Source organism: Alosa pseudoharengus, unplaced genomic scaffold, assembly GCF_046254945.1.
Source record: "Alosa pseudoharengus isolate Yale_2024_CS ecotype anadromous, Long Island Sound unplaced genomic scaffold, YU_APseudo_1.1 YU_APseudo_1.1_scf_18, whole genome shotgun sequence".
NCBI classification, from domain to species: domain Eukaryota; kingdom Metazoa; phylum Chordata; class Actinopteri; order Clupeiformes; family Clupeidae; genus Alosa; species Alosa pseudoharengus.
This window is the reverse complement of record NW_027468650.1, coordinates 20194278-20312600: the sequence shown is the minus strand read 5'-3', so window position 1 is coordinate 20312600 and position 118323 is coordinate 20194278. Positions and strand designations below refer to the sequence as shown.

At 41.9% G+C, this 118323-nt stretch overlaps 11 protein-coding genes, 2 non-coding genes and 1 pseudogene across 14 annotated transcripts in view; 8 read left to right on the top strand and 6 right to left on the bottom strand.

The window, feature by feature from the left end:
• Nucleotides 1-3364: 3364 nt before the first annotated feature.
• On the bottom strand, nucleotides 3365-6827 carry sdcbp (syndecan binding protein (syntenin)). Its single transcript, XM_076291291.1, has 9 exons — nucleotides 6680-6827; nucleotides 6034-6137; nucleotides 5796-5913; nucleotides 5594-5703; nucleotides 5293-5454; nucleotides 4865-5040; nucleotides 4538-4709; nucleotides 4320-4411; nucleotides 3365-4216 (listed from the first exon to the last, which is right to left on the bottom strand). The coding sequence occupies exons 2-9, from the start codon at nucleotides 6082-6084 to the stop codon at nucleotides 4162-4164; spliced, it is 936 nt and encodes a 311-aa protein (XP_076147406.1). The 5' UTR covers nucleotides 6085-6137; nucleotides 6680-6827; the 3' UTR covers nucleotides 3365-4161.
• Nucleotides 6828-7310: 483 nt separating this feature from the next.
• Nucleotides 7311-23187, bottom strand: cyp7a1b (cytochrome P450, family 7, subfamily A, polypeptide 1b). Its single transcript, XM_076290469.1, has 6 exons — nucleotides 23032-23187; nucleotides 22416-22656; nucleotides 21462-22060; nucleotides 21030-21148; nucleotides 15439-15617; nucleotides 7311-8316 (listed from the first exon to the last, which is right to left on the bottom strand). The coding sequence occupies exons 1-6, from the start codon at nucleotides 23109-23111 to the stop codon at nucleotides 7945-7947; spliced, it is 1590 nt and encodes a 529-aa protein (XP_076146584.1). The 5' UTR covers nucleotides 23112-23187; the 3' UTR covers nucleotides 7311-7944.
• A 20281-nt stretch (nucleotides 23188-43468) lies between these two features.
• penkb (proenkephalin b) lies at nucleotides 43469-46542 on the top strand. The gene is made up of 5 exons (XM_076291290.1): nucleotides 43469-43533; nucleotides 43768-43909; nucleotides 45305-45558; nucleotides 45646-45892; nucleotides 45935-46542. Exons 1-5 carry the CDS (start codon nucleotides 43529-43531, stop codon nucleotides 46004-46006), a joined length of 720 nt encoding a protein of 239 aa, XP_076147405.1. The 5' UTR covers nucleotides 43469-43528; the 3' UTR covers nucleotides 46007-46542.
• A 4004-nt stretch (nucleotides 46543-50546) lies between these two features.
• On the top strand, nucleotides 50547-57301 carry sdr16c5b (short chain dehydrogenase/reductase family 16C, member 5b). Of its 2 annotated transcripts, none has more exons than XM_076290467.1 (7): nucleotides 50547-50714; nucleotides 52096-52436; nucleotides 53358-53489; nucleotides 53732-53831; nucleotides 53931-54075; nucleotides 56528-56653; nucleotides 56801-57301. In XM_076290467.1, the coding sequence occupies exons 2-7, from the start codon at nucleotides 52116-52118 to the stop codon at nucleotides 56895-56897; spliced, it is 921 nt and encodes a 306-aa protein (XP_076146582.1). In that variant the 5' UTR covers nucleotides 50547-50714; nucleotides 52096-52115; the 3' UTR covers nucleotides 56898-57301. The 2 variants fall into 2 exon arrangements, with proteins under 2 accessions (XP_076146582.1, XP_076146581.1); XM_076290466.1 differs by having other exon boundaries at nucleotides 50547-50725.
• Nucleotides 57302-58520: 1219 nt separating this feature from the next.
• On the bottom strand, nucleotides 58521-64925 carry chchd7 (coiled-coil-helix-coiled-coil-helix domain containing 7). The gene is made up of 4 exons (XM_076290468.1): nucleotides 64815-64925; nucleotides 63861-63996; nucleotides 63038-63136; nucleotides 58521-59251 (listed from the first exon to the last, which is right to left on the bottom strand). The coding sequence occupies exons 2-4, from the start codon at nucleotides 63912-63914 to the stop codon at nucleotides 59147-59149; spliced, it is 258 nt and encodes an 85-aa protein (XP_076146583.1). The 5' UTR covers nucleotides 63915-63996; nucleotides 64815-64925; the 3' UTR covers nucleotides 58521-59146.
• A 375-nt stretch (nucleotides 64926-65300) lies between these two features.
• plag1 (pleiomorphic adenoma gene 1) lies at nucleotides 65301-72069 on the top strand. The gene is made up of 3 exons (XM_076290465.1): nucleotides 65301-65430; nucleotides 70356-70688; nucleotides 71004-72069. The coding sequence occupies exons 2-3, from the start codon at nucleotides 70456-70458 to the stop codon at nucleotides 72061-72063; spliced, it is 1293 nt and encodes a 430-aa protein (XP_076146580.1). The 5' UTR covers nucleotides 65301-65430; nucleotides 70356-70455; the 3' UTR covers nucleotides 72064-72069.
• Nucleotides 72070-74450: 2381 nt separating this feature from the next.
• Nucleotides 74451-76178, top strand: LOC143131485 (serine/threonine-protein kinase mos-like; annotated as a pseudogene).
• A 946-nt stretch (nucleotides 76179-77124) lies between these two features.
• Nucleotides 77125-78585, top strand: rps20 (ribosomal protein S20). The gene is made up of 4 exons (XM_076290464.1): nucleotides 77125-77247; nucleotides 77692-77791; nucleotides 77969-78042; nucleotides 78356-78585. The coding sequence occupies exons 1-4, from the start codon at nucleotides 77245-77247 to the stop codon at nucleotides 78536-78538; spliced, it is 360 nt and encodes a 119-aa protein (XP_076146579.1). The 5' UTR covers nucleotides 77125-77244; the 3' UTR covers nucleotides 78539-78585.
• Nucleotides 77834-77904, top strand: LOC143131868 (small nucleolar RNA U54). Its single transcript, XR_012988229.1, has one exon. It is a non-coding gene; the product is annotated as a small nucleolar RNA U54 (small nucleolar RNA).
• On the top strand, nucleotides 78188-78258 carry LOC143131867 (small nucleolar RNA U54). The gene has a single exon (XR_012988228.1). It is a non-coding gene; the product is annotated as a small nucleolar RNA U54 (small nucleolar RNA).
• A 3428-nt stretch (nucleotides 78586-82013) lies between the features above and the next one.
• On the top strand, nucleotides 82014-86852 carry LOC143131484 (kinesin-like protein KIF20A). The gene is made up of 18 exons (XM_076291137.1): nucleotides 82014-82019; nucleotides 82458-82553; nucleotides 82649-82768; nucleotides 82847-82985; nucleotides 83126-83310; nucleotides 83509-83605; nucleotides 83715-83882; nucleotides 83994-84105; nucleotides 84242-84304; nucleotides 84410-84547; nucleotides 84779-84947; nucleotides 85044-85223; nucleotides 85435-85574; nucleotides 85723-85888; nucleotides 85980-86118; nucleotides 86225-86295; nucleotides 86429-86548; nucleotides 86619-86852. The coding sequence occupies exons 1-18, from the start codon at nucleotides 82014-82016 to the stop codon at nucleotides 86850-86852; spliced, it is 2343 nt and encodes a 780-aa protein (XP_076147252.1).
• Nucleotides 86853-86983: 131 nt separating this feature from the next.
• LOC143131075 (tyrosine-protein kinase Lyn-like) lies at nucleotides 86984-92983 on the bottom strand. The gene is made up of 13 exons (XM_076290463.1): nucleotides 92831-92983; nucleotides 92351-92447; nucleotides 91965-92007; nucleotides 91755-91857; nucleotides 91546-91644; nucleotides 91218-91321; nucleotides 90955-91104; nucleotides 90727-90879; nucleotides 89994-90176; nucleotides 89569-89645; nucleotides 89086-89239; nucleotides 88639-88770; nucleotides 86984-87584 (listed from the first exon to the last, which is right to left on the bottom strand). The coding sequence occupies exons 2-13, from the start codon at nucleotides 92444-92446 to the stop codon at nucleotides 87382-87384; spliced, it is 1497 nt and encodes a 498-aa protein (XP_076146578.1). The 5' UTR covers nucleotide 92447; nucleotides 92831-92983; the 3' UTR covers nucleotides 86984-87381.
• A 3103-nt stretch (nucleotides 92984-96086) lies between these two features.
• On the bottom strand, nucleotides 96087-107265 carry LOC143131483 (oxygen-regulated protein 1). Its single transcript, XM_076291136.1, has 6 exons — nucleotides 107256-107265; nucleotides 106440-107158; nucleotides 103472-103628; nucleotides 99888-101899; nucleotides 97938-99383; nucleotides 96087-97334 (listed from the first exon to the last, which is right to left on the bottom strand). The coding sequence occupies exons 1-6, from the start codon at nucleotides 107263-107265 to the stop codon at nucleotides 96087-96089; spliced, it is 5592 nt and encodes a 1863-aa protein (XP_076147251.1).
• Nucleotides 107266-115460: 8195 nt separating this feature from the next.
• Nucleotides 115461-118323, bottom strand: part of sox17 (SRY-box transcription factor 17) — a 3158-nt gene continuing 295 nt past the window's right edge. Inside the window, exons 1-2 of the mRNA XM_076290461.1 lie at nucleotides 118138-118323; nucleotides 115461-116904 (exon numbers count right to left, since the gene is read on the bottom strand). The exon at nucleotides 118138-118323 is cut by the window's right edge and continues 295 nt beyond it. Of these exons, the coding sequence (XP_076146576.1) occupies nucleotides 115781-116904; nucleotides 118138-118323 (1310 nt within the window). The 3' untranslated portion in view covers nucleotides 115461-115780. The remainder of the gene's footprint in view (nucleotides 116905-118137) is intronic.

Here is a 118323-nt window from a genome sequence, read left to right as displayed (position 1 = left end):
AAACACCTGGTTTTAGACCAGAGTAATTTATTAGTATACAGCATCAATTCGTCTTGGGAATGAGTGCACAGTGGCCGGAGCCATTCCTCTTGCAGAGTGGGTGGCGCTGGCAGGCCACTACATGATGCTGACAGAGGAAAACATTTCCTGACTATCTCCAACAAACCCCCCAAAGTAACTAAACAATATTAAAATCTGGTGACTGTGCAGGCCATGGGAGATGTTTAATTTCACTTTGATATTCAAACCACTCTGTTCATGTTCAAGCCACTCTGTCATGCTGTGTGTACTGGTGTATCATTGATCATCTTAACACAGCCCCGACTTGAGGGTAATGTTTGAACCATTGTATAAGTATATACTCTTTTGATCCCGTGAGGGAAATTTGGTCTCTGCATTTATCCCAATCCGTGAATTAGTGAAACACACTCAGCACACAGTGTACACATAGTGAGGTGAAGCACACACTAATCCTGGCGCAGTGAGCTGCCTGCTACAACAGAGGCGCTCGGGGAGCAGTGAGGGTAGGTGCCTTGCTCAAGGGCACTTCAGCTGCTCCTACTGGTCGGAGTTCGAACCGGCAACCCTCCGGTTACAAGTCCGAAGCACTAACCGGTAGGCCACGGCTGCCCCAAAATTGGGTGCACATGGTCCTCCAAAATGTTTTTTAAAAAGTCTCTTTTGGGTTTCTCCACACCATGAAGGTGACAGTGAAGGTGGACTCATTGACGAACAAAACATGTTGGACACTCTCCACAGCCCAATATTTGGCATGAGTGACCAATGGTTTGGCTATAGCAGCCGAACCATGAATATGGACCCTGTGGAGCTCCTGAGGAATAGTTTTGGTGGCAACAGGAGAGTAACGATGCACATTTAATTCTGCAATTAGTTGGGCAGCAGTGGTTTCATGTTTTTTTTTTATATACCGTAAAACTTCAAATAATCGCCGAGTCCCTAAGAGACGCCTGTCTCTTTTAAACGCCTGGCGTGGCTACAGGTTTGGGTTAAAGGCCGGTCTCCAGTAGAGGCCTGGTCTGTTTTTTAGTTTCGGGTTGTATTTAATCTTCTAAAACCCGTCAGATCGTCTGTTTAAAGATTCGCAATGACACGAAACCGTTACAGAAAGGAGGTTACAGCAGTGTGAATTAGATGTTGCACGTCGTTGCAAGCCGTCGCAAAGCATTCACCTTGTCTGGTCACAGTTGCAAGGTTTTAGAATGTTGCATCAAGTTGCTGCTCATCTCGTCGCGAATGTTGGGTGTGATTTGGGCTTAAGTATGGCGCAGACTGCGCACGTTATGATTATGCCATTAAAACACTGCGGTGAAAAGCTAGAGTTCCAAATTGTATAGCTTTTTTTTCAATATGAACTATGCCTATATGTCCGACTTTGTCATCGTTCAATTCATCCCTTGTGTTTAAAATTTGCGGATAGGCCGATGGTAAGCGTGTTTTCATGCTGGCAACAAAACCAGAACGGTTCGCGAACGTTATTCTTTCTATACTACAGAGAAAGAAGTCAGAAAGGAATTTACCTTAGACTATATCAGAGCCCGTCTACGGACATTCTCTGGCTATATACTGAAATAGGTTAATGATGTAAAGTCAAGTGCGCTTCTATGGGACATGGTGTGTGCACGCACAGTTTTTTTTAGTGCTGCGCATAGTTGCAGTGGAATGTGGCTGCCCAGGGCATTATAAAACTTCTCACTCTTAGACCTACTCATACACGGCGGTGAAATGGCGTATTTAGCTGTCTAAATTCGAATCATATGCTGGGGGAGAAATCGTCGGACATCCATGATTATTTTGTTATTCAGCACCCCTGGTCAAAAATATGTTCCCGCGCCTGGAAGTAGGCTATGATTTGAATGTAGACTGTTGTCAAATTTGGCAAATACAAAACGGGAGAAACAATATGGTTCATGCTCTCTCATGCTGTTTCATTCGTGCCGAAAAGGAGGGAGAATTAAACATTAAGCATGTTCCACTTTTGCATAAATAATTCCTGAACGGTTTTGGTCAGGGCTGATAATGCAACTGTATTTGACAAAGGACTGATATAGGCTATTTGCTAGTGACAAAATATGAGCTTCCAGTGTGATGCGATCTCTTTGTAAATTACATAATTAAAACGTGTTTCATCTGTTCTGGCTATCCCCGCTATTTGGATCTTACTGTATCTCACTCAATGAACAACATCTCAACACTAAATGAATGATGATCTGTAATTGTCATCAGATAGCCTAGTCATATAGGAAGACATTCAGTGTGTTTGAAATAATTAATTCGATAATATTTTCCATCTTTGCAGAGGAAAAGTTTTGTGTAAAGGGAATTAAAGGCCTGTCTCATATAGACGCCTGTCTCTAATACTAGCCGGTGCAGTTTGGCGATTTGGGAAAATAAAAGCCCGGGCTATTATTTGGAGTTTTACGGTAATCTGCGTTGGTACCCAGACATCTCATATGGACTGCTTCCTCTTGCATCCAGTTACTCCTGTTGAAGTTACTTTCGTTCAGCTCTTGATGGACCAAAGATGTACTGTCCTAGTAACAGATGTGCCAATGAGACACATACCGGCAATTTGTCCTCTTTTTTGATGTCTCCCATTATGTTGTGTGGATTGTAATATTTTATGTACAGTTGTGTTATTGCCTTCTCCTTATACAACCTTTACATTCTGTTCTTACTGATGAAATGTGCAAATATGTAGGCATTAAATCTCAAACACTACTGTGTGTTGGCCAGTGTTTCATTGTCCAATCCCTGTATCTGAATCAGTTGAACATGTGGTAAAAGGCACATAATGTAGTGGCACATATGCCAGGTTGATACTGCAGCTGAATTGAATTGTTTCATCATTACTCCAGTGCGCAGAAGATGCTGACCAAAACTAGTTGCTTGTAAATCACAAATCAGAAAACTGAAAAAAATGCTGCACTGTTTCTCTTTGCATCCCTTGTGTTTGACTAGGCCTATGAGCATTTCCTACATGAATTTGCAGTGTATGTAAGGTATCACAGTTGTACATACAGGTGTCTTAGTAGTATACATGAACACATGAATTCTCAGATATCATTGAGTGTGAATGTTTCACATTTGTAATTGAGCTAGAGTATGATATTTTCTGGTGGGCCCCCCTATGTACAGAATGTGTAGAATACCGACATGAAGGAGGGAAAGAGGTATGTAGGTAAGTACCATTATACTTCAGTCATATGTATTTAGTGATATGTACTTGACATGTAATCAAACTAAAGACCACACTGACAAAGATACAGTGATATAAATAGTGTCATATTTACAGACTACTAAAGACACACTACAGTGTTACACAGCACTGTTTACAGTTGAGGACATGTAAGATAACATTATTATTTATTTTAACTGCACTGAATTAATTTATAAAACAAACAAATTCTTGAAATATCTTTGGACACAATGTTTTATCTACTTCAGAATGTTTTAGGTGCACATTCTGGGGGACAGTTAACGTCAAGTGCTTCCCTTGAATCACCAAGAGAACAAAAGCTAAAACCTGTTTAACACATTCCCAACTACAAAATACTCACATATAACTTATGCAAAAAATCAATAATAAACAGAAAAATTCAAGTTCACACATAACTCGCACACATTATGGTTTTAAAAATAATGAACTGTAATATTCTGAGATTTGTCATTTCTCCCTGCATAGTTCTAAAATGGCTTCCAAAGTCAATGTATCTTTATTTTTATTTTTTATTTTCAGCTAACATTACTGAATGTATGGTACCTGGTTTCCATCAGGTTAACCTAACATTTTAAATATGGGCATGTAGTTAATATGAAGCCTGAGTAATATTGCCAACACCATATAAGAACATATGGAATAGATCAAGTACTAAATAAATGGACAAATAAATAAATAAATAAACTTAACAAATAAACCAAGTCTAAAGGAAGACGTTTCAGTAAATACTCTCTCTCTCTCTTTTTATCTTTATTATTCGTGCTCTCACTCTATCTTCCCTTTCTGTCTTGTTCACACGACTCTCACATACACTACTGGTGTCCCTTCACATCTTCTGAATCAAATGCGAGTGTGTGTGTGTGTGTGTGTGTGCCATCTGGTGGAATTTAAACAGCACTGGCTTCCATCAGCAACGAACACCATTAGACCTCTGGGATAGAGTGATCCATTAGGGACTTCACAATACTGGTGGACATCCTGAGTGAAAGAAAGGAAAGACCGAGAAAAAAAAGAATGAGGAAGGCCTTAACATGAGGAGCACTCTGATTGCTTAGCAAAATCCCACAAATGCTTAACGCACCTCTTCATCATGTGCTCATATATGACTAATGGCATCACAGTAACTGTGACAACGCTTCCTGATGAATTCAAGATATCAGAGACTTGAGAGTCCTAAAGGACAGAGATGGAGAAATGACATCCAGTGGACAACAGATATTCAGACACAGTGAGAGAGAGAATGAGAGAGAGAGAGAGAGAGAGAGAGAGAGAGAGAGAGAGAGAGAGACTGACACTGACCTTGAGGCCAATGACATTTTGTCCATTGATCTCACAAATTTGTTGGTCGGTAAGGAGACCATTTCTCGCAGCAGAGCTGTCCTTCACTATGGCAGTGATACGACCCTTTTTAAATAAAAACCCTAGTTGGCCATTCAGGTCCTTATGAAGGGTAACTGAGCGCTCCAGAGGCCTGTGCAAGGACACACACACACACACACACACACACACACACACACACACACACACACACATGTAAATATACCACTCTATGACAGAAAAGATGATTAATCTGTGTGTTGAGTATGCAAACACTTGCATGTTAGTGTTATCTTTCCAGGGCTCTACCTGTCTCGTACAGCAAGCGTGATCCTCTCTGCGTTAGCATTCTTTAGCGCTTTGTGAGCTTTGTCGCTATTCCACCCGGCGCAGGACTCTCCATTAATCTGCAGCAACTGATCTCCAAAACGCAAACCTGCCAGTGCTGCCGGCGTGTTGGCCTGCACAAGCTGTACAAAAACACCCTGAAATATGCAGACACACATTTACTGAGTAAAATACACTTAATCATATGCTGAAACACAGTAAATGTGCATTTGGATTTGTGTGCAGTATGTGTGTGTGTGTGTGTGTGTGTGTGTGTGTGTGTGTGTGTGTGTGTGTGTGTGTGTGTGCTTTTGCGTGTGCATGTGTGTGATTCAGTGAAGTAATATTAGAGGGATATCAGTGTGATGTGTGACAGTGTTCATGAGCAGTCTGTGCATGGCTAATCTTACATTATCTATAGCTTTCAAACGGAGGCCGATCTTGCCGTCATTGTCTTTGCACAGTACCACTTCTCTCACACCCTGCCGGATCTCTGCTCGACGGATGCCTACGTCACCCCCTGTTATAGGAGCACTCGCCCAGACTGGACCAGATGACATGACACTCACAACCTATGGAACAGAGCACATCCATACAGTTATGCAAACACAAATACACACTCTCTCTCTCTCTCTTTCTCTCTGAGGCACTCACACACATGCACACACAGAAATTCCACATGTGCATATGCTCCACACCTTGGACCCTTACCCCACTAGACTGGTCCGAGGAGGGGAGAGAGAGGACCTGCTGCAAAGCATCTTCACTCAAATTCAAGCCCATAAATTCACTCAACTCAGGATACAACCTTGGGTAAAGTCCTTTACAACACAGATAAATTAGTGCATAAGGGGGTGGGGAAAATATAATTAATTCAGCTAATAGTTAAGTGACATTTTATATAATCACACACCTTCAGGAACTGTGTCCCCAAACCCAATGGCCTTCTCCTCCTGGGCGGGGCCTGGCTCTGGTAAAGCTATTGCTCTGGAGGGGCTCGCGGAGAGCGCATTTTGCGCCTGCGCAATGTCCTGTAAAACCATCACAACAGTAAATAATATGAAAATGGTTTGCAATGAGCCCAAGATCTCTGGCGCAGAGGAAAAAAGCACAAACTAGTGCATTATTGATATCACAGTTAAGACACAGACCTGCATGAATTTATCCACCTTCATGTCCTCAAGTGACGGATACAATGACATCGTTTCGGGTTTCTGACTGAGCTCCGATTACCTGAAGGATACGAGCAACACTTCTGCACGGATAAGAGCAGGCATTACATTTGGACATAGACATAGTGATATATATCTATATACACTTCACGTAGCCTACTACACATGAAACCCTAGCCATATATTATTTTGTAAATGTATATGTAACAAATGTAGGCTATGTAACATGTGCTGGTAAGAGCCGCATATCTGACGTAAGCAAAGCCGTGTGCTCCATTGTATTGCTTTACATTGCAGATGTAACCTTAGAGCAAGGAGGGCAGAGCATCAGAGATGCAAAAGCAGAACTTTATAATAAATACATACGATGTGAATAATTGGGCGTCCATTGAATACCCGACGTGCTAGAACAACACAGAGCGCTTTAATGTGGGATAGTTTCAGTATGCCTACCATATTATCCTATATATTAGCCTATACCCATTAAGCCTCAACGACCACAGCTACTCTACAGCCTGAGAATAACCAACTAATCTAGAACATTATCTGAGATGCTCAGGCGTAACCTAATGTTAGGCTACCTGACAGACAAACTGGGCTCTTGGACCTCATCCAACCAACCTACCTTCTTGTCGCAAATTGCGGTTTTGGTAGGCTATGTCCTTCTGGGGGGGGTAAACGCAGACACCGCTGTATCTTGGATTTGGTGCAGTCGACTTGTCCGGTCCAATTGTTGCTGTGGTGACGGGCCGCGCACCTCAGCGACTTTGTTGTTAAAGCCCAAATGTAGAGCACGCGGTGTCAAATGCGGATGGCACCTACTTGCTACGGTGCGCGTGCGCCCAATATACGAACTGCCGGTGTGATGTCTGTTTTATGCATGTTAATTGTCAAATTATTAAATAAAATGAAATTTCATATAGAAAATATTATCAGGGCTAAGTTCAGGTAATCTTAGTATTTAACATGTAATAGCCCATCAGGGTCTCTCATGAATTCTCTTTCTCTTTTACGAGTTCCCTCATTAGGTCTTTCTAGGTCCATTCCACTGGGCTGTTATGAGCCCGCTGGGATTCGTCTGTGAATGGAAATAGATTCGCCCAGAGTTCTTCAGCAGAGTTGCCGTTGACAAGACGTTGTTAAAGCAATAAATAGCTAAATAAATGTGGGGAAAATAAATATAGTAGGTCTACATAGAGTACATAGTATAGTACTGGCACATTTTAAATTGTTTTCCAACAAAATATACAATAATTAAAAATAGCCTACATGCTTTTATTCTCTGCAGGCGGCAGGCCTACATGTTTTTTTCATAGTTGAACACACAATGCACACAAATAAAAGCTGAAGCGACACAACATTAGTCTCAAGCCAGTACTGACTTGTGCATTTCCTAGCATAAACTCACCCAGAAATATTTTAACCATCATTGTTTTTGATTATTTTAAAATATGAAATGCTAATGCTGATATTTGTCTCCTCCACCCTCATATTTTTCATGGTTGGTCCCTCGAACATTTAGGCTACACTTAAACTACATCTATCTTCTTGCACCACATGAACAAGAATTCAACACATACTGTATGGAGTAATTGCCACAATGTGCCACAACACAGTGTGTACAAAACAAGACAGAAATCCCAAAACAGGATCAATGACAGAAATATGACAAAAAAAGTATAACAATATCAGCTGCTGCATTAAGAAAGCATTGCCTAATTTTCTAATTTTAATTTCAATATTCTCCAACGCTTCCCACTTCTCTTACTGCACACTTTACATGATACTCTTCATTACACAAGTATCTCTCTTTCCTCTCTGCTGTCTTTCTCTCAGTATATTTCCCTCACGGGATCAAAAGAGTATATATACTTACTATACCTCTTAGTGCTACTCTGTCATTTCAACTGTCCCATTACTATCCCCTTCCCCTTGCTGCTCCTCTTTGCATGTGTCGGACGTGCTGGCCCTCGGCCTGACTCTGTAGCGGAGAAGGACGTCTTGTGTGGGTGGCAGGATGCCTAGTCCTGCGCGTGTACAGTCTGTGGTCAGTGGAGCATTTGAGTGTCCAAGCTCCAGATCGTAGTGCCACAGCACTAGCGCTAGGAATATTTTGATTTCACATACTGCAAAGAATCTCCCAGGACATTCGCTTGCCCCTGAGCCAAAGGGCACCAAGAAATTCTTTAGCCTGCGGCCATTCTTATAGAAAAGGCTCTTCCTCTGCCTTTCATTGTCCAGGAAGCGATCAAACTGGAACTCCTGCAGGAAAGAGATATACACTTGTGACTAAAGTTGCAATTAACCCTAATCATGACCTTTCCAGTAACAGACAAGGGGTCTTGGGTATGCAATGTAACCTGAGGCAGTATTTTTTCTCTGCTCTCTATGAAGAGAGAATGTTTGACATATATATATTTTATATAGTCCTAGTTTTGGGTCACCTGGGAATTTTGAAAAGTATGTCTTGTAGATTAAAAAAAAGAAGAAAAAACACAACACTGACAAAACCTTAATTATGTTTTACATTTTCCTGCAATCCGCAACTTTTGTGTTCCCTCACAATATTACTATAGGTCATTCCAACACCGAGTAACTACGACTGACTGTGATTTCTAAAAACAAAGCAAGTTTGTCTTGATAAGACATCTTATTCTTAAAATAAGAAAGGCTGCAATTAAATTCAGTCAAAATAATCTTACGAGAACGCGTTGGGTAACTCTAGTTTATACTAAATACAATACCAACTAGATTTTTATGATTAATAACACTTGATTGGATAGATTAGATAGATAGGATTTATTTGATACATTGGAAGACAACATACTCATGCACATTCTTACAAAGATATCAAGAATAACACAATAAAGCTTAAAAAGCGTATTTCCATTGTGGGCCTCAATGGGGTGGGGGTAAAGAATCAGTAAAAAGGAATGACTCATTCCCCATACAGGTTTGAAATAACCAGTACAAAGTTCCTAAGGTAGTTCACCATACACACTCCTATGCACCAGGCATAGTTTTATCTGCTTCACTCCGGTCATTCACCTTGAGCCACCCCAGATTTTCATAGTGTGAGGGCTCAAGGTGTGACCCAGTTGGGAGCCTTAACAAAAGCCTGACTAGCTTATTTTGTGATGTTTGCGGTTTGTTCATCAGATCTTTTCAGGCACTGCTAAACCAGGAACTACAAGCAAGAATAGATAAGATATATAGATAGGCCTAGTTGATATATATAGATGTTTTTTGAAGTGTAAAATGGAAATAGACAAGGCATGCATGTCTTATGCATGTCTCTTCATCAGATCTTTTGAATCACTGCTAAACCAGGAACTACAAGCAAGAATAGATAAGATATATAGATAGTAGATATATATACCGGTAGATGGTTTTTGCAGTGTAAAATGGAAATAGACAATGCATGCATGTCTCTGTCTGTTTCACAGGGTAAACTATGTGACATTAAAAGACTGCCACAGATGTGGGTCTGATAACATCAGCACTGGTCACGGTAACTGTAGAAAGGCAATTAAAGGGTTTTCAACGCTGGGAAACATCATGCATACCACCATATCTTTATATCAACAGAATGTGTGCTGACCAATATGTCAAAGGAGGTATCCACCCCTCCTGATGCAGGGTGTGCCACTCTGCACAATATGCACCAGAAAGTCGATCACCACAGAGGTGTCTATTGGAATGGGGTGCCAACCATAAAGTCCGATCAATGAACGGTCAATGAAATTCAAGCCTGTGCTCAGTTCAAATCAATGTTCTCAAGCTCACAAGGCCATAGCCAGGATTTTTCAAATACCGAGGTCAGGGGTGTTGCTAGAAATTTTGGGAACCCCAAAATGCTAAGGGTTTCTTCTTCCTCCTCTGCCTCAGGTGTCCAGGAGAGCTGATGAGGACATCCCTTCAGGACTATGGTTTAAGGAGCTGCAACAGAGCTGAAATTCCCTTTAAACCGGCGTAAAAAGTTGGAAAAGCCAATAAAATATTTGGAGCTCCTTGGTAGTCTTGGGCCTTGGCCAATTCAGAACCGCTCGCACCTTCTCCTCATCCATGTGGACTCCCTGTGAACTTAACACATAGCCTAAGAATGAAATTGGCTTGAAAGAGACATTTCTCAGCCTTGACAAAGAGAGTACTGCCCTCACGTGTTTTACATGATCCTGCAGATTATCAGAGTACACAAGAATGTCATCGGACAATAACAAACCTGTGAAACATGTCTCTGAGAATCTCATTTAGAAATGACTGGAATACTGATGGAGCTAGGGATATAACAGTGTGAAAATTTAACCTCACGGTTATAGTGACCAAAATTATCACGGTTTTCGGTATTATCACGGTATTTCTAAAAGTGTGTTCAATATGTTCAGAAACCACTGACAGGCCTACACAAGCTAAAATAGTTTCAAAAAGTATCCCGTTCACTTTTTTCTTCATGTTTAATTGGCTATGTGCTTATAGCTTAAAGGGGTGGTTCAGGATTTTGGACATAGGACCTCATTTCCAAGTAAGCAAGTGTGATATTTATCAGTGGAGACCGTTTTCAACACGTTTCATCCAGTCCTTCTAATTGCAGAGTTCGCAGGTGCTAGGCTAGCGCAAGTCAACGGTATGTGCTAGCCTGCCACTAAAAACAGTCTTACCCACTCCAAAGTACACTTTTTTTACATACAGTGCACATTTTGCGGTGAAAAAAGCCTTTTAAAATCAGGTGTAGCCTAATCCGAATGGTAGTTAAAACCATCAATTAGACAACAGAATCAGTAGGGTACCAGTTTTGTTCCATTGTACCAGGCCTACTGTATGTCAAAAGCAGGCTCGGATGAAGCTGGGAAGGATTAAACACACGGTTTCCACACCGCGGTAATCAACAGTGATAATCATGATATTTGAAATGAAAACGGTAATTATTATCGTCAACATTTTTATCGCGGTTTACCATTATACCGGTAATCGTTACATCCCTAGATGGAGCATTGGCTAACTGATGGTGATGGCACAGAGAGCTCTGTAATCTATACAAGGGCGTAATCCACCGTCCTGTGGGTGGTCGAATGAAACCTTGTCTCAGAGCTTCATCCACATAGTCCTGCATGGTAATTGTCTCCTTGGTGGACAGGGGATAAACTCTGGAACGTGGCAGTGGTGACCCTGGCAAAAGGTTAATAGCGCAATCTCATAGGCGATGAGGTGGTAGTTGTGTGGCACTCGCTGTACTGAAAGCTTCAGCTAGATATTGGTATTCAGATGGGATATTCATGTCTCCCGCCTCCGGACTCTCAACAGATGTGAACGAACATTGCACCTATAGACACTGGTCCTGACAGGCTGGAGACCAGGCAAGCACCCCGCTGCTAGACCAACCCTGCTGCTAGACTAACAGATATGATATGTTGACGGAGCCATGGCGATCCTAGGAAATGGGATGGATAGGTGAATTAATGTTTCTTTGTGATCATGGTCAATGGCGAGTTGTAGGACTGGTGTTCTCTCAGTGACCCGTCCTGAGCCCAGCGTTTGACCATCAATTGCATTCACCCACAAAGGAGGGACACATGGAGTACTTGGAATCTTCAAACTGTGCACTTACTGTTCTGCAATGAAATTGCCAGCAGCACCAGAATCGATCATGGCAGGGCCAGAATAGTGATTAGATCCCTATTTCAAAGTTACTGTGTTGCTGAATAGTTCACCACAGCTGAACGGTGAGGAGAAACTTCTCATTCCAACCACTTGGAATGGGTCCGAAAAGACAGAGAGTAGTCAGCTACAGAATAATCACTCTGGTATAGCTTCAGTAACAGCTCCCCGACCTCCAGTCCCTTCGCCGGATGTTCAAACACTGCTTTGAAGAGTGTCTCGAATCGGGGAAAGTCTTGAGTGTATTCTCACTGTTGATCAAGCATCTGACCTTGCTGGGTGATGGTTTCACAAACTCTTGTTGCCTTGGCTGCATACATGTTGGGGTGTGATATTCTGTCACACAAAGAAACCAGGAACACGAAGATTCCAAAATCAAAAGACCCCAATGGGCAAACAAGGTAAGGACACGGCGATGAAAAAAGGTTTGGCCCAACCGCACACAGCGTCTTCCTTAGAACAGAGAATATCACACAAAGACAACTGTCCAGGGTTTAAATACAAACATAATGAGCACGTTCGATACAGTTGAGTGCTGCACATGGTGGGAGAGGTTGAACAGACTAGTTCTGCATAGAGCTGAAGCAGGAACCTGCACTGGAGTAGATCCAGGGATTGGAGCCGGAACAGAGGAACGAGGTGCGACAGCTGTGACACTATTGGACAAAACAGGTACTGTGAAGGTTTCATTTTCATAGGGTCTACCCACATACTACCTCCACTGACTTTACCAAAACATAGGGAGACAATGCTTGTAAACCACAAGCTACACAGACCAAATATGACATTATAGAATATTATTATACGGCTCTTCACAATGCTAGTAGAACGCTCCATTGACTTGAATGGGATTTCCCAACGTTCTACGGTAAAATAAATTCATGTAATTACCGCTGCAAACATATAATTACCGCTGTCAATGGCAACGGGTTTTGTGCTTCTGATACGTCTTTCATATCACTACGCAAGGACTGGAACTTGATTCAAACGTGAAAGCAGACGGTTGATCAGTTGTGTTCTAAAGAATGTTTGATTCAAGTTCAGCAGCGTGTGTTGTTGCGAACTATTTGTTTCTCAGCAAATGCCACGATGAACGGTAACAAATAGGCTAGGTTATGTAGGCTAAAGTCATATCGTGGGGAGTTTATTATTTGATTAATATTAATTAATTATGATTAATCCTCGACAAAAAAACTGGACAAGGCTTTTGTCCAGAAAAACTCCATCAAATTGAGTGTTATCTTTGTTGCTGCGTTAATAGATTCACCTCATCTCTAATGTCCCTTTTGTGCTTTCCCACAACTGTATCACCATCTGTGCACTCAAATAGTATGATTGTTAAAAACTGCCTCAGGATCTGGACTCAATTTAAACAGCACTTTGCACAGCAGATTGTCTTGGCCCCTGCATTCCAAAGGTTAAACCTCTATTCACTCCCTTTGTGATTGACAAGGCTTCCTTAACCTGGAGAGACCAAGGGATTGTGTCCATCAACCAGCTCTACATTGATGGTACTTTCGCTTCATTTGGACAGTTAACTCAGGCATTCAAACTGTCGGCAACTCATTTCTTTAGATATTTGCAAATGAGAGATTTTGTTCGCAGTCACCTCCTTGGCTTCCCTGCCATCCCTCCCCCCACCCTTATAGACATTATCCTCAAAACCAAGCCTTACCTCAAAGGTATATTTAAACACTTTACAACACTCTTCTCACTCATCAGTCCTCATCATCTGATGCTCTATGCGGTGCATGGTTGGGAGATCTTAATATAGAGATATGGCCTGCGGTCTGGGATCATGCTCTGAAGTGGGTTCACTCATCTTCTATGCGAAATTGTTGTTCATAGAGTTCACTGGTCGAAAAGTAAGCTAACTGGTATATATCCAGTGATATATACCAGTATCCACAGCACTAATTCAAGCTGTGACAAATGCCACCTGGGACCTGCCAGTCTCGGTCACATGTTCTGGGCTTGTCCCGCCCTCGAGTCATTCTGAGATGGTGTTTTTAACACTCTCTCAGCCATTGCATCTGCCAACATCCGCCCCTCACCATCAGATGCCCTGTTTGGTGTCCTACCGATAGGTCACTCACTAACGTCTTTTGCGAGCTTGTGGCTTTTCTCACACTGTTAGCAAGACATATGATATTGTTACACTGGAAGACCCCCCGCGCTCTGTCTCACTCCCAGTGGATACAGTGGACAGGGGAAACAATCAAATACTCCCTCCATGGTTCCATTGCAAAATTCTCTAAAATCTGGGACCCCTTCCTAGATCACATCAGGTCTCTCCAACTAGATGGTGTACCTTTCGATTAAGCAGCCGCGCCAACGTCCTGCACCACCTTGCCCAAGTCTACTTTGTCCATATTAGCAGCATGCAGCACCGCAGCTCTGTTTGATTTGAATACTATCCACATGGTGTCACTCCAACCTCTGTCAATACTTACCCTTTTTTTGTTTTGTTTGCTTTATTTTGTTTTTCTTGTACATCCCTTAGTTTTTGTTGTCATTTTTATATTTATATTTATTTATTATATTATATTATATTATATTTATATTTTATATGCAAAATGAATACCTGTATTTCTTTCTCCCCATATTTCAGAGGACTTCTGTTCTCATGTTTGTATATTGAAAATGTCACAAATAAATCATATACAAATTGAGTGTTATCTTTGAGTTTAGTCAATAAAGATGTCCAGAATTCTGTGCACTCCTTGCGCAGACATCCCCACCAGAATTCAATCCTTTGGCTGGTGGTGCTTGCCCTCTCCAAATAACTGTCAGCATTTTAAGGTTGACTGGGTTGTTGAAAGTACTTAAAGTTCCACACAAGTCCATTTTTAGGCTCTATATATGGCTTTAATGTAATATTATCTTCGGATCACTTCTGGTGGATGTGGTGTTATGTCCACCTTGGAGGAGCCATCAATGCTGGTAACAAAGATGCCAAGGGCTTGAATTTGTCATTTAAAGTCATTATTATTTTTTATTAAATACAAATGTAATTTATTTCAAATACAAATCTATGAGGGGATCCATTATGTGGCATTGGTTCTTAAGAGTGACACATTTAGAGGGCTAGTGGGATCATAACAGAAAATGTATTGCATGGGAATGCAGGGAATGTGAAATTATTGCATGGGAATTGTAAAACATTGCAAGGGAACACAAGAGTATTGCGTGAAAATGCAATAAATAAAATAAAATCACCATGACCCTTCAGGGCCTTCGTAATACGACTGCATGCTTTAAGCAATAGCTCGACAACCGTTTCACCAAAAAAGTTAACTCACATAACTCAAGTTTATTATGACTTATTTATGGAGAGGCATCAGTGAATAACATCAATGTAAAAATTCACCGCTTCAGTCAAATTTAACATAATTTTACACACTGCATCATTAACATATTTGAACATGAATATTTGAATGCACCAAATTGGCTACATTTGCTCACATCTCCTAATCTCCACATCTTCCATTTGGCTCACTCAGCATTCTCTGAGACGACCAAACTGTACTGTACTATACTGTAGGCTTACACATCACTGTGCTGTATGTCTAGTTTTTGGCCTAGTCTCTAAATCGTGCATTCTGAATTATTAAAAAATAAATTAATGGCTATTTAGCATGTATTAAGAGTTTAAAATGTGAGTTAAAGTATAGTTAGTATTTTGTGCAAGCACTTCTGAAGGTCATATGAATACTGTATGCAGCCTACCGTAGGATTGGGATATATTTCTGGGTCCATATGTATAAGCTGAGGGTACAAGGCGATGTAATCTCCTTTTCGGATGGCAGCAGTTTGTCCCGAGTCCAGAGTGATGGTGGAATCCTCATTAGCAACACGAATCATTATGGAGGCACTGGATAATCTCAGAGCTTCCTCTATGATACTTCCTGTTTGAAAAAAAAAGTTAGATGTTTATAGCCCTGAAATGTTTTGATGTTATTGGGGGCAGCAACTTTCACTGTGGTTTAGCAAAATTCAATTGGATGCCATGGAGCATGACACTGCCCACTGATCCAATTTATGATTGAGAATGACTGAATCAAATCAGGGCTCATGTCACTAACACTAAGATCAGGGTGACATTACTAAATCAAATTTGTCCTGTAAGGACATAGCCTGGGAATACCCAGACAAATCTTTGGCAAATTTGGGATTTGCCCTGCAGGTCCGTCTGGCCAAGTGGCCATTGAAGCCCATTTCCAATGTCACTAAAACACGGGCACACAAATACAATCGCTAATCCAGGATGGACGTGTATTTCTTTGGAATTGAATAAACAACTGCATTTAAAAGTTCCTTCATTTAAACCTTTGTTTATGACAGAAAGGCAGGTCCTGGCCCACCTGAAGACCTTGCTAACCACCCTCACAGGGACCCTTCCAATTCGCCTACTGTCAGAACAGGAGCACGGAGGATGCCATCTCTATGGCACTTCACTCCGCCCTGTCCCACCTTGACAATAGCAACACCTATTTGAGAATGCTGTTCATTGACTTCAGCATTCAACACCATCATCCCCTCCAAACTGATCACCAAATTTAGTGAACTGGGCATCAATACCTCCTTCTATAACTGGATTCTAGACTTCCTAACCAACAGAACACAGTCTGTTAGGTTAGATAACCACACCTCCTCAATCCTCACCCTGAACATTGGTGTACAACAGGGCTGTGTGCTGAGTCCCTCTTCACCTACAACTGCACACCTGTACATGGCTCCAACACCAATGTCAAGTTTGCAGACGACACTACGGTGATTGGTCTTATCAGCAACAACGATGAGACAGCCTACAGGGAGGAGGTCCAGCACCTAACATCGTGGTGCACCGACAACAACCTGGCTCTCAACACGAAGAATACCAAAGAGCTCATTGTGAATTTCAGGAAGTCAAAAGCTAGCACACACCCCCATCCTCATCAACAGGACTGAGGTGGAGCGTATCACCAGCTTCAAGTTTCTGGGTGTCCACATCTCTGAGGTCCTCTCTTGGACCCTCAACCTAAGCTGATCAAGAAGGCTCACCAGCATCTCTTCTTCCTGAAGAGACTAAAGAAGGTCCACCTGTCTCCTCAGATCCTGGTGAACTTCTACCACTGCACCATTAAGAGCATCCTCACCAACTGTGTCACAGTATGGTATTGCAACTACTTTGTCTCTGACCAGAAAGTACTGCAGAGGGTGGAGAAAACTGCCCAACGCATCACCGGTTCCTTGTCCATCCAGGGCAGGTGCAGCAGCATCATCAAAGACTGTTCTTACCCCAACCACAGACTGTTCACCCCACTCCCCTCCGCAATACAGATCTCTCCGCACCCGAAGCTTCTTCCTTGCGGCTGTCACCATACTGAACTCTAACTCTGCACCCCGGTGACAACCAACCAACCAAGTCCCCCCGCGATGCCTCCTTGCCTGTGCCTGTTGTGTTCTGATGTGTACACGACCATGGCAATCTTGACAGGGACAACATGGAGGCGGACAATCAAGACTGCCCTTCAACAGCCCCCTCCCCTCGGACAATTGCACTACCCTATCCCATCCATAGTATTCTATTTATATTTATAAAATGTACTTTCTGTAGTTACACTTATACAAAGCCATATTAATGCTCTTTATACTGCTTATACTGGACATACACTCTTACAATTTTACTGTTAACACACAGCATATCTATATTATTTTTACTACCGGTAATCTTATAATATTACTGCTACTACACTGCACATAGCTGTACATGTTGGAACTATGGTTTTGGGAAACACTTGTGTACCTTAACAATGCATCGGACTATTGCACCACCATGGTTGAAACTATTGTTTTGGGAAACAGTTGTCTCGTACTTGCATAGTTCCAACCATGGAAGTTGCAAACTATGCTTTTGGGAGACCCACACTAGGCTAGCAAGGACACGGTTAGCCACAACCTGTTATTCCATACTGACACATACCAGTAACTGACACACCCAACCCAAGTGATGGTCAGACCAAAAATCTGATTCCATGAGTTCTTTCCAACTTTCCCTGAGGTTCCCTTAGGTTACAATCTGACCAGACCAGCACACCCATCCTCCCCGCTTCACAAATCTTGTGGCCTTTTGGAAATTTGGGAAATGCAACCTGCCTTAATAGGACAGTCCAAAATCTGCTGGCCTATGAGACAGATAGTATCCCACCTTATGGCTCTTTATCTTTTTTAACCCTACTGTTGTGTTACGGTCAAATCTAACCGATTTACTCATGATCATGAGGCTTCATGACTTTGTTAACACAGGGCATCTAAACACACAAAACAAATTTTGGGTGTTTTATTTAACTTTAGAACACAAAAATGACCAGCCATGAGTCCAGGCATATACCTATTGATCATATGGACTGTATGTGTGCTTCTGTACATTCACACAAACACACCCTTACTCAACCCCCCCCCCCCCCCCTTTGATCTTTCAGTCCCCACTGGAACCTTTCCTCAATAGTATCTTCCCCTTTCTGACAAGCTCAGGTCATGAGGCCTGCAGGCCATACATAGCAAATGGAAGTTCAAAACTGGTAATGTCCAATAGAACTTAGGTTGATACAAAGGTCTGTCACAACATTAGATGATAATATATCTGTTACTATGGGTTTATAACAAGTCATAATGCAGCAATCATATTTGACTGGGAACAGAACTAGTAAACATGTTCCCCTGCCCTATGTAGGTGTCATGAGGAATAGCATTTATCTATAAATTGCAGGAACGTCTGTTTGTCTCTTTATTGTTTATTGCTAAAAGGATCCCCATTAGCTGTCACCAAAATGGGACAAGCTAGTCTTTCTGGGGTCCACAACAAGAAAAGATCACCTACTGTAACACTGATAATTCAAAAGCAGTAAAACATTGTAGACATCATTATAAACGCCATCAAAAAATATTCAAAATAAATTACAGTATTCCATTCATAATTCCATTCATACAGTCAGGGATGGATTACTGCACGGGCCTACCGGGTCCAGGCCCAGGGGCCCAAGGGGTCAGGGGCCCCTGAAGCCCAAGCCTTTGCATGAAATCATTGCCTCAATATCAACAAATCAGGATGTAGGCTATGAATCTGATTGAATTTAGTATTGGCCATCCCCAAAATGCACCAGAATACAGGAAATCACATCAGAAAAATTGAAACTTTTCTGGGGGAGGACCCCCAAACCCCCCCTCCTACATATACGACAATAAGTGGGGGGGCCTTAATACATCTGGGCCCAGGGGCCCGAAAGTTCACAATCCGCCCATGCATACAGTAAATCCAATCAATGTCCAACCCCTACTCACAAATTTAGATAATGTATTCTCAGATGGTATTTAAAAGATACTTTGCGATTAATTTTACGTATATTCAGTGGACAATTATTCCAATGATTGATAGCACGATAAATAATTGTTTTCTTTAAAGCATTTCATTTTGGTCGTGGTAACATCAACTGGCCATCATCAGCTGACCTAGTCAAATGAGAATGAACCTGATCACACCTAACAATTTGGTATAAGAAAACAGATTGAGAAGAAAAGACAATGTTTCTGAAAAATTTAGTTGTGTTGAAATCCAGCCTATTCTCTACCATTAACCAAGAGAGTCGACGGTGCATACTAATTGTGTTTGTTCTTATGGGACAATGCAATACTAACCTGGCCGCTCTGTTCTGTGCAGTTTGTATTTTCTTTAGTTGACCTTTAGATGCAGATGACCATACAGGTGCACAATAATCCAGGTGATTTAAAATTAAAGATTTAGCCACCTGTCCCACGATGTGTGTAGGGACATAAGAAAGACATTTCCTCACCATGGAGATAACACAACCCATCTTCTTCACTATGGTATCGATGTGTTCTGCCCATGAGAGCTGGCTTTCTATTATTGTACCCAGTAATTTTACTTTATCTACCTGTTCTATAGGTTCCCCAGACAAGTTCATACTCATCTTTGGTGTGGTTGACAGTTTATGACTCGATCCCAAGATAACTGATTTGGTTTTTGAGATGTTCAGTACCAACTTATTTCGCTTTATCCAATCAAAAAACATATTTAACTTAGCTGATAAAACATTGTCCAATTCACTGATAGTTTCTGCAGCATAATACAATGTGGAATCATCAGCATACATTTGTACAGTTGCTTTACACAAAACTGATGATGAATCGTTTGTGAAGATGGCGTATAAGAGTGGTCCAAGGCAGCTCCCTTGTGGGACTCCACAGTCCAAGACCTTAGAGTAGCCTTACATCAAAGCCTTAGGCTTATGTCATTTCGATAAGCTACATACAACGACTGGCAGACAGAGGGTGATGTCACTTATAGGCCTACCAGAGATTGAGTCACATCGTTGCAAATTTTAAACGATGATGCATCATTCCACAAAATGGTTAGTCTTCAGTATCAGTAAGTTATTCAATAAGCTTAACAATAAACATATAGCCTTAACGCGATGGTTCAGAGTAATTTCACCCTAGGGTCCTTTGCACCATGACCCCGATTTGGGAAAAGCCTGTTAAAGTCCTTGCAGGAAGTGATTACATCAACGTTTTTTTGGTATATCCAGTTTTAAATATTTTTTTTCCGAAGTGTTTACAACTTAGTGTTAACTAATAATTGTTGCAAACTGGACTACGAACAAAATATTAGTGCATTCCTGGATCTACATCCTTATGCATGCTTCTTGCCAGGACTTTTAAGGGCTTTTCCCAAATCACGGAAGAAACGTCGACGCAGCGGTATAGTAGCAGATAATCAGGCAAGTCTTATTTAAATAAACTCCTGGTGCACTTACAAACTTTCTAATGCCTCGTTATTGGACTAAAGGTCATAGTTGTACTACTGCAGAAGTTTCGTACCATTCAGGGCATTATTAGTGGGGTAATTTACAAGATAAAAGTTGGTTCCATCACGACTGCAGAACGTCATTCGTTTCTGACAGCGCTACTCGACCAGGGTTCGACCAAGGGAAAAAAGGTTCTGGGAGGGTGTTTGGCTCGGGGTCATGGTGCAAAGGACCCTAGGGTGAAATTACTCCGAACCATCGCTTTAACTCAAAACAGCTGTAGGCTTATGTCATTCTGATCTGTAGAAATGTCACATGCAGCCATGCCTAAATTCTGCTTACTGCCCATAGGGTAATATATTATAATATTCAGTATTCATTATTGAATGCTTAGCTGGAAGGATGTTTTTCCCTATCATCCTATTTTTAAAGCAGACATACCTGTGGGCATGTAAGTCAGCTACGGGTTTTCTACAGGAATGGCATGTTTGAACGGGCACTGTACTAGTTTACCTAAAATCACCATTGAGTCCAGCTGTTCCTTTGAGATACTGATTGGTTGCTCTGGATCACCTGACTGCTCCAGCACAAGGTCCATCTCTGCACGAGCTTCTCTAAGAGCTTCTGGAGAACTGCAAGGTAAACACACCCAGTGAGATTAAGCAACTCTTTCAATGGAAGAAAAGAAGTTCACTTTCTCAGCAAAATGGTTTACATTACACTTGTTTTTACATGTTTTGTAATGAGAGGTTCTCATCAAGGTGTAATGTCATTTCCATGTTTCTCTAACCTGCCTGAACAAACATACTTTTTGATTGATAGGCTACTGTTCACCATCCACTTTTTGTTTTGTGGCATTGTCATTAACATCTGAAACATACTATTAGTCAAAGACAGTGTCACAAGTAAACAGGCTGTATTCCATGACCACAAACACCACAGTACCTGAGCATGTAGTAGAGACTCCAGAAGGCAGTGGGGAGAGTATTGGCCTGCGAAGCCCAGAGCATGCACACATGGGTGCGTGCCTTGCCACGCTCATCCAGCTGCATGCGATCAAAGGCATCCATCCTGCGCTTGATGAGGGCAGAAATGCTTTGGTGGCGTTGCAGCCGAACATGGTGGAATTTCTGAGCCAGGGCCTCGCGTGCCAGCCAAGCACGTACACACAGGTGGATGGGCAGCCCCGCTGCCAATTTGGGGAAGGCACGGTCAAAAACCAAGAAGTCATTGGCCACCTGGTGCATGCATAGATCAGCCTGGGCTGGTCTGTTATCTCCTTTCTCCAACATGCCCACCTCTTGCCCAAAGAGAGTTAGGAATCCTGCCTCAAACATGATACGATAAGAGAAATCCTGGAGCCCCTCCTCCTCCCAGTCTTCACCCTTGGGTAGGTTTTGTCTCAACACAGTCTGCAAGTTACCCAAAATGCTCTCAGTCAACTGTGTGAGTGATGGTCCCTGCAGTGTTTGACGAAATAAGGAGTGGACTTCTCTGTAACTGCTTGTATATGCAGGTGCTGTAAAGTCAGCATGACCAAAGACCTGAGTCATAATAAGAGAGAACAGAGAAAGGAAATAGTTAGGTAATCTTGTAAAATACTGACATATTGGCATACTGTACAGGACTGTGCAAGTCTATGTGTCTATTCTCTAGGCCTACTCAGTATGTTGAGCCAGTTTGCTATAGCCTACCTAATTGCTGAAATTGGCCACTGTCCCGTAGCCATTTAATTAGGTAAAAGTTGATGTGGAAAGAGAGGACGTTTTTCAAGGTGATAATTAACTCACAAAGAAATGCAGCAAAGAAGGCAGTGTGATGTTTATTGAGGTTTATTCACGGTCATTTCATTCAGGCTAAAATGCGGCTCTGTGTGACATTTTCAAAACGGCTACCTACCCGCTGGGAGAAGCCGATGGCAAACTTCATGAAATCCAAGTTTTTCCCTTGTCGAACAACGGCCGGGAAAGAAAACGGATCCGTAATAAATGTGAAATACTTCCCAGCGATTTTACATGTAAACACATCCCCACACTTCTTCTGGGTCTCCCGTAGAAAAGCCAATGGGTTTCTGCCGTAATCTAATGCGACCCCAAGAAACGGGATCCAGCCTGCTTCTAACGGAGGCTCACCGGGACGCCTGAAGAAATTAAAACAAAAACAATCTTCTGAATTGTAACATAATTGAATTGAACTCAAAATGGCAATTTTATTCAAAACTGATGCAATGGAGCGTAATTAATTAACACGTGAAGAAGAACGTGAAACAGTGCGTCCTCCTTTACTAGGCTACACTTTCAACCTTTCTTTATCATACACAATAGACTCGTAGGGAGTCTATAGAGCAGTCTTGTTAGTGACATTTAAAACTATGATAGCTAATCACGACTTCTAAAATCTACCTATGTCTTATCACAGCCGTAATGGTAGGCTGCAGTAGATCTACTTTGAAACTTGATGCGTCTTTAAACATTTAGCCAACCTAGCTTTTGTAAAACGGAACTGTTATTCTCACCTTTTCCTGGGCTCAAGAAACAAACAAAAGAGAAAGAGGGACAACAAAATGGTTAAAATCCCAATAAGAAAGGCAGACATGGCTGGGAAACGTCATGTAACATATATCATCTGGTCGCCTTCTTGTTTCGTCTCACCGTCCCCTTCACCCTGTGTGTTGTGTATGAGTTGGGATGCTCCTCCCTAACTGTAGACCGCAGGAGGTCTGTTCCTGTTTCGGGAAAGGGGACTGCAGTTGCCAAGTTCACAACCACATTCTCCAACTTTTTGTTCGTAGGAACTTGGTCTGTTGCAAACAACATCGGTCACTGTTGTCTATTCGATGAGGAGTGTTACTAAGGATTTTGAGTGCCAGTCAAACTGCAATGTTACTTTCTGTTTGGTTTATTTCACAAAACGGGGAATTTGTCTGGCTTTGGGACAGATCCTCCTGATGATGTAACCGATATTTGACAGACAGCAGGAGAGCATCAGCTCTGCTGCACTACTGGAATGTTGCCTTTTGTGGTCACCAGACTAGTCCAAGTTCATTTAGTCTCATGTTTTCAATAAATGGATGAGATTTTGTGATACCCACCCTGTCTGAGAGGGAAATGTATAAAATCCATTGAACTGTTCCTTGCAATAACCAATTATGTAGTGTGAGGGTGGACACTAGCCTATAATAGGGTTAGAGTGGACAAGACAATCTCATCTTTCATAGTTCCAATGTCCTAAACAACCACATTCCTGTTGTCAATCCTCTGAATATTAAAATTAGTATTGACTGAAAGTTTAATTCCCAGGCTTAAATGGAACCAACAGGATCTAATGCTGGGAAGACATTTACAAGTACAAACTCATTGTATGTAGGCCTACTTTTTGTCGAGGAGGCTGTAAAAGCTCGACTTTAGAATTGATCCAGGAAGCACAGTTGGTCTGACTGAGACATTGCTTCTTGTAGCCTAATTGTTTTATTTTTTTGTATTTTTTTTACATTTGTTTTGCCTGCATCCATTTTTGCACAGGTGTGTGTATTGTTGTATAATTTTAATTAACCGATGCACCAATTCAAGAGTTTAATGCACCAATTTAAGTACAACCCCAAATCAGAAAAAATTGGGACGTTGTGTAAAATGCAAATAAAAACAATGTGATATTATACAAGTCTCGTAAACATATATAGCAGAAAAAAGGACACAGACAACATATCAAATGTTGAAAATCAAAATGTTGACTATTTCATGGAAAATATGTTCAGTTCAATGTGATGCCAGCAACATGTTTCAAAAGTTGGGACAGGGTGTTTCACCTCTTCATTTTATTGCATTATCTACCTCCTCAGGGACTACAGGTGGAAACTAGCAATTTGCTACAACCTGGCACAAGACATCTATTAATGTTTTTTGTGCACTGTCCTTGTTCAAATAAATAAATGAATTACAATTAATTTAACAAAATTCTAAATGTTTAGAAACTGAGGTTGCTAGAGTTTTGCGAATAAAATGTTGTCCCATTTCTGCATGCCCAATAAAGGATTTCAGTTGCTCAACAGTAGGTATTCTTGTTTTTCATTCCATGATGCACCTAATTTGACAGGTCTGGACTGCAGACAGGCCGTTTAGCACCTGCACTGAAAAAATCTCTGGAATTACTTGATTTTATCATGTACATCGGTTGCACATAAGAAATGACTACAAAATGTATTAATTCTGTGATAACCCATTTTAATTAAGTAATTTCAGTGAAATTGATTAAGTTAATATGAAGTATTTATGTAATTTCAAAGTCACTGTGTTATACAGTGGCACGGAAAGTCGGCATTCAAATGTACTTAGTATTGCAACTTGAACGTTAACAGACATTAGCTTTGGATGTGTTAGGACACAGTATTAAGAAACATTCATTGAAGTTGGAAACACCTATGAGGAAGTGAGGAAACCACTGATAATTTGTGCATGCTCAATACCTAACGCATTCATGGTGGGAACAAAGCATGGTTCATCTGAAAGTATAACATAAGATAAAACTCGGCTCCAAATTCTACTGGTCTCTAAGCAAAACTCTCTTTAAGAATCTCATGTGAATACTTTTGGCAACACTGTTAGCTGCATGAATATATCTCAGTGTTCTTGCAAAGTCTCATGGGAACACAATGAAATGGTGACACCAAGGCATCCCATGTGTTCATTTGCCTTACTTGTTCAGTACTTAGGTGCTTCACATTGATCTGATATGATTCTGTTGGATGAATTCATTGCTGTGGCAAAATATGTCAGTTCAACGTTATAACATTGAGTTCGAAAGAAAAAACATGAGTTTGTTTAATGTAATGTTTTGTGGTTTAGTAAATGTGACAAACCCTCTTTTCCTTTTCCCCCCAGTACTGTATACGCTTACCTTACTTGATTCAATTAGAAAAGTGTATTACTCAATCGGAATGACTACTTGAACATAATAAGGATGTGTTTAATTCAAACTAGACTGTTTCATGTAATTGTAACGTAATGTGGTTCGATAAATTGGAAAACAAACTTTTCATTTTTACATGGGCTCTTCCTTTTTGGAGAAATACTTTTTAAATATGTGCAGGAATCATTTTGGAATCATTTTTCCTAAAATATTCAAGGTTTTCCCTGGAAAAGACATTGCCTGGATAGCAGTGTATGTTTCTCAAAACCTGTATACATAATTCAGAATTGATTGTGTCTATTGCCAGATGTGCAAGATGCCCATGCTGAAGGCACAATGCACCTCCTCACTGCCATAGATGTTGGGTTTTGAACTGAGCACTAAAACAAGTTGGATAGGTTGGATACTTGGATAGGCCCCCTTCTCTTTAGCCCAGATGAGTTCATGATTTCCAAAAAGAATTGCAAATTTTGATTGGTCTAACCACAGGACCTTTTTCCACGTTACCTCGGTCCATTTTAAACAAACTCAGGCCAAGATAAGACGGTGGTATTTCTGTATCATGGCTAAATAGAATATACAATACAAAGTTTACATAGCATTTCTGAACTGAGTATCAAACAGTGCTCATAGACAATGGTTATCAGAGGTTTTCCTGAGCCCATACAATGATTTACTTCACAGAAACAGGTCTGGTTTTAATGTAGTGCCATCTTAGGTCCAAAGACCACACCACCCAATATTGTTTTTTAGCTCTATCCCCTGTTTGCAAAGATCTATCTAGATTCTCTGAATATTTTAATGATAGTATGTACTACTGTATGTGAAAAACTCCCCAAATACTTCATAATTTATGTTAAGAAGCATTAAAATTACATTGTTTCATCATTTATCCACACAGGTTTACACAGAGTAATGAATACCCCTACATCTGCAAAGACTCTGCCTCTCTGGGATGCTCTTTTTCATACTCAATCATATTGCCAGTTACGCTAATAAGTTGTGAAACATTCCTCCTTTTGTTTTCTTTATCATTACACGACTTTTCCAGCATTTTGTTACCCTTGTCCCAGCTTTTTTGAAACATGTTGCTGGTATCAAACTCAAAATGAACATATGTTTTTCATGAAATAGTCAGATTCCTCATTTTCAACATTTGTTGTCTGTGTCCTTTTTGCAACTAAATATGAGTTTATGAGATTTGCAGATTATCACATTCTGTTTTTATTCACATTTTACACAACGTCCCAACTTTTTCAGATTTGGGGTTGTATAATTTTACTACTGGTTACACCCCTGGAAATCATAAGTCACTGAAGCTTTTCCAGACCCATTCACAATTTCAACTGTTAACCAGGCTAACAGATTTAACCGTGAAACCTCAAGAAAACAGAAGTGTTGTAAGAACCGCAGCACCAAGTCTTGCACCAATTCTCATTTAAGTAACAACAGACAAGTTGTTCAGTGTTTCAGCAACAAATGTTAAGAACTGAGTGACACTGCACTGATATTGTAATGGGAAATTGGTGTTAAAAGTGTTACTTCTGTTGTTTTTCAGGAATGCGCAGATCCCAATGACTCAAAGAAAACTAAAACCATGAATAGTTTCATTAATCATGTCTCTGAATTACAGAATGTCTTAATTCCCTTAAACAATGAGAAACCTACCATGTTATTGAACTACAGAAATACAATTGTCATAAATTGACCAAATATTGATTATGAATTACCAGCACATTTTTGGAGATGAATAAGAGGGGTTTTCAATACAATGCTATGCCAGTATGTTAATTATGAATGTGCACCAGCCCAAAATCTATTGTAGATGTGCAAATTTAATGGCCTTCCCTCCCACTAATTTGTACTACAACACATCCCCAGCAGGAAGTCCACACTTGAAGGGATTGAGGTCATTGCATAGCCTTTAACTACTCTGCCTGGTGTCTGCCATGAAGGAAACAAACTGAGAAGCATGGTCTATGAAATTAATCTTATCAGCTGCCCACTGAGAATTTAATGACGAGTGTCAACTAATTTACTTTTACATTTATGAAAGTTTGTTTAGGGCCTACATTTCAATATGCTTAATGATTGGTAAAAAAAACTATCGGGTAACTGTGCAGAACGGCAATGATAATCCATATTTCATGTTGTTTATGGGGGGTGGGGGGAGTATGACATGATCAATTAAACCTATAGCGTATGACAACACAACAGAAAGCATAATATGACAAAGCTATGCCTTTTTTGCTCATAGGTGAGTGTAATAAAGGTATATCAAACAACTAGCCTATCTGACACCCATGCATACACATTATAATGGCCATGAGAATGAGCATGATGATTCCAACAAATCCGACCCACTGCCTATATAAAAGTCTGACACCCCTGAATTACAGGCCTATAATCGTGAAATGCGTCCATGCTACTACCCCAATGTGCCACGAGATGGCGACTACATAGCGAGATGTAATTTCATCGAGGTGGGCACAAGAGTCCAGGACTGGCAAGAGTAACTTCGGAAAGCGTAAAGTGGTAAAAAGGAAGACGTATAAGATGGAGCACTTGTGTTCTCTGGGAATTTATTGTACAGAAAGACTGATTTAGTGTGCTTTAAATGTTTGCTAGGAGGACAGGGGGCGTGTGGTAGGCCTAGGCTACAGGCTGCTCTATCACGTAGGCTACTGTCATTACACTTGCGTTCCAATGTCGTTTAATAGGCTACAGGGTGGTGACCAAAGAATAGCCTCACCCTAGGATAAAATTGAAGTCTGGCTTTGAACGTCAATGAAAATATGATAAAATAATAATAATAATAATAATAATAATAATAATAACAATACAAACTTTCGCAGTAGGCCTAGGCCTACATTGAACCACGAAATGAGACCAACCACGCAATGCTGAGGGAATAGGTCAAAGGACATCAAGGCCTAGCATATAAAACGATAAACACGATTATCAATTAGCCTATAAACACTCAAGGCAGATATGCAGTCCATCCCTACAGTCAAAGGTCAGAGAAACTCCAAATTAAAATTTGGAATATCTTTTAAATTAATTTGCCACATGCAATCTGTTTTAGCCGATTTGCGTTAGTATCACCTGTTTACACACACACACACACACACACACTTTTACACACACACACACACACGCACACACACACGCACACACACACACACACACACGCACACACACACACACCGTTTCGCAAAAGAGATAAGCAGTGCATGTGCGTTCGGACAAACCTCCAGAGATTAATTAAACATGACGTTTTCTTGTAACAGTAGCCGCCAAGCTGCGGCAGGGATGCCTCCATGCGCCGCCTCCAGGCTCCACAGACACTACGCGCATACCGAAATCTGGAGTGGCTGTGTGTTGCTTGGCAACGAACTCATTTCTATGGGTTGTGTTTGGCAGTAGTGTTCGGGGTGATCTGCTCTGTCCTCCCTACTCCCCCGCTTCCTCCCGATTGAATGGACACAAACAACGCAAGCTTGACAGTCACCACACAGTGTGTTGGTGTCATAGTTTACTTAGTGACTGAATATTAAGAAAAAATATTAAAGGACTTGTCGCGGACTTACAGGAGGGAGTGTTAGGGGATGATTAGGGGAAGCTCATGTAAACACCATGCTGTCTGCTCGCGCTGAGACCACTGCCTGTATTAATAAGGCTGAGACCCCAATGTGCTCTGTTCTGCACATGGATAGAACGAACGTGTCATGTCTCAGCAGCTAATAACCCATGCGCATGCTGTAGATTATGCGTCCAATAGCATATCTGTAAAGGCAGGTGAATAGACGTAACATACTCCTATGCTTTATACTTTTAATGTTGACAATTGACGCTTTTCATTAGAGAACGAGAAAGGAGCTCTCCCTTAGCTCCAGTCCAGTGTTGCAAGACAAAATTGTCGGTGGCCATGGAGAGGTGGGGGTCTGATGGCATAATAGGCCTGCTTATATTCCCTAAATTCGTTGGGATGAAAAAGAAATTCGACCTAGAACATATTTCGTTCTCGGTGCCTTAAGACTAATAAGAACACAGCCTACATTTAATTAGACCTTGTAGCCTACTTGCACCTATTTCGTTTTTTTTTTTTTTTTTTTTTTTGCTAGGTGTGGAAGGGCCCCAAGGCACAACAATTGCAACCTGGAATTATTTTAGGGCAGACATGCAAGACAAATTCCTTAGCCACATAACACAAACATAACTGAACTGACAGCAGTCACTATGGATTTTTTCATTCTTTTATTCTGTTCTTTTAAGTCCTTTGTGTAAAAAGTCCAATTACACATCCATTAAAAACGTAACATTCCACCTGCCAGGTAGCCACTGAATATCTGTAGGCCTCATCATGGTCTTGTCCAACTTACAGTCTACATCACTTCTTCGAAGGTTAGGCCCTTTGCCTGTGTAAGCCGAAGTCATCCCAGACAGTGTGAGAGTGAGACGCTTCTTACCTTAGTAATGTCTTCTCAGTGTTTTAGCGAATGATTAAACGGACAGGTGCAGTGAAAATATGCGCATGATGAATTACTCTGCTGATTACTATTTATTTAAAAAGGTCATCAGCTCAATCTCTGTCTCTCACTCACTTAACCACCCACTCATTTAGAGGGTAAATGCTCATGGCAGATAAAAGACTGTGGCACACCAACAAAGGTGGAATCCCTCTGTTTTATCTCAAGACCTGAACATATGACCTTTAGATCAATGAGAATGGTAATGTAAACTGAAAAAAAAGTAGCTCGGTGCCTGTTATTTTCACTTATAATGGATTGGGTTGCAAGTAACACATGTTTTTGCAGGGGACCAAAATATAAAATACACTTAGGGCTGTGGACAGTTTCAGTTTGTTTCACTGAAAAAAGTAAAAAAATAGTCTGCATGTCCCTTGCAGTAATGATAGTAACTGACAATAATAATAATAATCGGAGTCCTCCGTTTTGCCCCATTAGAGAACAGAAATATCAGCTACCTCAGATCTCCAAACATCAAAACTCATACTATATTACTATAACACTTGCACTGATAATCAAATTTAATCTCAGAAATCTTTCATAATCTTATCCTGTCCAATGCCTTTTCTTTTGAAAGAATTTAATTAGATTGATTAACTTATTTTGATATTATTGCTTCAGAGAAGTGATGAAAGACTTTTCAACTTTTTAGATTAAAGACATCAGTATTGAGACCCAAGTCAATTTATTGAGGAGCTTTTAGCACCATAGCACTTTTAATGGATTACTTGTATGAACCCATCCAGCCAAATAAAAAGACTACTGAGAAGCTCAGGCCCCTATTTTGTACCCTGGCGCATGTAAATCTCGTTTATTATCTAAGTTTATTTTCTTATTTTGCACGTCTATTTTTTAAACAATGCACCCAGGGGTGTGGTAATTAACAACCTAGCGCATTGTCTAAAAATCGTTATCGTACACTACCTAAAACGCATTACTACCCTGGCAGCAAATTATATTTGCTGCCGCTAGGGTGTGTCTAGATTTCTAGGCTAACGCATTACGCCACTGACCTAGGCTAACGCATTACGCCACTGACCCCACTGATTGTAATCGTGGAATTTGTAATGTTTTGCATGGACGTGCCCTGGTGTGCGTTCATGGATGATAGAAGGAGGGCGCATTGTGCACCCGCCAATATGACTGTTGACAATGCGCTCTTAAAATAACATATTACAACTCACCATAGACATCTGACCAGGTTTCTCTTGGTCAGTGGCGTAATGCGTTTTAGGTGGTGTACAAAAGCGATTTTTAGACAATGCGCTAGGCCACTTCCTAGGTTGTTAATTGCCACACCCCTGGGCACATTGTTTAAAAAAATAAAAGTGCAAAATAAGAAAATAAACTTTGCGCCTGGTGGAAAATTAGTTTTACGCCATGCGCCAGGGTGCAAAATAGGGCCCTGTGTGTTTGTCAATGTATGTGGTTAGGAAGGTGTTTATGTGTGCTGCAGTCTGCTTTTATCCATTGTTGAACACACACTACAAACCCACTTGTTTTGTTGTTCACTGCAGAGGCCATTTCTGATAGAGTGATTGCTTGATAAAATTGCAGGTTAAGACTGATGACCTCATAACAAAATAGCACAACAAACACACCTATCGGCACAGCGCACATGAACATGCAAACACAGGCACAGATGCACTCAAATGAACAAAACGCAAAGGCACGCACGCACACGCACGCACGCGCGCGCGCACACACACACACACACACACACACACACACACACACACACACAAGCAGCAATCTCAGCAGATGAGTGTATAAGTGCTGTGAGCTTTATGGACTTACAAATGCTGCTCTTATCTTCACAGTTGTCATTTCAGCCTACAAAAGATTTTCAATGTTCCTTGTATGAACAGGTGCTCATTTCAGTAACTGCCATGCCACAGTGCCTGGTGACCTACATTTCAACATATATCTGTACACACAAACACTTGGACTTGCTTATATCATATTTATATACACATTCATGCAGATAAACGCACATCATTGAAAAATAGGCCCTGAAACATTGTGCTGAAACATTGCTGCATTCAGAGTCCTTAAATTTGATGATGGATGTTGGAGAGGGGATGGTCCCCGAAATTGAGCGAAAGAGACCCACTCAGACATCCAGACAAACTCAAGGAGAGAGAGAGAGTATAAGAGAGATAGAGAGAGAGAGAGAGAGTATAAAGAGAGATAGAGAGAGAGAGAGAGAGTATAAGAGAGATAGAGAGAGAGAGAGAGAGAGTATAAAGAGAGATAGAGAGAGAGAGTATAAGAGAGATAGAGAGAGAGAGAGAGAGAGAGAGAGAGTATAAGAGAGAGAGAGAGAGAGTATAAGAGAGATAGAGAGAGAGAGAGAGAGAGAGTATAAAGAGAGAGAGAGGGGGGGTGACAAAGGAATAATGAGATTGTATATATCTGCAATATTGATGGATAGACCTCAGGCCTAGACAAGGGTAAGCAAATTTGCCCGAAAATGGTATCATCCTGCTGTATTCACGAGGCTTAACAGATGATTGAGAGAGCCAGAGAAAGGGGGAAGGGTATGAGAACATCATTATGCAAAATATTATGATATACAATGGAGACACAGCCAGCCAGCCAGTCAACATCCTCTATCCACACGTCCACAGACACACACACTCAAACACGACACAAATGCACACTCACTGATAAAGGTAATCATGAAGGATGATGTTACTTAATTATAAATTGCTGTTATGTGCCAGTCAAACAAATCAGCATTAGGTTGGTGGATTAGAACAGATTATTCCTGGAGTTTTAATTAGACCTGCCTAAGAGAATTTACACATAACAGTTTAAGATAAAGCAGGTAGAAACCCACACACACACACGCACACACCCACACACCCATACACACACATACACACACACACACACACTCACTCAATCAAAGGTACCTCACAACATGGACATCAAACAAATTAACTTCATTAAAATATTCCAAGATGTAGCACATCACATCCCCCCTTCAGAATAATTTAATTTTGACTTTGACAGTGAGCCATCTTCTGTCTTCCATGTGCAGTTAGTTTCTGTTGTCTTATAGGCAGCAATTAAAACATCACAAAACAAAAAGTTTTGAAAGGGGATGAGCTGTTGGTATGGCTTTGTGTCTGTGTCTGTGTGTGTGTGTGTGTGTGTGTGTGTGTGTGTGTGTGTGTGTGTGTGTGTGTGTGTGTCTGTGTGTCTGTCTGTGTGTGTGGGTGTACTTCATGCACCATTATCATTAGATAAAGTTCTGAAAAAAATGCAGCAGCAAGGCTTCAATTAAGCGACAGCTGAAGACATACAAGTAGCATGACAGGCATAACAAAAGACATGTCAGTAACGTCTCTAGTTGGTGAGGGGAGGAGCTGCATCAGAGGTTCAGTAGGAATAGTGAGGAGAGATGTGAGGGGAGAGATTACAGAACCAGGCATATGACTGGTTTATAAAACAGTATGCAGCGGAAGTGGTTGTGGTTTTACAAGATCGCCATGGGCCTCAGGGCTACTGCAGTGGGAGAGCCGAAAGAATAAACAATGCAGTTTAAAGTAAATCCTAAGACAAATGAAAAAGCTGATAGCAAAATATACAGTTTCTTGATGTATTTTTAATACTGCTCTGACATACTAACTACATTCAGACACAAGGACATCAAGTTTGTCATTGGTATTTTATGGAAGAAAACTGCTCAACAGTCTCAAACATAAACACTAGACCTCATGTCTGTTCCCTGACAAAAGCAGCTAAGGAATCCTGCCACAAGTTCACTGATTGTTCTGGTCATAATATTTTGAAGTAGGAGAGCCAACAAATGAAATATACATTTTCAGCACATTTTGCATATGAGTCACATAGCACAGGCAGCCTAGAAAACAGGTAGCTAGAGAAGTTACATCAAGAGAAGTAAATTACTTTGGCACAAAAGTTTAAAAAAGAACCTGGTAAGTTGTTGTGACTAATACACTGTTTAAATCATTTCAGGATGAGAGTGGATTTCTACATTAAATGGAATGTATGCTTGAAGCAAGTGTGCTTTAAAGAACAACTTTTTGGGAAATGAGCTTAATCTTATTTTCTGTCTATCCCAGATTTAGATAAGAGGATATCCTTCTCCTTCCTGTGTATGCAATGACCCAGTCTAATACCATTAGCCTAGCTAAGCATATTATGCTCCTTTAAAAGACAGTTTTCAGAAATGCTAACACATTCCTAGAGGCCTCTTTTCATACCTAGAAAAATGGCTCCATCCTGTCAGTCTTGATGGCACTCGTGAGAGTAGAGTAGAGCAATCATCCAGTGGTACGTCGTCATGTGTCACCGCGATGGGCTGCATGCAAGCTTTGATTCCCTAACAGCCTTCAGCCCACAGAAGCCACCCTAGCCAGGCGTAATGCACCATTGAGCGGCCCTTATGGAGCAGACTTTCATTAGGATGCTGCCGTCTCCAGATCCTATTTATCCTGATGGTCCCACAGCTGGAATCACGACTCAACCATCAACCACATTATCAATCTGTGGCTTGGTGGCCTCCGGAATGTTGGTGGATCTCTCTCTTTCTCTCTCCTTTTCTAACTCTTTTTATCTCTGACTCTGTCAGATGGCAATGTTCCTTTCCTTTTTGTCACTCTGTAATGGCATATCAAATAGTATTTGGTATTTGGAGGTGCTGGTAGAATGAGGCACACAGACTTTCTTTTCTATGTATGGATGCTGAATTGGTTTGGGTTGACACACTTATTTTTGTGAATAACGAGGAACAGTAGGCAACATACTGGTCAGGAGATTCTTTTAGCAACCTTTCTTTCCATGCAATTGTGTTTGTGCGTGTGTGTGTGTGGGGGGGGGGGGGCAAAAGTGTCAATCAGTGCTCCCTCTCTTGCATACACACACTGTGATCTGTATCACCTTTGCTGAGTTCAGAGTAACATGAAGACACATAGAGAAAATCCTTATAAAATGCTCTTTTTAAATATTAGCTTTTTCATCTACTTTGTAATGACTCTGCAACTGCGCTACCAGTGCAGACGATACGTAACGAGTGATGTCAACAGGAAGGTTATTGGTTATCTGGGGTGCAGACAGGTCTGTTATCGCATAAAAAGATAGCTGAAGAAGACTGGCTTGCTTTTTTCATCCCTGAAGGGATATTAAGCTGTCCACCCCATTCGGATGTGAGCATCAAGGAGGCCTCAACTCTGGAGATATCTCATCTGGGAATCTCTTAAATAAAACACCAATCTGCTCCTAATGCTTTAATACTGATTTAATTTAATGATACTCACTGCTCCAGGGAGGGAGTGAGGGACACAGAGAAAACTGGCTGGTATTTATGGCCATTTCAAGTCTGTCTGCAATTAGACTTGACATCCATTCATATAACCAGGAGAGTAGTGTCTTTATTAGCATCTCAAGCCTCACAAAACTTGATCATATAATCCACCCACTGGGAACATTTGCATAAGTTATTCGTATCCATTAATTATATCAGCAGTTATCAGTGATGTTATATTCATCAATGTGAACGCCATTTCTTTAGTGACTATGGCTCCTAATAGCAATGATTGGAAATGACAGACCGAAGCGGTGGGGACAATAATGAAACCTTATGGAGACACTCTCAATATACATTTTAAGCAATGCAGTTGTAGTCAGCTGTTAGAGAGAAGATCATTTCTGTGAGTTCAGTTCATTTGTGATAGCTTTCTTTCCATTACATGCTTAACAACCTTTATAGTTTATGTAAAATATTAGATTAAAGGTTTAGGAGAGAATGTGAAGCCATTAGAAGCTGGTCTCCAAGAAAAGTAACACAAAGTTGAAACCTTGGTATTACCTAGTATTTATTCTGAATTCTCTAGAGAGACCATGACATAGAGCTCTTGACATTTTGCAGTACTTGGGAAAGCATTTCATGAATTGTCTGTGGAGTTAGATATTGCAGCTATTTTTTGAACACTTGAGGATTGCTACCTCACTGGATATTTAGTGCTATCAATTCATCATCAAATTACACATTATGATTCACCGTTTTATATTTCAGATAAAATTATACATTTTTGCCATTATCCTTGTTGACAGGTCAGTTAATAATTGTTTACTGCCCACAAATTATTTCTTGTTATACCAAATAACATTACACAAATCATGCCTCATACGCCCACAATCACAGAGCCATGTTTATTTCAGTAATGTCTTCAGTGTGAATTGCCCTTTCCTGCTCACTTGGAGATGGTGAGGCTTAGAAATATGCGCCATTTATACACCCCAGGTCGCAGTGTGGGCTGAGCATAATGAATGTTCACCACAGTATGAGAAATGTATTGATATCAGGACTTGAATGTGTGTGGGTATGTGTGTGTTTGGAGAAAACCATTGCATGTGGTGTGTGTGTGTGTGTGTGTGTGTGTGTGTTTGTGAGGTCTTTTTTCTCTACAAAGCTGAACTAATGATGGATGTATGTTTGGATCGAGCCTGGGGGAGATATTCCACTTTGGTTGAAATCAATAGCTTTTATAGAGTAGGGACCTCAGGTCAGTGCTAAAGGTTTTGCCAACTCAGCCTAGAGGACAGGGGACTATCATCATGAGAGGCAATAAAGAGTGTTTTGTGTTTCAAACACATGCACGAATGCACACATACTGGGCCACATGGGAGGACACACACACACACACACACACACACACACACACACACACACACACACACACACACACACACACACACACACAGACACATAAATACACAGAAACACACACACACACACAGAGTACCCTTATCCATGACAGACACCTCTCTCTCTTTCTTTATCTCAGTCTCACTCTCCTACTCCCTTTCTCCTGTATGGGCTCAAAGACTATTGATTTCAGTAATGGACAAGTGAGTGAAAGGAAAATGTCAACAGGAGGGGTGCCTATATCAACACATGTCTGCTAGTCTCTGTGTGTGTGTGTGTGTGTGTGTTCATGTGGGTGTGGGTGTGGGTGTGTGTGCTTGTGTGTGTGTGTGCATGTGTATGTGCATCTGTTTGTGTGTCTGTGTGGGTGTCTTGTGTCCTCTAACCCAGTGGTTCTCAAATGGGGGTACGTGAAGGCACTCCAGGGGGTACGTGAGATTTTAAAATATACATACATATATTGATATTTATCAGTTCCAAAGTTTAATAAATTAGACACTGATGACACAGTGCTCTGTTTTAAGTCTTTTTTTCTTAACTAAAAATGATTTGCGCTGGTTAGGGGGTACTTGGCTGAAAAAATATTTCACAGGGGGTACATCACTGAAAAAAGGTTGAGAACCACTGCTCTAACCCAGTGTTTCTCAAAGTGTGGTCCGGGGACCACTGGTGGTCCGCAAGCTATCCCAAGTGGTCCACAAGCAGACCTGGTAAAATATGATATAGATGAGTTGTCTGCTATATTGACCCAACTTGTATATAAATCCAAACAGTTCTGCAACACTGTCTATGTAAAATAAGTCAGTTTAAATCATATGAACACAATAAGCAAAGTGCAAAGACAATAAGCAAGGTGGTTCATGTGAGTAGCCTATTGTGTAGGCTACTATACTGTTGAAGTAGATCTAATCTTTTTTTTTTTTTTAACCTAGGTGGTCCGTGCGTTTCTGTTTTATTGGTTAAGTGGTCCTTCATCTGAAAAAGTTTGAGAAACACTGCTCTAACCCATATGCTATCAGCCTCTTCACAGGCTCTGGTCTAACAAGGTTCTGTTTATACCTGTTTGTGTGTTTTGCTTCCTTGTTGTTAGTGAAGTGCTCTTCTTTGTGTGCCAGGTTAATTACAGCGTCAGACAGTGGTCAGTAGGGCATCGATGACGAATCCATACATTTGTGTCTGTGTATGTTTATGTCTCTCTCTCTCTCTCTGTTTGTGTTTGTATTAACGTTTATTGAACTATGTATTTTCATGTGAGTATATGTGTGAGAGATAAATAAGATGATTTAAGCTTGATCATACTGTATGTGTGTGTCATTTCCAGTGACCATGGATTTCAGAGTGCTCCCGACACCCCTTAGCGACACACATGCACGGCAAACACACACACACACACACACACACGCACACAATCTCTCTCTCTCTTTCACACACGCATACCCATATATAGTTCGTTCTATTCATTCAGCTGAGCCACATCAGTAACATGTCAATATCAGGCTAAGGCTTTAGTGCCTTTCTGTTTCTATCAATCCCTTTCTTCAATTCAGACCATCGTTTTTTCTATCACCTCCTACTTTTTACAGAAACTTCCAGCTTCTATTTACTACTTTAAATATCTGTTTATTGAAAAGCACACATGCACACACACACACACACACACACACACACACACACACACACACACACACACACACACACACACACACACACACACACACACGCATACGCTAGAGTTGAATGTAACCAGTTGAGGGTTTGCTTCTCTATTGAGTTCACTCACTATACTATCCGCCTTCGGGCTTCCATTTGTAAGCTGCGGATTGACGTATTGAATCAATCGCCTGTGCCCAGGGTCTTCTTCAATCAAATGTCGCCATCTGTGATTGGATTGGAGTAATAATTTGACTGGCAGTACCATTATCCCCTTTATAGGAGTAAAAGGTTAAAAGATGTTCTATTTCCCTTGAGTGCAGGATCAATAAATACTATTTAAGATCATGGAGTGTGTGTGTCAGTGTGTGTGTGTGTGTGTGTGTGTGTGTGTGTGTGTGTGTGTGTGTGTGTGTGTGTGTGTGTGTGTGTGTGTGTGTGTGTGTGTGTCTGTGAATGTGGGGGGTGGGGGGGGGGGTGTGTGCATGTATTTAGGCCTACTTGTCTGTATGTTTATAGGCAGCTTTTTCAGTTGTCAGTGAAAATGTTGTGATGCACATCAAAGCACACACCACTCCACAGAAATGGCAGATATTTCAACTAATTATGACTGTAATCGTTTAACATAATATTCAGCCGGTATGCGCTCTCTCCTCCTCTTTGACTCCTTCTGTCTGTGTTTCTTTCTCTCTCTCTGCATATCTGTCTTTTTCAACCTATAGTCTTTCTAATACAGTATACTCAGATACTGACAGAATAGCAAAGAGAAAGAGGGAGGGAGAGAGAGAGAGAGAGGGAGAGAGAGAGAGGGAGGGCAGAAACAGAGCAAGAGGCTCTCTAGAGCTAATAAGGTCACAGGGATGCTGCTGATTGTACGTGATTTCTCCCCAGGATCATAATAATCATAATTACAATAATAACCATAATCATCACCAATCAGAACATGATGACATGCTCTCTCACTGCCGAGCACTCAAGCAGGTGCACATGTACATACGCACTCTACTATACACACCACCGCATGACAGGTGCATGGAATATCACAAATATATAGCAATATTGGGTAGTAAAATGTTAAAGGCTATAACATATAACACATTGGAAGCTGTGTTACAGGAAGGATAGAGGCTGTGAGTGGTTCGCACTCTGAAAGGTGACTAGTCTTTGCAAAAGAAGCACCTTGAAAAGTTTCAAGCTTCACATTTTTCAGAGTGCGAACCACTCACAGCCTCATCCACACAGTATTGGTTTTAAAGCACCTGGACTAAAAAACTGTCATCTGAACACAACAATACTTCTTTGCCTTCTTACAGGAAGGATAGACATAAATCTTTTTGCAAGAGTCAAGAGAGTCACACATGGACAAGAGCCAATTAGGCCCTTGACTGGGGAGTGAATTACCAGTTGCTTTCTTTCACACTCTCCATCCCACATTGTAACAGGGACGATCTACAGTATTTCAAATGACCAACTGAGTGTTGAAAAATGCTATATTTCATTCTAAATGTCTCCACACTCCTCTGGAGTAGTGACAGCCTCATATAACAGAGGACAGAACCTTTCAGCCTGGCAAGTTGTTCTGCTACACAAACTTCTGGTCATCATCATTCTCAACCCCATGGCTGATTCTACTGCAACTTCTAAAGAAAAATCCCTTTCTGACTCGCAGTCATTCAAATCTTTTACCAAAAATAAAATAAAACAATAGTAATTGATGTCTTTTAATAAACACAGGAAAGGGCAGGTTTTGCTATTACAGGTTTTGAAATATTTGCTGACAACCCCGTCTACGTAGTAAACAGAGTTTACAGCAGTAGTTGGGGGAAACGTGCAATGAAGGCTGCTCCCCTTTTTGATTTCTGTCTAGAGGAGCTAGGCCCTCCGGCTGGAGCAGCAGACCCAGACTGCAGTCCTTGGACACAAGTGCCAATTACTCCCATCACTGGACTTCAAGACATTGTATCAGCCTTGCAGCAAATCCATAACAGATGGCAAGACTTCTGGAACAAAGCAAATGTCCATATAGCGTCTCCACTGCAGTGGTGTCAGAAACAGTAGAAGAGGATGAAGAGTAGAAGAGGATGATGATAGATAGATAGATAGATAGATAGATAGATAGATAGATAGATAGATAGATAGATACTTTATTGATCCCCAGGGTGTGTGTACGATGTGTGTATGAGGGAGACAGAATGCTTCACTAACCACTGTTTGAATCAAGAGGACAAGGGTTATCGTTTTTATTGGTCCATCTGGTAATTATGCCTTCCATAGTTGTAATATGCAAAAGCATGGATTTACTGTAATTGCATATAATATGTTCTAGTCAATGATTTGGATATTAAGAGCCTGTCCAAACCCAGTAGCTGTGCACCACTGAGAGAAAACGACAGAGTAATGATAATTTATGAAGTATGTAATATGTGTGTGTGTCTGTGGGTGGGTGATGGGGACTGTGTGTGGGTATGTGTGTGTGTCTGTCTGTCTGTGTGTGTGTGTGTCTGTGTGTGGATGTGGGTGGGTGGGTGGGCGACGGGGTCTGTGTGTGGATATGAGTGTGTGTGTGGGTATGAGTATGTGTGTATGTGTGTGTGTGTGTGTGTGTGTGTGTGCGTGTGTTTGTTTGTTTGTGGGCCCTCGGCACTCTGCAGGAGCTTCACTCTCCCATTACAGAAACAGCAAGAGCAGGACCAACATAGAATCACCTTCACCTGCTCCGCTTTGGTTCAACACACACATTCTTACACTTGCACACTCTTTCCTTTGCCTGGTTCTTGTCCCTAACTTATGTCAGTATTCTTCCACTGTGATTTAGTCTCCGGATTTTAATAACATTCATCTTTTCATAAGCACAGCTCGAACCATGTTTGTTCCTACAGTATGAATAAGTCATTGTGGTAAATGGCCATTCCTTGGGGAAACCTGAGACAAACAGTTATATACCCAACCAAATCACAAGCAATAACCACTTGTGGAGAGGGAACATAAACATATTAAGAATATGAAAACCATTTGTTATGTGGCCACCCACTCCCCAAAAGCCGTTTTGAAACTGTAAACCATGTCTTTTCAACAAATCTATTAACATCCATATTGTCCATCGTTGTTTTTGTGATTTGTCATACATAATTCACTGTATATTAATGTATTATAATATAATAGCCTACATTTGACACAGGAATACACATCATGAAATAACTAGGCAGTATGTGCAATTCAAAGATGTTCTCTACCTGAGTTTGTTTTTTGACTTTTGCTTAAACCTATAACCTGTTACCTATCATTGTACTGCTTTCATCCAAATCCCTAGCATTTACATATGGATATTTTGTTTTCTTTGCTTTTATTCAAAGTAAAATACTTTACATGTGTTTTTTTGGTTATTATTACTCATTTGTGAAATCTACATTTGTATAATTTGTTAATGGGCTTACAGTATTCATTAATTTATATTGTATCAGCAGAGCATATATAAAAAGAACTTAAACTTCCATTCCATCTGTAAATATCTAGATAGTGTACTTTTTATGTTTACCGTGAAATCAGACATATAAAGTATTAAGTTCTCGTTTTGATCATTCATGTTTCTCACATTCCTCTAATAGTTGACTGGAATTCTTCATGATTTTGCTGCCACTGTGTAGAAAAAGGGCATTAAAATGACATATGAATATCCTTTTCAGAATAATAAGAATGAGGCAATAAAAAATATAAATGAAAAACAACCTAACACAATGATGTAGGCCTATCACATGTTTTTCCTGATCACATTTCTGTTATGGTCACAATGGTTTTATGACATAGCACTCTAATTGTGTGTGGATTGCTGAAGCTGAAGCGTGCTTGTTCATGATTGTACTGAAGAGGGCTTGCAGCACACCACACACTTGTATCTCGTACTCGTATCTGGTCCACACAAGTGCTTTACTGCTACTACCACCTGCGATTATCTCACAGCTTGATAATGGGCACTAGAGATCAGACACAGCTGATGAAGTCTATAAATCCATTTGGATGACACGCTTCTTGTTATGTTAGCAAATCTGGATGAAAAAGCCCAAGTTCTGTGTGAAAGCTAAATGAAGATGTGAGACACCTAAAAAACCAGGAACACTGTGCCCATCTTTAGCTTGTGTAGGCTGAATACGTTGATGGTAGATGTCAGTGGGTGTATATGAGTAGCCTATATAAGTGGCATTAGTTGTCAGTCCAACTGTCCAGAGAGAACACAAAAGATCTGTAGGTGCTATAGCTTTGGCTATACAACCACATCATAGCCCATTTGTAGAGCCTGCATTACTGTATGTACACTAATGCTATTGAATTTAACTATGCACACATAGAAAAAAGTCTTCAATATGGAAATATTTTTCTGTAATGTATCAGTTTACTTGTACAAAGTGACATCAAAGTGCTACGAAAAGGTAAAACAGTATAAAATATTCTTTGTTGTTTTGGGGTAATTGTATGTCTGAAGTGTAAAAAGTGTTTGTATTCACAATTTCCTGCTTTTATCTTTGGCCTTTGTTTTACCTCAGTGCAAAATTACACAAAAATGCTGTTTTATCAAAGGGATAGAAATGATAACTTCTCTTTGCTTTTACTTTATACTCAATGGGCACTTGCTGTGAATTTCCTCTGATTATAAGCAAGTTATAAAGCTGGAGCAAGCTTCACCTCTGTATGGATATAATGGAATGCATTTGTTCAATGCATAAGCCTTTCGAAAGTCATGGGAGACCAAATTTAGTCTTGCATCACTAAATTATCATAACAAAGTTTATGAGTGATGGTCGTGAGATTGTTGCCTGACCTCCCCTCTATCACGATAATTTTTTTCAGAGTTTGGACGCCTCCCACCCCCATGAGTTCTGTGTGCGTCATTTAACGTCAGTTGTAACTTTCCTCCGACTATAGGGAATCACTCCCGCGCTACATGTCGCTGATTTTTAAGATGAGACTGCCTGCACACAAGACAGCAAGGTCGTGCGTAAACGCGCTCTGATACAACACTGAGCCGACTGCCGCGCAAAGCTCCCGAGACTCACGCGCAATTCAAACAGTGACTGCGCTGGCGAGGCTGTTCCTTCTTTCTCTCTTTCAGACTCACATACACACACCCCTTGAACACGCACATTCGCGTTCAGTTTGTTGAGCTTGGGGATCTAGTGACTTAATTTGGTGTGCAAGACGAATCCCACATCAGAGAGCAATAGAAGATAAGGACACCGTCAGATCGCGCAAATCAGATGCAGTAAGTATCCAAGTTGCGCCTAATATATTAGAATTGTAGGACTTTTACCACGATGCTTTTGTGCGTAAAAAGTCAATATTATTGTTTTACAATATATAGACAATGCCTAACACAACGAAACATAGCCTACCATGTTTTTATTTTTCTGTTTTTGTTTGTTGGATGTGTAACATATTGAAAAAGAGCTTTCGTGTGGGGTATCTATACTAAAATGCTTATTTCTTATACGGTTAGCTCAATGGCGGTACCAGTGAACTTCTGTTGTCTAACTATCCTAAGCGCATACTTTGCGCTTACGGCTCAAGCGGACTGTGGCACCGACTGTGCGTTCTGCGCAGTGCAGGAGAGATTCCGAAAATCCGATATCAACCCAACAGTAAGTACAGCTACTTCCTGTAAACACTGTCTCACAATTGAAATTATATTCAGTTTTGTAACAAGGGCAATTATTGCCCTCGCTTAGTGCGTGATCGATGGGGTATGCTGTGCGTAAAATAATACCGTGTTTTCCTCACGGTGCAGTGACGCATGACAGGATCTTTAACCACGATAAGGAAAATTACTAGTTTCAGAGAAGAGCAGAGATTGTCTTTTTTAAAGTCGCTTTTACTTCAAAAGGTCCGTGTTCATAGTCTAATGAATTTTTAAGTAAACACGCGCTGTCCATATGGATAGAAGTACGCTATATTTGTGTCATAAAATGCTTTCATGCTTAAATGCAGTGGAAAATGTCTAGATCAATGACTGTGATGGATTTATAATGGATTTATAATGCATAAACCTTTAATGGGATTTAAGTAGTAGGATTTATCTTGCAAATAATGTTTTGCAACAGAAATATCTGGGTCCTGAATAAGAGTAGCCTATACACACAAACATCAGAATGACCATGATGTCTATGTTGCATTGAAAGTAAACTGATTTAAATATGAAACAGGCTGGTGATATTAGCATAAATCAAATGATCAAATGTGACTTAGAGTCAGGCAACGCAAATCATTTTGATGATGCTTTGATCTGTGCATAAACTCCAATTTGATATTTTAATGTGGTGGCCCCCAGTGTGTGTGTGTGTGTGTGTGTGTGAGAGAGAGAGCGAGAGAGAGTAAGTGAAAAGGAGAGAGAAAGAAAGAAAGACAGAAAGAAAAAGAAAGAAAGAAAGAAAGAGACTGTCTCCTTAGTTCTACTTTGTGCCAGCAGGTTGCAGTAACATACAACAGAAAAGTGCTTACAGAGTCACTGGGTATAGTGTGAACACAATGTTCACACACACACACTCACACATGCTCTAATGGTCATATGTCAAAACACTCCGGTATCCAGTGCTCCCTGTTTCCTGTTCTGTGCTCTAAATGGCAGTAATTGCATATATTTGGGGTCTCTGGGTTCCCCTCTGAGTGGTTTAAAACACTAGAATGAATATAGATTTACTTCTGTGTGTGTGTGTGTGTGTGTGAGTGAGAGAGAGAGAGATAGAGAGACTGTTAAAGTTAAAGTGTTTGTGTGTATTAAAGCTTTAGTGTTTGTGTGTGTGTGTGTCTATTAAAGCATCAGTGTGTGTGTGTGGGTGTGTGTCTATTAAACCATCAGTGTGTATGTGTGTGTGTGTGTGCACAAATGAGAGCCAGGGCCTTAAAAGCCTTTGATGTGCACAGTGATGTGTGTACGGTCAGATCATAGCCACAGCCTGAAAAACAAGGCACATCAGCTGTAATGACTCTCATTTTCATTTGCTCGTTGTGTGCTTCCCCCTCCCCCACCTCCACCCCAGATGTGCATGTGGCAGTGCGAGGCTGACTTCTCCGGCGGCAGCTCGTGGGGTCCATGCCGGGACCTCCTGCAGAGCTCCAGCACAGCTGCCACCGAGAGCGAGGACCTGCCTGTCGAGACAGAGCCGCAGGATTCCGCCCAGCACCAACTGGCAAAGAAGTACGGCGGCTTCATGAAGCGTTACGGCGGGTTCATGAAACGCTACGGCGGGTTCATGAAACGCTACGGCGGGTTCATGAAGAAGAGCGACGAGACGTACGGTCTGTCAGCCAGTGACGTCATCAACGATGACGTCGACCACGGCCGAGAGATCCTGACGTTTCGCACGGAGCGGGGCGACAGCGAGAAGGGCACGGTGGACGCTCTCAGCCTGCTGAGGGAGCTGCTCGCCGCCAAGGGCGCGGATGAGGCAGGCGGCGGGAGCATGGCCAAGCGCTACGGGGGGTTCATGCGGAGGGCCGGCGTGTATGACTCTCTGAGCGGGGGGGCCCGACCCCTGCAGAAGCGCTACGGCGGCTTCATGCGGCGAGTGGGCTGGCCCGAGTGGCTGGAGGAGAGCAAGCGCTACGGGGGGTTCATGAGGCGCTCAGCTGGGCCCGAGGAGGGGGTGGAGGAGGAGGTCGGTGCGGAGGAGGAGGAGGGGGCGCCGGAAGAGCAAGAGCCAGACATGGAGAAGAGGTACGGAGGATTCATGGGATACTGAGCTGCCTACAGACTGATCGACTGATTGAGACATCTTCGGTTCTGCCCCCTCCGTTCTTGTATCTGTTCTGGTTTTGGTCCTGTTCTGCTTGGTCCCGGTTCTGCTCCTGCTGAGTCCTCTTCTTCTTGTTTGGCCATGTTCCCCACCTGACTCCATCCGCTGAGACTCCAGACATGTGCATGTCTGCAGGCGTCCACTCGGATAGTGAAACATAGACATGTGCATGTATGTACACAGGCACATGCACACAAACACAGCTCTCATCCCTCAGTACTTTGCCCTGATCATTTATCTATTTATCTGGCCCTTTTCTCTTCACCTTCACAGACACTTTCTCCTTAACTGCTGCATGTTGAAATTAATTGAAACACACAAAACACAAAGGTCCACATTTAATAAAACTGCCAATTAAAACAAAGCATTACTGTTACCCTGGTAACGGTTGAATATCACTGCGATATTCCACACTCTCAAATGTTCTAACCAAAACTGTCACTTTTTACACATAATCAGTCATGACAGCCCATTCTGCTCCTCTGTTGCCTGTACAGATCTCTCTCATGGTTGTTAGTGACACCGAGTTCATTCTAATTTGTGCTTGTAGGTCCACATACCTCTTTTGTACTCATTTGTCTCTTTTTTAGTTGTGTGTCTCCTGTCTGAATCACATAGCTGTACAGATGAAATAAAGTGGTCTAACTGCACACGCTGGCGTGACTGTTGTGAATTAACATGCCAATTTAACGGTGATGGGACTCTCCATCATCGTCTCTATGCATTCATCACCGGTTTCTGGGAGGCTGCTCTTAGCTCTACATGGAGGTAATGGGGTGGAGAACAACATCTACTCTTCTCTCCCTCTTTCTTTAATGCTTCTGCCGGCCCATCTCTTTCATCTCTCCCACTTTCACATAAAAGAGAAGTAATGGCTATAAAGTCAGAGGGGGCTGCAGTTCCACTCTGTGGACTGAGGTGTAATTGCGTGATCGACATACTATCTGCGTGAAAAGTCCCAAATGGAATGCAGGAGATTGGTGCCACCATTATGAAGAAGCCAATACAAAGCCCCTGCCGCTGTGTGAGCAGCGATAATCAATACCCCCTTTCACTTTATTATTCACACTCTCTGCCCAAATCCCTTTATAGTCCCTCCGTCATTTGCTCACATGGTATTTATGAGACATCATGACATCATGGTAACACGTCACGCTTGATCTTTATAAGAAGCTTTTGAATTTATGTGCCAGCATCATCAGCGGGGTCAGAATACAATCGAGGTTAAAGACAATAAAACTACATATCATGACACAATCGACACAATAAGTGGAAGAGATTTAGCAATACAAATACATCACACCAGCTAAATCAAACAACTTTTCTCATGCTAGTACCGAACACATCACATTTTCATTACACACTCACAAGTTAATTTTTTGGGACATTGTATAGTGCCTAAGCTTAACAATATAGTTTTAAAATTATCTGATACCAAGCAATCCTTAAGAATAAGGTGTGTGTGAGTGTGTCTGTGTGTGTGTGTGTGTGTGTGTGTGTGTGTGTGTGTGTGGGTGTGGGTGGGTGTGGGCGTGTGTGTGTGTGTGTGTGTGTCTGTGTGAGTTGTCTACCTTTCCAAATGTTGCCAAACCATAAACTGTGTGAAAACTAGGTGAAAGGTTACATTTTGTCATGACTCCCAGTAGGTGCTGAGCTTGTTGTAAATTGTGTAAAGGTTATGAGCGAATGTGATAAACTTTAATAAAGCTTTATCTGATGTTTTTTTCTTTTAGGTTTTTACAAAATTACGAAAAGCAGATATAAAAAAAACCTTGCTCATCTCCATCAAATGCAGAGCAACACCAGTAGGTCATCCTCAGTCTTCTACAAAGGTTTTCATCAATACTAACCTAGCCTGGGTGAACTCAAACGAATCTGTGAACACATTTGGTTTGCTCAGCAGATCCGTCTGGCAGTGCTATCATTTGAGTCCATTTCCAAATCACCAAACACCAGGAACCAATCACAGCAGCTTGTAGCCTACATAAAGCTCTTACCGAATCATTTCCAAAGTACAGCAAAACACATCTTTCTTGTAAACTAAGTCGTCTCCTCTGTGTCTGTCATTGTACAAGTCCCAGCCCATACCAGATAAATGGTTGCGGTTGACTCATACGTTTTGATAACCTTGTAGTTGAAATAACAAAGTAGTATTCTATTCAGTTATTAAGGGATAATGAATTGTCCGCCGCTGGCCATTATCTGAAAATAAGACCAGACCTGAGCAGACAGACAGTAGACTATGGCTGGTGGGTAGGCCTGTGTGGCAGATAGACTGGCTTACACTAGGACCCCAGACTGCCAGTCCAGATAAGACATATGTGGCAGGTGCATGAACTTGGACCAGTAACAGAACCTCATATGGGCAACTGCCCAGGGCGGCATCTTGTTGAGGGTAGCAAAAAAATACAGATTGGAGTATTTGTTAGCTTACATTTGCGCCAATCAGTTGTCTTTCGGTCATTTGCACATCAAGTCATGTTATTTTTCTGGATTGTGTGAAATTGAAATTGTGTGTAAAAATATGCCTAATACAAAACGAATATGCACAACAAAACGAATTGGTTTCGTCTTGACAACGTTGAGATTCTCGAGTGCCAAATTAACACAGGACAAGAAAGAGCCATCAGGTCAAGATAAAATGAGAGGAGAAAAGAGCTAAAGATGTTGTTTGTAAGAGTATACACATGGGGGGGGGGTAGTCAACAATCATATAGGCCTAATCCCTATTAATTTACACTATTGAAATATGACAACTGACAAACTCATATTTATTAGTTTTACATGACATGTAGCCAGGGTGCGATTTGTAGGGGGGGATGGTTAGGATTTCCCCCCCTCTGGTTTTCCTATCCCTACCTCTGCTAAATTATTTTTATCGTCGGGGGGGACAACATTTATCCCCCTCTGCCCCTCATATTGATTAATGCTACTTCATATAAGTAAAGCGCTGCAACGTGAGAACAGTCTAGTAGGCTAGCCTACATAATAATCTGACATCAGAAACGCACCGTCACCGTCAGCACTGATGCTGCTGACACAGTGGCTGCGTGATAACTTAATTTGGCCTTGATCGTGCAGGACATTTCAGAATGTCGAGTGTGTAATCCATCATAAATGGCTAGGTTCAATGGAAAATTTAGCTGGACAAATGAAAGAAAACGAGAAGGATTCAGTGAAGCATAATAATGTTTTAGAACCTTCCAAATTAGAAAACTGATGCAACTGAGATGGAGGACAACAGTTGTTACTGCACGTAGAGTAGAACGTAGGCCTATTGTCCGAAGGAACTTACATTAAATGAGGAGATATTTGCTGAATGTCACCAAAAGTGTTACAGAAATTGCTTGGCATCGCTTATTCAATGGCTCTCTACCAAAACACCTGTAGTTTGCAGAGGACGAACGAGAAAGCACTCGTTTGATAAATCAGCCAGTAGTAGACAAATAACTTTTAGAAATAATCTGTACTGCAAAAACGAATGTTGGTGGGTATTTAAACTATCTAGCGGGTTTTTTTTAACAGCTGGAAGAAATAGAAGCTTCGAGGTCTTTACGTTCTGGTTCGTAAATTATTTTCATAAAACTTTAAGTTGCCCTATAAACTTTACTCTCCAAACTCTTCACTGCACTGTAGGCAATTAACTGACAGTATGATAGGCTATTTATTTTCTGTAGGCTACAATAAACACATTTTTTTTTCAACTTTTGCAATATTACGCACTTGGCTACTGAACGCAAATCAGCAGGAGAGAGAATGCACGTAGCCTATGCAGCGTGTAGCTCAACGTGTAGGCTATTTGGTTACCAACTAACACTGTTAGCCAATTCACTAACTTAAGGATGGAGGCAGCAAAAGTAGAGAAGTCATTTCAGATGGGGCAAGAACAAGGTGAATTTGTATGCTTGTCAAAACGTAGTCCTACACTGCATTAGAGGAGCTGATTATCATACCAAGCACACTCGCTGTTTAAAGTCATACACCACGGTAAACTAAAACTAAAATGTTACAAAGGTGGCAAAAACAATATAGGGGAATTATTAGCCATGACTTTACTAGGCTATGAATCGTTCGTTCATTTTTTTTTTTTTTGGGGTGGGGGGTTACAAACTTATTCAACCCCCCCCTCTGGTTTTTACACAAATCGCACCCTGCATGTAGCTATGAGTGCATAAAAGGGAGAAACTTACCCATAACGCATTGCTCGAGGGCAGAGTTCATGCGTAGCACGGGGTAAGAGATCTCACTTTAGTGACAAGTAGCAATACACATAGGCCTACTAGAGCGCAAAAGGCCTAATGCGTGTCTGATACATTTTCGCCCTGAAGTCAACTCCAGTCATGTAGGGCCACCCACGACCAAACCTCAACGCCTCTAGCGGCCTCCACTTTAAACATCTTTCGGTCGATGAAGCCATCCATTAACGCGCACTGTCGCGTCGACCTTTAAAAAGTGTCTGAGAAGGAAGTGGTTAATATGAGACCACGCCTTTCACATCCTGTCCCGCTACCCCGTTATCCATAGCAGGACTGAACTTTGACTCATGTAAACACAGAGTAGGCTACAGAGAAGAAGTCCGAAGGTTGTGAAGGTCGTCAGAGATAAAAGAGACACTGCTGTTGTGTCTAAATCTCAGAATCGCGCTGCCTCCCTTGTACGTAAGAGGTAAGTAGTTCCGCAAAAGACGCTAAAAGCCTAGGGCTTTGTTTTTTACGCAGCCATGATCAAACTGTCAGGATGGTGGCTGTTATGTATGTAGTTATTGTGCCGGTTATTGTCGAGGCAACGTCATTACACAGCCTGCCGCGTGAATCGGTACGCTTTCACTGTCGATCAAAACTTTTAAGTTACATAATAGCCTAAGCTTCAAGTGTATGTGTGTGCGTGCGTGTATGTGTGTGTGTGTGATAAACTCAGGTTACTAGGTTACTCCTAGCACTGCAATCCATACACTGCATTAAAGTAGGCTATTTATATGTTTTCTGTAAAATAACCAAATCTGTTCAACTTTATGAATCAGAATTACGCACTAGGCTACTTGGAACGCACACATTTTGATTGACAGCGCGCACGGGGGCAGCAATTACAGAACTTGTACTTTGTTGGGTACCAGAAAACAATGTTAAGCTAATTCGCTAACTCAAGACTTCAAGGCCATCATGAGTATACAGACGCTGTGTGGATGGATGAAGCACAATTATGCTTTACTGATGTTAAAGTATGCACACTGTTCAAAGGGTATCAAAGTCACACAGTGCTAAACTAAAAGTAAACCAAAGTAAATTGAGCCTTTTTTGGGCTGTATAGTTGATCAAATTAATAAAGGTTGTTAGGCGTGAATAAAGTACTTTGCTCTGACCAATGAACAAACTAGCAATTGTGAAACGCAGGAATACCGCAACCCTTCCAACCAGGCTTGGAATTTCATAATTTTAGGGGCAAGGCCCTTTGGCTTTCAGTTGGGCGTATTTGGCGTGGGGCACAAAGACCACATGTCAGGGCACCAAGGCCAAAGTTAACTATGCTACATAAAAATGATCAAAGTTGTATTTAGCCTATTCACAGTAGTAGACCTTCATCACTCTATGAAACATTAGAATATCTATACAACCTACAGCTACATATTGTAATGTCAGTCTGTTAAATGTAAATTAGCATAGGCCTACTAATTAAATTAAAGTAGTAAATAACATACCTACTTACCGGTAACTTGCACTTACCATGATCTTCGTCTCAATCCTGTCTATCTCTCTATCTATGTTGTTCCTTGACTTAACTTGACTCTGAACTTTTATTCTACTCTTGTCCAAGATAGTACAGGCCCCTCTTATTCGCCCTGTATCTTGATTGCCTATTTTGTATGTCGCTCGGACATACGTGTCAGCTATATGAATAAGTGCAAATGCAAAATTGGATTATAACAATGTAATATGGAAAAGAGCTGTCAAGACACACACACACACACACACACACACACACACACACACACACACACACACACAGTCAGTAACCCAAGCTTATTATCTGTTACACAGGACTCAATACATTCTCCAGCATGAATTTCCTATTGGAGACACTGCAGGTGCTCGTCATGTCCCTGTACTATAACCTGGAGACTGTGTTCCGGCTAGTCATTCCACCCCGGCGGAAAAGTGTTGCTGGGGAGACAGTCCTGATCACTGGGGCAGGGAGTGGCATTGGCCGACTCCTGGCCCTGGAGTTTGCCAAGCAAGGTGCCCGGCTGGTGCTGTGGGACATCAACCAGGAGGGGACCAAGGAAACGGCTCGCCTTGTCATGGAAAAATACAACGTCAGGGCCAACATGTATGTTTGTGACTGCAGCGATCGCGCTGAGGTCTACCGAGTTGCTGACCAGGTGAAAAAACTCTCTCTCTCTCTCGCTCTCTCACTCATTCACTCACTCTCACTGCCCATAGCTGTGAGGTCATGATCTCAGGTTTTGGGGAATAAAGACATGAGAGAAGAGAATGGCAGAGCCAGTAAACAACTGGGATGTTCTCTACTTTTGTCTACTCACCTTACTTTGCATAACAGCTGATATAATCCTTGTTGCTTGTGGTGGCCACTCCCATTTTCCAGTGCTGTTTGCTGTGTACCCACCCAACTTGTGTGCAATATACACACCGCAACAGGCTTAGGGATTGTGGAAGCACCTGAGGCAATGCGTGTGTCTGGGCGCTGGAGTTAGTGGGTGGATAGAAGAGTCAATCAAATTGTAATTATAATAGGCTCACGAGTTAAAAGCGAATAGATTTCAGTGGGCTGTGTTTGAGGCATATGGTTGTTCTTCTCTGCGAACACAAGACAAGTACATGGGATTTCAAATGCTCTAAATTGTATTCTCTAGACAATAGTCAGGTAATGAGGCAAAGAGAATGCAGAGTTTAGTGGCAGCTGAATGTAGACTGGGAAGAGGATAAGCAGTTAAGAGAGAATTGTCTACAAGGACTAGTTAAACAAAGTGAAGGCATACAGCAAGACTGGTGTGTGCAATTGAGTTAAGTAGAAACAAGAGAGAACACTGGAGAAGCGTGGGTAATTTCTGTGTTGAGGTGTTTCTCTTTGCATTCAGATATCTGTCTGCATTTCCCATCATAAATCTGCCCCCACAAGGGGAGAGATTAAAGCATACCTTCAATGACCCTGGCTGACCTGGGTCAAAATAAATGAATTTGAGGGTGGACATGGCTGACCCACTTATGTGTGTGTGGGTGTATGTGTGTTTGCGGTATGTGTATGCGTGAAAACTTCAGTGTGATCTGTTTGCATTCATTAGGTCAAAAGAGAAGTAGGTGATGTGACGATTCTGATCAACAATGCAGGTATTGTGACGGGAAAGAAGTTTCTAGAATCTCCAGATACCTTAATTGAGAAGACAGTCGAGGTCAACAGCATGGCACACTTCTGGGTAAGCGTATATCCTATAGCAAACATGTTTATCACATTTTATATCATGTGTTAATAAATAGTATGGTATTTTGACTGCTTCTTGAAACAACAGACAAGCTTTTATTCATCTGTATAATTAAGTTGACTAATTACATAGTAATTATTGTACCGGTAGTCTTATTGCATTGTGTCTATGTGTGGTATTAATTTAGCAATAAAGGTGTGTTGATTATTCTGTTTGTATGTTTCTGTTAAATGAAGACCTACAAAGCCTTTCTCCCAGCAATGATTGCGGGTAACCATGGTCACCTTGTTAGCATTGCTAGCTCTGCTGGACTAATTGGAGTTAATGCACTAGCAGGTAGGCTACCATATACCCACATTCACATTCACAGACAGATAGCTGCATTAAAACACTTGCCCAGTCCTTCACATGTGTGTTTTATCTGTTTGTTTATAGACTACTGTGCTAGCAAGTTCGCTGCTGTGGGGTTTGCCGAGTCCATGGCTCTGGAGCTTCTGGCCACAGGATCCGAAGGAGTAAAGACCACCATTGTCTGTCCATTCTTCATCAACACGGGCATGTTTGATGGAGCCAATACAAAGTAATTCACATTGGGTAACTTTCTGTGTGTGTGTGTGTGTGTGTGTGTGTGTGTGTGTGTGTGTGTGTGTGTGTGTGTGTGTGTGTCTTTTTCATGTCATGTTTTCCATTTTAACAGCCTAACAAAAGGAAGTGTGAACGTTTGGTTTTTGTGGCAAATCAATGGAGAACTGATGCTACAAAAAGGCACAATCTTGTTTCAAAGTTAAACACCAGAAAAATGTCCTCTTTTTCTCATGTGTCATGTGAAGAACATGTGGTATATTTTCTTGTACTAAGAGCATAGTAATAGTACTTAGTTAACGGCACACACATACCTTTAAAACAGTAAGAAATGCGCTCAGTGGGAGGAAAAGAAGGGTTATATGTCAGTTAATTACAGACATGTTGACATGACATGAGAAGATGTCAAGACAAATTGTAAATTGCAGAGTGCAAATTTAGGTACCTTGCTGACATACAGTGTAACCGGAAAGTTTTCAGACCCTTCACATTTTGTTATGTTTCAGACTCATCCTAAAATGGATTCAATGCGTTTTTTTCTCATCAATCTACACACAATACTCCCAACACTGCACAAAAAAGCAGGTGTTTGGAGTGTTTTTGTAAATGTGTAAAAAATGAAAGACAGAAATATTCCATTTACATAAGTATTCAGACCCCTTGTTATGATGCTTGCAATTGAGCTCTAGTGCATCCTACTTCCACCTGAGCCTAAATAAATTCACTGGACATTATTAGGAGAGGCACACATCTCTTTATATAAGGGCTTACAGTTGATGGTATAAGTCAGAGTGAAAACCAAGCCACAAGGTCAAGAGAATTGTCCGTAGACCTGCGAGATAGGGTTATGTGAAGACACAGATCTGGGGAAGGATACAAAAAAATTCTGCAGCATTGAAAGTGCTTAAGAGCATGGTAACCTCCATCATTCTCAAATCGAAATGTTTGGAACAACCAACAGTCTTCCTAGATCTGACCGCTCAGCCAAACTGAGTAATCCGGGACGATGGGCCTTAGTCAGACAGGTAACCAAAGACCCACTGGTCACTATGAATGAGATCCAGAGTTCCTTTCAGAAGATGAGAGAAGCGCAAAGTGAATCCATCCAAAAATGAATTCATTATTATTTGATCATTATTATGAATTCATTATTAAGATGTGTCTGAAACATAACAAAATGTGGAAAACTTAAAAGGATCTGAAAACTTTCCGGTTGCACTGTACAGTATGGCTCAAGCAATTAAAAACGTTTCATATTGTAGGAAGTCATTACAGTAGGCTGTTCTTTAAGGTTAAAAAGCATAATTTAAAGTGGCGTGTTTTTCACATATAATAAGGGTATGGATCACAAATAATTAAAATAGACTCATGTTAACAAAAATGTACCAAAGAGCTGACTGATTTTAGGCCATGTATATATTTTTTTATAATAATACTGAAATACTAGATTCCTGTTTGTCAGAATCAAACAATGGACCTTAAACATGCCTGTTGATTTGCAGTGTTTGGACAGGTGAACAGGTAGACTTGCTTTCCATGTCATATCATTGATAATATGGAGGAACAGGAGTCGAGTCTGGAGGCATCCCAGGGGTGCCCGGTCACCTTCGAGGGTCAGGAGAGGCTTAGGTCTGACACCTGAGAACACACCCTCAGACAGGAAGGGAGAGGGAGAAGGAGAGAAGGATGGAGTGATTGTGACTGACAGGTAGACAGGCCAGGGCTCCTCCTGCCCTGAGACATGTCTCCCATGTCAAGTTAGATCTCAGTGTTTGTGTGTGAAAGCAGTGTGTTGCGAGTTTTTTTGTATAATTTATTTAACCCCTTCATTTTAGAATACCAATTTACACAAAGATGTCGTCCTAAATATGGACATGATGTCATAAGTGTTCAACTAAGAAACAAGATAGTATTCAAAACACAGGTGACATGAGGATATGAGGTACACAAGGGCAACCGTGTAGGCTACCCAAATCAGTTTGGGTCAGAGATCTGGTTCAGTGTCAGATATGAGTTACGGTTAGGATTTAGGACTGGGATGGGAGTGTTAGATATGAATTCTGGTCACATACTCTTGGTTTACATAGAGGCTTATTTGTGAAATTGCAGTATTGAAGAATTATGCTTTGTTACAGAAATTATGTATAATTTAATACATATACTGTAACCAATTGCAAGCAGCACAATACAATTGTCTACTTTTTATGAAAATAAAACCATTGGGGCTTCGAAGGCTTCCTTTAATGCTTATGTAAAAACACAGCTAGCCTTGATGTTTAAACAGCAGTCTTGATGTCTGATGCTGATGTCATTTTTTTTCTGTCTGTCTAAAGTTACTGATTAAACCTGTTACTGATGGGTTGACACTTGACAGTGTCTGTCTGTGACTCTATTTGAATCTACTGAACCTTATATTGCCGAGTGTTTCACCAGGACATTGTGTGTTTCAGGTGGCCCAGACTGATGCCCATTCTTCAGCCAGATTATGTGTGCAGGAAGATTGTAGACGCCATCCAGCGGGATCAGGTGTATCTCTACATGCCCCGAAGCCTTTACCTCGTCATTGGACTGAAGAAGTGAGTTACCTCTGACCTCTTCACTCTCCCCCTGAAGCTACATAATATCGCTTACAACACACTTACAACTACTCTACTACTATAACCAAAAATTACTTGAAATTAAAGTGTTTTCTCTTTTGCTCTTCTTGTTCTTTTTGCTCCCAGCATTTTACCCACAAAGCTTGGCGTGTTGCTGGGACAGTATCTGGGAGCATTTGACTTCATGGCAGAATTCAAAGGTCGCAGTAAGAAGATTGAATGATCCTGACGAAAGAGTGCTTATCAGTTAACTAATGGGCCATGTAAAGAGACTAAACAACTAATTAGAGGATCAATGTAGTTTTAGGTTAATATGAAATGGAATGAACTATAATGAAGGAATGAATATATCCCTGAGCCTTGTCCACATATTTCAGTTTTTGTACTAAAAAGAAACTCCGTCCACAAATGCCTGGTAAAATTATATGACATGTATTTAATGATAGTGTGGATTTTCTCTTCGTAATGAAGTCTTTTAAATTTTTTAATTTGTTTTTATATTATTTGTACTTGTAGTGACTAATTGTTGTTGTTTTTTAAACTAATTGTTTTTGAATATCTTTTCTATGCAAAGTACTTCATCTTCACTGTTAAATGCGCTATACAAATAAATCTGACTTGACTTGACTTCACTGACCATTAAGGTCTCATAAAATATAATCAAACCATCCTTTAATCAAACTGTCTAACTTACACATCCACACACACTGTGAGTGAGATAGATACCTGCCTTGTGTGAAACAGCCCTTGAAATTGTTTTGTCAAGCCTGTGCCCTTACAGAGTCATAATAGATGGGATGGAGGACATAATACTGCTTGATGATGTGCAATCATTGCCTTACTCCTGCGGGTGGGCAATCCCTCCATTTTAATCAGGCATAGAATGTATACTGAGAGAGAACATTAAGTGTCCAATGACAGAGCTAACATAAACTCACTGAGATTTAGATGCTTATTTCATTTCCAATTTAAAATCATGCTTTTATGGCAGTAGGTTCTAAATCCTCCTATGGGTTTTAATGCGCACAAATATACTATATGATGACTTGGTGTGCACGTGTATGGCAGGGATAATGAGTTTAAGTGGTAGACCTGTGTGAATGCTGTGCAATCCTTAGTATGACTATTGATACATATTTCAAATGCAGAAGTAGACTAAGGTTTACCCTTGTAGCAGGAGCAGTGATATGCTGAATGACGGCAGCACCATCTAGTGCTTACACTATGAACTGCAGCATGTCATTAATGCCTCCCAGATTACCTTCAATGTTGCAATTCTGTACTAGTCATATGGGTTTGCCAAATATGGCCATTTTGGGAGATTTCCCCAACAAGAATAAATCATTGTTTTGTATGCACGGCTACATAATGGACATCACATATCATACATTTCACAGACCATGCCACAGACCCGTTTTCACCAAAGGTCTCATCTCTGGATTAGGGAAGTCAGTCATACACATATAAAAAAGAATGTTGACCTTTCTGGAATCAAATGTACAAATTGTGATCGTCAGTGTTTGCATTTTGCATCTCAAGGAAGGTCCATTATGTAAAAGCTGTCTATAATGAAATGTTTTGAGGGTTTACTTCAAAAGGTCAGAGCCACTATATAAAACTTTATTTTAGATGTTATATTTTACATCTTTACATGGTAACAGTTGTAAAAACTTGTTAACGCATGATTTAGCAGTTCAACAATTTAAAGCATTTGACAAGCTGAACTTCGAGCCATATTTGATGTCATATTTCACATAGCTTTCTAAGCAACATATTCTCATGTAAATGCTTATAGATAATGAGAAACAGGTTCAAACATGTACAAAGTCAACAAAACAAGTACAAGTTCACATGTTCCATATAGTTTATTATGGTCTTCAGCAAAGCCACCAATATGGTGATGTGTTGGCACTAATAAGGCCGCATCTGGTACCAGTTCCTCCTTTGTTCCCGGGGGACTTATAGGGGGTTAGACATTTAATACACAATACTTCACAGCAGTGGTATTGTATTTTTCAGTGAGAACCCCCTGGTCGCCTCAATTTCCAGACAATTGTCAATCCATACCGATGCATTTGAAAATAATATATAAACCACAACAAACATACACACATACAGTAGGCTGTTGTTATCAGCAACATGCACTTCTTTACCACACTCTTTACCGTCAGTACGAGCTTTTTATGACCATCAAAATACCCCTTCACAAGGCATGGGTCAAATCAACTATCCATGATGCAACTATGCAAAGTCCTCTCAGCAGGTGACACACATGCCTCTCCTACATTCATATCCACAGCATTCCCACTGTTTTGTGTTAAAGATGGCCCATAAGGTTCAACCAGAAACAGGGTCTGAACTGTGCTTTCAGTGAAATGTGTCCACAGTCACAGAGACTCTTTCACTGAGGAGTGCTCAGTTAGATGCTGCTGTGTGGCTGCAGCAGCTTGGTTCTTCCTGAAGGGTTTCTTCTCAGTAGGGTTTTCCACCCAGGGCAGCAAGGATCTCCTCACGTTCCGCTGCTGTCGGCATGTCTGGCTTCATACCATCCCGCCGACGCTGAATCATGACATTGTGCTGGGGGTGAACAAATTAAAATGCACATCCACCATGGTATGAATACATACAAAAGTACATGCATACATAAATACATATGTGCATATATGTGTATATACATGCATAAATACAGACACACACATACACAGCCATGCACACATTCATACTTATTATTACAAGTTGTACTAACAACCCCTCTGTGGATAGTTCTGTGTAGCTTTCTGTCAGTACGTATAATGTTTTAATAACAAGTTCACGCTGCACTTATAAGAGTAGCCTAATAAAGGGAGTTGGAAAATGTGACCACATTCGTCTGATCATTTCGATCTCTGTAAAGCAGGTGTGTTTGTTCATCAACATATATACTACAAATAACATTTAGCATTTCGTAGTCTATTTTAGTAACAGTGCGCTTGAAATACCCATGTGTGTCAATTAATGATGAATGAGTAACATTAAGGGCCCTATCATGACATTCTAAAGTGCATCGTCACTTGTCAAAAGTCTATTCAAATTTAGTAGGATGTCCAGTTCACATTGGGAGGGGTTTCGTTCTCAAAAGTGGAGCGCATGGCGTAACAAGGTGTTCCTAGGTCTTTTAATCAGTCATATGGGTGTGTTTGGGGCGTAACATCATTTTAAACCAATGAGAATGACATCTGTCATTCCCTTTAACGGCGCAACGCGCGATATGTCAAATAAATGCATCGGTATTTTGGCATTCAACGGCGCATTTGAAGGAGGCTGCTTGCGAGACCGTATGGAATAGTCATTCTTAAACCATGCTTTACTAAAACCTAGCATAGCCTTCACGCATTTGCACTCGTCTATTATTTGAACTCATTGGCAAAGTGAAACTAACTTCACCAAGGAGTCAGTCAACGACAAGACAGTTATATGCAGTTACTTTCACTATTGACTGACAATGGGTTACCATCGAAAACATAGGCTGGAAAAAGCAACACTTACCCTAATGTTGCTCAAATGACTGAATAAAACAAAATTTATCCTGCAGAGGAGTTGCTTATATCTCGTGACAGTGCGTCTTCAGCTGTGCTCCATACGTGTCTCTCGCCTCTCCCCTAATCACTTTTAACCGTCATTACCAATTTGCAAATGATGGTGAATAACTACTCATCATGAGATGTACAGTATTTCGTAATATGTTTATTCTAATTATGTTTACCATTGTAATCGTGCGATTTGTAATGCTTTGCATGGACGTGCACTGGTGTGCGTTCATGAATGATAGAAGGATGGTGCGTGCACCTGCCAATATGACTGTTGACATGCGCTCTTAAAATAGCATATGAACAACTCGCCATTGACTTCTGACCAGGTTTAGGTGGTGTATGATAGCGATTTTTAGACAACACGCCAGGTCCCTCCCTAGGTTGTTAATTGCCACACCCCTGGGCGCAATGCTTAAAAAATAAAGGTGCAAAATAACAAATTCAACTTCGCGCCGGTGAATAACGAACTTTACGCCATGCGCTGGTGACCCAAAATACAGCCCTAAGTCAGTCTTTTCTGTAAGATATGTTTCAATAACGAGTTATTAACTCACACTAAACTGACGGAACTTTCAGCAGCAGTTCCTACTAAGAACCATGGGCATGTTTAAAGTGAGTGGAAACATAACACAATAGCTAGTTATTAAGACACTGGAGAAACCAGTGGAGATAGTGGGAAAATATTTTCTCCATGAGAATCAATTTGTTCGAAATGCAGGAGACAGACAGTCGCCTACTCACGCTCTTGCTCAATTGTTAGAGGTGAGCTAAAAAAAGAACATATATTTACAACCCTGTTTCCGAAAAAGTTCGGATGCTGAGTAAATTGCAAATAAAAACAGAATGCTATGATTTGCAAATCATGTAAACCCGTTTCATTGAGAATAGTGCAAAGACAACACATCAACTGTTGAAACAGACAAATAGTATTGTCTTTTTGTGAAATATATGTTCATTTTGAATTTCATGGCACCAATGCATCTCAGAAAAGTTGGGACAGGGGGGATGTTTACCACTGCGTTGCTTTTAACAAGTCTTTAAATGTTTGGGAACTGAGGAGATCCATGACTGGAGTTTTGAAAATTAAATGTATTCAGCTGCTTGACAAGTCTGGGGTCTTAGTAAATCGTGTTTTCTTTTGTTCCCACAATGCACCCAATGTGACAGGTCTGGACTGGAGGCAGGCCAATTTAGCACCTTAGGGGTATCCTACGAAGCAAGGTTACTGGCTTACCCAGGTAACTTCAGGAGTATCTACTGATCTCCAAACACGGCACTTTAGAAGCAATAGCTGCTTAGTGCAGTGTGATGATGAAAATGATGCGACAGGCTAGTCCATTTTGCCTAAATTTCATTGCAGCAACTCAAAATGGTACTCAGTAGTTCGTATGGACCCCACATGCTTGACAACGTTGGGGCATGCTCCTAATGAGACGGCGGATGGTGTCCTGGGGGATCTGCTCCCAGATGTGGACACGGCCATCACTGAGCTCCTTGACAGTCCGTGGTGTAACCTGCCGGTGTTGGATGGACCAAAACACAATGTCCAAGAGGTGTTCTACTGGATTTAAGTCAGGGGAGTGTGGGGGACAGTCAATGCTATCAATTCCTTCATCCTCCAGGAACTGCCTGCACCAGGAACTGCCTGCACCAGGAGGAACCCAGGGGCCTCTGCACCAGTACAGGGCCAGACAATGGGTCTGAAGATTTATCCCGATACCTAAGAGCAGTGAGGGTGCCCGAAGGTTATCTTGCACCATAGAGGTCTGTGCGTCCCTCCAAGAATATGCCTCCAACGACCATCACTGACCCACCACCAAATCGGTCATGCTAAATGATGTTGCAGGCAGCATAACGTTCTCCATAACATCTCCAGACCCTTTCACGTCTGTCACATGTGCTCAGGGTGAACCTGCTCTCATCTGTGAAAAGGACAGGGCACCAATGGCGGACCTGCCAATTGAGCTCCACAGTGCTGGGCAGTGAGCACAGGTCCCTCTAGAGGCCATCGGGCCCTCAGGCCACCCTCATGAAGTCTGTTTCTGACAGTGTGGTCAGAGATATTCACACCAGCGGCCTGCTGGTCATTTTGTAGGGCTCAAGCAGGGCTCCTACTGTTCCTCCTTGCACAAAGAAGCAGATACTGGTCCTGCTGCTGGGTAAAGGATCTTCTACCACACTGCCCAGCTCTCGTAGAGCAACTGCCTGTCTCCAGGAATCTCCTTTCGAGACTGCGATGGGAGACACAGAAGTCCTGGCAATGGAACGAATTGGTGTGCCATTCTGGAGGAGTTGGACTACCTGTGCAACCTTTGTAGGCTCCAGGTACTGGCTTATGCTATCAGTAGTGACACTGACCCTACCCAAATGCAAAACTTGTGAAAAATCAGTCAAGAAGGTTAATGAGGGAAAAATTATCAGTTGCCACTGATAACCAAAACCATTCCTGTTTTGGGGGTCGTCTCATTTTTGCCCCTCTAGTGCACCGGTTAACTTTGATGACACCAAAGCAGGTGAAACTAATTCACAACCACCTCTGTACCGTAACTGGCCAGACCAATAGCTTACAAGTTTGATAGACTTGATGCTATACTCCTATGAAAAAGTGTTTTGATCAGTGTATACAATAATTATTATAATCTATGCTTTTCGCTGCAGACCTACAAATTTGCTGGTTGATGACTTTACAATTGAAGTGGCAACACTAACACTATGAATCAAAGGAGAGCAATACATGTTTTATTTCATAGAGGGTGACTGGCAGAGTCTCATTGGTAGACTACTCAATACTCACCCAGTACTTTCTGCATTCCTTGTATCTCTGGAAGTAGAAACTGCACATGGACTTGTCATAGTTGTTTCTGTTAAGGCAATTCTGGGAGCCATCACTCTCCTGCAGATGCCCACAATCACAAAAATATGTTAACACAAACATAAAACTATATGTGTGTCTACTATATGTCATAACACAGCCTAATTTGCAAGTTACTTATTGACACGACTACACATCACGTTTTAGCATGCATCCTAGCATTTTATTTGCTTTGCTGAATTTCACTACCTTGTCTGGGAAGAAAGTTTAATAAAATTATGGCTGTGTAGACACTGTTATTTGTCTTAATGTTGCATAATTGCTCTGTAGGTTCTGTTGCCTGTCTATCTCGATTTTGTTTTGCGTTCTGGATTTTCACTCTGCCTCAATTGCCGTACTTCTGTCAGTACACTTTGACACGGTGCATTGTGTGCTTACTTATGTATTGCGTGAATTTCAACAGGATGGTGCTGTCAAAAATCTAACACCAACACAGTGCACTTCAGTGTGACTGTTGAGGGTGAAAAGGTTCAATCATTCCAAACTCAACATTTTAACCGTTATGACAGTATCATCCGGGTACCTGCAGCGCACTTCGTGTTGCAAGGATTCCTAGTCCATTTTCCTTTCCTGATCACAGATTCCCCCAAATCCTACATCCTGTCCCTATTCTGAATGAGGTGTCTACTGACCGCATAGTAGGTTAGGGACATGGACCATCTTCAGTAATATCATATGATTTAATAACATATCTACTTTATATGTTAAACACTTAAAGAAACATCTGGGGTTAAAACTCTCCTACCTCGATGCAGGGATTGGCATCTTGGTTGCGGACCCTTCGAGCATTGGCGTTCATCGTCTGGCAGGCAGCATCGGCGTCCAGACGAATGGAGAGGCGAGGTAGAAAGGGGATAACGTAGAGGCCAACTGGACACGTTCTGTGGGTCATTGTGAATATTACACATGCAAAAGTTACGTCAGGGGAAACCATTACTTGAGGTCGGAAATAGCAGACGGAATAACAACACTTGGACACCCATGTGACTTAACAGACTCCATAAGTTAACGTGACATTTCTTCAAATCAATTTAAAATGTGCTAGAAATGTTGCACAACAGTTAACCTGACATTAGCGTTAGCTAACATTTGAGCTACAAACGTAATCACAGAGCAGGGCTAACCTTCTCGTTTTACACTTCTTAACTGATCGGCTAGTCTAACTGTTACATGGAATTTACAACAAAACCCGGCTGCAGTTAATACAATGATTCACCAAAGTCACCTCGTCAATTAATCGTCAGTGCACAGCACAGCAAAATAACTCTGACCTTCAGCTATCTTGCTAACACAGTGTTGTGTAGTGTAGTTGCTTAATGATAGCTTACAAGCTATATTAGCAAGGGCAATTCAGCTAACTTGCTCTGACAGAACTAACATTGAGATAACGCCAAATAGCAAACATGTTATGGTTAATTTTAACAACATTTTACATATTATATTCCACATTATGTAGCTAGTTCTGTAACACTGGTGTTCAACTTCCAAACAGGCTGCCACAATTTCATGCACATACCATTGAGTTAAGGTTAGCGATAGCCAATATAGCTGCTATCAGTTATGTTGCTCTATTTTGCAAGGCACTTTATTGCAAGCCTTTTCGTCCAATGTGCTGCGAACTGTAATTTGGGAAGACTTGGCTACGTAGTAATTTATTAACAATATATAACTTACATGTTAATACTAGAATGGTACCCACCTCGCATTGGCTGTGTCGTAGTCGTTAAGCAGCAGGTCGTAGGCTACTCTGTACCATGCTCTGTACTCACATTTCTCTACCCCTCATGTCCGATCAAACGTCATTCTAAACACTACACAACTGAACTTGGGTACGCCTACCGATGACCGACAGCAGCTAGCCTACCAACCCGCGTGTGCGTTCGGTAGGAGAAAGTTGCGGCCACACAATCGACTGACATGCCCAAGAACCAATAGAAAGGCTTACAGCAGTATGTTAGCCCACCTATTGTTATAAATGAAAGTAAAAGGGAGTCAATGCGATTGACAGAATCGCCAACGAGTCCTAAAATTGAACATTATAAAAAGGGACCATCGGTGACAGTAAAATATAAAAATGACAGGGCGTTTCACAAATCAAAAGTAAGAGGAGGGCGGGACTGCCTGTGGGCGTGGCCAAACTGTATGTTTGGCTGCACCGCAGCGCATACACACAATGGCTGCTGGAAAGAGGGGAAAGCAAACAATTTTCAGGCCCGCCGAGTCCAGCAAAAAATATGAGAAAAAAATTATTAAAAATTCGGAAAATAGTTGAAACTCAAGAAAAACACCGTAGAAAGGATGTTAACGCTTCTGCGGTGAGTTTGGCGTGTGTTAACTAAATTGTTACTGTCTGCTTGAATTAAAATATCGGGGTTATTCAAATTATGAGAGAGGGGTGAGCTAGGGAAAAAAGTTTGTGTTAATCAGCGCCCAGTTTAGGACCAGAGAGAAAAGCAGCGGAAGACATAAATATAAAGAAAATTAAAATAAATTGTGTCATTAGTTTGTGTCAAGTCACGTTGCATGCAAACGAATGTCAACACTCGGGGGAAGCGACTGAGTCGTGAAAAGTTGAAGAAAAGTTTTTAAATCTTGCTTAGTTTAAGTTTTTATCTGAATATAATAACAACCGCGCTACGAGGGTAGCCGAAGCAAACGCACGCGCATTTTAATGCTATAAAAATGATTATAAAATGCATGCTGTGAACACGCCGCTTTAATTTTGACATGTATGTGCACGCGAAATGACTGTAAACATGCTGTAATCGATGGTAGCAGGTTTGCATGTTCGAAAAGTGCATTTAAAGATAAAAACGTTAGTGCATTAAAATTTTAATTAAAACCATAAGAGGTTATCACACGAATTATTGTCATCGGTATTGTAGTAAGCTAGACTGTGGAAGAGTTGATAGGCTAAAAGAGGTGCGATGTAGCTAAAACGCCAGAAGTAGGCTATCGAAGTGGAGAAGTTGCTTGTCAATATCATAAACAACCAAAATGGAGGGAGACGTGTAGGGAAACTAATTAGGCAATGTTAAACATTCTCTGTCGACATAGCTCATCAGTCTAAGCTTCCCTGTCAAAGAGTCCTTTAACTTTAAACCAATGGACATATAGTGAGGTCTGAAATTGCTGCTGTTTGCGTTCTAATTCGGTTCCTTCATGACGCGGGCTTGTGGCGTTCTTGTATAGGTTGCGCCGTTGAATATTGGTCGGTAAATAACCATGTCATGCGGAGTTGCAAGAGAAGTACTTTCTGATTGACACTTTTCCACAATAGCCTATATCGTGAGAAAATGTATAGCCATGTAGATTACAGTCAGCATCACACCGCCATCGCTTAGTGCACGCTTTCAGGGATGCAAGAATCTGGTAAGGAGAGACATGTTCCCTTATGCGGGAGATCAATCAGAGTCCGAGGCTATTTGGGAAACCAGACCACTGATGTTGAGTGACAATCTCTGAGTGAAATCTGTGAGTTAGCCTATAGATTGGCAGTTGGCGAGAGGATTCCCGGTGGTTTGCCATGGAATTTTTCGTGTCATCCTAAAGTCCTGTCTTGCACGCGTTTCTTGTGCAACCTCATGTTTTCTGATGAAAATAGTTTTGTTAATTATAAGAAGATTTAATTAGAAGTATGTGGCCAATGCAAGTTCTCAAGAAATGCATTAAGATCAAAGTATGTGCCCTCCTCTGTCTTACACCAGCTTATTTGTGGCTGTTAGGCTAAGTTTAGGCTATTGTCCCGACTTCTCCATACGCTTAGGGTATAGCAGGGTAGCTGTAGGTTTGAAGGAGTAATGAGACCTATGGTTTCTTAAAGAGACAGAGGCACCTATCTCCCCCACCTTCTGCTTTGTGAGATTCATAGTCATTGCTCATTGACTAAGTTCCACTTTCATTTCAAAGTTCCATCTAGGCTATTTGCTTATGTCTGAGGTTGTAGTTTTTGTTGATGAGAATTTCTCTGTACAGAAAATAAGTCAGGTTGACATATTGACATTGATTGTTCAAATAAAAGATAATTAAGGATACAGGGTGGATTGTGGGCTATGTAAAGAACAGTTTCTGCATTAAAAATGTTGAATTGATTAGACTGTTGGAAGTTATTTGTAAATCAGATGTGACAAAAAAGATTTATTGTGACTAAAATTAATAATTTTATTGTTTGTCTTTGTTTGTTTGCTTTCCAAACATGATAAGAAATATGCATATATAATTAATTCCATGATGTCTGCTGAAGCAATTTCAAGTATTTGCTGTTAATTATGTTAAGAACATTATCTGGCCTTTTCTTAGATTGTAAGCATATTTTAGGATTAAATTATATCTTGTGTTTGAAAGCTCTACCTTTTTCCCAGGCATATCATTTATGGTATACTTATTTACATGTGCCTTGTCTGATATCTTGTTTAGTATTGATGGTTAAGTTCTGCACATTTTACAACCATTAAATATGTATTTTTATTGGTTGGGAGGAGAAGTAGTAGCACAATATTAGTATTAGTTGTTGAGAGAGTGTCATGTTTACGTAAATGGTGCCTCATCATCCCAAAACCATACTCCTTGATATACATGCTGTTGTTGCAGAGATGTGTGTTCAGATGTTTAAACCTTAAGTGTTTTTTGTTTGTATATTTTGATGTTCAGGGGTAAAGGCACACAAAAAACTTTCTTTTAGACATTGCTTTAGAAACTTGCATGCTATTTTAGAAATATGTAGCGTACACTAATGATCTGGAATTACTTTCATTTTTTAATAACACATTTATAATACTAATATAATCTGTAAATAATCAGAATAATGCAACTACTGTTGTTTTACAGTAGAATATTTTTAGGATTTAATAGGCTAATAAATTCAAAGATTATTTGCAAGACCTGCCTGAAACAGTTTATTTATAGAGAAATCCTCTTATCCAGTATCATACATTCACAAAGTATAATTTTAGACTACAAGACTAAATAAAAGGTGTATTCCACAAATTCATATATAGCCTATTTGCAAATACAACCCCATTTCAAAAAAATGTAAATGAAAACAGAATGTGATAATCTTCAAATCTCATAAACCCATATTTAGTTGCAGAAAGATCAAATGTTGAAACTGATATATTTTACTATTTTAAGGACACTGCAGAAACAACAGACAACATATAAAATGTTGAAACTGACATATTTGACTATGTTATGACAATATATGCTCATTTCAAATTCGATGCCAGCAGCATGTCTCAAAAAAGTTGAAATGGGGCAGCAAAAGGCTGGAAAAGTTGTGTATGCTAAACACAAGGTGGAACATTTCACAACTAATTACGTGAACTGGCACCGTGTGTGGGCAAGTTCAATAATATAAGAATAATGCTCCTCAATGTGAAATTACAAAGAATTTTGGGATTTCATCATCTATATTAGATTATCATTCAGATATTGAGCGAATTTAGATAAATAACAAGACAATATTGGATGGCTAATGGCACTGCCTTAAAAACAAACCTGTTTCTGTTAAAAAACAAAAAACTAAATATATATATATATATATATATATATATATATATATATATATATATATATATATATATATATATATATTGTGTTAACATTTGATAACCACTGTCTATGAACACATTTTGATGCTCCATCCACAAATGCTGGTTAAAACACTACCATGCAAAAAAGAAACCATATTTTGACATGATCCAGAAATGTCGTCTTAACTCTGCCCCAAGCTAATTTAAGATGGAACTGAGGCAAAGTGGAAAACTGTCCTGTGGTTAGACCAATCAAAATATGTAATTCTTTTTGGAAATCATGGACTCCGCATCCCCCGGGTTAAAGACAACTTGTTTTTAGTACACAGTTCAAAAGCCAGCATCTATGATGGTATGGGTGTGTTAGTGCCTATGGCATGGGCAGCCTGCACATCTGGAAAGGGACAATCAATGCTGAATGATATAGAGGTTTTTAGCAACAGCTGTCATTCAGACAATGTCTTTTTCCAGGAAGACCTTGAATGTTTCAGTAAAACATTGCCAAACTGCGTTTTATGCCTATTACAACAGTATAGATCCATAGTAGAAGAGATCAGGTGCTAAAATGGTCTGCCTGCAGTCCAGACCTGTCACACTGAGTGATGTGACAGGTCTGGACTGTGAATGAAAAACACAATTATGAGGACCCCAGACTGTTGAGCAGCTGACATCCTATTTCAGGCTAGAATGGGACGACATTTCATCCTCAAACCTCAGTTTCCAATAATTTACATATTGTTGTCAAGAGAAGACAATTGATATATTCTCTTTGCACATATATAGGGTTAACATGATTTGAACATCATAGCATTTTATTTTTATTTACATTTTACACATCGTCCCAACTTTTTTTTGGAAACGGGGTTTGTTCTTAAATTTTGTCCACAGTTCAAAAGTCACAACTTTTTTGTCTTACAAAAAACTCCCGGAACATATAATGTTGTTGTACTTTTATGTACAGACATGTCTAGAGATTACATTTATATGCACCTTCATAGAAGTTCAAACAGTAAGTGTGAATCAGTTTCTCTTTGTTTTATCTTGGCTGTATGGTATTGGTAACTCATATAATGTTACCTATTTGCCATAATTGCCTATCAAAATGAAATATAAACTAATACAATATTTATTCAACAGTTTACTGAAGTGTCATAAAGCTTATACCTATCCAAAATTTAAACTGCTCATTGTTGGCTTTTCTATTAGGTTAAAAGAAACTTACTAAGGACTATTCAAGTATAGAGCTCAATGACCAAAATATATGCACCACATTAATGTCAGAATGGTTGCTAGGCCCAGTATCTGGTGACTTCACCATTATTCTGTTTACTAAAACTTCAACTCTGTCACTGATTACGTCACAGTGATTTCCATCAGGCAGTGAATTTCAGTGTAAGGGGGGGATAACTTGCTCGAGCAAGCTTTCCCGACATTCATATGATTCAACATTAACCCACAAACTCACCTACAGCTGGTTCAGATGATTCACTGGTGTCTGTGATGTTTTCATATGCATGCTGTCCTTTGTACTGTTTTTCATCACATTCCTATAGCCACAAAATGATAGTAAGGAGTTGGTGACCACATTTAGTCTTAAAGTAAATCTTACTCCTCCTCCTCTCTGTCCCACTTTGATCCTGTTGATGTTTTGTCCCCAATTTAATACATGCCCACTCTCCTCTTTCTGTTTGTCCCCTTCCTCACTTTAGGTCGTTGGCTCCTTGTGGTGTTGAGAGTTTAGGGTCACTTACACTCTCAGCATTGGGGCACAGTGCATGCTACCACTCGGCCAGCCTGCCCTAAGTTGCCATGGCCACAGTCACCCCTGGCGACTGCCCTCACACCACAGACCGAGCCAGGGTGAGGAAGAGGAGGGTGGAGGGCAAAGGGAGGAAGAATTTTCTATGCCAGCTGTGTGAGAAAGCCTTCAACAGCGTGGAGAAGCTCAAGGTGCACTCGTACTCACACACTGGCGAGCGACCTTACAGCTGCACTCACACCGACTGCACCAAGGCCTTTGTGTCCAAGTACAAACTGTTACGGTACGATTGAAAGTATACATATATACATATTTGTGTAGATATTGTGAAAGTATAGTTTAGCATAATGACCATTCTTGAATGCTGCCAGAGACAAACTTGTCCTCTATTTCTTTACTCATTCACATTTGTTTATTTTCATGTTTTTGGATTAAAAATAATAGTTATCATGATAATACTTCTGTGGGAATTCAAACCATGTCAGTCCTTTGTCACAGTTAACAAAACTGCGGTCCAAAATACTTGAAAACATGGAGTGCAGTCTTGAGGTCACTGAGTTTAAACTGGGGTCATTGAGTTCATTGTTTATATCCCAAGGCACATGGCCACACACTCACCAGAGAAGACCCACAAGTGCACTTACTGTGAGAAGATGTTCCACCGCAAGGACCACCTAAAGAACCACCTACATACCCATGACCCCAACAAGGAGGCCTTCACCTGCAATGAGTGCGGCAAGAGCTACAACACCAAGCTGGGCTTTAAGCGCCACCTGGCCCTGCACGCAGCCCACAACGGCGACTTGACTTGCCAGGTGTGCCTCCAGCCATACCCCAACACTGCCCTGCTGCTAGAGCACCTGCGCGGTCACGCCGGCAAGAGCTCCTCGGCCGCCAAGGAGAAGCGGCACCAGTGTGAGCACTGCGAGCGCCGCTTCTACACGCGCAAGGACGTGCGCCGCCACATGGTGGTGCACACGGGCCGCAAGGACTTCCTGTGCCAGTACTGCGCCCAGCGTTTTGGCCGCAAGGACCACCTGACGCGCCATGTGAAGAAGAGCCACGCCCCTGAGCTGCTGCTGGCCGTCAAGGCCGAGCCGGTGGAGCTGGAGCCAATCGCCTGCCAGCTGCCGGCTGCCCCCTGTGAGATGGGAGGTGGCGCCGTGAAAGACGAGTTGTCCGTCCTCAGCGGTGGTGTCTTTGGCCCCTCCCCCCCATTGACGCTGCGCTACCCGTTGGGCACCTCCTCCTACTCACCTCCTCCGCCCCTTAGGGCGGAGCTAGAGACCTACCTGCTGGAGCTGCAGGGTCACTTACCCTCTGAGCCCGCCCACTCAGAGGACCTGCCCTTGCCCAAGATTAGCAGCGCTGCTGCGGCGACCAGCGACTCCCTTAGCTCGTCGTCGCTGGAGTTCTCCCAGCTCTTCAACTTCCTGCCCCTCAACGGTCCCTGCTATAGTCAGGCAGCTGGGTCAGCACTTGGGCTCTCCTACCCAGCAGAGGAGGGGCTGTCCCAGGATCCCACTGCGGAGCCTGTCAGTCCCCTACACACTCTCTCCTCTACTTATACCCCGGGTCTCAGCACCCATGCACATACACACCCGGCCAGCCTGAGCACAACCACCACCCTGCCTCGCTTCCACCAGGCTTTCCAGTAACACCCCCCCCCCCAACACACACACACACACACACACACACACACACACACACACACACACACACACACTCCAATGCAGTTACGTACAACTACAAACATTACCAGTCAAAGAACAGTCCTGATGCCAGTAACACATGATGTGTCATCACAGATATACCATATATAGAGATTTATTTTGTGCTTTATCAGATATTATTCACAAACACATCTTCTGAAGCCTGTATCATACATTTGCCCATACCAGCTCGTGCCTCACACACAATGCCGTTTTACCCCCATTTCTTCCCATATCTGAAATGGTATGGCTCATTGCCGGCTGGCCCACTTCCAGAGGGAGGGCGGGAATAGAGAATGTGGTTGCAGTGAAGTGTTTCTCTGATAGAATCAACCTAGACTCTAGTATTTTTCTTTTTTTTTTTAAATGAGATGTTTCCATTTAGCACTTTGAACTTTTAGTGATGTGAGCTCCATCACAGCTAACCAATTTAATGTTTTGATGGTTTTCTTTTGTTTTTCTTTTTTTTCTGTTTGTATGTGAGTCACTCATAAGTTGTTTGGTACTAAAAGCCAGGCATTTGATTGACAGTTCTGATTTCTACAAAGCCAAAGCTGACCAAACCCAGAGCCGCAGAGGACCTTCTTACCAGACCCAGCCCTCTCTCCTTTCTTCAACAGTCCTCTCCTCTCCTTATTTCACACCTACTCTTTCCTTCCCTCCTCTCCTTCCCTCCTCTCCTGTTGACCTCTCTGGCCATTTTTTCGATGCTGCTGTTCAGACTAGTAGAAAAGGACGTTGTTCTGCTTCCGTTCACAACCAATAAAGGGAAAATAGGTCAGACATTTTACTTCAAATCACAAACATGCAAGAACTGAAACTGTAATGAGTTTTTAACCAGTACTTAAAATGTTTTGCACAGATCTCTTCTGTAAGCAGCAAGTGGCACACACACACACACACACACACACACACGTACACACACACACACACACACACACACACACACACACACACACACAGTTGTCTTATGCACAAAAGGGAATCAATTTATGAAGGAACCCATACCCACAGTCGTGCATGCTGTTGCACTGATAAGAGGAATCAATCAATAAGTTAGACAATATAACTGTATGTCTTTAGGACTGACGGTGATGGTCCTTATTGGATATTCCGCTTCACTCTCCAAGATAGACAGCAACAGCTCTACCACAAACTCGGCACAGTTCAGTACAACTTTTAGCTTAGAGCAGAACACCACCTTTGGAGGCACTGTGTGTCGCAGGATGTTTAATTGTCTGAAATAGGAGAAAAAACATTTTAGTTGTAAACCTGCTGGAAGAGGTTGTGTGTGAGTGTGTATGTGCATGTGTGTGTGAACAGTTGCAGAAGAATTGATTTGAAATGAAATGTTTGATATGCCTCTATATTGGGCAGTTTTCAATATAGCACTTTCAGAAAATCGAATGCCTTTTTTTCTCAAATATTTTTTGTTTATCATGCTTAAAGGTTTAGATGTCATATTTAGCTGGATGTTAGCGTGTACAATATATGCTAAATGTGTGTGTTTTTTACAGGTACAGCTCTTACAGTGTTAGACTCATTTTGCTTTACTTGCACAAAATGTCTGTGTTTCTCAGAGAAGTCGGTTTGACAGGACTAACAGTTTCAACAGATGTTCAGGCATGCCAGCATGCATGTACACAGAGCACATAGTCATACCTAGTGATATGTACATGGTGCACAACAAGTAATAATTTCAAATTAATTGAGTACTAATTTTCACAGCTATTAAAATTTGGATACAATCATATAATCATGTCAGTTAAATGTTTTTTTTTATATATAGGACAGGCCTGAACTCATTAAACTTTGGAATAAAAGCATTTTTGGACAAAGCCTCAGGAGCCTCTCACTATGCTGCAGAAACCTGCACCAGGCGTTCTGCTGCAGTGACACAAACCTGAGATTTCATTGGCACTGGCTGTTTTCCTGTTTCTCTTTTATGAGAGACACAGACACATTAGCAAATCGTCCTCTCAGTTTCAGTGGTACCGGTGTGTGCATGTGTGTGTGCGTGCGTGCGTGCAAGTGTATGTATGCAAAACATTTCTGCAATATCTCTTGTTTTGGATCAAGCTGCTAATGGACACTCCTAAACCTTCTGAAGGTGCTACAGACCTCTTGTATCTCTTTTTTTTATTTCACAAATATCTCAAACTGTGCTAAAGGTCAGTGTGTTTGTGTGTGTTTGTGTGTCTGTTGTACTGTGACTTGCCTGTAATTTGGCGTCATTCTCTCACACACCTGCCTGCTTGGGAGCTCTGCATTACCATGGCGATGGGCAGAGAGGCCCTCTGATCTCTTACCTTTGATATGAGACTGAGGAGGAGATGCTGCCAGAGGTTGCCACGGGAGATGAGGAGGATGGTGATGGAGAAGAACAGAGGGAGGGAAGAGGAAATAAGTAGATGGCATTCCAGCCATCAAGTTGCTACCGTTGGTGCATTGTTGCAGATGTCGTGGTCGACTTGTAATCAATGTTTTTGTTTTCGGTGTTCATCATATTTCAGTAATGCCATCCTGTGACAATGAACTTCTGTTGCTAATCTTGTATATTTTACTTAAATGTATTTTACAAACTACTGTTGTATTTGTATAAATATAGGCCGTATGATTCATATATATATATAAATATATATAAATATATATAAAAATATATATCTATGTGTGCGAGCGTGTGAGTGTGTGTGCGCGTTTGTGTGGGAGTGTGTAAGGTAGAACTCAACGCTGCAGTCTCTGCTGGAGTTCCTCCCGGTGACATCATCCAAAGAGACGGTTATTTATTGGCTGGCTGGGTGAGCCAGGTGTGGGTTCTGACAAGTGACTGGCAAGGAGAGCCAGAAGTGTGTTTTGACAGATGATTTGTTGGCTGGGTGAGCCAGGTGTGTGTTAGACCATTGCTGCTATGTGAGGAGAGCTGCAGCCTCCAGTCCAGTGTTACTGTCTACAGTGTACTGAAACTCAATAAACATACAGAAGGATTATAATGTCTGTCTATGTGTGCAATACTTACCTTTTTCAGGTGTGTGCTTTGTGTTGCATGTTGGTGATGTGTTTCACATTTTACGCATTACGCACTAAAATACGCACGAGTCTAGGTAGTCAGTTGTCCAATGATATATCAATCTGAGGCACGTTATCACATGGGATGATGTCATTGGATGAAATGAGCATAGATATATGAAGTCATGTGATCGTGACAAAGGACTACAGACAAATGAGCAAGACAGGTAACACAGGTTAGCGCTTTAGTCAACCTTGCCATCTCCAATTCCAGTTACACGGTTATTGCATAAAGACTTTCAGACATCAGTGGAGCTGGGAAGGTGCAGCAGTCCATTGGTCAAGTATGCTGGTGGAGCCCCACGTTAGCGGTTCCGACAGTCCCAACACACACATTCCGCAGCAAAGTTGCCAGCTGATTATGGTCGTCCGTCAATCACTGGAGCGAACTACACTGTTTAGAGCCTCTTGGGTCTGGTGGGTTCGGCTCAGTTTACAAAAGTCTATACTTTAACGAAACTGTGTCGCCGTGAAAAAGGTGAAGAGTGACGTCCAGTCAAAGTTTCTGGGCAGAACTGAATGCGCACCTGCGCCATAAAAACTTGGTCCGAGTTATTGCAACGACCACATTCTTTCTGGCTGATCAGGAGAACACCGATAGTACTATAGCCTAGGGAATTTGCTGGAAACAGAGATCTGCAGCATGTTATCTACGGGAGTGCAGAAGTGAACCACTGGCAGAGAGCAGGTACATGAAGTACTCGTGAAGTACGTAGGCCTATACATGTTTCGAGTATCTGCATGAGCACAGCGTAGTAGCCTACACCTTGACGTGAAGCCCGCCAAAGTAATAATCTCCGATACCAATTTAGAAGCTGACTTCGGTTGTTCACTGAAGCTTGAGCACTCCAGAGACCTGAGCCCTCTCACAAACCACCGAGGTGGTACCTATACACACCAGGCGCCTGAACTGTTGAAAGGTGAAGAGGTTGAAGACGGTCGTGTAGTCCTTTGGCATCACGCTGTGGCAGGCATCAGGAAACTGCCGAAGGTGATAGATAGTGCATCCTTTACGCGGTTGTGACTTGATTGACGGTGGAATTGTCGGGGACTCTCGGGGACATTCGGACAGACGTCTAAAGCTCTGCTGACCAGGTGTTGGAGTGCCAATACAAACCAACGACCAACTGCTGAGCAACCTCAGATAAAAAATAAAGCAAGGCTGAAATCGCCCCCCTCCCTAACACACCCAATTCGCGCAATATGCCTTCTACAGAAATGCGGTAATTAATTAAATATTAGACTGCATATTGTACACATGTCAGAGGTTTCCTTCCCTCCATCTAAAAATCTATAGAATCTGTTTTAGTGTGCAGGTTAAACTTTACAGTTTATGTCTGCCACTAGAGTGCGCCACTAGCTGCAGTTTTTCTGTTAATAGCCTACTGCATGTGACAAAATTAACCATTACGATACTCACTAAATGAAACTGACTCCTACTAATATTTCGATCTAAATTTAACATGTAGGCTATGCACCATTGTATTTTAAAGTTAGTGACATTGTTTTAAAATTAGCTCACCGTACTAAGGTAAATGGCAAATATGTCAAATTTTATACAACGCCAGACCGTGTACATTTTAGACACAATTTAGAAGAGTAGGCCTATCGGCTATTCATGGGTTTCATCAGGTCCCTTTCCACAGGTGTATTAATCAAGCACCTTGATTATCAATGCAGACTGCATGGTGCAGTTAATACACCTGTGGAAAGGGACCTGATGAAACCATAGACAGTAAAATTAAACCCATGAATACCAGGGGAAAACCATAGGGGGAAAACTTGTCAATACCAGAAAAACGTGAACGGCAATACGCCAAATCAACAGTAGGTGGCAATATATGCTACTAACGTACAAACTTTCTCTTGAGCAAGCGGCAAGCGCCGACGAAAATATGTCAAAGGTTGTGCAGGCCAGTACCCGGATGCGGTCTATAAAAGCCAGCTCAGGCCTACAACCATTCTTTTCTATCGGACCTGTGAGGACTGTGTGTACTACTTCCTGACTCACCGCTGTTCGCTACGAAATCTGACGAATAAGTCGGTCAGGAAATCTTAAATATGGTGAGAATAACATATCATCTTTCAGCTGTTACATATAGTCCAACAATTTCGTGCTTTTTCGCGTCTGGTGCATTGCCGCCTCCTATAGTGCTAACGTTTACTACCTTAAACAACAACACGTGCTAGCTAGCTAGTCCACCAACAGCCCCGTAGAGGTAGGCTATTTACGCGCTGTCCAACAACTACTTTCCTGGTAACTGTTTCTGAATACTGAAATGCCACGACGAGGGACTACTTGGCGTGTGGGGAGTAACTTAACACTTACTGCGCATTAACTTATGGCAAACTTTGATTGTTTCCCTTGTTGAAAGGCGCTTTGGCTAAAGAGCATCAGCCAAATGTGGTGTAAAAATATATCTTTGGCGTCGACAGCCATACTTTTCAGTGTATTCGTCTTAAACCAACTGCAATTTAAGGATGTATTTTGAACTCGTGTTATTCTAGGCTTACAAGGATACTGGCAAGGCTCCCGCGGAGGCCGAAGTGGCTATTCACCGCATTCGGATCACTCTGACCAGCCGTAACGTCAAGTCGCTGGAGAAGGGTAAATACACTAGCAGCTAACTTGTTAATGAGTTTGATGCACAGGCTATGAGGATGAACTTTTCTTGTACGAACTACTGAATGAGTTACACAATACGCTATTCTGAGCCTTCATCAGTTAAAATGTAGGTTTACCTTCTCGTTAGTGCCATGTTAACCAACCTCTTGTTCTAAACAGTGTGCGCGGACCTGATCCGTGGCGCCAAGGAGAAGAGTCTGAAGGTGAAGGGACCTGTTCGTATGCCAACTAAGGTAAAATTGGTGCCTCTTTGTCCTGTGAATAAATATTGTGAATTGCCTTTGTTTGGTAGTGGGTCTACGTGGGTTCAACTGATTACTTAAAATTGATATCGTCACAGGGGTGTGTGGTGTAAATGTTAATGAGCGATTGATGCACAGGCTATGAGGATGAACTTTTCTTGTACGAACTACTGAATGAGTTACACAATACGCTATTCTGAGCCTTCATCAGTTAAAATGTAGGTTACCTTGTTAGTGTAATGTCAACGAACTTCTTGTTCTTAACTTAATTCATGATCATTCACTTCACCTCTCTCCTATACAGACCCTGCGCATCACTACCCGCAAGACTCCCTGTGGTGAGGGTTCCAAGACTTGGGATAGATTCCAGATGCGCATCCACAAGCGTCTGATTGACCTGCACAGTCCATCTGAGATTGTTAAGCAGATCACCAGCATCAGCATTGAGCCCGGTGTAGAGGTTGAGGTCACAATTGCTGACGCATAAGCAGGACCTACAGTCAAACATCAATAAATGAAGAGGGGAAAAACTTATATTTTGTCTGCTTAGTCATTTCAATCGCTCTTCTGTCTAATGTTGCTCTAACTTAATTTATAGAATATTTTGTGAATCACTAGATCAGGGTTCCCACGGGTCATGGTATTTCTGGAATATCATGGAATTCTATTCCAGAAATGGAAAGTAATATATAAGACAATTTTTATCATTTTTGGGGTGAAGTCATGGAATATCAGGAATTTTATTAATACAAATATTTTCATGCTGAATTGCTGTATATCTGGTTATTAACTTTACTGGGTGCTTGAGTGTGCCAACTGTTTATTTAATGCCCATTCATCTCCTGCTCTAAAAAAAGTCAAAGATTCTTGAACACGTAGGTGCTCTGAAATCATTAGTTGGTATATCGTACTATTATATAGCAAGTCATGGAAATTTACATTTGACAGTGAGAACTCTGATACAATGGCAGCAGGGCCTTTGGGGTTAAAGATGGTTTGGTCCCATTCCTGAACTTTCATCTGTTGTGCGTAATATCAATCTTTCCCTAGGCCTTTTCAACAGATGGCACTGGGTTGGCTGAGCACAGCTGATTCAAGAAACTGAATCACTTTGGATAGTTTTTGATTTAAGGTAGAGTAAGAGATTTACAGGAGCAGGGAGAGAATTTCAGTTGGGACCTAGTACATGAAATGAGTATCTTCAATTATGTGGGTAAACTCCCTTGAAATGGTAATGTATTGTGCAGTTGAATTTACTAGCAGCTAGTATCTATTAACTAATATGGTGAAGGTCTCAAGTTATTCAGGTCTACAATGGTAAATCATGGATGGAAGTTAATGGTACAAAATACATTTTACTACTTTAGCGTGTAGAAGGCCTGCAGCCAAGTCTTTTTTTCTGTTTTTGTGACCGCAGCATTGACAATGCAAGTTTTTAGTGCATTTCATACAGACAATTGTGTTATGTACGTGAAGAAAAGTCAGTAGTATATAATGTTTGTAAACCTATCTGGAACACTCAAGGCTGGAAAGTATTCGCAGTGTTTCTTAAAGTATTTGTTTTTATATATATATTTTTGATTTTTTTCTCATCAATCTACACACAATACAACACCCCACAAAAAAGTCTTTGGAGTGTTTTGTGAATGTGTATATATATTAAAAAACTGGTACATTCTACTTTTGACCTAAGGACAAAACAAAGACTGAACTATTTGGCTACAATTCCCAATGGAAGAAACCAGGCACTGAGCTGCACTGATGTTTGTCTTTTATGCTTCTCTCATCTTCTCAAAGGAACTCTAGATCTCATTCATAGTGATCATTGGGTCCTTGGTTACCTGTCTGACCAAGGCCCTTTGTCTCGGATTTCTCAGTTAGGCTGAGCAGCTAGATCTAGGAAGACTGTTGGTTGTTCCAAACTATTCCATTTAAGAATGATGGAGGTTACTGTGGTGTTGGGCACTTCCAATGCTGCAGGAATGTTCTTGTACACTTCCCCAGATCTGTGTCTTCACACAACCTTGTCTTGCAGGTCTACAGACAATTATAACAGTGCATGAAAATGCACTGTTCTGTTATCCGAAGTCGTCTTCTTATTCTTCCCAACAAATTTCTGTGTCTAATTCAGCTTTAACCGTTTAACGTAGAAACTTCGTTCAAACTTTGTAACGTCTTGAAAAGGACACCTGGGGAATGTATTTTTCAATTTTGTAAACTATACTTTTTGAAATAATAAAAAACAAGCTTATTTTTCCCCATAGACTTAACATGGGCTGATGACATCACAATGGGCTAATTAACTTGATTTGCACCTGTATCAACTTCCAGCTGCTCAACTAGGACCTATCAAAGGGCCAGTTAAACTGATTGCACCTGTATCAGCTGCTTTTTGCTCAACTAGGCCAACTCTCTGTCTCTCCATTCTAAAAGGATATAAGGCACATTCCAACTTTCTGTCTGTTTATCTTCTTCAAACCATTCACTCATCCACCCATTAAACTATCCACCAACATCCATTAAACAATCTGCCTATCAACATCCATTCAACTTTCTGTCTACCAACATCCATTACACTATCTAAATTCAACTTTTAAATGATATACTCGGTCTCATGCTTTAAGCATACAATCTGGCTCTCTTAAGACTACAGATTCTGTTCCTATATTTCCTCTGCCCACAACTGTTTCAAAATGTCCTCACTACAATAATTCACTATTAAATAATTTAACTATTTAAACTACTCAACTATTTAACTGTTCCGACATTTCAACTGTCAGTTGTTATCAACTATGACTCCTGCCAACTGTTTCCAAATAAAAGTTTGTTTTGCATTTTATGTTAATATACAGTATGTTTATATTTTCATGCACTGGTAATTTCCTCAAAATTACATTTTCTAGTTATATAAAGAGATCTGTGCCTTTCCTAATAATGTCCAGTGAACTCATTAGGCACAGGTGGAATCCAATCAAGTTGTAGAAGCATCTCAACGACCACTGATAGAAGTAGGATGCGCCAAAGCTCAATGGCAAGTGTCATAACAAAAGGTGTGAATATATATGTAAATGGATTATTTCAGTCTTATTTTTTTAAACATTAACAAAACACTCCAAACACTAGCTTTTTTGTGAGGTGTTGGAGTATTGTGTGTAGATTGATGAGAAAAAATAAATAATTGAATCCATTTTAAGATGAGTCTAAAACATAACAAAAATGTGGAAAAAGTAAAGCGCTGTGAATACTTTCCTTATGCACTGTAGTTTGCCTAGTCCAAGGCCTTAATGTTAACATAAGGTCATCCTATAAATTGATCAAATATATAGCCCTCATATTTCTCAATTTCATTTTTGCCCTTTTTAGATATATAGGACATTGAATAGAGATATCCTCACCTGAAGGTTTGCTTTGTTTATTCCTAGGGATTTTGTGTTAAAATGCATGTCATGGACTGGCCACACCTTTTTGATGGGTCCATTGTCCTTGCTCTGCACTGGCAATTTTGAGTTAAGCCAGGTGAAAGTGCTAATGAGTTTGATGAATCGGGCATTTGGATTGGGTAGCCTACCATTGGACTGGTGGATTTGGTGGAGTATGCACCTAAACGCTGTCTGATGGCTGAGAGTTGAAGTCTGAGGGCTCAGCTTTTCTGTATTTTCTGAGTTGACATACTAAAAGTAAATAGCATCATCCCTTTTCTGGAATACTGTCAAGCTTGTTTGACCAAAGGTATTGTGAATTCTTGGTAAGTTCAGCAAGCAAACACATACAGCATTTTATTGTCACTCCAAATTGCGAGATCCTGTGATTTTTTTTCCCCCCCCTTTCAGACCATTATGGATTTGACACATGAGGGAAATATCCTTGAGGCAATGGAGTCAACTTGCAATGACTTGTTTGAACCATGTGAACCGTGTCACAAGGCTTTACCAGAACTCTCTGGCATCTCCTCCATTGCCTCTATGCAGGTACTGAGCTTTGTTCATCACCAGCCCATGATTCCAAGTAGATGGTTTAGTGGCAAACCTAGGTCAGGTAACCCAGAGGAACTTGTAAACCTAATAATAGAATAGCCTGGGGGGTATTCCAAGTATGTGGTTTAGTGACAAACCTGGGTCAGTTAACTCCAAGTAAGTAATACTTGGAATACCCCCCTGGTTGCTTCATTCTCCAAACTAAACTTCTTTTAGAAGGATTACACGTCCTCTGGGTTAACTTACCCAGGTCTGTCAATTGACCACCTACTTGGAATACACCCCAGGTCAAGTCTGAAATACTGTAGATGGTCCACTTTTGTCAGCCGGAATAGATGATGAAATGATGGCCTTCAATGAAAAAGACATTTTTAGAAAAACTGTCTTTTTTTAAAGTGTGCTGTGTTCAAGTTATACATTTTGTTGTCGCAGAGTGAAGTGATTGATGGTCCAGAGCAGCAGCAGCTGCGAGTGTATTTGAGGGTGAGACCGTTCTCTAAAGAGGAGCTGAACAGTGCTGAGGACCAGGTGGGTACAGAAGTGCATTCTCCCGTGATCCTGGATCATGGAGGTACCCTCGGCCGGCCACCTCGTCACCAGTGTCTGTGGCTTATCTCTCTCAGGGCTGTATTGTGCTGGAGGATTCGGAGACGGCTGTGCTTCATGCGCCCAAAGGCTCTGCCTCTATGAAAAACAGTGAAAAAGGCATCGGCCAATCAATGTATAAGTTCAGCTTCACACAGGTACTCCTCCTTTCTAGTATGAGATTAGAGAGACTTTGACTGTGTTCTTCATAGCATATCTTTTGCTCTTTGCTTTAGATCTTTGCGCCTAAGGTGGGCCAAGCAGAGGTCTTTGATGGTACTGTTAGGACTCAGGTGCAGGACTTTCTACAAGGGAAAAATTCATTGCTATTCAGTTATGGAGTAACCAATGCAGGCAAGACCCACACTATCCAGGGTAAGATAGAAATGTGTTTTTTTTTTAAACGTATTTATTTTTAAATTATTGTTTGATTTGTTTAAATGTCTTGTGGTCTATGGGGACCATTGTTAGTATAATAGTCTAAAATGTAAATGACCTGTGATGTGATATCGCAGGCTCAGCCAAGGACCCTGGTATTTTGCCTCGGGCATTGGATATTGTATTCCAGCACATCAGTGGTCGTCAGTATGTTGTCATGGATCTGAAGCCCTATCTTGGAAGCGATGTTCAGAGGCTTGACTCAGTCCAGCTGAAGATCGAGAAGCTCAACAAAGCTGCTCTCTTCAGCCTTCTTCGAGAGGTTTATTTCTGTCACACAACACACTTATTTCTGTCACACAACACACTTAAATAAACAATGTACACATTGATGCATTAAAGTTAGTGTGTAATTGACATTATGCATGTAGACGTTACGCATTTTAGATCATTTTAGACATCTGCAGCTTAATAAGTGAAATATACCAGTAGTACTTGAATGTAATGTGTCTGTCTTCAGTCTGATGCTGAGCCCCAGAAAACTGGCAGGTCTAGAAGCAGCTCTTCGTCATCTGTCTCTAGTTTGTCTTTTTCCGGAATCTCGTATGACCAGACAGGTAATAGTGGCCTCCAGAATTCCTCTGTTTTCTTCAGCCTATATGCGTTTAAACACTTGTCTCATTTGTTTTATTCTCCTTTTTGATTTATTTCTCCTTTGCTTTCAAGAATCATCTGCAGAGGATATGCATGTCCAGTTCTGTGTGTGGGTGGCTTTCTATGAGATCTATAATGAGCAGGTCTATGACCTTCTGCAGTTAAACAACTCCTCAAAGACCAAGAAGCGCCCTTCTCTACGTGTGTGTGATGACAGCAATGGCAATTCTTATGTCCGAGGTGTCTGCTAGCCTCACACATTACATTTGTTTTATTGAATGATTTTCTGTAATTGTACTGCAGGTTGTTTCATTTTGGTGTGTGTGTGTGTGTTTGCATGTTTGCTTGCAGATCTAAGATGGGTGAATATCCATAATGCCGATGAGGCTTGCAGGGTTCTACGCGTTGGGAATAAGAACCGCAGTGCTGCTTCTACGAAGATGAACCAGTCTTCCAGCAGAAGGCACAAAACCACACGCATCTCTGATACTGAGTCTTCTGTTGTACAGCTATTCTGCTCACACTATACTGTACCATGGCACGATTGATTGCTTGAATTCCCACTGAGTCTTGCTTCCTGTTCTGCTTTTCTCTCCCAGCCACAGCATTTTCACCATCAAACTCCTGCGGATTGATGGAAATGATGTCCAAGGAATATCTGAGTGAGTAGTGTGCGCCTGCGGGTGAGGTTGAGGTAGGAGTGGGAACAGGGTGACCGGGTTCCTTTAACTGACCTGCTCTCATCTCTGTCCCCGGCGTTCCATCAGGCTCTCTCTGTGTGACCTCGCCGGCTCTGAAAGATGCAACAAAACCAAGACATTTGGGGAGCGTCTGAAGGAGGCAGGAAACATCAACACCTCTCTGCTCATCCTCGGGAAATGCATCGCAGCACTGAGAAGCAATGGGTATTGACAAGTGAACATCACTCTTCAAAAATGTTCCAGCTTGATTTTCAGATTTTCTTTTGAGGTCTTGTGGTGGTAGTTCTCAAATGTAACAGATGATTTGTTCTAAGATGTATGTCTGTGATTTGCAGCGTGTACAAGATGCACATGCTAAGATCAGTGGGCCCATTGATTGATTAGTCCATCCATTTGTTCTCTGCCTGTGTGTGTACGTCCGGTGGATGTTTTCAGGGTAAAGAGCGGCTACGTCCCGTTCCGGGAGAGCAAGCTGACGCGACTCTTTCAGGGTGTGTTCTGTGGGAGGGGCAGGGCCTCCATGATCGTCAACATCAACCAGTGCGCTTCCACCTACGATGAGACCCTCAATGTCATGAAGTTCTCTGCTGTTGCTCAGCAGGTGGTACTATAATGCTTTTAATTCCCATTAAACAGTTTTAGGATTGATATTGATAACTGACATTTTCCCATAAATTTCCCTGTTGCCACTGTAATGCAGGTGGTCCAAGTGATTCAACCTCGTTCTCTTGAATCTCTGGCTCCCCGTTTGGTTGGACGGGATGGCAAACCACTAGTGAAAAATGGGGTGATTGACCAGCAGGCTGTGGACAACTACCTGTCTGAAGAAGAGCTGCTGGATGGGGATGATGACGCAGATATGTCCATTCTGCCTCAGGAGGTAGGCCCTTGCATGGACATACAGACATGCCTTTTGTTTCAGGAGTTTATGTGGGTGTGGTGGAGCAAAGTCATTGAATCGATGGGACAAAGTTAATTTTAGGCAAAAGAGTCTAGGTTAATGTGCCTTCTCTCATTTCGCGTTCTCGCCCTTTTGATGCTACTTTTTCATTTGTCTGATCCGTCTCTTGTCTACCCTCCTGGTTCTGAAGGAGTTGCTTGGCATTATTGAGAGTCTACGAACCAAGCTGCTTGCTGAACGGAGGAAGAACCTTGTGCAAGAGATTCAGATCCGCAAAGAGATGGGAGATGCTATGCTACAACAGCTCATGGACAGTGAGGAGCAACATAGGTGTGTGTGTGCGCGCATATGCTAACATGAAAGCTTCAGCAGGCATTGCATTTGTTTTTTTGCCCTAACTTTAAAGTGTTTCAGTTGATCATTAGTCATGTTGACGATGTACTTGACTTGTGTCTGTGTCTTTCCGATCTGTTGTTAGTCAGCAGATGGCGAAGTTGAAGGAGAGTTATGAGGAGAAGCTGGAGAACACGTTCGATTTGTACAAGGACGCCCTCAAAGAACATGCCTACCAGTGTGCTGTGGAGAGAGTAGAGGAGGACTACATCCCCATAGAGGAGTACAACACTGCACAGGACCGTGAGAAGGTAACACAAATAAGCAAAAGGCAGTGTGCAACGGAAGTATAAGCGTAAACTATTTGTGTAACTAAACTGGCTCTGGACTGATTACACTCAGGAGCTCAAGACCAGGCTGAGTGAGGTGGAGGAGAAACTGCGTCGTTCTGAAACCAGTTCTAGAGTGGGTTGTATGTTCTCCCCCCTCCAGGAGAGTTCCACCCAAACCATGCATGAAGGGACCCTTGCTCCAGATGCGGGTGTGTGTATTTGACAACCTGTAGTGAAATCAACCCCCCCCCCCCCTCCATAAGGCTCATTTTGTACAGAATCTGTGCATAATCACTCACTGGCCTTCTGTTTTAGATGCTGAGAGATGTAAACTTATGTACAAGGAGAAATGTGCAGTGGAGAAACTGTGCTGTGAAAAACAAGAGGTGGGAAAATAGAGTTAAAATGAGAACTGCATTCATACCAGTGTTCTGAGAAAGTTGATGTGTGCTTTTTACTTTTGTCATATCTGCTTTTACTTTTTTCTTTTCTTTTTTCTTCCTCCTCATCCTCCTCCAGCTAATTGTGACCCTAGAGAGTAGGATCTGTGAGCTGAATGACACACTGCAAGAGGCTGGAGAGAGCTACATGGAAAAGCTTGCTCTGGTTCAAACTTTACAGAACAAACTGGCGTATCAGGTAACACTATGTTTATCCTTCAGTATTGTAAATTGTTTTTTTTACTTTTTAATCGCTTCTGTTTCTCCAGGAGAGGGAGACCGAGCGCCTGCAATGTGATGTCACAGAGAAGGCAGCGGAGTTGACCTCCCTGCGGGAAGAGTTGGCCAAGCTCTCGCAGGCCCCCGTGGAACCGTCCAGGCCGCGCCGAGGCCTCCTGGCCAACTTTAAAGAGTCGGTGACATCGCCGCGCAGTGCAACTCTGTGCCGCACCCTCAAACGCTCCGTCAGGTCTACTGCATCACTGAAGAAGAAGCCTGTTTGAGCCACTGGTTCACTGCTGTTTTAACTATTTTAAATAGATTATAATTGCTTATATACATGTTTTAATAAATTGTTGATCTTAACCTTTACATTGGATTTGTATTTCTTTTTTTTTTTTAAACACAGTTCAATCTTTGTGATTTTTGACATTATTTGAAGACATGAGTTTTTAACTAGTCCTGTATCATATCCTTGCAACCAAGTGTCTAAAATAGCCAACAAAGATATTTTCCTTTGATAAAGGGGAAGACATTTTAATACAATTAAATATGTATACATAAGCAGAAAGGGTTCTTAAATATAGACCGGGCTTTATTTCTCACTATGCCTGTTAGTCTAGCTAGGCTATTTTGGCTGTCCAAAGACTATCTGTGATCTCTACTGTTTTTGTTACTGGATACAAACATGGTAACAAGCAAAACTTCAGATCTAAAAAAAGAATTGGCACCACTGCCAGTGCAACAATTGTACTATTGTCCCAGTGCTGAGTTGAGAATGGCTCTGAACAAACTCCTGTATCTGCTGCCCTCTCATGGCTGCTGTTGGTACTGGCCCTCTGTGGCTGTGGTGAAGTCCTCCAGGACACTCTGTAGGTATTCAAACGTGGGTCTCTCCTCTGCCTTTGGTCGCCAGCAGATCATCATGACCTCATAGAGCTCGGCAGGGCAGTTCTCTGGGCAGGGCATCCTGTAACCACGCTGCACCTGGGTCATCACCTCGCTGTTACTCATACCTAGAAAGAGGGAGGACAAAAGACAGCCTGTATGTCTAGTTACTCCTACACTTCACTAATTTCAATATATTTTACATATTACAGTTTTTCTCAGCCGCTTTGTGCAGTTAGTGCATTTCTCAAAACAATTAGTGCAAACTGCAAAACCTAGTGGATAACCTGCAAAAGCATGTCACTTGCTCAAAATGGATAGTCCATTCCTCAAAAGCAAATATTTATGTCAATGAAACTGCCAGTGTCATCAAAATGAGAAGTCTTGACACCATCGTTTATGAACAAGACAGTCAAATGGCTTTGTCATGTTTTCATTGACAGTTTATGCTCTCAGTGTTTTCCCATGTAAAAAAAGGCCAGAACTCGGTGACACTACCTGAAAATGCTCAAGACAGCACTATACAGTACTTGTACAGCCATTTGAAAACTACAGTAAAGTTACAAATTGCTGTAGTTAGGGGAGTAAGTGAGTACAAGACACTGAATATGTACGTTTCACAGTTTTACTGTATATGCTCTTTGCAATTCTACAGCATTGTGACAGAATTTGATAACTAATTCACCAATTTTGTATGTAATGACTCAAGCAATGAAATGAAGACTATTAGTTTTATTGGGAACGACTATTCAGCATCCATTAGTATAGTTAATTTTGACTGACATGACAAAGCAACTGATACATGTTCAAAAGCATTTACAATTTGTTCAGAGGAAGGACAAATTGCTACTATGATGTGCACAAATGACTAAATGTTGTGGAGGTTGAACTAATAGTTATGAGAATTTTCATTCTGATCTGAGAAAAGCACCAAAGTGACTGAGAAAAACTGTAACATGGGACAATGGCATGCAATTCTAATATGCTCACAACTGAGCTTTATAAAAATTGTTCCAGTTCCATGGTTTAGGCAGTAGATGGCAGACATTGCTCTGATAATGGCTCTGTTTAGAGTTCATTCTTAGGGCAATGGACCAGTACCCTCTTCATCAATCCAACTGTCCGACAACATAAACCTTACAAGGAGCTGATAGTGGTTCCAAAGATGTAGGTCTCTCTCACCTGGGTAGGGCATTCTCCCGTAGGTGACTATCTCATACAGCAGAACGCCAAAGGACCACATGTCTGATTTGATGGTGAAAGAGCCATAGTTGATTGCCTCAGGAGCTGTCCACTTGATAGGAAACTTGGCCCCTTCAAGATGAAACCATAACATGATGGACAGAATCAGTACAATAAAATGCAGCTATTTGTGGAACAGACAAAAATAGCCGTTTGAGGTTCAATGACAATTTGTTTCCATAAATCGTTAACTTCTTAATTTACGTATTCCATACAGACAGTTTAACATACATTATGGAATGCAGATTGTACAGACATGGTGTTAGTCATTATTTAGGCTCAAGATAGGTTTCACATCTTTTCACAGCTGTGTGGTGACTGTTTTCAAAACTACTTGGAGTCTGGGAATGACCCATCAAGAGAGCTGCTGGTAACTGAATACCTTACCCTCTTTGGCCGTGTACATGTCATCATCGATGACACGCGCCAAGCCAAAATCTGCAATCTTACAGAGCAGACTCTCAGACACCAGGACGTTAGCTGCACGCAGGTCTCGGTGAATGTAGCTCTTCCGCTCTATGTAGGCCATGCCCTCCGCAATCTGTCATGCACAGAGCCACACACACAGTTACGACCACTTCATGCATGACAGCTCTTCACTTTTCCACTTCCTCTACCTTAGTTGCAATAAGGGAACTTGCATATACCAACACTCCCTGCCCCCCCCCCCCCGCCTCCCCCCCCCCACACACACACACACACAAACACAGCTTAACTAAGACCAAACACTTATTTTACATACTTTGACAGGTTAACAAAAGCCTGCCAGGTTCTGACAGATTAACAAAGGTTTATAGTGTCTATTCAACACAAGTCCCAGGTGGTGAATAAATAACCTAACAATGTTATAGTGTTCCTGTGGCTACTTACCTGTGCAGAGAAATCGATGAGTTTGGGCAGAAGCACCTTCTTCCCTCCAGGGCTCTTGAGGAAATCTAATAAACTCCCTGAGAATAAAGTACACTTTAGAAGGCATCAGAAAAAACTTAGCTTATCAGGCCAAGGCTGAATATATCAGGACTGTGCACAGTGTGTACATTATGTTGTATTGACATACAGATGCCAGGATGTTTTGGTGCAAGGTACAAGGAAGTGCAGACTTGGCTGTATCTGGATGTGCCCTCTTTTTGCTATATCGACCATCATGACCTCAGTATGGTCTATGGTGGTACTCCATGATTAGAAATTCAGCAGATTGCATGCATGTGAAATCAGAGCTTATGTTTTTCATCTGTTAAAATTGATGGCAGACTGTCAACCACTACAGACAACAATTACATAGTGTGCGTGGGTACCATTGGACATATACTCGGTGATGATGAAGATGGGAGGGGTTTTGGTCACCACGGCGTAGAGGCGGACCAGCCTGTCATGCTGCAGGCCCTTCATTAGATCGGCCTCCTGCATGAAGGCCTCGACAGACATGGTGCCTTCCTTCAGAGTCTTCACCGCCACCTTCGTGGTTCTGTTATACATTGCTGAAAGGGAAGAGAATAACAAACATTGCAGCTGAAATGTGATGCACATATCTGTTAGTATGGTTTACTTTCCATTATGAATTATAACTTCAAATCCTAGTTACCAACATTAACCCTAGAGAGAGGACAAAGGAAAATATAAAGTGTAGTGAGTATAAAGTGTATAATTGGAACATTAGTTTCTGTAATGTAGTTCACTGTGTTGTGGCCTTGCCAGTTCTGTGGGAGGAAAGGGAAGTGTGGTCTGCTTCACTGACTATTCTCAGTTCTGTGACTCAATGGTACCAAACCAAAAACAGCCAAGCACCCACCCATACCCCTACGGACACCTCCCACTGCCCAGCATACACACGCACAGAGAGAGAGAGAGAGAGAGAGAGAGAGAGAGAGAGAGAGAGAGAGAGAGAGGAGACCCGATGGAGAAAAGCTGTTTGTTTTTTGTTTTGTTTGTAAACATCTATAAACAAAGTTGACTCTGCTCAGTTTCTCTCTCTTATTCTCTCATTCACTCAACCACTTTCACACACACATCACGCACACAACAACTCACCCATCCACACCTCCCCAAACTGCCCAGCACCCAGTTTCTTCACCATCTGCAGGGTGTCTTTGGAGATCTCCCAAGCATCTTTGTCCCAGGGCGTCTGAACCTTGGGCTTCACACACGGCTGTCCCAGCCTACGGCAAAGTCCATTTGCTTCTCCTGCGTGTGAAAAAGCTCGCATAGCACACCAGGCACAAGAAAGAGAGACTATCTGTGAGAAAGACCAAGACTCACCTTTATAGTGCTGGATCAGCTTGGTCAGGTCTGGGAACGTGTTCCGAGGAGAGATGTAGAAGCCTCCACTGTCAAGGTTACGGATCTTGTAATGTTTGATTATGTCAGAGCCGTCATCTCCTATGTCTCTTAGGGACAAGGAGAACGTCCCTGTCATGGATTAAAAACTAGCATTAGCGTTTGTGTTACTTATTGACATTTCAATGGCCTTGTGAGAGTGGCTAAGCAATGACATGGTGTGTAAGTGTAGAGGTGTGTCAGACCTGCCGTTGTCTCGCTCTCTCGGATGAGGAAGGCTCCTGGCTTGTTGGCTGGAGCGAGCAGCTGCCTTTCGGCATCTCTTCTGGCCATGTCTTTGAAGAACCATCTGTAACACCATCAAGAACATTTTAAAATCACAGAGCTCACGCTGGATATATATATATATATATATGCTCCAGGGCAGGCAAATCAATGGATGTCTAATGCAACATGAATGAATATTGTATGACATCGAGGGTTGAGGCTGTGAGGGTTTTCTCCCATTGTCGTCAACCCTCTGGGTAAGACAGGGGAAGGAGAGACAGAAGAGAGAGAGAGCAGAAAACTCACTCTTTGATTTCCAAGCTCTCGGCAGCAGCTACATAATTGGATGGGATGAGCCCCTCCTTCCCAGTGGTCAGTGACTTGGCCGTCCACCATTCTCCCGCCCTTAAACACAGACAGCATCACATACTCATACACATGAGGGAGTGTGTCTGTATGGGTATTTCAATGGGCTACTGTGTGTGTGTGTGTCTTACCAATGCGCCTCTACTTACTCAGCCAGTATTTTCATTCTCTCCCCTTTCTTAAAAGGCAGGTCCCCTTTATTTCTGCTCTCATATGGGTACAGCGCAGTCACGATCTTATCACTTGTTTGCTCTATGTAAATGAATACAAGGAAACACACACACCTTTGTTTATGACATGAGCATCTGACGTGTACTAATATATTGCGTGCATACACATGCTCTCAGGCGAGACATTACCAGTTTTGTTTTGTAGCACCTGTCCAGGTAAAAGTCCTTGTTTCTATGGAGATAGAAAACAGGGAAGGGAGGTTGAGATCATCATTCTAGTCCCACAAGCTTACCGGAATATCATTTTAAATATTTGCTGGAGTGTGTCTGAGTTTGCGTGCATGTATGTTCGTGTATATATGTATGTGTGTGTGTGTGTGTGTGTGGTTTGTGTGTGTGTGTGTGTGTGTGTGTGTGTGTGTGTGTGTGTGTGTGTGTGTGTGTGTGTGTGTGTGTGTGTGGTGTGATTGTGTGTGTGTGTGTGTGTGCGTGTGTGGTTTGTGTGTGGGTGTGTGTACGTGTGTGTGTGTGTGTGTGTGTGTGTGTGGGGGGGGGGGGGTGTTGTAAAGCATTACCTGGTTGTGGGCTGTGGGGGATAAGCTGTATCTGTCCCTATCTGGCTGCAGTGCATGAGACTTTGGAATGAGGGGTACTGAGCCAGCACACCCCATCCTTTAACCAGGAAAGTGTGGAGGAAGAACATGGGAGATGTTTTGGAGCAAAGTGCAGGAACAGAAACAAAAAGAAAACATGAGACAAGGAGAGCATTTTTCATCAGAAATGAGGGAAGAAGAGAGCAAGGGATGTCACTGTCATAACTGAGAGTATGACAGCATAAGAGTCCACTGATAAATACAACCTTTTAAATCATTCATTCATTTGTAATCTATTACAAAGCACATTCTTTCAAAGAAACACTTAACTAACCCTCTAGGCTCATTACCAGCAACAGAATTTTGAACATGTTTATAGCAACCATAAAACAAGTCCATATTTGTCTGGCAATTTCATATTCAACCTCAAATATCCAGAGGAAAACAGAAAATCACACATACCCATAAGGTAGGTTCTCCCAGTCTTTTCACAACGGTATCCTTTCCACGATTGTAACGCTGTATAATTTTGACTTATTTTCCTGCCATATCGTGTACAGCCCATGGGCTTCAGATGCTGTTTCATCCAGAGTGCACAAAGAGAGGTTTGAGAGACAAACTTCCTGCTACTGTACGCTGTGTGTTTATAATCTATTTGCATAATAACATAATAACGCTCCAGTGCCCTGGATCCCCGGGGAAGAGTTCTGCACCTCTGCCTCGCGCAGCTGGGGATACGAACCACTGATAGCATCAGAAATGGGGGAAATTACATTTCTTGTCATGGAAAATAAAGAAATGGTTGTTCTCTAAAAAAAAAAACACTTATCAGGGCATCTACCTAAAGCATCCGGAACACTTGTTTTTAAGTTGCATAACATCACTAAAACTATATCACTCCAACACAGGCTTATCACAGCACTATGGCAAGTTCAATAGAGACACAATGACAAGTAAGGGTAAATATTAGAGGGCCAAATATAAATGTGAATTACCATTTCTTTGTGTTCACTGTATAGCTTATGATGCCTGAATTCAAAGAGCAGATTTGGGTCAGGAAAGAATAGCGTAAACACACGAAAGGCATTTCCTGCTGACTGCTTCAAAAAATGAGGACTGGAGATGTTTCAGAGTGCCAGTGATTATTGTGGAAGAATGTACACACCATAAGAAATACCCTTCTGCCATTGCAACTCAGTTTGTCAGAAGAAAAATCACACATTATTGTTTTTTTACTTGGTTCAGAACAAGACCATTTTATACCAGTGTATTTACGTATATTTTATTGATTACAAAATAATAGTATGTTCGGAATACCAGTATATAAAAAGGCAAAACTGATTCATATATATATGCTTCTCATTGTCATTGGGAAACTTTTCAGTCTTTTAGGCTCGAGGTTGGAGATCATTTGGGGATGTTTGGGGTCTTGGGGTCTTGGGGTATGAAAACACAAGGATGTTCAAATCCATTCTAGATCTGCCAGGGAAACACTGTTATGGTTGTTTGCTTTGTTGTTATAGTAATAACCAATAAATAACCAATGTTGTAGTAATATCACAAGGTGTTTAATAATGATGGAAAGTGTCAAAGGAATGTCATACTGTAATACTATCATGCAAGGTCATACATGATGATGTCCCACTGAACGTTTTAAGCCATTCTGCAATAATATTTCAGTTTAGGAATTCAGACACAGGAAGGTTTCTGTCTGGGACTCTCTCTCTCTCTCTCTCACACACACACACACACACACACTATCTCTCTCTCCCTCTCTCTCTCTCACACACACACACTATCTCTCTCTCTCTCACCAGGCCTCTCTGAATTTCCGGCCCTCTACTTTCATTTATGTGTTATACAATGCTCATTGAATGCACAATGCATGACTGTTGTCTTCATTTTAATACACTCACATGTCAAGCCTTTGATACAAAGGCCAATTGATTTTATATTCAAACTGGATGATTCCTTTATTAAAGCCTCTTCTTTATTACTTTAAAGATAGCGTGGAAGAGAGGATTGATTCAAACACTAGTCTAAGCAATTGCATATTTTACTGTTAGATGAGTGTTGGACTCAAAGTCCCATTTCATAGCAACAAGATACATAAAGCATAAAGACATACACCTGTGATTACCCAAGTTTGCATAAATGCTGGCACCCAGTGGATAAACAAGCTCACTGCAGAATGTCATAACTGACCTTAGTACCCCCTCTCCCACTTTCTCCGGTAAATATGTATACATAGTGCTGTTCCTGCATTCCTTTGCTCTCCTGTAACAACACAATGATCTTAAAAAACAACCCAACTTACTTAAAAAAGAAAGCAGAACAGCATTATTTTACATGCATTATCATATAAATGCTCAGTTGTTTGTAATAATGCAATGTGTGGTAGTAGTCACAGTAGTGGTGGTAGAAGAGGAAGTGGTGGCAATGGTAATCATAGTAATGGTAATCATAGTGGCCATAGCAACAGTATTAGAAGCAAGAACAACAACATAGGTACAATAGAGTTGATTGCAGATAAATATATGAGAGATTATGTTGACCAGATCCATAACCATTTAACAGTATAAATTATAATTATCTATATGACTAATAATATGATACAAAGATGTTTCAGAATCAATGTTCCTCCTATATAACCTTAAAGTACAAGATAATGGGTTTTATTATAAAGTGCTTATGAAAAAGATATAAGGATAGTAAATAAAGGAGGTGTTAAGTTCATTGTGCTGTATAGGGGATTTCCCACAGTAGCCAATCAACAACCAAGCCTATTTAACATTACACATCACACAGGATACAACAACATTGTAGAATATAATGTGTATTTAATGAACAAAGGCATAACAACATACAAAGATGTGAAACATACAGTTTCCAGCTGCCATTGATTTTCACATGGTCTTACTCTTATTAACTAATCACCACTGATATGATATTACACTGCCTGTTTCTACTGTTAAAATGCACAGCCTACATTGTGTTTGTGATAACAGGGTATTTTATATACATTTAATACAAATTTAATTCAATAGTTGGTGCATAGGTTATGAACTCTTTAAAAATGTCCAGGTATGTACGTTTTCATGTACTGGAAAAACAGGTTGTTGTTTGTTTTCAACTGAATTGGCGTGTCCTTGTGTGACTACCTGGACTATGGCATCTGCACTTCTGAGCTCTTTAAAGAGTTTAAAACAGGATTACCCAAATGGCCTTTCTGAATCATGGCCAGTTTACCCAGGCTTTCCAAGAGGGGTGACATACAATCTCTGTGTGCTAAATATAGAGACCTCCGCTTACCATAGTGGTATCACAGCAAGATGAATAGATTACATTAAAGAGTCATACAAAAACATGAAGATTTTGTGAACATGTTCAATTGTTCATGCAAGATCATAGGAGTTTTACCAACATGATATTAGGCACTATACAGTAGCTTTCACGGTTTATTTTTGTTAAGTTGTCCATCATAAGTCCAGTCCACTTGTCATGCGACTGCATGCTCTTTCACATTAAAGGTTCCTCCTCTAGCTCAACACACTACAGAGGCTCACACTACCTCAGGAAGGTTTGTTGCTGGAACTCATGTACAGTATTGATCTACTTGCAGGGATTAGTGTGGTCTTACACTAATTGTAGGGTCTTCTAACGGTCAATCTAGCACGCTAATTTAAATTAGAATAAGCAGGTTTCCTGAGTGGTTGGTTCAGAGGAAGGGGCAATGCTCTCCACACGCAAGATACAGCATCTCCAAAAAGTCTGGTTCAGCAGCAGTGCGCTGGGCCACTCCCATCTGTGTGGCCTGTGAGGCCTGTCTTTTAGACGGCTGAGTCATCACTGGGGGTGAGAGTGGCAGGAAGTCCATCAAAGGGTGCACTTTATTATTGCTTTTCTTGAACTCTGGGATGAAGGCTGGCAGCACTCCATTTCTTTCTGAGCACGCTTTGGGTGCCTCTGTGATGGGGGCCACCTTCTGCTCTTTCTTTTTCTTGGAAGGGTCAGCCTTAGGACAGGGCTCGTCCTCCTCAGGTTCCGAGTCACCCCCGTGTGGTAGGGTGAGGTAGGTGCAATGTGGAACAACTGGCTCCTCCGTATCTGTGCTGTGTGATTTAGCAGAGCTGAAGTGGGAGTATGGGGCATCTTCTTTCCTGTCTCCCTTAGTGGTCTCACACTCATAGTCTGATGATGAGGATTTCATGTTTGCAGGTGTACCCGGTGACTCCAGTAGTGTGGTCTGGAGGGGGTGGTTTTCACGCATTAGCCAGCGGCCCTCATCGATGAGAACTGCATTTTTGCTGCCCACCTGGGCATTCATGGCGATGCACTGCGTTGGCTCAGTTATGTCGAATGAGCTTGTGGCATTGAAGTAAGACAGGTCAGATATGACACGTGAGCGAGCCTCGTGGACGGCAGCAAGGCTCCTGACAGTATTCTGCAAGAGAGCTTCCTTTCGCTTGCCTTTGGATGCAGACGGAGGTCTGTTTGCCTCAGGAGCTTTTCCAGTTCCGCCCCCTCCATAGAGACGTTCAATAGTTCTCCTGACATACCCTTTAGCTATGGCCATTCTCCCTGTGTCCTCCTCTGCACTGGAGACATCTGGGGAATGTTGGGATCCAGTAGCTCCACTGTCAGATGTCGCAGGACGCGATTCTGATCGATCAGTCCTGAGAGGGCCAGGCTGTCGTCTCTGAACAAACTGATTTTCTGAGCTGCTTTTGGCCAGGAACATTTCCCTGATGGACTTCACTCTGTTGGCCTGAGGGCTGCCCTCTGAGTCTCGAGATCTGGAGTCATAACTGAAAGCCAGCGGGGATGTAACTCTTGATGCTGGGGAGCTCCTGCTTGTGTTAATAAGCTGAGAGGAGGTATTATTCAAAATGGTCTGCCGGATTTCCTTGACGCTTGGTGATCGCTTTGCCTCTGGAGTTCCCGTCATGAATTCCTCTATCTTAGTCTGTTCATCAGAGAGATGGGATACACTAGTGAAATCATCATTCTCAGAGACTTCTGGGACCTCAATATGAGATCTTGAGAGCTCATTCCTGGATCTCTTGGGGGTTTTCTTTTCTTTTTGTTCAACATGCCTTGGCTGCTCTTCAAAGTTACTGATAAGTCCTCCCACGTTAGTCCTCTCCTCAGGATAAGGAAAAGAGGCAGTCCTGTGACTCACTACCCCCCCTGTTGCCCACTGCAGTTCTGCCAAATAACTTTCCTGATAGATGGAGTAGCACTCTGGGTTCTCCAAGATGATATGGGGCTCTACAGGGCTTGAAGGCCTCTCTGTATGAGAGGGACGGGCTTTCCCCTCACTATGAGTGTTATCTCCATCATTTTTCACTGCACTGTTCTCCTGTTTTTTTAGTTTTTCTTCATTATCCTGATGAATTTGAAAGGTAGGTGCTTCTCTAAGTTGTCTCAAGGCTTCACCTTTACTCTCAGTTTCACCCATTTTTTCATGGCGTCCTTGAGCAAGACTAGTCTGACTAGCATTAGTAATGTATTCTACCAGAGGTGCATGCTGGGTTTGAGTGTCACTAAATTTATCTCTCTCATCTACCTGCTCGTCTGAAAGACCCATAAGTTCCTCACAGATATCATCTTCATCTTCCTCATCTTCTAGACCTTCAGAGCTGGAGGGCTTTTCTTCTTCCACACTAATCTGTGGTTCCACTGCTTCAGTCTCTTCCTCTGTGGGTTCCTTCCTCGGGATCTCAACCCCTTTATTTTCTGTCTCATCAGTATTTTTCTGTTCCTCCATAAGCATCTCCTCTTGACTTGATTTCTTCTCATCACTGAGTTGCCTGCCTGGATGAATATCAGATTCAGCTTTTGACTGTGCAAGATGTTCTGCCTGGCTATCCATGTAGATAAACTGACATTTTGAGTCATGCTGCCCCTTTTCATCAGCTGAATTTTGTTCACCTGAACTCACATTTGGCATCAGATTGCTATTAGACAAAGCAACACTGGATTGTGTGACATTTTCACCCATCCCTGAATCTGCAACGCTGGCAGCATCTTCTACGGGGTGGGAATCTGTAAAGCTATTCAGTGTAAACTCTGGTAGCGACTCAGCCATCTCCTCATAGTGGCCCTCCTCAGCATCCAACTCTTTGTGATAACTCTCGGTGCTCTCCTGGTCGTAACTCTCCTCCTTAAAGTATTCTTCAGATTGTTGCACTGTAACAGTATTTTGGTTGGGGTAACTCTCCCCAGCACTCTCTACAGTCAATTTGTGCTCTTCAGGTATCTTCTCTTGATTGGTTCCCCCCACAATGTTTTCAGTGAACTTCATTTTCACATTCTGGAAGTGAGAGGCTTGACCTTTAATAGTCGCCAGGGTTTCTTTAATGCTTGCCTGTTCGTATGCACTCTTCTCACCTGTGCTGTTTAATTTGGCCAGTTCCTCTCTGACTCTCTCTGGTACTCCCAGCTCTCCCATGAGCTCCTGGATGACCTTCTCCTCCTCTGGTTCGACATCGGGAGGGCCCTCACTCTCAGAGCTGCTGGGAGTGACACTGCGACTCCTCACCTGGTCCCTCAGCTCCTGAAATCCCCTCCAGCTTTGCAGCAAGTGCCTGGAGATTGAGTTCTGCAGGGCACTCAGACTTTCGCTCAGAACATGTGCATCTTCAATCCTGGCTAACTCTTTAAGGGAGTCGAGTAACCTCAGGGCTTCTGAGTAACTCAGGTTATCAATGCCTGGTTGCTTGTTTGAATTCAGATTGGCAAGGCCATCCTTCAGTGTCATTACAGAGAGAAAAGCCAAGAGGACGCGAGTGGATGACCCGAAGGTTGAAGCGATGTGGGATGAGAAGTCAGGCAAGCTGTTGGACTTCTCCAGGCATGAGGGACGCTTCTGCTGAGTTGTCTCTTTTATGGAGTGGATGGATAGGCAGAGCTGTTCTACAACTGGTCTCATGTCGGGACGGGCCGCCATCCTCACTGTGTAGGACTTTTGGGTTGCTACTACATTTGATGTTTGGGGTCTTCTTTCAGTGTCCTGAGGCGGTGGGGGGAAGTTGGCGCTTTTTATAACCTGTTTGGTTTGTCTATGTGAATCAGATGATGCTATATTTCTCTCTGTGGATTTAGTGACCATCTGTGTGTTCTCTACCACAGGGGACATGGGACTGGGCTTCAATGAGGTAGAGCTATACAATAGTGACTCTTCACAAACCTTTTGACTGGGTTGGGGTGTTTTATCTGATGTTTGATTGGTGATTGCTTTTCTTTGAGACTCATATCTTAATGATGGTTTTTCCAAGTTGACGGATTGTTTCTTTTCTAAAGTATTACTTCTGGGTAATGGTTTGGGAGGTGAAGGGTCAATGAAAATTTGAGAGTCATTAGATGGCTCATTTTCCTTTGCTAGATTACTGTTTGTAGGCATTGTATTCCTTTCCATTGTTGGATTAGCTGGTGGTGTCCTCTGAAAACCATTACTTTTATTTAAATCCTTTTGTTGTGTTTGCATTAGCTCTGTTGTAGGTATTGTGGGCTCTACAGCCTCAAATGGATCCTGACTAATCTGTGAGAGCTGCACTAGACTGGGCAGGCTGGCTGTTAAAGCATCTCCACTGGGGTCCTCAGTCATATGGATCATTTCACAGCCAATCTCAAAAGATGCTTCCCTGTCAGTGCTGACATGGAAGAGCGCTCTTGGCTCATCGCCTGTTTGAGAGGCAGACTCAGAATTGAGGTCCGTGTTACAGGGAGGTGCCTCCTCCAACTCTGAGATGGCATCATCACGGCTCTTCAGCAGCCACTGCTCCACGTACTCGTTTATCATGAAGGACGAGGAGTTGAGGGCAGGCAGAGAAACGCTCTCGCTCAGCTCGACCGTTTCCCGCGTGGTCCGCTTCTCATCATGCATGGATGTCTGGCGAATCAGGGCCACTTTGCCTCGAAGCCCCTCAACTTCAAGAACATTTCTTTTCTGCGTAACATTTAGGGTCTCACTTTTTTCTGCTTTCTTATCTTCTGTGACAGCCTTTGACAGCTCATTCTGATGCTCTTTTACTTGCGTTGTATCTTCTGCCGAACTCTTCTGTAAGGAACTCTTGTCAGAACCTGGCACATCATATTCAGCTGCCCGCATTCTCTGTCTTTTCTTGAGCAGCTTTTGAGCAGTTTTGACTCTGAGGCGCTCTGCACCTTTTACAAGTCCCACTGAAGTGCCTGGATTGTTTTTTCTTCTGCGAATTCCTTTCAGAATTTCTGCTACATGTTCACTCCGTTTTTTCTCTGACGCTGTGCTTTGAAAAATGTGACTGTTCTTTTTTAACACAAATTTAACAGGTTTCCTTTTCTTAGTTAGGATCTGGGTATCTCCATTGTATTCTGCTGTTTGTTGATTTGAATCAGAAATCTTCTTTCCTAAGACTGCAGTAGAACATTTATCAGTACCAACTGAGGTTTGGCAAAGGGGTGTGTTGAAGTTGGAAGACAATAAGAGATTGTCATTCTGCTTCCCTCTGCTATTTGACTTGCTAGCAGAGGAGAGATTCTGCTCAGACTCCAAGTCCAGGCTGGATGAGCGGAACGTTCTCTCTGAAGAGGCTGGGAACACAGTCTCTGAGGTGGCAGGCCGGCCATGCAGTGGGCTGTACAGAGATACACCCTGAACCCGCACCTGTGTGTTGGCAACAAAGTTGTCCTGGCAAGTCTGCTGCTCATAAATGTGGAGGACAGTCTCCCTGATCTCCTCGCCACTGTTCTGAAGCTTGAGAACCTCAGCAGATTTGTACTGGGACTGCATACTTGTGCTAGAGTTCATTGTTTTGTTGGTCTCTGAAAGGGTAGCATTCCGAGGTTTGGGCACTGGCCGGTTGGTTGTCTGCCGCACCATGCAGTACTCCTGTTTCTCCTCCCTGTAGGAGTAAGAGCCCACTACGCCCTCCTGACCCTCTCTCTCAGGCCCCTGCTCAGCATTTTCTACTGATGCCTGCATCTGCCAGGCCTTGCGTGGACCTGGTGTAGGCACTCGGTGGGCAAGGGAACTTAGGACCTGTGCGTTCCTTCCCTGTTCTTCCTCTTCTTTCTCCCCAGCTTGTTCAGAATATGCACTGTCCATCATTGGAGGGGGCAAATCTTGATTGTAACAGCTGGTCTCCATGGCAGCAGCATCAGGGTCAAGATCCGGAAGGAGGTGGGAGTTGTCTCGTAAACCAGTGTTCACATCACCTGATATGATACTTGATTCTCCCATTTGATTAGATGCTGCAGACCTACTGAGGGTTGTGGTCCAATGAACCGTCTCCTCTTCCTTGATGGTCAGGCGGACCTTCATCTCCACCGTCATGCTGCCGTCCTGATTGACGCGGAAGGACTTTTCAATGTCATCATCAGGAAGTGTCTGGGTGTCACCCATGGCCTCTCCATATGTCAGTATGTCTGTCCCAGCCAAGGAGCCCAGGGGATTGCCAGTCTCCATCTCCACTGAGCCGGCAGCATTAATGGGGTAGTCTCCCGCACTCCCTGCCACACTGTTGTGGATCTGGTTCACGAAGAAACGCTCTGAGGATGGCGAAAAGAGGCGAGATTTCAGGCTGCTGGATCCTGATTTCTTTTTCCCTTTGAAAGTGTGACGTCAGGAGCATTGATAAGGTCCAAGGAGTCAGGAGAAGGGAGAGGACCATTCAGTCAAATGATCCATGTCAAGGCAGATGACAACAGCCAGGGAGCATGAAGGAAAGAAAACAAAATAAAAGCACACATTAGTTCCATGAAGCACCAAGCAGGATAGCATGATGAGACTGAGCCATGTCTTAGCGCCTATCTGGACTAGTCTGTATGAGCGGTATGAGGTGTAAGTAGGTCGCTGAAGGTATTACAGTAGTTATTACAACCTCAGCACTCTCTGGTCTCATCCCTCCCACAGACACACACACGTTACTCACACCACACAGCCCTCTGTCATAGACAGGGTGACACACAGACAAGCAGTAAAAATACATCCACAAAAACCCACACAGAGACACATCCCACAAACACTCACCATTCACAAACGATATTTTCTTCCACAGATTGGTAAATGGTTATGAAACATGCACATGAGCCTGAGCAAACTAAGGCTGGCACTGAGAGGTGCTGGGGCTAGATAGCTGCCCCCAACTGAGCTGCCAGTGAGGTGCTACTGTGTGCCATCCTTCCCTCTACAAAATACTGAAAACCAAGGTCTCATTAGCCTGGGCGAACTATTTGGCAAATCTGAATTTGCTCAGATTTGCCCAGCAGGTCAGTCTGGCAAAGAGGCCATTGACACCTTTTTCCATTTTTCCAAAACCCCAGGAACTAATCATAATTGCTTATCCGGCATGGGGGGGGGGTTTATTTGATGACAGACAGCTCAGTGCTTTCAACATAACCAATGGCTGCGCTGAAGGCAGCAGGGCTAAACAGATATGGACATGTATTTTGTTTGGAATTTAAAATCAACGTTTACAAGAAATATTTGATTTTATTTGATTATTGCTGCACTTCTGAAACTATTTGGTTTAATGGAGTTTAATGTACCAATTTAAGTTTAATTTCACTGTTGGCACCCCTGGCTTGGAGTTCATGATAAAGAGGATTGGGTGAATTATCTTAGTCTCACACTGAAAACAAGGAGGGGAAATCCTTTCAATTTCTTTTCTTTTCTTTTCTTTTCTTTTCTTTTCTTTTCTTTTCTTTTCTTTTCTTTTCTTTTCTCTGATTGCCTAACACTCTGTAAAGCGCCATGACACATGTGTAATGTTTTGGCGCTCTATAAGTACAATTCAATTGAAATTGAAATTGAAATCCAACTATAAAGGGGAGCAAATTCTCATTAAAAAAAACCTCATCACAGAATTTTGAATAATAATAATAAAAAGAAACACATCATAATGCTATGATATTTAATTTCAGGAATCTGTACAGAAAGTCCTGGTAATTATTTAAATACTTTAACAAGATATCAAAGTTGGGTAGTAAAGTTATGTAATGGCAATTGTGACACAAACACCACACACATGCATACACACGTTTTGCAATCATCCAAAAGCTGCTATATATGCACACACCGTAGGCTACACACGAAAGATGCTATATAAAGGCCAGACTTACGGTGTGAGGGATGCACCCATTTGGTTCCAACTCTTTTGGCAGGCAGCCATGTTGGAGCAGTCGGCCTCTGGGTATCATAGTCTCCTACTTTAAATGGCTCCCGGCCTGCTGCCACCAATACCCCAGAGCACAGGATCAGAGTTGGGAGACCATCCACCTGTGACAAAGGAGAACAGTGTGAAAGGCACACATGACTAACATACTTTTAATAGACATCAAATTATGTCCTGGTACTTTACTTTACTTTACTTTACTTCTCTATATATCACAGTTGAACACTTGGTGGTAAAGTCTGTTATTGAACACAAGTATGTATTTTTGAGTCTTAAACTAATTTAAAATTGTTTATTTGGTTTATTTGTCATGATTTATATGAAACTATATTAATATAGGCGCTGTTGTCTTTGTGCAGTGACTGATTACTGCCGGGGGGGGGGGGACTGAGGAGCATGCGATCCTGATGTCCCTTGTCAGGTGCACTCCCAGCATGCACTGGGACATAAGAGGATGAGACACTAAAGGAGATTACTGGTTTCTCTCTTTCTGGGAGTTATTTACACGCCCAGCAACAGTGGGTCAAACCATGATGTCACTGGCTTAAAACCACCCGAACACACTAACAGCAGCAACCCCCCACTGCATTATTGTCACGTTTCCCTCACTGCAGAGGGTAACACAGCCAAAAATAGAAGGAGTGGATGTAAGGCCAGATTAAGGTAACTATAAATGACGTTGATCATGCAAAGCAAGGTCCACATCATGCTGTGACTGTGCGCTCTGTGCAAAGGTGAACACACAGGTGAAGCGAGTAAGATTTTTGTATCTGTGTGGCTTACTGCTGAAGAAAGGCAGTGAGAACGAAAGATACATGAAATATGTGTGTGTGTGTTAGGGTTGCAAAATTCCGGGAATTTTCAAAGTTGGAAACTTTCCATGGGAATTAACGGGAATATATGGGAATTAACAGAAATAAACGGGAATTAATGGGAATAAACTGGGAATTTTTAATATGGCAAGTTAGTCTATAACAGGGAACTTAAATGTAGTGGACAAAACCCCATCTTGCAGCATAATATTAGTTAAAACAACCTGATTTAATGCAATTTCAGTCAAATTTCTACCCTGCACATATGTCAATCACATGCACACAGCAATCGGCATAGGCTGCTAGACCAGGGCTCTACAGTGCGCCCATTTCACTCGCACATGCGAGTAAAAATGATGGCGTGCGAGTGCAAAAAAATATTTAGGCGCACTGGTGCGAATGACTTCTAACCATGTCAATGTTTGTCTACAAAATACACCGCAACATCGAGAAACATTACTGTGCAAACCATAGAATCACGTCGCGAATGCAGCATAAAAACTACACCTCCCATTAACGTTAGCAGTTTCACGTTGTGACTTGCTAGTAGTCGCTTCTATCAAATCGAAGAGCGCGCAGAAAAAGCGGAAAGTTAGAGCGAGCCAAGATGCAAAGATTGAAGAAATTAGTTATTTTATCCACCGAATTCATCGGATATAGGAGGAACAGGATGAGATTCTGAGAATGCAGTGAGAGAAGGAAAGGTAACATGCCTTTTAGCCCAGTTGACGTATTGGCTGCAATATGCAAAATATAGCTGTAGCGAACAGGCACAAAAGTAGCCTCCTGTAATACTCCCATTTTATTCAAAGGTAGAACGCTACTGACAACTCCAGGCTTCCACGCATGCTTGTTTGTTTACACTGAATACAAGCTGAAGTGCAAAACGAAAGTTTGCCTACCTAACGTTTGCCTACTGCCCCCATCAATGCAGATATTTAAATATATATATATATATATATATATATATATATATATATATATATATATATATATATATATATATCCTTGATAGCCTATGTTGGGTTTTGTGGAAGAGAAAATGGACTGTTTTAGTAGTAGTATTAGGCAGTATGCAGTCAGATAGGTCACCTTGGGCATATTTGGATTAGCTACAGATGGATTCACAAATAAATACATTTGGCAGGATACTTGATATACAGGCTAAATGCAAATGTGGCAATGTATTATATTATTTTACATTAACAAAATATAGGAAAATAGAACAGACTGAAAATAAAGTAGGCACTGATCTTTAAAATCCTGTTTCCTGTAGCTTAAATGTTGTCATTCTTAATATTCGCAATTGGTGCACTGGCATATTTAACTGTTAGCTGCAGTGTAATGTTAGATTATGTGTAAGTTAAGTACAGAAGTGACTGTGCGCCCAAATATTTGTCTGTGCTCCTAAATTTTTTAACTTGGGCGCACAAGTGCTCCTGGAAAAAAGTGTTAGTGTAGAGCCCTGTAGACATAAAGGAAATCTATGGTGCGTTCATATGCATGGGGAAAAAATGTTCCAACCAATCAGATTTTGTTGTTGAGTGGTGTAGTGTATCTTGGGCAGTTCAGTGTTGCTAGTTTAGCACACTAGTAAACCATAGGCAGAGAATGGGATTCCCGCTAGCATGCTAGCCAGCTTTGTATGCTAAACTAAGCAAAAATCCGAACATACAAATCATATTGCTTATTACGAAACAAAATGTTAATGTTTGTATATGAAACAGTTTGTATGAATTACCCAAAATTCCATGTTAATTTCCGTAAATTCCCATTAATTCCTATAATTTCCTTTAATTCCATGAACGTTTCCAATTTGGAATATTTCCAAAATTCCCCAGCTTAACTTCCCATGGTAAGTTTCCGGAAAGTTTCCAGAAATTTACCGGAAATTTTCCGCCCCTTTGCAACCCTAGTGTGTATGTGTATGTGTGTGTGTGTGTGTGTGTGTGTGTGTGTGTGTGTGTGGAAAAGGCCTAAAGAGAGTAGATGATGCTGCAAAACCAAGCAAATCAAACTCACAGAAACAAAAGAAAACAAACATCCCCAAACGATACAAAATAAAGAACATTCCAGAACAAGACAAAGAAAAGAGGCTCTCACCCTGCGTCCATCAGGCATGTAGAGCTTGACCACAGGGAAGCGCATGACCTCGGACATATAGTCCAGCAGGGCCTCGAAGGAGCGGGCGCTCCTCCTCTGCAGCAGCAGCGTGTGCCTCTCCTCGGGCTCCCCGTTGCGGAACACCACCAGCCTCTTGGGCGTGCTGAGCAGGTGCGGCGTGGACTCACGTCCCCTACGGCCCCTGCGCCGCGGTCGGATCTCTAGCCGCTGGGGCTGGTGCAGCGCCCGGCGCCGGGGCCCGCTGGCTGGCCGCGCGTGGTACCAGGGCGGCGGTCGCCGACGCGCTCGTTCTAGGTCCACGGGCTTTACGGTGCGCTGGTCCGAGCAGATGTACGAGTGGCCATTTTGCAGCTGGTCGAGGGAGTGCACGGTGGTGTGGCCGCGCGGCGTGGTGATGGTGCGCACGCCGAACGGCAGGGGCACGCGCCGCGACAGGCTGTCCAGCAGCGACTCGAACGTCTTGAAGGTGCGGTTGTTGATGACCACGGGCAGGCCACTGAACTGCGAGTCGCCGCTCTTGTAGAAGCACACGTGCTTGGAGGAGATGGGCTCGTGCAGGTATGGCTGCTGGCGCCACGCCGTCATCATGGTGCGGCCGCTGCCCGACGACTGGGGCTGCAGCGGGCCATGCTTCCGCGAGGGGCTTGTGGCGTCACTCATGCTGTCAGCCAGGACTGTGGTGGGCTGGCTCAGATGTTCTGAGAGACACAGAGAGGGAAAGGAAAACATGATGAGAACTGAAGAATAGGAAAGTGCGTGCAGTCAGAAACACTGTGTGAGGTTTACAAAGGTTACGCATGCACATGCCCATACACACGACACACACTTACACACACACGCACACACACACACACACACACACACTGGACATACAGTACACACTCCCTCAGACATATCTGTAAACAAAACACTATCACAACATGCACAACACTAGGACTAACTATAATAAACACTATTTTTTATTTCTTGGAGGAGTCTATTATACTCTTATACAAGTATAATGTATTTAAGTACAGTAAGGAAGGAAATAAGTATAATCTTGGATTCTAATTGATTCTTGATCTAGGTTGTATCAGCCTCTGTGTGAATGCTGATACCAAAGACTATCAGTAATAAAACACAAATATAGACTGCTTCTGAGTGTATTCATATCTTTTTTTCAGCCTATTTAGATAACTTAAATTTAGTATTTTTAAGGTACTTAGTTATAATGGACCTTTAACAGAGCCCTGTATTATAATCCATCATCCTCTTTATAAATCCTGTAGCCAAAGAATTCAAAATAAAAACGTTTAGCCTTTGCTCTGTGACCAACATAATGACTTCTCTCTGGTATGATGGAGTTTGTGTTGGTCTGGCCAGTCCTTTCAGTTTGACAAGCAAGCAGTTCAGAGGGACTGGCACAGGTTAACCCACTTAGATCTTAAAACTTCAAATTACATGAAGATAATGCGAAACCAGTTTTTATAGTTGAGGCAATAGATCTTGCTGCTTTAGTACATTAATAATAATGGCTTTATGGGTATTTTTGTTGTCAAATTCATTTTGATGGTGTGTGGCCATGTAAAGGACAGTTGAAAACCTTTCGTTCACATTCCCTGTAGGATATTCACTATGTGGTTTGTGCTTTGGGTTGAAAACATTGGAAAATGTATGTAAAAAGTATCACCCAAATGCATTGACTAGCAGTAGCACATTTACATGCTTTTATAAGTGACCACTGTGCTGTTATTTGTCTTTGCAACTCTGAGTCTGTTGGCTGTTAGTTTATTTGCTAATCAATTTTACACAAACACACTGTAGTGCCTCTTTATAACTGATAATCCAACTGATGACATTAGAAGTGTCACATCACATAAATAACGAGCTGGCACTCAGTAGATCACTAGTGGCAGACTGTGGGCATATTGATGACAGATGTTGTTTACAGCTTGCCTGAGCACCAGTGGACACCTCCAGACTGGCATCATGCCAAAGCAAACATACACACTCATCAGCAAAGTCCAGCAATTCATCAAATATCCTCCCATGCCCCTAGAGTGCTATTATGAAATTGATGTTGACATTACACATGTGGGAGTGTTTTTTAAAATGACAGCAAAGCCCATGATACGACTCGAAGAGAGACAAGGTAGAGCTGTGACAACATTACTTCCGAGATGTCAGGGAAGAATATATGACAACCAGAAATGGATTTTGATTAATAATTACCTGACATTCAATATCTATAACTCTATTTAGTCTGAAATAATAGAAGAATACAAAACAATAAAACAGCACTAAAGCAAGCAGCAGAGTGAAATACTGAATACAGCTACAGTATACACACCACCGAGCCTTAATCCCATTATGTACACGCAAGGTCTCAAACAAAACAGCTACATCTTTTGCTATTACTCAGGTTTTTGAGAAGCTCAAATTAAAAGGAATGGCTTCATCCACATCTAGATATGATTTTTCTGCACTAAATATCGCATAATTCACATTCATTAGTCACCTCAGCTCATCACACTTATTTTTAGATCCACAAAAACCCACACTCTGTGTAAAAACTGTAATGAAGAAAATATACTCACAGTATCCATTCCGATGAAACTGATTTGTGTAATATTTCCGTGTGTTTGCTGGCAACGTAATTCCATCCTCGTGCTGGCTTGCCTTTCCTGGACTGAAGGTTACCTTTGGAGGAACTTCAGTTCTAATTTGCTTAATCTTTGCTCACAGTTAATCTTGGCCGCAGTGGCACTCTGCCACCTGTGGCACATGAGGTAGTGGAGCAGTGGACCTGTACCTGGATAAATGTACTATATGTACACTGAATATCACATGTCATATTTTTCTATTTGAACTTCATGGAATTACCCATAACCATATGTAGAGTATATAGATGTAATATTCTTCGTTAGAAAATGACAGCTAATAAAAAACGGTGAGTAGGTGAAGAATACAAGGGTACGTGAAGAAGAGATAAAGCAGGAAAAAGTAAGAGTGGGTAAAAGAGGGTTAAAGAAGATTGTATTTTTTATATTAGAGTGGGTTGCACCCAGATGGTCTGTGTAGCCCTCTGCCTTTCTTTCCTGCAGTAGGAGTGGTGTAATCTCATTATATGGTTAATAAGGATTTAGCCAGAGCCTCAGTGGTAAACGGAGAGGAGTATGAAGGGGATTCTACAGCCCATACATGGACACACCCTTTTCACTACTGCCATTCACTACCAGAGTGACCCTCTACCCCCAGCTCAGCTCTCTCTCTGTCACACACACACACACACACACACACACACACACACACACACACACACACACACACACACACACACACACACACTCGCACACGGACACACAGTATACAGACCCAGGGCACAGACCAGTCCAGTGATAATCTGAATGTTATCCAGTGATTGTCTGAAAGCTACATTTCTTATTTTATTTCTCATAGCTTCTCTCAATATAAGAATATACCATAGTTGTAATGTGTGTTTGAGACCTGTGAGAGTGGGTGTAGGTAGGTGTGTGTGTGTGTGTGTGTGAGTGTGCTGTGTGCCATTAGTGGGCGTACATAGCCAGGGAAAGAATGCCGCACCTAAAGGAATTCTGGAATGCCTGAGTGGCCTCCTGTGGCGTGTGTGTCCCGTTCCCAAAACACAGAGAGAGGAAAGAGGAAACTCAGGGACACAATTGAAGAGAGAGACAGGCAGAGACCTACAGAGGGAGAGAGAAAGAGGGAGAGAGAAAGAGGGAGGGAGGGTATAATAAAAGTCCTCTGATCATTGAGACTGCAACGTGCTACATGAGCTTTGGCATGTGTCATTCCAATCAACAAACAAAAAATGATCAAGCCTTAGGAATGGAACACAGACCACATTTCAATATACAACACACACATACACACAGTTTATATATATATTCATACTGTTTATATCTTACTGTGTTATATTTAGACTCTGTAGCAGAGTTGAGGGCCTAGGATTCCATGCAACTCTATTTATGTCTTTGGATCTCCGGGAGTGGCAACATACTGCAAATGCTGTTACAGGGGAAAAATGTGGAATATGCTTGGAATATGGGATAAGAGTGGAGTAGGCCCACATGCATGAGGACATGGGGTAGAGGTGGGAAGCAGTGAGGAGTTCAGAGAATATGGCTTCCAACTCTGTGGCTTCCACTTCTGTTACATCAGCTGGGGGCAGTGACATCAAAACAATATTCCCTAACCTTCTCCAGAATAATAATAATAATAATAATAATAGTAATATGTTTTATTTATACAGCGCCTTTGTCAGACTCAAGGTCAATTGATGTAGAATGCAGTGGAACATGACAGAGCACAGGGCGAGATAGGTTAAGTCCAAGTTATTCATGCTATGCAACATTCCACCCGCATTCCCTCACCTCACTCTCTTCCCCTGGAATTTCCAACTTTCCAGGCATTCCGAGGAATGTGCCACACTGATAGGCCTACCTAACTGTGCCACCCCACTCCATCCAACCATTCTGCGGGCAGAGGAATGACATCTCAGTAGGTTATCCACAGATAAACATCCTCTTCAATCAGCAGCAGATCATTCAGCTACACAAACACACACATGCACGTACACATCCTACCTAGCACACAACAGTAACGTTATCACGGTATCTATCACATATTACTTTATTTAAGGTGTCCTAGGAGTATATACTCTGAATTCCTTACTGTAAAGTTGAATAATCTTTCTTGATATCATCTTTCAGCTACCTGAAATTGCTTACTGCCAAGTATGCTAAAAACTTACTTCAGAAGCTCAATCATTCATAGTCATGACTGAGTCATATTATGTGCGCCATGAATGACACTACTTATGAGGTCTTGTCTTGGATGAGGCTTTATGATCATGATGGAAATCGACGCATCAAGTAAAATACATTTGAGAAATCATAGCCTAGGTAGGCCTACAACTAGACATAGATTATAGGCTAACAATCTAAAAGTGATCTAATGATGTGCAGGCGGTGAGACTGTCCTCGTATCATCATCAGTAATTAAACATTGTTGACAGTCTTATTTAAAAAAAAAAAGCCTTCTTCCAACACTGGGACGTCCGTAGCATCCACAGGAAGTAAAAGAGAGGCACCTATGAGTAATGGCAATTTCATTTCGTTGCTTAGCGCTCCCTAGTGTCTGTTTCTGAAATCTGCTTTAAATCACTTAGACCAGGGGTGTCAAACTCATATTAGTAGTGGGCCGAATTTGTTGGAATGAGACCTCGTGGTGGGCCGTCATGGTCATTATCTTTTTCTGCATGGGTATCAGAGTGTTATTTGATGATAGGCTATCACTTATGAGCAAACAAGTACAAATAATGTACTGCACTTTCTCTCTTGAAATGCCCTACTTCCATGTTATTTTTTTCTGCTTCTTCCTTCCTGGGGATGGTTTGTAGTGCTAGGTTATCAATTTATCATATCATAGAGATATTGCTTATTACACATTGTTGAAGACAACTGGATCTTTTTTCTAATTTTCCCTTCCTACCTAAAACATCTGAGGGGCCGTATGAAACAAATAAATAAATTACTTGTTAAATATTTCAATTAATAACTTGTTCATTTTTTGCAGCTTGTTTAATTCTCATTTAATCTACACCTGGGTGGTTAACATTTCTAAATGGAATTCAATTGATATATAATATCACATTATTGTATTTATAATATGACACTTGAAATTTATTATATATGGGTTTTAACATGATTTGTTCAGCAAATATGCTAAATAGCATATTATTTATCTGAGAAAACCACAATAATAACCAGATGACCTAGTTTAAGAACTCAAAACACATGATTCATGTTTTACAATAAACACCAGCTTGTTTGTTTGCTTTTGTGTTTATGTTGTGCATGTATGGATGTGTATGTCGGTGTGTGTGTTTCCCATGGGTCAGTCTGACTATGGTTAAAGGGATGTTCCTGTTTATCTAACCAAGTTCCACAGTCACACCTGAAAATATGGGGAACACACAAGCTCACATGCACATACACACACACACACACACACACACACACACACATGATCTGTAAAATGGTGAGAATGAGAGAGCATGTCACTGACTCCGTCTATCAAACTATGACAGGCGACCAGATAGGCTCTCTCTCTCTCTCTCTCTCTCTCTCTCTCTCTCTCTCTCTCTCACTCTCTCTCTCTCTCTCTCTCTCTCTCTCTCCCTGTATCTCTGTCTCTCTCTTGCTAACAAAAGGGCTCAGCCGTGTCATTGGCCCCTGTCCCTCTTTATTTAGATTTGATTCTCTGTATTTTTATTTGGTAGGAAATCCTCTCTGCTCTCCCAGAATGGTCCGAGTGCTGTGAGTTTCGGGGACTGGGTTTCCTGCCCCAATGAGGATGTTCCCAGCCAATCTTTCACAGATCCCACTCACGGCCGTCACCACGGGCCTGGGAATCACAGACAGGTGCTCCCCGAAACATCCGTCTATGTGTGTGTGTGCATGTGCATCCGTGTGTCCTGTGTGTCTGTTTGTCTGAATGTATCTGTGCCTTTGTGCACGTGTGATGCGTGTGTGAATATAATAAGTAATTGAGTCAGATCTATTTCTCAGATGCTCTATTTTTAGTGTGGCACAACTGGACAAGATTTGGAAGAGCCAGGCCCATGAAAGTCATCAGGCTAGGAAAGAAACTCATAGACTGAGGATTAAACAAGTGCTCTCAGACAGACACACACACACACACACACACACACACACACACACACCCTCTTTTAGACAGGAGACACCCATCCACTGCAGCTGCTCCTAATACACATTGGACTCCCAATAAGATAATCTGTGTGCTGCTATTTTCTACGGAGCTGTGATCTCTCTGTCCCTCTTCTCTTGTCTTTGTCTCTCACTCCTTTTGGTCTCTCTGTGTCAAGGTCTCTTTACACATACACATGAACACATACAGTACTTTCACACAGAAAAATCTTCTTTTCTTTCTTTCTTTCTTTCTTTCTTTCTTACTTTCTTTCTTTCTGTCATAAGGCAACTCTCCCTCCACTGAAACTATGCAAATATTTTTCCGCTGAAAAGTTGGTGTTACCTTATCACAATGTCTAACACATCCCAGTGACAATTTTAAATAAGCAGGCAGACAGACAGACAGACAACACACACACCCCTACACACACCCGCATACCCACTTACACCTGCAAGGATGAAATCCCACCTGCATGTTGAAGGTAACAGGTCCTAAGCCTGTTGTTAAATGTCCCTAAAACCCCCTGTCACCTGCAGGAGTAACTGTGTCCGCAGGTTGGGGGAAGGAGCTAATTCCTGTGCTAACACCTCAGAAAACAGATAACACAATGGCCACTACCAGTGTGTCTGTGTGTGTGTCTGTGTGTGTGTGTGTGTGTGTGTGTGTGTGTGTGTGTGTGTGTGTGTGTGTGTGTGTGTGTGTGTGTGTGTGTTTGTATAACTGTTCCTGATTCTCTCGATGTGTGTGAATGTGTCTGAATGTCACTGGAATATGTCACTGGAACATGTTTCCTCAGTCCTGCTAAAAATAAAAAGGATCCAGAGGTTAAGGTCAGCATCCCTACACAAAAGAACCTCTTCCTTCAAAATAGACAAAATCGTATTTATAACCTCCTCTGAGGCTCACCTTTCTTCCATCCATTGCATCTGTGAGCTCACGGCTATACCCACATTTAGCGTACATGGGATCCATGTGTTGCGTTCTGTATAAACTATATGTAATGGTGGATGCACATTGTGTAATGTGTAATGAATGTGTAATGTGTAATGAATGCATGAGGATCCATGGTAGTGTAGTGGTTAAGGAGCTGGGCTAGCGTGCAATAGCCTGAAAGTTGTCGGTTCAATTGAGCAAGACACTTAAAGAGGCCCTATGCAACAATTTTAGCAAAAATGACCTTAATTATGCAGGTTGAGAGTCGTTCTGATGGTTCTACAACACTTTTTGGGTCGTTTGGTGGGTGCTTCGTCTCCCCCTAGTGCTTCTCCGCGGAAAAACCGAATATGCAACTTTCTGGTCACGGTCGGAACACATCCGGATGTAACTCGGCGGAAATACTCGAAAATGTAGTCAGATTTAGTCAGATTGTAGTTTCTAAGAAGACTGCAAAACGGACTCCGACTTGGCTTTGTTGCTGTTGAAATTGTAAGTAGCCTACCTTTGGGTGAACTTCGTTTTTGTAATGTGATTTTTGCTCGACCGTTTTATTGTGAGCCCTATGTGTTTAGCTTGGTTTATTGATGCTAGCTCGCTAGCTATTGGGGGTTTAGCGTAGCAGTCACTTGCTACCGAAGCTGCAGGGGGAGCTATGTCGTGAATAATGCGAGCCCAAATCAGGCGAAAACCCAGAAACAGCGAAGGAATAACCAGACCTGCATAGGGCTTCTTTAACCCCAAGTTGCTCCGGGGACTATGTGATCCCTTGTAATATAGCTAACATATGTAAGTCACTTTGGTCAAGAAGTGTCTGCTAAATGTAATGTAACATGAGTTTGTGTTATGTGTTTCTGAGGACGGGGTATTTCCATATATGCAGAAATGAGAGTGTCAGCTGGGTTTTATTGACATTAATGATGGTTTTGTTTAGTATAGCGTGCAGCGATTAAGATCCTACTTAATAATATTTAACAGCCTCTTCCTGTCCAGCCAACAGAGACAGCCTAAAACAGGAAGTCCAGTGTGTTAAACAGGACGTCCGGTGTGTTAATCTCTGTGAGAACTCGGCCCTGGAAACACCCCTTTACACTGCCCCAAACACACACACTCACACATGCACACAAGCACAACTAACCTGCACACAACCCTTAACAGGAAAGGGGTCTGAGGCCTTTGGCACAGAGGAAGTGAGGTCAAAGGTTAGGTGGATACTTTAAAAGGGGTCAATGGAAACGTAAAGGTTCATGAAAATCCCCTTTCAAACCTCTTACCAAGTCAATAAATCATACCTTGCTGCTTATTGTCCTTTATTTTCCAAAAGTGCAAAAATATAAAGAAATTGATAATAGAAGATGCTTTTACAAAAGTTACTAAAAGTTATATCTTCAAGGTAATTGTTACACACTTAAAATTCCCCTTATTTAAAAAATCACATTTTTTTCATCAATTTATTTTTAAATACAAAACATGACACATTCTGCCCCAAAATGTCTATCATTTTACAATATTGAAATAGTTTACTAAACATATTTTAATCAATTACACTCTCTCAGCTCAATGGCAAGTGTGGCGGAGATGTGGATGCAGAGGTGAAGAGAGGTCAGTGGCCCAGCCAGAGTGTTCAGATCCATTCAGCATGATGGCCAGTACTGTCAGGCGCTGGTGTAGTTGCAGTAGTAGACAGCTGTGGATGCGTCAGACAGCACGGTTGATATCAGACTCTCAGGCCCCTGCAGACTGCCGTCGGGGGCCCCGTAGGGGAGGTATTGCTCGAATTCACTGCTGTCCACATCTCCCAGGAGCTCGGCCGAGCTGGCCACCGGGCCTGGGGCGTCCGAGGGCGGGGAGAGCTGACCGTGCTGCCCCCCGGAGCGTTTGGCTCCACCGCCGTAGAAGACTCCCAGCGACGCTGGACAGCCCATGTAGCTGGGCAGCACTGTCTCAGAGGGGGGTGCCGAGAGGTGCCTGTGGAACATGGAGCCGGGGTGAGAGAGGGGGCTGGTGTGGACGCCAGAGAGAGGGCTGTGTGCGTGGGCGCCAGCGTGCTGGAGGGCCAGCGCACTGCCCTGCTGGAGGCCGTGCGCGCCGCCTTGCTGCTGCTGCTGCTGCTGGGGGTGCGGGCTGTGGCGCGCCTGTTGCTGCGTGTGTGTGGCACCGTGCTGGTGTGTGTGCGCGCTGCTGTGCTGATGCTGATGCTGCTGCTGCTGCTGCTGCTGGTGCTGGTGCTGTGTGTGCGGGCTCCTGTGCTGGTGTACGTGTGGGTTTGCGAGGTGAAGCTGTGGATGCTGCCCAGGTGGGGCATAGTCGCCGAGCGGCACCTGGTAGCCATGGTAGCTGGGCAGCGTGGGGCACTCGTCCTGCTGGCCGTGGGGCGGCAGAAACATACCCTCGCTCTCCACTTCGTCCAGCGGAGACGACTCCGGCGTGGGCAGGCTGTAGGCCTCAAAAGCAACAGGCCCCAGGAGAGCCTGGGACTCGGAGTACTGCGCCAGTCCACCTGGAGGTGCAGACAGGGGGTAGCCGGCGTGCTCATGGTGGGGGTGGTGGTGGTAGGCCAACCCCAGGCCTTCTAGGCTTAGAGAAGAAACCTGGGGATCAGGTGCGCCAGTCTGCAACAGGAAGTTGTTGTCCAGCCGCTTGATGCGCTTCACCTGCTTGCGCCGGCGTGGACGGTACTTGTAGTTGGGGTGGTCGTGCATGTGCTGCACGCGCAGTCGCTCCGCCTCCTCCACAAACGGACGCTTCTCCGCCACCGCCAGCGACTTCCAGGATTTCCCTGCAGGGGGGACGAACAGAGACAGGGACACACGAGGATCAAACGCACCGTCTGGGAGTAGCTGGCTAAAATTATCCCAAGCAGCACCGTGTCAGTCACAACAGTGCAACACTATGACAACATTACACAGTGTATCCCACAGAACTGAATTCTATTTGTGGTGGTAGGTTTGCAGAATTAACTTGAATGCAACAGTTGTTAGCAAATTAACGCAGCGTGGTTATGATGCTAACCAGATTTAAGTACAATTTAGTACAACCTGGAAAATCATTGTGTGGTGGTCATTGTTTATATTGTGGTGGGCTGCCACAAATAAGTCAATGTATGGGAAACACTGATTACAGTCAGGCCCTGACTCCTCCACAGTGCACACGTACGCAAACACAAACAGAATCAGCTTTATTGGCCAGGTTTGCGTAAACAAACAAGGAATTTGACTCCAGTTAATCACACATGGGAACACACTCACACCAATAGAGGCAGTCTACCTCAGAGTCCAAAACAATTCAACCACAATAGTTAACTAAAGACAATATAGTCGTTCTGGGTAGGAGAGAAATTACTTAGGAGTAATTTTGAAGGAATAGTTCAACAACTTCAGTAAATAATCAATAAACAAAAGACTGGTTGCAGCTATTTATTTGTAAACATCAACATAATCATATTAACTGTAGAGCATATAAAAGGCTGTTGAAATCCAACTCATAACATTTTATCAACATCTTGAACAAAACTTTGTTTTCAAATGTTTTGCAGATATTACAGGATCAAAACTTAAGTAAAGTTAAGGTTTATATATGGTATGGTATAGCTTGCCTTATATTACACCAATACAGTAACACAATTAAGAGTGTCATCAATACCATTCATAGCCTAGAGCAATGGTCGTAGCATTTTAGAGAATTTAGAAAATTATGAAAGGATATCAAAGCTTTGAAGTCTGACAAATATAGGCCCTACATAGGCCTATCCTGATTCATGCTCATATGAAATGAGCAGATTACAGTTTCGTTTTAATTCTATAACAGCCTTATTGTTCAATAACTTAAAAGCTCCGTGTGAAATAATCTGTTCTTTTTCGGATCTATATTAATTAATGCACAAAAGTTACATAATCAATCTCAACTCACAACAGCCCTCGAGGTCAAGCGGTATGTCTTTATTAACAGCTGTAAATTAAATAGTAAAAAACTGTTTTATAGTGAAAAAAAAACTTTCATATCCTTCACTTACCCAGCATTTTACTGAGCTCCGCATTGTGGAGGTCCGGGTTCTGTTGTGCAAGCCTTTTGCGCTCGTCCTTTGCCCAAACCATAAACGCGTTCATCGGTCTACGGATCCGGGGTTCACTCTTCCCGCGACCTGGAGCTCCTGCGCACGACTCACCTTTGCCTTTGGTGTCTGTGCGCGGACTGAGCG

Coding starts and splice junctions, on each gene's coding strand:
- sdcbp (XM_076291291.1), bottom strand. CDS start 6,084: ATGTCATTGTATCCGTCACTTGAGGACATGAAGGTGGATAAATTCATG. Junction 5,041..5,292: donor GTTTGAAAGCTATAGATAAT/GTAAGATTAGCC, acceptor TGCATATTTCAG/GGTGTTTTTGTACAGCTTGT. Junction 4,710..4,864: donor ACGCTTGCTGTACGAGACAG/GTAGAGCCCTGG, acceptor GTCCTTGCACAG/GCCTCTGGAGCGCTCAGTTA.
- cyp7a1b (XM_076290469.1), bottom strand. CDS start 23,111: ATGTCTGCCTTTCTTATTGGGATTTTAACCATTTTGTTGTCCCTCTTT. Junction 22,657..23,031: donor TTTCTTGAGCCCAGGAAAAG/GTGAGAATAACA, acceptor TAATTTCTTCAG/GCGTCCCGGTGAGCCTCCGT. Junction 8,317..15,438: donor AAATATATCCCAATCCTACG/GTAGGCTGCATA, acceptor TCTTTCCTGCAG/GAGTTCCAGTTTGATCGCTT.
- penkb (XM_076291290.1), top strand. Junction 43,910..45,304: donor AATCCGATATCAACCCAACA/GTAAGTACAGCT, acceptor CCTCCACCCCAG/ATGTGCATGTGGCAGTGCGA. Junction 45,559..45,645: donor ATGAAGAAGAGCGACGAGAC/GTACGGTCTGTC, acceptor GCGGGGCGACAG/CGAGAAGGGCACGGTGGACG.
- sdr16c5b (XM_076290467.1), top strand. CDS start 52,116: ATGAATTTCCTATTGGAGACACTGCAGGTGCTCGTCATGTCCCTGTAC. Junction 52,437..53,357: donor TCTACCGAGTTGCTGACCAG/GTGAAAAAACTC, acceptor TGCATTCATTAG/GTCAAAAGAGAAGTAGGTGA. Junction 53,832..53,930: donor TGGAGTTAATGCACTAGCAG/GTAGGCTACCAT, acceptor GTTTGTTTATAG/ACTACTGTGCTAGCAAGTTC.
- chchd7 (XM_076290468.1), bottom strand. CDS start 63,914: ATGAACGCCAATGCTCGAAGGGTCCGCAACCAAGATGCCAATCCCTGC. Junction 63,137..63,860: donor ATGCCAATCCCTGCATCGAG/GTAGGAGAGTTT, acceptor GGGCATCTGCAG/GAGAGTGATGGCTCCCAGAA. Junction 59,252..63,037: donor AGGAATGCAGAAAGTACTGG/GTGAGTATTGAG, acceptor GTTCACCCCCAG/CACAATGTCATGATTCAGCG.
- plag1 (XM_076290465.1), top strand. CDS start 70,456: ATGGCCACAGTCACCCCTGGCGACTGCCCTCACACCACAGACCGAGCC. Junction 70,689..71,003: donor TCCAAGTACAAACTGTTACG/GTACGATTGAAA, acceptor TTATATCCCAAG/GCACATGGCCACACACTCAC.
- rps20 (XM_076290464.1), top strand. Junction 77,792..77,968: donor CGTCAAGTCGCTGGAGAAGG/GTAAATACACTA, acceptor TGTTCTAAACAG/TGTGCGCGGACCTGATCCGT. Junction 78,043..78,355: donor CTGTTCGTATGCCAACTAAG/GTAAAATTGGTG, acceptor TCTCCTATACAG/ACCCTGCGCATCACTACCCG.
- LOC143131484 (XM_076291137.1), top strand. Junction 82,769..82,846: donor ATAAGTTCAGCTTCACACAG/GTACTCCTCCTT, acceptor TCTTTGCTTTAG/ATCTTTGCGCCTAAGGTGGG. Junction 85,889..85,979: donor CTGCACAGGACCGTGAGAAG/GTAACACAAATA, acceptor GATTACACTCAG/GAGCTCAAGACCAGGCTGAG.
- LOC143131075 (XM_076290463.1), bottom strand. CDS start 92,446: ATGGGGTGTGCTGGCTCAGTACCCCTCATTCCAAAGTCTCATGCACTG. Junction 91,322..91,545: donor GAGAGCTTGGAAATCAAAGA/GTGAGTTTTCTG, acceptor ATGGTGTTACAG/ATGGTTCTTCAAAGACATGG. Junction 89,646..89,993: donor CACCGAGTATATGTCCAATG/GTACCCACGCAC, acceptor CTTTATTCTCAG/GGAGTTTATTAGATTTCCTC.
- LOC143131483 (XM_076291136.1), bottom strand. Junction 103,629..106,439: donor ACATGCCTGATGGACGCAGG/GTGAGAGCCTCT, acceptor CCTTTGTCACAG/GTGGATGGTCTCCCAACTCT. Junction 97,335..97,937: donor TGGGTCTTTCAGACGAGCAG/GTAGATGAGAGA, acceptor TCTGATGAACAG/ACTAAGATAGAGGAATTCAT.